Source organism: Rhinoderma darwinii, chromosome 4 (genome assembly GCF_050947455.1).
Source record: "Rhinoderma darwinii isolate aRhiDar2 chromosome 4, aRhiDar2.hap1, whole genome shotgun sequence".
Taxonomy (NCBI): Eukaryota; Metazoa; Chordata; class Amphibia; order Anura; family Rhinodermatidae; genus Rhinoderma; species Rhinoderma darwinii.
This window is the reverse complement of record NC_134690.1, coordinates 401,089,310-401,224,827: the sequence shown is the minus strand read 5'-3', so window position 1 is coordinate 401,224,827 and position 135,518 is coordinate 401,089,310. Positions and strand designations below refer to the sequence as shown.

The 135,518-nt window shown below is 43.9% G+C and overlaps 2 protein-coding genes across 6 annotated transcripts; one reads left to right on the top strand and one right to left on the bottom strand.

The window, feature by feature from the left end:
* Positions 1–21,327: 21,327 nt before the first annotated feature.
* PCARE (photoreceptor cilium actin regulator) lies at positions 21,328–54,121 on the bottom strand. 3 transcript variants are annotated; one of them, XM_075863446.1, is made up of 2 exons: positions 39,560–43,476; positions 21,328–21,599 (listed from the first exon to the last, which is right to left on the bottom strand). In XM_075863446.1, the coding sequence occupies exons 1-2, from the start codon at positions 43,474–43,476 to the stop codon at positions 21,470–21,472; spliced, it is 4,047 nt and encodes a 1,348-aa protein (XP_075719561.1). In that variant the 3' UTR covers positions 21,328–21,469. The 3 variants fall into 3 exon arrangements, 1 of the variants encoding a protein (XP_075719561.1); XR_012883294.1 differs by lacking the exon at positions 39,560–43,476 and adding an exon at positions 53,905–54,121 and having other exon boundaries at positions 21,509–21,599; XR_012883295.1 differs by lacking the exon at positions 39,560–43,476 and adding an exon at positions 53,979–54,121 and having other exon boundaries at positions 21,511–21,599.
* Positions 47,288–133,869, top strand: CLIP4 (CAP-Gly domain containing linker protein family member 4). Of its 3 annotated transcripts, none has more exons than XM_075863448.1 (16): positions 47,288–47,348; positions 62,950–63,103; positions 65,101–65,240; positions 65,986–66,079; positions 68,738–68,899; positions 69,319–69,437; positions 72,713–72,949; positions 83,150–83,285; positions 85,361–85,501; positions 87,495–87,572; positions 98,895–99,059; positions 100,510–100,647; positions 107,545–107,668; positions 117,859–117,923; positions 118,808–118,883; positions 129,497–133,869. In XM_075863448.1, the coding sequence occupies exons 2-16, from the start codon at positions 62,965–62,967 to the stop codon at positions 129,819–129,821; spliced, it is 2,139 nt and encodes a 712-aa protein (XP_075719563.1). In that variant the 5' UTR covers positions 47,288–47,348; positions 62,950–62,964; the 3' UTR covers positions 129,822–133,869. The 3 variants fall into 3 exon arrangements, with proteins under 3 accessions (XP_075719563.1, XP_075719562.1, XP_075719564.1); XM_075863447.1 differs by lacking the exon at positions 47,288–47,348 and adding an exon at positions 53,907–54,130; XM_075863449.1 differs by lacking the exons at positions 47,288–47,348; positions 98,895–99,059 and adding an exon at positions 53,910–54,130.
* Positions 133,870–135,518: the final 1,649 nt, after the last annotated feature.

Below are 135,518 nucleotides of genomic sequence, written 5' to 3'. Positions count from 1 at the left end.
ATTTTTTACTTTGTTTTTGGTTTATACAAACAGGACGTAAGTCATTAATGGGGTTGTCCAGGATTGGTAAAAACGTCCGCTTTCTTCTAAAAACTGCGCCACCACTGTCCCCAGGTTGTGTGTGGTATTGCAGCTCACCTGTATTCGCTTCTATGGAGCTGAGCTGCAATACCAGACACAACCCATAGACAGGTGTGGCGCTGTTTTTGGAATGTACCTTAAATGTTTTTCTACTCTTGGACAACCCATTTAACCTGGGGCATAGGTGAGGGGGTGCCAGGGGATGCGCTAACAAGCCACTTTAGCCATGGCCAGGATATTTAGGGACAGGATGGGGGCAGCCACGCTGTAAAGTAGAAAATAAGTAAAAAAAATAGCAAAAAAGTTAATATCGATACATTACAACGATGCTGGACGTTATAATTGTACAGATATCGTCATCACTCACACAAGTCCCTAATGGGGACAATTTTCTTATCTCATACTCACATTAGGGACAATGTAATAGGAGGTCAATTCACCGTTCAGAATGTTTTTCAAGTGTAGGAGGAACCGGACAAAACCCCCAGAAACATGGAGAGATCGTACAAACTCCACGTGGATGTCCTTGGTGGGATTAGAACCCAGGACCCCAGATCCCCCACCGACCATGTGTTATGTATAATACCAGAGTCTTCTTATATGGAACAGAAGCCGTTGGGCCCTCCGCATGAGCGCCTGGGTTCAACTGCTACCTCTGTAGCCCCTATAGCTACGCCCCTGCCCCTATAGAAACGTCTATATATTACATGCTTCCCAAGTCTTTCCTGGTGACATTCTGACTGGAGAAAATATCGGTTCAGATCCAGGGGGAATCTTTTTGTCTACGGCCAGCATTACACTCGTGACTCAGTAAAGTAGTCATGAAGGTAGAGACGGGCCCCTAACCCTGAGGGCCCATGTGCAGGTGCTCCTAGGTCTCAATGCAAAAAATAGAACAGGGCCGCCATATTCAATGTGCCATTTATAATACATTATTAAAACATTGGGGCCTTCGGGTCCCCTTTGTCACCACGGCCCAAGTGCAACTGTTACCCCTGCACCCCCTATAGCTACACCCGATTGGAGACTTCTCCACTACTTTGGAAATCACGTTCTGCTCTTTTTATTAATGCCCCACAACCCTGTATATATACTATGTGAGTGTATATATATATATATATATATATATATATATATATATAAAAACCACCATTAGGCCAAAAACACCATAAACAGAAATGCTATGGGGGGGGGGGGGGGGATTTGTTAGAACTGGTGCACCATACCAATAATACACCAGTCTATCTCTCCCGATGCAGCATGCCCCAAATTCACCACCAAGGGTGGGTGCTCCCATAGTTTTACGACAATGCAAGGTCGGAATACTTACGTCATTTGAGTTCAGTGCAGCTCTGAAGTCCTGTCCACGTTTTTGAGACTCATTTTGAAATATATAATTTACTGGTGTAAATACATAAATAAATTTGTCTCATTGTGTGTAGAGAACTTCATATTCTCCTACTGACCATCACACATCTGACAGCAGAAACAATGCCATGGAAAACACCATGAAAACCTAACCCATTGTGTGAATCCAGCCTGCCTGCTGCTTAAAGGGCTTGTCCAGTTTAGAAAACCCATTTCCGTACACCCTATTAGGGAATTCTGGGTTAATAGAGGGGGTCCTCTGTTCAGGATCCTCATCTCTTGGTCAGAGTGGAGAGCGGTTACATAGAGCGTCTCTGGAGGACCTGTCCTGTATTACACGAACAACACATTGATATGAATGGACACTGTGTAATACTTCATTTCTCCTGCGGTGGTGCTGCAGGGAAACTGAATACTTACTGCCAGATATCCCCAAAGATCACAGCTGATCACTGGGGGTCTTAGCAGGGGGACACTTTGAACCATTTATACTTGTTAGAAAGGTCCCTTGACAATAATATGATACAAAGTGGAGAACCCCTTTACAACCAGTGAGTCTTGCCCATTATTTTATATTTATTACAGATTGAGTGTGAAAGGCAAGTCAATGACATAATGATGAGCGAATAGTAGCAGGTGAGCTCTACAACTTGGCAGAGTATGTCAGGAAACCCTAGTAGGCCCAGAGCTGGCGGTTGACGTTCTGGAATAGAAGCCTGGAGTGGGCTGGACATTGGTGTCCACTATCCGGTGGGTGTCGCTGGGGGCATCAGAACATTTAACGAGTTGAGAGCGGAGATTACTCCAGATGATTATGTAGAATGAGCTGCAAACACTAAAGACCCGAATGTGAGGGAAACCAGCACAGTACTGAGCCAAGGAACTCTGTGAAAGTGTCAGCACAACAAGAAAAGTATTCTTATCTATCTCATAAGACCTGAAAGAAAACATGGGCACATTATACTTTATTATGCATTGACCTTACATGTTTATGTTATTCCAGGTTTTGAGGTAAAAATAATATAGAGCAACCAGGACTGTCATTCTTTACTATATAAACAGTGGAGTCACTGTGTATATACATTACTTTACTTATCCTGTACTGATCCCGAGTTACATCCTGTATTATACTCCAGAGCTGCACTCACTATTCTGCTGGTGGAGTCACTGTGTACATACATTACATTACTTATCCTGTACTGATCCTGAGTTACATCCTGTATTATACTCCAGAGCTGCACTCACTATTCTGCTGGTGGAGTCACTGTGTACATACATTACTTATCCTGTACTGATCCCGAGTTACATCCTGTATTATACTCCAGAGCTGCAATCACTATTCTGCTGGTGGAGTCACTGTGTATATACATTACTTTACTTATCCTGTACTGATCCCGAGTTACATCCTGTATTATACTCCAGAGCTGCAATCACTATTCTGCTGGTGGAGTCACTGTGTACATACATTACTTATCCCGTACTGATCCTGAGTTACATTCTGTATTATACCCCAGAGCTTTACTCACTATTCTGCTGGTGGAGTCACTGTGTACATACATTACATTACTTATCCTGTACTGATTCTGTATTATACTCCAGAGCTGTACTCACTATTCTGCTGGTGGAATCGCTGTGTATATACATTACTTTACTTATCCTGTACTGATCCCGAGTTACATCCTGTATTATACTCCAGAGCTGCACTCACTATTCTGCTGGTGGAGTCACTGTGTATATACATTACTTTACTTATCCTGTACTGATCCCGAATTACATCCTGTATTATACTCCAGAGCTGCAATCACTATTCTGCTGGTGGAGTCACTGTGTACATACATTACTTATCCTGTACTGATCCCGAGTTACATCCTGTATTATACTCCAGAGCTGCAATCACTATTCTGCTGGTGGAGTCACTGTGTATATACATTACTTTACTTATCCTGTACTGATCCCGAGTTACATCCTGTATTATACTCCAGAGCTGCAATCACTATTCTGCTGGTGGAGTCACTGTGTACATACATTACTTATCCCGTACTGATCCTGAGTTACATTCTGTATTATACCCCAGAGCTTTACTCACTATTCTGCTGGTGGAGTCACTGTGTACATACATTACATTACTTATCCTGTACTGATTCTGTATTATACTCCAGAGCTGCACTCACTATTCTGCTGGTGGAGTCACTGTGTACATACATTACATTACTTATCCTGTACTGATCCTGAGTTACATCCTGTATTATACTCCAGAGCTGCACTCACTATTCTGCTGGTGGTGTCACTGTGTACATACATTACATTACTTATCCTGTACTGATCCTGAGTTACAGCCTGTATTATACTCCAGAGCTGCACTCACTATTCTGCTGGTAGAGTTACTGTGTACATACATTACATTACTTATCCTGTACTGATCCTGAGTTACATCCTGTATTATACTCCAGAGCTGCACTCACTATTCTGCTGGTGGAGTCACTGTGTACATACATTACATTACTTATCCTGTACTGATCCTGAGTTATATCCTGTATTATACTCCAGAGCTGCACTCACTATTCTGCTGGTGGAGTCACTGTGTACATACATTACATTACTTATCCTGTACTGATCCTGAGTTATATCCTGTATTATACTGCAGAGCTGTATTCACTATTCTGCTGGTTGTTAACCATCAGCAAGCTTGTTGACAGACACCCTCCTAACAGCTTAGCAGAGCCCATATAATGCAAGGGACAGTGAGTTTTTCCTACATGAGATGATTGTAAAGTGTCTGGTGTAAAAAGAATAATTCTCAGAATGCAAATCGCCATTTCAAACAATATAGAAGTTAATCTTTAGGGCTCGTCCACACGTAACGGAATTGCGGGCGGAAAATACGCAGAATACAGTAGCAGCAAAGTGGGTGAGATTTAACAAATCTCATCCACACGCTGCGTAAAATTTCCAAGCAGAAATTCATCTGCGGTGCGTATATGTCAATTCCTGCTGCGGAAAATGGGCTGAGTGGCTGCGTTTTTCAGAGGAGATGTCCCCATCTCCCAGCATTGAAGAAAACGCAGCAAAATCCGCACCATTTTCTGCAGCAATTCCGTGGGGACAAGTCTATACTAAATTCTACCCAAAAGTAATTTACTGGAGAAACGGAGAGTAAAAACTGTGTAGACAATTTCTATTAGAATCAGTCAGCCAGTTTATCAGAAGACACAGTTTAGCTGAGTTCCCATAATGCGGGGGGCGGGGGGGGGGGGGTTAGTCCTCTCTACATCAGATGACTGTACGTTGCCTGGTGTAAAGAACAGCAGGCAATGATACTGAACAAGCAGGGGATGCTGGAGGATTTCAGTTCTGAAGACTGCAGAATTGTGAATACAGCTCTGGAGTATAATACAGGATATAACTCAGCATTAGTAGTAGATCATGTAGATTATGTGGTCACAAATTCCCTTTACATTTGAATGGAATTACCCTTTACAATGTACATCTCCGGGGCTTATTTATTAGCAACCAATCTATTATATTCCACTGTGCAGTGACCGGACGGTTGTGACTCCTCCATCTTTCTTTTCCTTATAAAGTCCCAATGAGCTTAGACACGGCCAGGTGCCTAGACCTTACCTGCAAATACACTCATGAAATTGATCTCCCCCTCCCCCACTGTCACAGCGCATATATTCCCATTGCCTACCACAGGGTGATGACCTTGCTGCGTTGACCCTGGTTTGTGTTGCATCCTAATGTACAGCAACAGATTCTGTAAACCCCCTAGATAACGGGCCCGCTTCATGAAGGAGTCTAGAACCTGGGAAGTGGGAATAGATTTAGTTCTAGCCCCCCCTATGACAGGCGTATAATCTGATCCTGCAAATTAGTATGTGGAATAGTATATTGGAATGTGATCCTGAGCCCATCAATGTCACCTCCACCAGCGGGAATGCAGGTTCAGATTTAAAGAGGTTGTCCAGGGTTAGAAAACACAGAACGGACTCCCACCAGTCAGAGGCCGGACAAAAACTATTTAAAGGAGTACTGCATAGTATAATATATTGTGATTTAACTCTTTTCTGCATATAAGGTCTTCAGCCTCCAGATAGAACTTATAACCAGACAGATAAAACAAAAACGTATGGGAGTAGTAATGGAGGCAAATTGGTTGTCACCCGGCCTTCCCAAAGTCTTGATTGGTAAATCTGGCTACTAGGGTTTTGGCTCCAGGTCAATGTAATGTTCTGCGATTATCGCACTTTGCAGTCGTGACGGGTCGAGGGGCAATATCACGATTTATCGCCGCTAATCTGAGCCTACGGGCGCTAAAGTAACTGCACCTGCAGATGCTGATTCCTGCTGCCATGATTTGGGGTAACACTATATACATGCCATTTCATGCACCTGCCAATACTAGCGCCAATATGACACTGCGATCTACTGCGATCGCTAAGTAAAATCGCCATCAAGCCCGGGATTCATGAAGTATTGCTGTATAATCTGCCAGAATGCGATACAGGTGAATGGCGGCCGCATGGAGTGACACCCAGATGTCCAGATGTTACTAAAGAGCGGCCAGCTGCAGTATTTATGTGGGGAACGCTCTTTAAATGTGTCAAGTATTGACCCCTGGATTCTGGCCGGCCACTGATAAGAGGCGCACTACACATGTAAGTCATCGTCCACTGCTGGATGGTCAGTAGTGATTTGATTTTCTGACACATGTCAGTAACAGAGGAGACCAGCTCAGGGCATGTCTGCCATGGAGGAGCTCATCACTGCTCAGGCTCCTGGCCAAGTTCTGCAAATTCAGCCTGAGGCCTGATTTACACGAGCATGTGCGTTTTGCGCGCGCAAAAAACGCTGCGTTTTGCGCGCGCAAAAGGCATTTGACAGCTCCGTGTGTCATCCGTGTATGATGCGCGGCTGCGTGATTTTCGCGCAGCCGCCATCATAGAGATGAGGCTAGTCGACGCCCGTCACTGTCCAAGGTGCTGAAAGAGCTAACTGATCGGCAGTAACTCTTTCAGCACCCTCGACAGTGAATGCCGATCACAATCTACACCAACCTGTGAATAAAAAAAGACGTTCAAACTTACCATGAACTGCCTGCTTCCTCCAGTCCGGGCTCCCGGCCGTTGCCTTGGTGACGCGTCCCTCTCTTGTCATCCGGCCCCACCTCCCAGGATGACGCGGCAGTCCATGAGACCGCTGCAGCCTGTGATTGGCTGCAGCCTGTGCTTGGCCTGTGATTGGCTACAGGCTGTGCTTGGCCTGAATTGTCATCCCGGGAGGTCGGACTGGAGGAAGGAGCCGGGACTTATCGGTAAGTCCGAACTTCTGTTTTTTTTTACACGTATATGTATATGGCGATCGAAAGTCACTGTCCATGGTGCTGAAACAGTTTAAGTCTTTCAGCACCGTGGGCAGTGACTGTCTCCTGACGTCGCGTACCCGAACATTTTTTGCCGGGTTCGGTCAAAACGAGTTCGGCCGAACCCGGTGAAGTTCGGTGCGCTCATCTCTAATTTGACACTCCGTTTGGATGTTTGTAAACAGAAAAGCACGTGGTGCTTTTCTGTTTACATTCATCCTTTTGACAGCTCTTGCGTGATTTTCGCGCATGCAACGCAGTAGCGTCCGTGTGCCATGCGTTGTTTTCACGCACCCATTGACTTCAATGGGTGCGTGTTGCGTGAAAAACGCACGATTATAGAACATGTCGTGAGTTTTACGCAACGCACTCACGCTGCGCAAAATTCACGCATCGTCTAAACTGCCCCATAGAGTAAAATAGGTGCGTACGACACGCGTGAAAAGCACGCGCGTCGCACGCACGTATATTACGCTCGTGTAAATGAGGCCTGAAGCAGCTGTACTCATACATGTCACACATCCCAAAGGCAGGGTCCTACACTATATGGCCAAAAGTATGTGGACACCTGGCCATCACACCTATATGAACTTGTTGGACATCCCACTCCAAAATGATGGGCGTTAATATTGAGTTATTCCCCCTTTTGCAGCTATAGCAGCCTCCTGTCTTCTGGAAAGTATTTCTACAAGAGTTTGGGGTTCCTGTGGGAAATTGTGCCCATTTGTGAGGTCAGGACTGATGTTGGGGAGAAGGTCTGGCTTGTAATGAGCGTTTCAATTCATCCCAAAGATGTTGTATGAGGTCGGGGTTTTGAGCAGCAACTCGAGTTCCTGCACACCAAACTTCTCACCCTACGTCTTTATGGAACTCGCTGCGGGCACTGGGGTACCGTCATGCTGGAACAGGAAAGAGCCGAACTCCATACTGTTACCACAAAGTTGAAAGCGACAATTGTGTAACGTCTTTGTATGCTGCAGTATTAACTCTTCACTGGAAATAAGGGTCCGAAACCTGAAAGACAACCCCTACCATTCCCACATGTTACAGTAGGACCTATGCATTCTGGTAGGTCGCGTCCTCCTGGCATCTGACAAACCCACATTCCTCCATCAAACTGCCAGTTAGTGATCCGGAATTCATCACTCCAGAGAAGACGCGGCTCCAAAGCCCAGTCGGCGGCGTGATTTACACCACTCCAGCTTACTCTTATCATTGGAGGAAAACATCTTGGATAATAATAGATAAAACATCGTCTATTTCAAGCAGGTCCGTCACTAGGATAGTAAATAAAGCCTAATCATTGTATCAGGAAATTTTCTAATATATTCACCATTTGCCACAATTGTATCCAGTCTACACAATCCTCTGTGACCTTAACAGCTGTAACGTCTATGGCCGCGGTCTGTCCTTCTAACTTACCCCTTCATGACCGCGGCCATGGACGTCCTGCTGCTGTGCTGCGATGTCCCCCTGTGAGGCGCCGACACTCACTTCCGGGTATCGAGCCTGTCTCCCGGAGGGTGCGCACGCGCGCTCGGGCCCGCTCTTAAAGGCCAGCGTGTGCACCTGAAAATCATCATCATCAACTCATTAACTCCTGGACTATAAGAGGGTCAGCTACCCTGTCTCAGCTACCCTTTCTGGACTATAAGACTCTGTACCATACCTATTTGGCCAGCAGCCATCCTGCTTTGCGGTATGGCCCAGTGGGTCCACACCCCGCCCCGTGACAACAGCCTGGACTCCAGACTGACTTCACTGCTCTGATACATGGTAACAAACTTTCACGGCAGGAGACAATTGTTGCGAAACCTTAAAGTGAATGTGACGCTAGAAAAAAATTTATTTTTTTTTCGTTAAACAATTAGTGTGTAGGTGATTAAACATTGTTCTAATTTTTTAAATTTTTTTCACGAGTCAGGAAATATTATAAATTAGATTCTAATTTCTAACATTTCCCAGTGCTGGTCACTAGATGGAGCCATTCCCAAAATTGCAGCATTGCATGTGGTAAAGCAACCACATTGCTTTATGCTGCAAAATTTGAGAACTCACTCGCTCTAGTGAGCTCTCAGAATCCCCCCCTCCTTTATCCTGGCTAGTGCCGGGAGAAACGAGGGGTTTGAACGGTCAAACCTCCTACACTGTGTGTCGCCATTTTTTGAGCTAACACACAGTGTAGTAGGTTTACATACAGTAGTAAACACACAGTAAGACACGAACATACATAGAAATAACTTACCTGCTCCAGTCGCCGCCGCTTCCTCCGGTCCGTCCTCTCCGTCTGCTACCGCCGCTCTAAGTGCACAAGTACGGAAGCCGCGACCGGAAGTAGTAATCTTACTGTCCGGCCGCGACTTCCGGTCTACAAATAGACACATACAGAAATGGGGAAAAAAATGGCAGCCCCCATAGGGAAGAAAAAGTTAAAAAATAAAAAAAAGTAAAACACAGACACACAAATAAATATAAAAGTTTTTAATAAAACACTAAAATCAAACTGACACTGTGACACTGTTCCTTTAAAGGGGTTTTCCCATCAGGGACATTTATGGCATATCCACAGGATATTCCCATAAATGTCAGATAGATGAGGGTCCCATCTCTGGTACCCGCACCTATCTCTAGAACGGGGCCCCCTAAACTGCGTTCCACCTTTCTTGCCTACCGCTGCCTCCCGGCCACTTCCTGATTATATGGTCGAGAATTACGAAAACAGTGTAGCTTTCTGACTGACTGTTGCTCCCCTGACTGTTGTCATCACTGTGTTTGCTAAAAGCATCCAGCAGGGGGCGGGTGTCTTACTGCTGACTCAGACTTTGCACAAGACCGCCCAGAAAACCTCCCAGAAACGCCCAATTTGGAACATATTTGCATAAGACCCGCCCCTTTGAGTTCTGTTTAGGTGAGCAATTTTGCAAAAAATGTGATGGTTGGGAGAGTCAGGTAGATCACAGTGTATGGCCAACCTCACAATCCGTTCATTTGTAATATGCAGACCCGTCTCCCTGCATTACATCTTGAGTGTTAGATTTGCGGCCTGTAAATATGGAACCCCCCCTTATATCGCCTGCATCGTCCCCACCAGGGGCTCCTCCAGGGAAATAATACATGTTGTTCTGTAAACAAAGCTAAAGACGGACGCTGACGACTATTAATAGCAACCTAAGGGAGGGCCGAGAGCCGCCACCGCGCTAATCATATAATTACACCCCCGCCCTGAAGTCGACTGAACCTTAATCACGCCTAATGTTCCTTTATCCTCTCATAGGCTGCGGACACATCGCAGTGTACAGTAAAAACCGAACCAACCGGCTGCTGGGATTACAAGATCCCTACTGTAAATAATAATCTAGAGGGACTGCTATCATAATTTACATTTGGGGGTACTGTGTCTTATAAAAGACCCCGGCTACTGCAGAACCTCTTTTTTTGAGATGAAAACATCGTTTTCTCCTTTATAATTATATTCTGCAGCAGCTGAGGTGAGTATAATGAGGTTCTGCAGCAGCTGAGGTGAGTATAATGAGGTTCTGCAGCAGCTGAGGTGAGTATAATGAGGTTCTGCAGCAGCTGAGGTGAGTATAATGAGGTTCTGCAGCCGCTGAGGTGTGTAGTATGAGGTTCTGCCGCAGCTGAGTATAATAAGGCTCTGCAGCAGCTGAGGTGTGTAATTACGGGAGCCCCATAGACTTCTATGTGCTGCCAATGCCGTAATTACGGCCTGAAATAGGACATGTTCTATATTTTTCAATGGCCCGGGCACCTTCCCGTACGCAAAAGGGAAGGTACCCATGGCCAAGAGAAGTCTATGGGCCCGTAATTATGGGCGTTTTTATGGTCGTGTGCATGGGCCTAAGAGGTTCTGCAGCAGCTATTATGTGCATTATGAGGTTCTGCAGCAGCTGAGATGTGCATTATGAAGTTCTGCAGCAGCTGAGGTGTGCATCATGAGGTTCTGCAGCAGCTGAGGTGTGCATCATGAGGTTCTGCAGCAGCTGAGGTGTGCATCATGAGGTTCTGCAGCAGCTGAGATGTGCATTGTGAAGTTCTGCAGCAGCTGAGGAGTGCATCATGAGGTTCTGCAGCAGCTGAGATGTGCATTATGAAGTTATGCAGCAGCTGAGGTGCGCATCATGATGTTCTGCAGCAGCTGAGGTGTGCTTCATGAGGTTCTGCAGCAGCTGAGGTGTGCATTATGAAGTTCAGCAGCAGCTGAGGTGTGCATCATGAGGTTCTGCAGCAGCTATTATGTGCATCATGAGGTTCTGCAGCAGCTGAGATGTGCATTATGAGGTTCTGCAGCAGCTGAGATGTGCATTATGAAGTTCTGCAGCAGCTGAGGTGTGCATCATGAGGTTCTGCAGCAGCTGAGGTGTGCATCATGAGGTTCTGCAGCAGCTGAGATGTGCATTGTGAAGTTCTGCAGCAGCTGAGGAGTGCATCATGAGGTTCTGCAGCAGCTGAGATGTGCATTATGAAGTTATGCAGCAGCTGAGGTGCGCATCATGATGTTCTGCAGCAGCTGAGGTGTGCTTCATGAGGTTCTGCAGCAGCTGAGGTGTGCATTATGAAGTTCTGCAGCAGCTGAGGTGTGCATCATGAGGTTCTGCAGCAGCTATTATGTGCATCATGAGGTTCTGCAGCAGCTGAGATGTGCATTATGAGGTTCTGCAGCAGCTGAGGTGTGCATTATGAGGTTCTGAAGCAGCTGAGGTGTGCATCATGAGGTTCTGCAGCAGCTGAGATGTGCATTATGAAGTTCTGCAGCAGCTGAGGTGCGCATCATGATGTTCTGCAGCAGCTGAGGTGTGCTTCATGAGGTTCTGCAGCAGCTGAGGTGTGCATTATGAAGTTCAGCAGCAGCTGAGGTGTGCATCATGAGGTTCTGCAGCAGCTATTATGTGCATCATGAGGTTCTGCAGCAGCTGAGATGTGCATTATGAGGTTCTGCAGCAGCTGAGATGTGCATTATGAAGTTCTGCAGCAGCTGAGGTGTGCATCATGAGGTTCTGCAGCAGCTGAGGTGTGCATCATGAGGTTCTGCAGCAGCTGAGATGTGCATTGTGAAGTTCTGCAGCAGCTGAGGAGTGCATCATGAGGTTCTGCAGCAGCTGAGATGTGCATTATGAAGTTATGCAGCAGCTGAGGTGCGCATCATGATGTTCTGCAGCAGCTGAGGTGTGCTTCATGAGGTTCTGCAGCAGCTGAGGTGTGCATTATGAAGTTCTGCAGCAGCTGAGGTGTGCATCATGAGGTTCTGCAGCAGCTATTATGTGCATCATGAGGTTCTGCAGCAGCTGAGATGTGCATTATGAGGTTCTGCAGCAGCTGAGGTGTGCATTATGAGGTTCTGAAGCAGCTGAGGTGTGCATCATGAGGTTCTGCAGCAGCTGAGATGTGCATTATGAAGTTCTGCAGCAGCTGAGGACTGCATCATGAGGTTCTGCAGCAGCTGAGGTGTGCATTTATGAGGTTCTGCAGCAGCTGAGGTGTGCATTATGAGGTTCTGCAGCAGCTGAGATGTGCATTATGAAGTTATGCAGCAGCTGAGGTGCGCATCATGAGGTTCTGCAGCAGCTGAGGTGTGCGTCATGAGGTTCTGCGGCAGCTGAGGTGTGCATTATGAAGTTCTGCAGCAGCTGAGGTGTGCATCATGAGGTTCTGCAGCAGCTATTATGTGCATCATGAGGTTCTGCAGCAGCTGAGATGTGCATTATGAGGTTCTGCAGCAACTAGGGTATATGCAATGGATACCATTAGTGGTTATTACCCAGAACCTGTTACCAAGATAACTCAGGAATAACATAAAGCAGATCTCCAGGCTCCTCAGTCCATGTGTGGAACATTCCGGATCTTCTTTTCATCATTTCTTGTAGATTATAATCATACTGTCCGTAATGTGATAGAAATCATCTCTCCCTGCACTGACTTACTGCAAAGTTTGTGCTTATACACAGCAGGCAAGCAGAGCTGCAGTGTAAAGCATGGAGAGGGAGAGAACATTCTGAGCCTCAGAGGATACAGTGAATTTCAGACGACCACAGAATCCAATATATAATGCAGGGAAGATGAAGTCACTGATAGCGGAGTCCTAATGGAGCAGAACTATAAAAAGCAGACACGCAGTTGACACGTAGGCTTTATTCACACGGACCGAAATAATTCAATGTGGCCGTTCACACAGCCGTTGTTTCAACGGACCGAGTGGGGGGTCCGTGAGACAATAGGACGTGTCCTATTTTTTCATGCTTCAAGCATCCCTCCATAGACTCCAGTGATATCGCATCCCGCAGCGCAGAGCACGGATGCACCTCGGACGTGAAAAACTTTTTCACGTCCAAGGTGCACAACGTTCGTGTGAATCAGGCCTAAGGGTATGTTCACACGCTTAATAAAAAAACGGCTGTAAAATACGGAGCTCATTTCAAAGGAAAAAGCCTCTGATTTTCAGCAGTTTTTTATGCATCAGGCGTTTTTTGCTGCGTTTTTTATGGCCGTTTTTGGAGCTGTTTTTCTATTGACCAAATGAAAAACAGCTCCAAAAAACGGCTCAAGAAGTGCACTACATGCAGTTTTTTTTACGGGACGTTTTTTTTCAAACGACCACGTAAAAAACGACCCTGTCAGAACGGAACGTCCGTTTTTCCCATTGAAATCAATGGGCAGATGTTTGGAGGTGTTCAGCCTCCGTATTTTTACGGCCCAAAAACAGCTGAAAATAAGCTGTTTGAACACACCCTTAGGCCTAATTCACACGAGCGTGTTCGGTCCGCATGTCGGCAGTATTTCCCGGACCGAACACACTGCAGGGAGTCGGGCTCCTCGCATCCTAGTTATCTATGACGCTCGGTGTCACTGCCTCGCTGAAAACGGAAAACATGATTACAGTACGGAACAGTTGTCCTGCAGCGAGGCAGGGACTCCTCGTGTCATAGATAACTAGGATGCGAGGAGTCCGACTCCCTGCACTGTGTTCGGTCCGGGAAATACTGCCGACATACGGACCGAACACGCTCGTGTGAATTAGACCTTAGGCTTTATTCAGACGAACCAGTGTAAACTTGGATGTGAAAAACTACAGAGTCACACCCGCGCGGGACCTGTTTTCACTTGAGTCTATTGAGGGATCCGTGAAAACGGACAAAATTAGGACATGTCCTATTTTTTCACAGGCCATTCACATGGTCCGTTAAAATAACAGCCCCATAGAAATACTTGCGTCCGTGTGAGGGCCGTTAAAAAAAACGTCCGGACGGTCGATAGTTATGTTTGTCTGAATAAGCCCTCAGGGTTTGTTTACATGAATCGTTTTTGTTTTTTGTGAGGTTTTTGCCAAAAAAACAACTCATGCAAACAAACCCTAAGTAAATAGCAGACGAGCGTCACAGAGAAGCAGCGACTTATACTGAATTTTTAGGACTGGACATCCACTAAGCCCGTACTGGGTATTATCTACGCTGAATGTGGAGCGCTCTCCCTCTCTGCATATGAGCAGGTCAGTGGCGTAACTACTGCTGTAGCAGCCATAACGGCTGCTACGGGGCTCGCGGCATGAGGGGGCCCATGCCTCCAACCGGCACGGCCCCCCCCATACCCGGAGGCTCCACTAGCAGTCACTATGGCTGTTACAGCGGCAGCGACGCCACATTCAATAGTGTCTGGTCCTTCGGATGCAGATGCTATTGAACACTATGACAGACTTCCTGCTCTGCCTTAGGCTACTGTAGGTTGCTATGATTTCTGCTCCCTAGCAACCACCAATACTGTAAACAGAGGGAATCCACACTTCTCCATTGATGTTAGGAAGGAACTTCATATGAATTGTTCAGGATCCCTGTTCTAAGTTCTGATGTCCAAAATCCCTTTTCCTTGTTTTTCCGTGGAGTTCACTTTTATAAATGGAATACAAAAAATAGTTTCCTTCCAATCTACTGATATGGATTTGCCCCAAAAAACAACACCACAGCTTTGGATTTTGTAAATACTTTATTTGACTTATTTTGAGTAATATCCTGTATAAGGCCCTGTTCACACAGAGTATTTTACAGGCAGCAAAAAATCGGACTTTGACATGCCTGCACTTTATTGCTGTGGTTTTCGGCCACTTTGGACCCCGGGCAAAAGACTCAGCGAAAAACGCTTTTTCTGTCACCCATTGATTTCAATGGGAGATCAGAGGCGGAACTGCGGCAAGAAAGAACATGCTGCTTTTTTTGCCGCGAGCGGATTAAAGCCGCCCCGAAAAAAAATGCCTCCGCCTCCCATTGAAATCAATGGGAGGCGGTTTCAGACGTTTTTTTTGCGCTGATTCTGACACGGTTTCCGCTTCAAAATCAGTGCCAAAATACCCTGTGTGAACTGGGCCTAATACTCCTGCCACATCCAGAGCTGCATTTACAATTCTGCTGGCCTCTTCTTCTTCTTCTACACTCACATTCCATCTCCCAGCAGCCACCTGAATATTAAGGATCTGTAATGAACAAACTCTGCTATGCTTTTTGCAGGTGTGGTGTATACAAATGATAGCTTGCCAATACTAGATAACAGAATTCTGAATGCAGCTCTGGATGTGACTGGAGTAGAATATAATATAATTTAGGATGAGTAAAATATTTATGAAGTTTATCACCTTTTTATGTAGAATGTGTTCAAAGGTGAACTTGCACTTAAAAGAGGTTTTACGTAACTAAAACGTAAACATTGTAAAATAAAAAGTTCTCAAAATGTATAATATAGTTTGTCTTTCAATTCCTTACCATTTTCAAGATCTCTGCTTTCGGTCAGAAAATGGGAACACTCTTGTTTACATCCAGAGGCTGAAGATCGGCACAGACCTGAGGGTATGTTCACACGGCTTATTTTCAGCCATTTTTCTGGCCGTAAACGGCCTGAAAAACGTCTGAAAATACAGAAAATGAACGCCTCCAAACAGCGTTTCGTTCCGACGGGGCGTTTTTTACGCGGCTGTTTGAAAACTACGAAGACAGCGCCGTATTTTACAGCCGTTTTTTGTTTACCGTGTGAACATACCCCAATACTTCTCATAGCTGATGGTTTGTTATTGTTGCATCCAGTCTAGACAATCCCCTGTGAACTGAAAACATCAGCATTTCTTACCTGTCCTGTTTGTTGCAATGTATCAGTGCAGGTAAAATGTTTCATCATGTAGTCCAGGCTGTTTATCTCACAGAGGATTGTCTATATTGTATACAACTGTAACACAACCTCAGCTGTGAGAAGTATTTGGTCAGAACAGGGTATCAGACTTTGGATGTAAACAAGAATGTTCACTTTTATTGACAGCAAGCAGAGATCTTCAAATTGTAAAAAAATGTAAACACAAGTTATATAAGAAAACTTTTCATTAGACAATGATTGCTCTTTATTTACATGATACCGGACGAGTCTTTTCATTCTCGTTTGCGGCCGGTGTCAAAAAATTGACCATTTTCTGTCAGAAAAATATATTAAGGCGATTCATATTTCTTAAAAAAACAAACGTTCTTATATTTACTGAATATAAATAACAGAATCCGTCCCAATCATAGAATGTGGCGCAGGATTGTGACAAATCAATCCGCACCCCCCAAAAGTGTCAGCCAGAAGGAGAACATGGGGGTATGTGTGTTCTCTCATTTCTGCTCCACATCTACTGTAATAGACTGGTCTCAGCGGGTATGGTACCCGGGCACTTAATGGGTGCACTGGGCAGTATCAGTAGTATTGATAGGTATGACTAGGTGTAAATGTGATGTACCCTGTGACGACCACTCATCAAATCTTATTATTAATAAGCTGCTTTTCTGTAAAATAATATATTGCTATTAAAGGGGCAGTCTGGTCTTATGTAACGTTCAATCTCTGCTTTCTGCAGTGAATGCGAACATTCCTGTTGCCATCTAGATGTCAGACCCTCCTACAGATTGAATAATTCTCACAGCTACAGTTGTATCTTCAGACTGATACATTTTACCTGCAGAGATACATTGTAAGGGCTTATTCAGACGAAAGTGATATACGTCCGTGCAACGCGCGTGATTTTCACGCGTGTCGCACGGACCTATATTGGTTTATGGGGCCGTGCAGACAGTTGCGTGATTTTTACGCAGCGTGAGTCCGCTGCGTAAAAGTCACCACATGTCCTATATTTGTGCGTGATTCGCGCAACAGCAGTAAAAAGTATGAATGAAAACAGAAAAGCACCACGTGCTGCAAACATCCAAACGGAGTGTCATAATGATGGCGGCTGCGGGAAAATCACGCAGCCGCGCATCATACGCTGCTGACACACGGAGCTGTTAAGTGGCTTTTGCGCATGCAAAACGCCGCATTTTTGGCGTGCGCAAAACGCACATGCTTGTGTGAATCCGGCCTCGAACTCAGGAGAGATTTGTGCTGCTCATGTGTTTAGCTTATAGATTGACTAGACTGGATACAAATGTAACAAACCCTCAGTTGTGAGAAGTTTTAGATGAGGATGTTTAGTTTTTTGGATATAAAGAAGAATGTTTCCATTCACTGACTGCAAGCTAAAATCCTGAAACTGGCGAGGATTGAAATACAAAGAATATTAGAAAGTTGCCGAATTGTCCTAATACAATGATCCAATTTTTTGTTAAGTAAGACTGGAATTTATGCAGAACACGTCCATGAGATGTGACATTTGGGCCGGGTTCACACATAGCGTAAATACTGCAGATTTACCACCACGGAATTTGTTGCCGTAAATCAGCAGCATAATACAGTAGCAGCAGAGTTGATGATATTTGAACAAATCTCCTCCACACGCTGTATAAATTATAAGCAGAAAAAACGCTCAGAAATTGACCTACGGGGCGGTTTTTTAATCCGCTGCATGTCAATTGTATTTGTGGAATCGCTGCTTCTTTGTTGCGGGTTTTCCCCGATTGAATTCACTGCGGAGGTAAAACCCACAACAAAGAGTAGATGCTGCGATTCCACCGCATAAGTCACAACTCAGAAAAAAATGAAATCTTATACTTACCCAGAATTCTGTGCTTCTTCGTCCAGATCGGACTCCTGGGATGGCGTTTCATCCCAGGGGTCGGTCTGAAAGATGTCAAAGGGTAAGTATGTAAGGGCTTTTTTTCTTCTCTTCTGTTTCCGCCGTGGACATTCCTCCAGAAAAACTGTACCGCAATTTGCTATGGTTTTTCGGTCGGAATTCCCTGCAGCCGCCAGAGCGCATACACTGTGTGCCTTTACGCAGCTTATCTGCCCTGTGTGAACTTACCCTAACCTTACAATAGAAGAGATGCTAAATATTGGGGTGGCATTGGTACTGTAACATTTGCCACCAAAACCCATTGGTCTAGCCTGGCACACACATGTTTCGGGTTTGATTTGCCAGGCACTGGTGTTTTGGGTTGAATTATTTCTCTGCCACACACATTTTGGGTTTGTATGTCTTGCCTGGCAGATAGACTTTGGGTTGCAAGAAATGCCTGCCAAAAACGTTTTGCGTTGCATATTTTGCCTGGCACACGTGTGTTTGATTCCATGGCTTGTCTTGGGTGTTTTGTGTTGCATTACTTGCCTGGCACCCGTTTTGTGTTGCATTACTTGCCCGGCACATGTGTTTTGTGTTGCATTACTTGCCTGGCACATGTGTTTTCTATTGCATTACTTGCCTGGCACATGTGTTTTGTGTTGCATTACTTGCCTGGCACACGTTTTGTGTTGCATTACTTGCCTGGCACACGTTTTGTGTTGCATTACTAGCCCGGCACATGTATTTTGTGTTGCATTACTTGCCTGGCACATGTGTTTTGTATTGCATTACTTGCCTGGCACCCGTGTTTTGTGTTGCATTACTTGCCTGGCACACGTTTTGTGTTGCATTACTAGCCCGGCACATGTATTTTGTGTTGCATTACTAGCCCGGCACATGTATTTTGTATTGCATTACTTGCCTGGCACCCGTGTTTTGTGTTGCATTACTTGCCTGGCACACGTTTTGTGTTGCATTACTTGCCTGGCACATGTGTTTTGTGTTGCATTACTTGCCTGGCACATGTGTTTTGTGTTGCATTACTTGCCTGGCACACGTTTTGTTTTGCATTACTTGCCTGGCACATGTGTTTTGTGTTGCATTACTTGCCTGGCACACGTTTTGTTTTGCATTGCTTGCCTGGCACATGTGTTTTGTGTTGCATTACTTGCCTGGCACCCGTGTTTTGTTTTGCATTACTTGCCTGGCACATGTGTTTTGTGTTGCATTACTTGCCTGGCACCCGTGTTTTGTTTTGCATTACTTGCCTGGCACATGTGTTTTGTGTTGCATTACTTGCCCGGCATATGTGTTTTGTGTTGCATTACTTGCCTGGCACACGTTTTGTTTTGCATCACTTGCCTGGCACACGTGTTTTGTGTTGCATTACTTGCCTGGCACATGTGTTTTGGGTTGCATTACTTGCCTGGCACCCGTTTTGTTTTGCATTACTAGCCCGGCACATGTGTTTTGTGTTGCATTACTTGCCTGGCACATGTGTTTTGTGTTGCATTACTTGCCTGGCACACGTTTTGTTTTGCATTACTTGCCTGGCACATGTGTTTTGTTTTGCATTACTTGCCTGGCACATGTGTTTTGTGTTGCATTACTTGCCTGGCACACGTTTTGTTTTGCATTACTTGCCTGGCACATGTGTTTTGTGTTGCATTACTTGCCCGGCACATGTGTTTTGTGTTGCATTACTTGCCTGGCACATGTGTTTTGTGTTGCATTACTTGCCTGGCACACGTTTTGTTTTGCATTACTTGCCTGGCACACGTGTTTTGTGTTGCATTACTTGCCTGGCACACGTTTTGTTTTGCATTACTTGCCTGGCACATGTGTTTTGTGTTGCATTACTTGCCTGGCACATGTGTTTTGTGTTGCATTACTTGCCTGGCACATGTTTTGTGTTGCATTACTTGCCTGGCACATGTGTTTTGTGTTGCATTACTTGCCTGGCACATGTGTTTTGTGTTGCATTACTTGCCTGGCACATGTGTTTTGTGTTGCATTACTTGCCTGGCAAACGTTTTGTTTTGCATTACTTGCCTGGCACATGTGTTTTGTTTTGCATTACTTGCCTGGCACATGTGTTTTGTTTTGCATTACTTGCCTGGCACATGTGTTTTGTTTTGCATTACTTGCCTGGCACATGTGTTTTGTGTTGCATTACTTGCCTGGCACCCGTGTTTTGTTTTGCATTACTTGCCTGGCACATGTGTTTTGTGTTGCATTACTTGCCCGGCATATGTGTTTTGTGTTGCATTACTTGCCTGGCACACGTTTTGTTTTGCATCACTTGCCTGGCACACGTGTTTTGTGTTGCATTACTTGCCTGGCACATGTGTTTTGGGTTGCATTACTTGCCTGGCACCCGTTTTGTTTTGCATTACTAGCCCGGCACATGTGTTTTGTGTTGCATTACTTGCCTGGCACATGTGTTTTGTGTTGCATTACTTGCCTGGCACACGTTTTGTTTTGCATTACTTGCCTGGCACATGTGTTTTGTTTTGCATTACTTGCCTGGCACATGTGTTTTGTGTTGCATTACTTGCCTGGCACACGTTTTGTTTTGCATTACTTGCCTGGCACATGTGTTTTGTGTTGCATTACTTGCCCGGCACATGTGTTTTGTGTTGCATTACTTGCCTGGCACATGTGTTTTGTGTTGCATTACTTGCCTGGCACACGTTTTGTTTTGCATTACTTGCCTGGCACACGTGTTTTGTGTTGCATTACTTGCCTGGCACACGTTTTGTTTTGCATTACTTGCCTGGCACATGTGTTTTGTGTTGCATTACTTGCCTGGCACATGTGTTTTGTGTTGCATTACTTGCCTGGCACATGTTTTGTGTTGCATTACTTGCCTGGCACATGTGTTTTGTGTTGCATTACTTGCCTGGCACATGTGTTTTGTGTTGCATTACTTGCCTGGCACATGTGTTTTGTGTTGCATTACTTGCCTGGCAAACGTTTTGTTTTGCATTACTTGCCTGGCACATGTGTTTTGTTTTGCATTACTTGCCTGGCACATGTGTTTTGTTTTGCATTACTTGCCTGGCACATGTGTTTTGTTTTGCATTACTTGCCTGGCACATGTGTTTTGTTTTGCATTACTTGCCTGGCACATGTGTTTTGTTTTGCATTACTTGCCTGGCACACGTGTTTTGGGTTGCATTACTTGCCTGGCACCCGTTTTGTTTTGCATTACTTGCCTGGCACCCGTTTTGTGTTGCATTACTTGCCCGGCACATGTGTTTTGTGTTGCATTACTTGCCTGGCAAACGTTTTGTTTTGCATTACTTGCCTGGCACATGTGTTTTGTGTTGCATTACTTGCCTGGCACATGTGTTTTGTGTTGCATTACTTGCCTGGCACATGTGTTTTGGGTTGTATGACTTGCCTGCACCAGGCAATGTTATGTCCTTACGGTTGTGTTGGATCACAACTGTGTATCCTATTAAGTCACAATGTACATACAAGCCTATAACCGTCATTTCCAGTGCAATTCTGTATTTACATATAATTCACTAATAACAGATAAGGGAAAATTCCCAAATAAAGCACGTTTATAAGGAAGACACCTCATCTGAGCTTTCTCAGCCATTGTTGTAACTTGTAGGGTTGGGCTGGTTCAGTCATTCCTTCTGGAGTCCCTGGCCCACGACGCACAGCTCGGATTTTGCGGCTGCCTGGCCGGCTGCTCTGGGATCTGTTAAGCCCTGGCTGGCTGCAGGCTCGCTGTCCTTCTGGGTCGATTCCTCAACACTGAAATGAGAAAAGCGGCTTATTGCTGAGATGGTAACGAGAAATGACGTTATTATGTTAAGTGCATGGCGCTAATCGCATTATTAGACTCATACTGAGAAGTCTATAATCCGCGGCTGAAAATTTATGCAACGTGTTTTGCTAATTAAAGGAAAACACACTCCACAAGCCATGGGTAAAGCAAGAACATGTTTAAATGACCGTACCCTTAAAAGTAAATAAAACCTTAATCATTGTATCATGAAGTTTTGTAACTTCCTGCTTGCTGTCAGTGAATCGAAACTTTCATTGTTACATTCACAGGTGTTAAACCTGACCTGCTCATGTGCCGCTTAGGGCTGGTTCACACCTGCGCTCACCGTGCAGAACAAGGGAATAACTGTAAGTGGCGGTTTGGTTGCACCACGGACACCACGGCAGCCGATAGACCCCATTGACCTAAATGAGTTTCCTCGGGTAGTCCGTGATTTTACCGGCAACAATAAGCAAGCTGTGCTATTGTTTCTGGTATTTTTGGCTGGATCTTCGACGGAGGCCCCTAATAGAGCCTCCAACGCAGGTGTGACGGCCCTTACACAGGTAAATGAATTGTTACAAAAAGAGCTGTGATACACTGTAACGAATCAGCTGTGTAAGAAGCATATTTTGGGGAAAAGTTTTTTGCCTCTGAATGTAAACAATTAATATTTCCATTCAATGACAGCAAGCAGAGTAGACAAATCAAGACAAAAAGTCTGCCTATAGATAATGAGAATTTGTCACTGAAAAGGTGATGCGTAGACAGTCACACAATCTTTAGGGTCACCCAGCCAAATGGGAACCTCATTCATCCCCTGATCAGGATTTAGGGGGAGGGGACATTCAGTAGATGCAATAGCTCCCCCACTGCGTGTCATGCACACAGTTGTATTACGGATCTGTGTTATACCAGATGTGTAATACGATGCCCATAGCCTGTTATGGCCCATACCGTCCCCCTTCCCCCCTCTTTTTCTATGTTCACGATTTTATTCCGTTGCATGCCGTTTTACGGACGTATATCAATAGACTAATTTTATTTCTTTATATAAAGTGGAGTTGGTCCTTTTAGGTTCGGGAATTAATGAAGGAAGTAAAACTAAATCCAGCATCAAATAATATCTAAGACACCAAGAAACACTTGTCACCAAAGTATAGATGAAAGGCCACAATGAAGCTGAAAGAAGAAGAACATGCTCATCTGAAGTTGTCTGATTTATATACCATAGGCTGCTAGGTAGATATGACACATATATGTTTGTATACCTATTGTGTCAATATAGCTAGGTATGGATATTATAAACTGTAACAGAGTGTTACATTGTATCCAGTCTAGACAATCCTCTGTGAGGTAAACACATCAGCAGCAACAATGTCTCTCCTGTGCTGATAATTTGCAACATGTTTTATTCTTTATTGTATAGTGTCAATAACATCCAGGATGCTGTATACGGCCTCCTGCCGGAGCTGTGTCTGTGATTACGGCATGGACGGGCCGTGGAGTGTCATCCGTGGGTCGTCCACAATCACGGACCGTGCACACACAAGATGTGCATTCATTTCAATGAGCCCGGACCGCAATTCTGGACACGGTCGTGTGCATTGGTCCATGGGATAGCATGTGTTCTATACTATCTGCGATTGCAGATAATATATGGCCGCAAAACTATGAACTTGTGCATGATGATTATGTGAAATAGATCAAATAAAATACAAGCAAAAACAATACATGACATGAGTCACCCCCTCCTGCACTATAGCCGACGAATGGCTGGGTACGTTCCGTGCCCGGCCACTCAGTGCCTTTCAATGACTCAAGCGGCGCGAATACTTCTTTGCGCCGCTTGCGTCATTCAACCCCAGCAGACCTGCTCAGAAGAAAGCAGGTCTGTATTGACACCGGACGACGTGGGAACGGGATTAAGGTATGTTTTTTTTTTTTTTATCCTAATAAAAATGGGAGTGACATTATCTACAGGGGGGGCTCTATCTACAGGGGAGGGGCTATAATCAGGGGTGGGCTATATGTGGAGCATTATAGGGGGAGCTATATGTGAGGTACTATATACAGGGGTGGGCTATATGTGGAACACTATAGGGGAAACTATATTTAAGGAACTGTATACAGGGGGGCTATATACAGAGGTGGGCTATATGTGGAGCACTACAGGGGGAGCTATATGTGAGGCACTATATACAGGGGTGGCCTATATGTGGAGCACTATTTATAGGGTGAAATATATGTAGGGCACTATATACAGGGGTGGGATATATGTTGGACACTATATACAGGGGTGGGCTATATCTGCAGGGGGGCTATATACAGGGGTGGGCTATATATGGAGCACAATAGGGGGAACTATATGTGAGGCACTATATACAGGGGTGGGCTATATGTGGAGCGCTATCTACAGGGGGGCTATATGTGGGCACTATCTACAGGGGTGGCTATATGTGGGACACTATCTACAGGGGCTCTATATGGGTCACTATCTACAGGGGGATTTATATAGGGCATTATCTACAGGGGGCACGGTGTCTGTGTGGGACACAGTATATGGTACTATTATAATCAGGGATACAGTGTATGGTGCTATTATAATCAGGGACAGTGTATAGTGCTATTATAATTAGAGGTGCCGTGTATGGCACTATTATATTTATATTTAGGGGCATAGTGTCTGGCATCATAAGAACTTTATCTTCATTTATAGGTGCAGAAATGTTTGATAGTGAGAATCTGAAGACATCTGAGCGGCAAACTGCAGAAATGGGCTGTGGCCTGGAGAAGTCATCATAGAGGTCTGGACCAGATGGAGAAGAAAAGAGAAAAATAACTAGAATTTGAGACGTCACCGGTGAGTCACTTAAATATTTATTCTGCCTCTAATCATCACTGTAGTTACTGTATGATCTGCAGCTAGATGATGGTGGTATGTTTTTTTTTTTGTGAAACCGCATCTCCCAGCATATCCTTACCATTGTCTAGGACATGCTGGGAGCTGTATACAATTTAGTGCAAACCTATACGGCAGGTGTTGCACTAAATTGAGCTGTATTTGTGCTTGTGGTGTATTTATGTACTGAGCTTGGTTCTGGTGCTGTATATATGTAATGAGATTTGTTCTGGCACTGTATATATGTACTGAGCTTGTTCTGGTGCTGTATATATGTACTGAGCTTTGTTCTGGTGTTGTATATATGTATGGAGCTTGGTTCTAGTACTGTATATATGTATTGAGCTTGTTTCTGGTGCTGTATATATGTACTGAGCTTAGTTCTGCTGCTGTATATATGTACAGATCTTTGTTCTGGCTCTGTATATATGTACTGAGCTTGTTCTGGTGCTGTATATATGTACTGAGCTTGGTTCTGGTGTTGTATATATGTATGGAGCTTGGTTCTAGTACTGTATATATGTATTGAGCTTGTTTCTGGTGCTGTATATATGTACTGAGCTTAGTTCTGCTGCTGTATATATGTACAGATCTTTGTTCTGGCTCTGTATATATGTACTGAGCTTGGTTCTGGTGTTGTAAATATGTACTTAGCTTGGTTCTGGTGCTGTATATATGTGCTCATTTTGGTTCTGATGCTGTATATATGTACTGAGCTTTGTTCTAGTGCTGTATATATGCACTGAGTTTGGTTATGGTGCTGTATATATGTGCTGAGCTTGGTTCGGGTGCTGTATATATGTACAATGTACAAATGGTTTTATGCTTGCGTTACATAAAAAAAATTTGAAAAATTAATTTACACCTTATTGATTGGTAGAGAAAACAAACATGGCGGGGGAGATGTCGTGAAAGAGGTTGGGGGGGGGTGCCAAACTGAATCTTTGCCCAGGGTGCTGGAGAACCTAGCTACGCCTCTGGCATCATGTTTAGTGTGTAACTAAACTTTTAAAAAAAGCTTTTTACATGTTATAGTGACATGTCAGAAGTTTTGATCGGTGAGGATCCGAGGACTGAGACCCCCACCAATCGCTGAAACTAAGCAATGGAAACACTCGGGTGATCACTGTGCTGCTTTGTTTCTGATCAGCTTTCCTTGGAGCGGTGTACGGGCTCAATAGAAAGTCTATGAGTTCATACGCCGCTCCCTCGGCCTTCTAAGAAAAGTCTATCAGAAACTAAACGTCACAGCGCTCACTAGAGCGCTTCTGTTGCTTCGTCTCAGCGATTGGTGGGGGTCTCAGTGCTCAGACCCCCACCGATCAAAGCTCCTGACATGTCAATATGACACGTTAAAAGTTTTTCCAAGTTTAGTTACCCTAATGTGTACGGGACCGTCGCCCACCTGTATCTTAACACGTCCGATCGTTTATTTCTCTGAGAGATAATCTGTTAGTGCATTACCCTATTTTTATAAAAGATGTCAGGACCATTGTAATAAACGAACACTTTTACACTTTGTATCTCCCTTATTTCCTCATAGATTGTAAGCTCTTGTGATCAGGGTCCTCACTCTTCGTGTTTGAATTGTATATTAGTTTTGTCACTATGTAATGTCTGATATTGTCTCTACATTTTCCCTCTGAACTGAAAAGTGCTGCGGAATATGCTGGCGCTTTATAAAGGAAGATTATTATTATTATGGTGGAGTCGGAGGAATGTGTTTGGCTCCAACGTTAGTGTCCCTATAATTCTATTTGGTTATTAGGATTGCAATTATGTTTATAAATGTAGCTATTATCCCATTGCACAACTTCTCCAAAATTTGGCAACTGGTTTACCACTTGGAGATTGTCCACACGTAGCGGTATTGCTGCGTTTTTTCCGTCCGGAATTGTGGATGGAAAATACGCAGCAGAAAACAGTAGCAGCAAAGTAGGTGAGATTTAAAAAAATCTCATCCACACGCTGCATAAAAATTCCATCCAGAAATTGACCTGCGGTGCCTATTTTTAGTTCTGCAGCGTGTCAATTCCTGCTCCGGCAGGTGGACAGACTTGCTGCGTTTTTCAGAGGAGATGTCACCATCCCCCAACATTGGGAAATACGCAGCAAAATAGGCACCATTTTCTGCAGTTAATAAAAAACGCAGGAAATGGCGCGTTTTTTTCCTCAGCGGAATGTCTGCTACTTTTAACGGAATTGCTGCAGAAATTTTCTGCAGCAATTACGTTGCGTGTGGACAAACCCTTTGGAATAAGTTGGCTCATCGCAGGTGCCACTAAGGCGGGTTCTTGATGTGAGAGTGCTCCTGCATTGCACGCTGCCAGCTCCAATCCTTTGCGCTGACAGTTCTAGCGGTCTTCTGATTGGTCGCTAGAGCTGTCACTCAGAGCCAAGAGTGGAAATTGCGACCGACTAGGCGGGGGAATCAAACGTTGGGTGTGTTTACAATTTCCTTCCCCTCCCCTACATCGCTCTGTTAGTAGTTTTGAGGCCTCAAACTGCTGACGGATTCCCTTTAACTATCAGATGTTTAATAAGAAATCAAAAGACCCTATAGCCTCTAAAAACAGCAAAGTTATGATTATTATGGGCCCTTTTCCGGACTTTCCTGGTCTCTCTGTGCTGTCCACACATACCCCTGCACACTTCATTTCTCTCTATCCCTCCTGGACGATTCTGATTCTCCAAGAGCTGCGTCAAAGGCATCTCAATCAGCCAACAGGTGGGGTCTCAGGTTTGGCGATTATCGGAGTTCTGATTCAAGGCTCTTTAAAGGGTAGGACATTGACCTACAGGGTAGTCACCTATAGGTGGCACTAGAGAGACAATTTGCATTCTCTATCCCTCCATCATCTTCAGTGATCATTAATTATGCTCCCCTGTGGGAATCCTATGGCGGTGGCGGTGAACCCTCCCTCAGTTTCTAGGCCCCATGTGTATACTAGGCATAGTTGCCAACCTTCAAGAATTAGAATTTTCTTTAAATATACGCCTCACCCTCAAATCTGCTAATGCCCCAATAACAACAGCACCCTCATAAACAGCGTCGGAGTAACCCCATTAACAATTCCAGAGTGACTCCATAAACAGCACCATTGGGAGAGTTCCTCCATATACAGTGCTCCTCATTAACAGTGCCAGCAGGAGCGTGCACTCACAAACACAAATGTGCCCACTTTTAAGAATCATTTTCAGGTATCCTTGACATTCGCACGTTTTGTGTGTCGCAGACATTTTTTCTATGTAAACACAACCCACAGGCCACACCCCATATAGACAGCCTACGTGCCCCCAATATTAGCGCCATCAGTGATTTCATCAAAAACAGTGCCATCAAAATGCCCCCCATAAAAAAATTGCTAAGAGTTTCCCACCACTCCCCCATCCAAGTCCCCTGCTTTCCCTCACACAGCTATAGAATTTAATGATAAAATTCTGTCTGCCTGCTGCCACCACTAGAGGGAGCTCATTACATACATATTTATATAGCTGCCATCAAAGTCACAGGGAACAATATAAATATACAGTATATGCATAAATCTCCCTCTAGTGGCAGGTGCCAACAGCCTATTATTGGAGACTTGACTGCTCTGCTGGAAGTGCGGGTAATCTCCCTTATTTTGGACAATCTAGTAGAGTAGGCAAGTGTAACAGCCGCAGACCAGCGCCGTTCCTCACCTTACGATGGCCGCGACCTCTGGCTTCTTGCCAGCGTCTCCCTACTCGGAGATGCCAGCAAACACGGCCGTTCTGCTCCGAAGTGTTCTCTAGTGTGCGTGCGCTCGTCACTGGCCTTAAAGGGCCAGCGCGCGCAAATGCAAAGTGTTACCTAATTATTCCCAGATCACCCTGGACTATAAAAACGGCTCTGCCCTTCCAAACCTTGCCTGAGCGTTATTGTTGTAATCCAATGTTAGGGTATGTTCACACGCAAAACGGCTGTAAAATACGCAGCTGTTTTCAAAGGAAAAACAGCCTCTGATTTTCAGCCATTTTTGAGATGATAAACTTTTTTTCGGCCGTTTTTGGAGCTGTTTTTCTATCGACATAATGAAAAACTGCTCCAAAAACATCTCAAGAAGTGACATGCACTCCTTTTTAGGGGGCTTTTTTTTTTATGTGCCATTTTTTCAAGCGGCCACGGGAGAAAACGCCCCCGTCGAAACTACGTTTTTCCCATTGAAATCAATGGGTAGATGTTTGGAGGCTTCCAGCTTCCGTGTTTTCAGCCATTTTTCGAGGCGTTTACGCGTGTGAACATACCCTTAGGCAAAAACTGCTCCAGTAGGTTTTTGCACAGTAGTTTGACAAAAACTCGTCAAAACACTCGTCGAGGTTTTTTTTTCCTCTTTCTGACTGATTGAAATGGGGTTTTGGAGGCGGAAACCGCCTCAAGATGGGTCATGACGCTTCTTTTTACCACGACGCGTTATTTTTACTCGCGGTAAAAAAACTAGTTCGGGAGGCATTTTCGGGCGGTTTTTGAGGAGTTTTTTGGCGCGGTTTCCGCGTAAAAAAACTCAGTGTGAACAGGGCCTAAGTCTTGCAAATGGTCCCTTAGTTGTTATCCTGTTCCCAGTGTTCCCGTATCCTACTTCCTGTATCCCGTAACTGTGCTTGTTCCTGAGCTGTATCTAGTGATGGAGTTGTATTTGTCATCTGTCGTTCCTTGTCTTCTGCCATGTCCAGTGTCACCTACCACGCCAAGCATCATCCGTGCCAAGTGTTTACTACACTACGTGTCTGCTTCTCCGAGTATCTGCCAGATCATCCTCCCAGGTACTCCTACCCCAGAGACTGTTACTGACTGTTGTTTGGCCAGCTGCTACTCCGCTGCGGCGGAGCGACCTAGTGGGTCCACATACCCCACATGCGTGACAGCAAGTCTGCAAAACCAGCATCACAGAGGGATTCTCACCTATTTTTCTGCTATTGACATCTGTCAGCAGAGACCAGCACGGGCAGAATGGTCAGTGACTAACTGCTCCATCCAAACAGACTCCATGTTTTCCCTTGCTGGCAGTCTCAGGAGCTCTTCTGTTTTGGGACATGTAAGTAGGGGGATTGGTAAGTAGAGTTCTAAGTAGGTCAGAAGGTTTACATATGTGGAAATGGTGGGGCCCCCTGAGCTGCTGGCCTGGGCTCTACGATCCTGACGGCTGTGTACGCAGTACAGGCAGCTGCTATGTGCTAAATTGAATGACTTAAAGAGTCTCTGTCACCACATTATAAGTGCCCTGTCTCCTACATAAGGAGATCGGCGCTATAATGTAGGTGACGGTAATGCTTTTTATTTAATAAAACAATCTATTTTTACCACTTTATTAGCGATTTTAGATTTATGCTAATGAGTGTCTTAATGCCCAAGTGGGCGTGTTTTTACTTTAGACCAAGTGGGCGTTGTACAGAGGAGTGCATGACGCTGACCAATCAGAGTCATGCACTCCTCTCCATTCATTTACTCAGTGCATAGGGATCCTGCTAGATCCTTATGTGCTGTCTTATACTAACACATTAACGATACTGAAGTGTTTAGACAGTGAATAGACCTTCCACGGGATGTCTATTCGCAATCTCTGCACTTCGTTACTCTGTCTGTCGTAGTTACAGCAGAGGAAGCGTAATCTCGCGAGATTACGCTGTAGATGACAGGTTACAACGAGATCACGCTTCCTCTGCTGTAACTACCACAGAAACGAAGTGCAGAGATTGTGAATAGACATCCCGTGGAATGTCTATTCACTGTCTAAACACGTCAGTATTGTTAATGTGTTAGTATAAGACAGCACATAAGGATCTAGCAGGATCCCTATGCGCTGAGTAAATGAATGGAGAGGAGTGCATGACTCGGATTGGTCACTGATTGATCAGCGTCATACACTCCTCTGTACAACGCCCACTTGGTCTAAAGTAAAAACACGCCCACTTGGGCATTAAGCAACTCATTAGCATAAATCTAAAATCACTAATAAAGTGGTAAAAATAGGTCGTTTTTAAAAAAAATAAAAAGCATTACCGTCACCTACATTATAGCGCCCATCTGCTTATGTAGCAGACAGGGCACTTATAATGTGGTGACAGAGACTCTTTAAGAAGGGTTCTTGATCTCAGTACATCTACAAATATGTTACTTTGGAATTATGGTAAAAAAACTGCACATAACATATAACATTTTAATTATTCCGGCAGAGGCGTTGCCTCTTTTTCTTTGGCAATGAAAAAGATCAATTATCCCAAGTTTCAACAAGTTTCCATGTAACAGGGGAGTGGTAGACGGAGCACGACATGAAAGATGCTGCAACAGACGGAGTCCCAGCTTATCATCAAGAAACACAAGTAATCACTTATAGGGTGAGGTCTGGAAGAAGCCGTCGTCACAGTCTGCAGCTAAATCTCTATTGTAGTGAGGACACAACCGGGGATTATTATCATGTGTTATTCACAGGTTGTCATGTGTGTCATCTACATGTAGTCTGGCCGATCACACTGGACACCGGGCAACCAATCGTTTCCTTTTACCAACACGTGCTGAATGTATACAGGCCCACATGCAACACGACCGTATTTTTCGTCCATCCGTAAATACTGTCCTAAAATACGGATCCGTAGTCATTTATAGTCATCCGTAAATCATCCGCCTATACGGAAGGGTGTCCGTAAATACGGTCCTCATTGCATCTGTATTTACGGATCCACTAAAAAACAGGGAGGAATCTAGGGTAATCCCCTGGTGTTGCAGCCAGAGTCACAGCTGCACCAGGAGATGGCTTAGATTTGCGCTATAATTTATGGCAGTTTTCTGACGTAAATTTTGGTAAATGTATTGGCCCACATTGGCCCCACCCCGCTAAGCCCAGCCCACTTTTTTGTTAAAAGTGGCGGAGCGGGCGTAAAAATAAAAAAGCCAGAAAACTGGTGTAGATGGCTTCATAAATTCCCCTACTCTCCCATAAAGACAACTCCTGTCCATATTCCCTAGTAGGACACATGGGAATCATAGAGATGGTCCCCCTCTGTGAACCAGTATATATGAGAACGGCTCCTGTTTTCGCGGATTGGAGATGTCCGCGTATCACATAGACTGACATTCATTTGAATGGCTGCCATGTAATACTATATTTCCCCTGTAGCGGCCGCTGCAGGAGAAAAGCCTGCCTGGCTGTTGCTGATCGCTGCCGTAGTTACATTCTGAAGTACTGCAGCTCCACTTGAAGGCAGTTTACATTAAATATATGCAAATTACTTTAATTACAATTCCCTAATACAATGTGCCCGTAGGAATCGCTTCCATTAAGGCTTCGTTCACATCTGCGTCAGGGTTCTGTTCCGAAGTTCCGTCTGAGCTTTCCTTCGGAACGGAGCCCTGACTATTTTATTCTAATTCAGATCTGAATGATGGTCTTTCATTTCACTAAACTAGGTAATTTTACACCGGCCAAGTTTGTTCTGTGCAACGAGCGCCGGTGCTCGTTTGCTCCTTTCACAAGGAGCTATAAATGAGGACAACTGATCTTTAGGGGGGATTCACACGAGCGTGTATTCGGTCCGTGCGGGACGCGTGGTTTTCACGCGGCACGCATGGACCAATACAAGTCTATGGGGCAGTACAGACAGTCCGTGCTTTTTGCGCAGCGTTTGTCTGCTGCGCAAAAAGCGCGACAGGTTCAATAACTCTGCGTATTTCGCGCATCACGCACCCATTGAAGTCAATGGGTGCGTGAAAATCACGCGCACCACACGGAAGCACTTCCGTGGGACGAGCGTGATTCGCGCAACAGCAGTGAAAAGGATGAATGAAAACAGAAAAGCACCACGTGCTTTTCTGTTTCCGAACATCCAAACGGAGTGTCTTTGCGAAGAGCGAAGCCGGACAAGCGAACCGAACTCGTTTTGGCCGAACCCGGCAAAAAAATTATCGGTACGCGACGTCAGGAGATAGTCACTGTCCATGGTGCTGAAAGAGTTAAACTGTTTCAGCACCATGGACCATGACTTCCGATCCCAAAATACATGAACCTGTAGGAAAAAAAACGAAGTTCTGACTTACCGATAACTCCCGGCTTCTTCCTCCAGTCTGACCTCCCGGGATGACAATTAAGTCCAAGTGACAGCTCCAGCCAATCACAGGCCAAGCACAGGCTGCAGCGGTCACATGGACTGGCGCGTCATCCAGGGAGGTGGGGCCCGATGTCAAGAGAGGCACGTCACCAAGGACGCGTCACCAAGGACGCGTCACCAAGGCAACGGCCGGGAAGTTCTCGGTAAGTACGAACTTTTTCTTTTTTTTCTACAGGTTTTGCGATATTGTGTTCGGCATTCACTGTCGAGGGTGCTGAAAGAGTTAGCTCTTTCAGCACCTTGGACAGTGACGGCCGTCGACTAGCCTCATCTCTATGATGGCGGCTGCGCGAAAATCACGCAGCCGCGCATCAGACACAGATGACACACGCAGCTGTCAAATGGTTTTTGTGCGCGCAAAACGCAGCGTTGTTTGCGCGCGCAAAACGCAGCGTTGTTTGTGCGCGCAAAAACGCAACGTTCGTGTGTATCTGCCCTTACTCTGATCGCTCGTCCCCATGTATTTCTATCATGTCGGCAGCACATCGTTGTTTACACAGGGAGATGTGCCACCGACAACGATAATATATGACACATTTAAAACTATAAGATCAGCAGATCAACGAGCTCGTTCATCTGCTGATCGCTGCCTTGTTTACACAGGGCAATTATAGGGAATGAGCCTTCTTTGAACACTCGTTTGCCCGATCATTGGTCAGTGTAAAAGGATCTTATCGGATGTGGATAGCAGCATACTTTTGGCCTAACTTTTTTTGGCCTTTCTTTGAGTTTTACATACTTAGTGATGACAGTCCATTAATCCAGAATATCTGATATTAAGTAACCTGTCAGAAACCATTAATATCAGATTAAAACTGTTTATTGTATACAAAACAGTAACATTCTATCATCCATCTAATAGCGTTTACAATAGTCTTTCCTCCTGGAGATCTTCGACCTCTTACATACCCAATAATCCAGAACATCTGCACTTCAAAGTCAGAAAATGTCCTGGACATTGGGGACACCTGTTGAGGACCTGCTGTGCAACCACCGGACTCAAAAATTATTCCTGCTAATCCAGCATGGGACTCTTTTTTTTTTTTTTTGAGAAGCCAAATTATCAGGATTTCCAGACCATCAGATGTCAGATTTTACAGTATATATTTTCCTAATAGAAATGTATCCATTAGTCTCAAAACTAAACCTCTAACGCCTCATGCACACGACAGTGTGAGCCGGCCGAGTCCCGTCAGTGATGCGTGGAAAGATAGGACATGTCCTATCTTTCCACGGATCGGAGAATCGGGTCAGTTTTCACGGACCCAATTTACCCGCTAAAGTGAATGGGTCCGTGAAAACTATCGGGTGCCACTCGGATGCCATTAAAAACAGCCCGAGTGGCACATCGGTCGTGTGCAAATGGCATAAGGTTTTGTTCACATCTGTGTTGGGGCTCCATTCATGGCTTCCGTCTGAGCTTTCTGTCAGGGGAACCCATGAACGGAAACCAAACTGAAACAAACGGAAACCATAGGTTACCGTTTGCATCACCATTGATTTTTATGTTGCAAATGGTTTCCGGTTGTCACCTTTTTGTAAGGGTTTCATTGTTTTGACGGAATCGATACTGTAGTCGACTACGGTATTGATTCCGTCAAAACTACAGAACCCTTAAAGAACGATGGCAAATGGAAACCAGTTGCACCGGATCCGTCACCATTGAAATCAATGGTGATTCAAACCTATGGTTTCCGTTTGATTCAGTTTGGATTCCGTTCGTGGGTTCTCTTGTCGTAAAGCTGCGACGGTACCCATGAACGGAGTCCCGGAGCAGATGTGAACACAGCCTAATGCCTGCAGACATTTAACATTGAACTTGACATATCATTAAATCAGTCGAACAATGCCCAACCTCCTCCTCTGCCCTCGTCCTCCAATCTCCTGATTGACTTTGAGAGAAATTAGCAAGGCCATAAAATAGTCGCTCACTTTTACAATGAAGTCACCAGGTGGCATAAAGTTTGTCATTGCCCATTGCTCTGATTCACAAACCCACTAAAACTGTGTCGGTAAAAGAAGGATGCAAATAAGAAGATTTGCATATTAAAGCAACAAAGGCAGAAGATGGCGATTTGTCAAAAATACAGGTGGCTCTTAAAATGAGCTCCCAGCGCTAAAGCGCGGCATGACGAATAATATCGTATAAATAATTGTGAATAATTATTCATGTCTAGTCAGACCAAGCTGCTCCCAAATAAACTGATCAGCGGAATTAATTCTCAAGAACCTTCTCTTTCCTTTGGATATGAAGGAAAATAATAATCTCCCCGGTCGGCCATTAATAACCCTGACTTTTTGACATGACATCAATTTATTTAATGATAGCACTCTGGTAGATGGGATGAAGTCAGTTGGGGGGCGGTAAAAGGATTAGCAGACGGCACTTGTACAACGTCCCTTACCAGTCATTGATCTAAGATTAAAGTTGTAGTATTGGCACACACAGGCTATGGAACTGCTGGGGAGCGCTGGACATGGAGGTGTTCTCCGCAGACACTGTCATAGACACAGAGATGATTCCTTCTACAAATACTGTTAAAAAAACGTATCTACTATGTAGAATATATTCAAGAATTGCTAAAAAAAAAAACAATCCCCAAATATAGAATTGGAATTTCTTCTATTAGCTTTGAATCATGTGCGTCTTCCCACTTGGGAAATTGTGTGCTCTCCTTTATGCAAACTACTAAATGCAGAAAATTTCTGGGAATTTAAATGTCCGGCCTGTATATTATTATTGCATTGCACTTGCAGCTAAGGCTTCGTTCACATCTGCGTCGGGACTCCGTCCATGGGTTCCGTCTGAGCTTTCCGTCAGGGGAATACGTGAACGGAAACCAAACTGAAACAAAAGGTTTCCGTTTGCATCACCAGTGATTTCAATGGTGACGGATCCGGTGCAAATGGTTTCCGTTTCTCACCGTTGTGTAAGGGTTCTGTCGTTTTGACGGAATCAATACCGTACTCGACTGCGCTATTCATTCTGTTAAAACGACCGAACCCTTACACAACGGCGACAAACGGAAACCATTTGCACCGGATCCGTCACCATTGAAATCAATGGTGATGCAAACGGAAACCCTTTGTTTCCGTTTGGTTTCCGTTCACGGGTTCCCCTGACAGAAAGGTCCGACGGAACCCATGAACGGAGTCCCGACGCAGATGTGAACGAAGCCTAAACATTGACTATTATTATATACATTGTATATTATTATTATTTTACACAGCCATGTGCACTGAACCTGTATGGCGGTATCATTTAAGACTTGTATGCCGCTGTACGATGCCTCTGTGGATCCTATGCTTCTAGGTAGGAATTTCTTTATAATAAGGTGTGTGATGGAGCATGGCACAATTATTTTTCTCGCAAATTCATATATATTCAGTGAGAAGAAGCCCCTATGTGTGATTTTGTATAAAAATGGAGAAATATGAATGTACTGTATGGATGGACCATAGCAGACTTATTACAGATCCATATAACAATAATCTGTAATATGGTAGTGTGCACAAGGCCTTAAAGGGTTACTCACATCTTCAATATTTATGGCATACGGTTTGTTGCACAACCAAAAGTCGCCGTTTGGCGTGAGCCTTAATCCCAGTTACGAGCACGGCTGTAGTAATTACTATTATGCCACCGCGCCACATTAATAATAATAATAATAATAATAATCTTTATTTATATAGCGCCAACATATTACGCAGCACTTTACAATTTAGAGGGAACATGAAACAAACAATATCAGACATTACATAGTGACAAAGTTCATTTACAATTCAAACCTGGGGAGTGAGGACCCTGCTCGCAAGAGCTTACAATCTATGAGGACATAAGGGAGACACAAAGTGTAATAGTGTTTGTTCTGTACAATGGTCCGGCCATTTTTATACACATGCGGTGGTAACATAAAGCTGCATGAGCCGGTCACCAGCCAGTGTATGACGGACATGAAGAGAAGGAGTGTGAGGGAATCTTATTCTGATGACTAATCTAAATGGAGGGCCATGAAAAGGAGTCAGATTAGGGAATGTTATAGGCCTGTCTAAATAGATGTGTTTTCAGGGCACGTTTAAAACTGTGGATATTGGGAATTAATCTGATTGTCTGGGGTAGCACATTCCAGAGGACGGGTGCAGCACGAGAGAAATCCTGGAGACGGTAGTGGAGGTTCGGATTATGGAGGATTTTAATCTAAGGTCGTTGGATGAACGTAGAGCCCGAGTTGGGTGGTAGACAGAGATGAGGGAGGAGATGTAAGGAGGTGCAGCACTGTGGAGAGCTTTGTGGGTGAGAGTAATAAGTTTGAATTTTATTCGGAAGGGGATGGGCAACCAGTGCAGTGACTGGCACAGATTAGAGGCGTTGGTGTAGCGGTTGGTCATAAAGATGAGCCTGGCTGCTGCATTGAGGATAGATTGGAGAGGGGATTTTTTCAGATGTTCAGTGATATTCCCCTCTTAGACATTTAGGGCATATTCTCGGGATATGATAGATGCAAGACCCGGCTAAGGGACCCCCACCGATCTTCAGAATGGAGGTGATTGGCTGCAGCGGTCACATGGGATGAAACGTCATCCTAAAAGGCCGGCCGCGCTGGAGGGAAGAACACAGACTTCTGGGTAAGTATGAGCTATTTTTTTTTTTCTGAGTTGTGTTTTTTGTGGCAGAATCGCTGCGAACCCGCCGCAAAAAAACTCAACAACTGCTATTTGTTGCAGGTTTTACCTCCCTATTGAATTTAATTAGGAAAACCTGCAACAAATAAGCAACGTTTACGCAAATACAATTGACATGCTACGGAATAAAATTCCGCACCGCAGGTCCATTTCTGAGAGTTTTTTCCACTCCGTATTTTCACAGCTTGCGGATGAGATTCGTTTTATCTCATCCACTTTGCTGCCACTGTATTTGCTGTGGATTTTCCACAACTAATTCAGTTGCGGAGAAATCCGCAGTATTTACGTAACGTGTGAACTGACCAGGGGATGCAAACATTACCATAGTTATTGAGTACCGCAACCCGAACTGCTGTACTGACCATCTCAATCACATGGCATTAAAGTCAGATTCATGGAGGTCAAGTAGCTCGACCACCAATGGAAAGGTGGTAAAATAAACTGTGTTGTTTCCAAAAGAATAGGAGTGAAAGCCCTCAGGGGTTTCTGTAACGCTCATTCATTTCAAAAGAGAAGCACCGTGCATGAACCAGCAACGTACTGAAGGTCATAGAAACTTCTTGCTGGACTTTCACTGCTCTGACTTTTATGACGCGCCTGATTGACAATCTTTTTTACATAAGGTGTGAGGCTACAATGTGCCTACTTCAACGTACTTTACCCACATTGTACAACATTTTGTATATTTTGCAATCACGCATGGACTTGCTGGAAACTATGGAACTACTTAGTTGAATGCAATCTATTATTCCATGTTATCAGCCAATTCAGGCTGGGGTAGGGGTTGACTGTAGTGTTCCTTAATGGGATTACTGATAGGAAGCCCAGAATATCTGCTACCGTTTCTGATGACTACTTGAGGCCCATTTACGTGGAACAACTTTTGGAACCACCCACAAGGAAATTATTTGATGGATATTTCCATTAGAACAATCATCAGGGGGTGTTTACTCTCGGCCAGACTGGGAGAGCCATCCGTTGGGGAGGCATATAATGTAAATGTCACTCGTTACGAAGCGAACTGATCATAACGATAATTGTCGTGCAAACAGCATAATCTCTGGGATTGTGGTCTACAACCTGGGACTCTTCAGCTGTTCTAAGGGTATGTTCACACGCAGAGTCAAAAACATCTTAAAATACGGAGCTGTTTTCAGACGTTTTTTGTGCCACTCGCGATTTTTGCAGCGTTTTTTACGGCCGTTTTTGGAGCTTTTTTCAATAGAGTCTATGGAAAACGTCTCCAAAAATGTCCCAAGAAGTGTCCTGCACCGTTTTTTTTACGCGTAAAAAAAGCCGCGAAAAACGCTCCGTCGGAACAGAACGCCTCCAAACATTTGCCCATTGATTTCAATGGGAAAACGGCGTTCTGCTTCTGATTTTCCGGGCGTTTACGGCCTGAAAAACGGCCGAAAATAGGCCGTGTGAACATACCCTAATAGTTTTCAACTTTCATGGTATACTATGGCCCTGTTCACACAGACTTTTTTTTGCAGACAGAAAGATCTGCCTCAAAATTCCTGAAGATTTTGACCTGCATGCATCTTCTTGCCGCGTTTTTTGAGGTTTTTCACGCCCACGGCTATTGTGCACCGCAAGCAAGAAAAGCAGCGAAAAACTTTTCCTCTGCCTCCCATTGATTTCAATGGGAGGTCAGAGACGGAACCGTGGCAAAAAAAAGCATGCCACAGCTAAAAGCCACTCCGGGGGAAAAACGCCTCTGTCTCCCATTGAAAATCAATGGGATGTGGTTTCGGCAGTTTTTTTGGCGCTAATTCGGATGCGGCATCCACGTCAAAAATCAGCGCCAAAAAACTTTGTGTGAACTGGGCCTAATACATGTAGTTTCAGGACAGCTGGAGAACCAGAGGTCGCAGTTAACCTTTCTAGAAAACGAAAAAATTTAGTAATACACTTTCTTTACGGTTTAGTTATGTGCATGTGACAATTCTAGGACTCTTGTCCTTACATAGTTTGTACGGTTGAAAAAAGACACGTCTTGTTGTTATCAATACAGTATTGCTATTTTAACTATAATTACAATGGTCCTTTGAAGTATAATATTAGGGGGCTAGTGTAGGAAAGCGCACTAGTCAAGGGGGTAAATTCGTCTAATTAACATGACATAAGTTATTTGTTGGAAAACTGTCAGGTTGAAACACACTTTGATGTCATAGGCAGAAATCACCTGTTATAAATTTATACAAACAATATAATCTTTAAGTCTTTTTTTCCTACCTAGTTTGCTGAAGAGCCATTTGACTGACGGCATTAGCAGACTTGGATGTTGGAATAAGTAGCTGAACCCTTGGTCTCCGGTCAGAATAAGACCTCCGAACAAAAGGTTGAGGATTTGCTGCGCTCATTGCAAGTCTTCTATGCTGGTCATCATATTGACGAACAGAGAAAGTGTGTCTCAGAACAGGACTCTGGACTTCGTTCAGAACAGCTTCAGGCCTACTTGTGCCTGGAGGTGATGGGGGCTTGGCTTCAAATAAGGAAGAAGATGATGGGCAAAATATTGACTGTGCGTTTCCAATTATTTTTGAAGAAGGTTGCTGATCCTCAGAACTGCGTCTTAACCCTGTATGGGATGGAGAAACTGGAGGAGATGGTGTAGAATAAGAAGGCAGCCTAGGCTCACAAGTTTGTGGAGGGCTTGGTAACCTCCGATGACTTGGTGGGCTTTGTTGGCTACCAAGTCCCTTGTTTCGTATTTGAGGGGGACTTGGAAGCCTACGTTGGCTTGGTGGGCTCTGCTGTTTTCGTAATTGAGGGGGACTTGACTGCCTATGCTGGCTTGGTGGACTCTGTTGTCCTCGTATTTGAGGGGGACTTGGTAGCCTACATTGGCTTGGTGGACTCTGTTTTTGGATTTGAGGTGGACTTGGCTGTCTGTGATGACTTGGTGGGCTCTGATGTCTTTGCATTTGAGGGGAACTTGACTGCCTATGCTGGCTTGGAGGACTTTGTTGTCTTCGTATTTGAGGGGGACTTGGTAGCCTACGTTGGCTTGGTGGACTCTGTTGTCTTCCTACTTGAGGAGGACTTGATAACTTTCGTTGGGACGGGGGGCTAGGCAGTTTTCGTTGGGTTGGGGGGCTAGCAAGCATTTTCCCATTAGGAGGACTTGACACTCTTGGAGTACTTGTGCTGGATGTTTTCTGGACCATTGAAGAGGGTTGTTGTACAGAGTAGTGCGTTTTTTGAATATTCCTGATGGTTGGTGGACTTGTTAATTTTCTATCAGTTGGCGGTGATGAAGCTGCAACTCTTGTAGGAGAATGTTTTCTTAAGATCTCATTTCTCTGTAGTGTCGGAGAATATAGTTTTGGTTTCACCATGGATGCAACATAACATGGCTTGTTGTTATCTTTGTCAGGGCTCATCACCTCACCGTCACCTGGATTCTGTAAATGGATTATTTTATGTGACTGTTTATACAAGTTAGCAGCTTGTTCTATTTCATGCTTTTTCTGAAGGTCCATACATAATTCTTTATTGTTAGAAAGTTGATCAGATTGTAAAGAGTATTTTGTAAGTCCATTATTGACTAGATCTTCTTTCCTACATGCCCTATCTTTGAACATGTATAGATCAGTAATATTTTTACTTGGTAACACATTTTTTATATTTACTGAGTTCTTCATTTTTTGAGACACGGGTGGCTTCATTGTGCAAGTGAAACTAGTGTATTTCTCATGTTCATTATCTGAGAGCAAGTTGAAGGAATCATCCATAAGTATTTCAAGGGGAGGAGGTGGCAGGTTCTCGTAGTCTTCAGTTCCAGATTCAGTGTGTTCAGCTCTGGCAGCATCATAAGGTTTTGAAGATATGAATGAGTCAGTAGTAAGTGTGCTTGTAGACACATATGCATTTGTATCAGTAGTAGTCTCTTCTCCTGTTGAAAATACATGACTTTTGATATCTAAAGGATGTAATCCTTTAAAAAATGAAATTGTGGGTGGAAGGACAGGAATTCCAAATTTTTGAACACATCTAAGGGGTCCTAGAGTTCTCATATTTCTGTTTTTTATGGGGTCACCAACTGGGCTAAATGTTTGGATAAGTTTCTGAACAGACTGCCGTGGAGATGCATTTATGCTTTCCAGCTTTCTTTCTTCCACGAGAAACTTTTCTTCTGCCTTGGCATCGTGTGGATTTAATGATGTATCCAATACCTTAGTTTTTGGTTTGCTGTTTGAGTCCCTTGCTACATTCGTATCAATCTTTCTTCTGGCAACTCCTTCCTGACTGGGTAAGATATTGAAACTTTTAGCAAGACAGGCCTTTAGTTTGTTGGTAGATGAATTATTAGGGATTATACAACCAGCGTGTGAAAAAGACTTAATATTTGGATTTTGTGTTGTGTCTTTCGTTGATGAGTATAGTAGTTCCAGCTTTTTGCTGAGTTCTTTCTGCGTCCTTTGAAGTTCTAACAGAGTAGGATCCTCAGCTTGACTTCTGAGTGATTCTGCAGATCGGGACCTTCTTTGGTTAGAGGTTCTTCTGTTGCTTCCATCTGCGCTATTAGGCCTCACCATATCTGTATTAACCTCTTCTCTAGTCCACACATTACTACTTGATTTACCTGGAACAAACTTGATCTTTTCGCTGATGGCTTCTTTCATTTTCAACGTCATCTCCTCATTTTCTGGGTTCTCCAACCATTTGGATGGATATTTATAAGGACCCATGCCTGCTGGCGAGGTTAGAGGTCTTTGTGTTAAGGTAATCTGGCTTGCTAAACTTTTATTATCTTCACTTTCATCACAACTCTCATCGCTGCTAGTTGATTCTTCTGATTCTGGATCAAGAGTACCATCTTCTCCTACAGTGGCAGTGGTCCCCAGTGAGCTCATTGAAGGGCTGCTTGATATACTAGTTTTTTCAGAAACACTTGAATCGCTTTTTTGTGCCCCAGATGAGTGATTAGTGTTTTCTTTTTGGGCAGATGTGCTCTTCAGATTTAGATTAAGGTCAGACGTCTTGACTTTATTGGTTGACATTTGTGGTGGTGCAACTTCACCTGTTGCCGAACTCGCTTGACCCGTTGAGTCAATACTTGACATTCTTCCCATCTTATCAGGAGATCGATATCCTCTCATAGATTCAGAATCACCCCCAATTCCACTATCTTCTGAATAAAGAGTTGTATCATTTGGATGTTGCTGTGTAGATCCTGCTGCAGAACCCTCCAAAGATTTAATCATCCTTAAGAGTCGTTCATCGCACTGTTCCTTCTGTTTCAGCTTTTCCTGAAACTTGTCAACAGTTGACTGCAAGAAACCACAGGTATCCTGCAAGGCATTGGTGGTCAAAGAAGATACCGTGCCATTTAAGGTTTCCATTTTATTAATTGTATACTGCAGCAACTGTTGCAGTAGATCTGGTTGTTCAGCAGGGTTTCCCTTTCCAAAAGGCCAAGTCAGGTTGCTCCCTACAGCTTTTAAAAGTTTTTCTCCATCTTCTGCAATTTCTTCCAAGCATTGATTGATATGATCAAATCTCAGGGCCATAAAGCTCATCATTTGCTGCATGATGAGATGAGTCTGGGTTGCTTGGTTTGCCATAGAAATTACAGCTTCATATTTTGAAAGATTAGGGTTCAGGAATGTATATGCATCCTGGTGAGCCTTAACAAGCTCTTCGGGGAAATCAACCTTTTTTTCTATGTCAAGAAAAACCGCTTGGTTTGTTTTTGCACGTCGACTATGTTTACCAAGCCTTTGGCTTTTTGACTTTCTATTCCTTCGTGAATTTCCATCTAGTTGCAATGTTCCCGGCATCTCTTGCTCTGAGCCGGTTGAACTATGTTTTCTTATAGTTCTCCTCTTTTGGTATGTTAAATTAACCATTCCTTCATCAGCAGTGGCAAGTTTTTCATACTTCCCTTGATTGTCAGACAAAGATCCATTGTGAGAAAGTCCAACAAGGCTATCGGAAACATTTTTTTCCAACTGGCTCTTCTGGTGGTTTTCTTTTTGTAAACCCTCTTTCTGCTTGATATGTTCATTTTTATTGTCCGACAGAGAGACTGCAAGAACATTATTTTCAAGGTCGGGAGGAAGAAGGGCTTTGTTTTTCTTTAAAGGTTTAGCTGCATTTCTTGCAATACTTTGCACGATCCCACTATGAGAAGGCGTACAACCCATCCCTTGATTCTGTATGTATAAGTTTAGCAAATAAGTAAATAGTCCTTACATTTTGGCTTGTTCCAGGTATCTGATGCTCCAAGATGATGCTCCATTGTCTCTGGGGTCAATGATGAAAAGTCTTCTTTGTGCTGGTTTCCAAACAGAGAACATATAGTAATGCAATATGATTCTCAGCAGCTGCAGACCAGCATAACAGCTCTGTTGGATATAGATAGACGTCTCTCGGTGTTTCTCCTCTTTTCTCCATTGACAGATGTCAAGTGCAAATAGGATTTGGAGCTTACTGGATTAAACATACTTTATCCGGTGAGCAACTATCTTTCATTGGAAGAAACAACATAACAATTACATTATTCCAATGTCTGTCACCAAGTTTTCTACTGGGGACAGTTTTAAGGTAAGAAATTGACTGATTCTGAATGTCAAAGAAAAATGGATTTATTCCTAATAAAACTTTCAGTGTCATCTTTGCACAGAGCCAGAAAAAAGAGAAGATGCATCTTAAAGGGGTATTCCGGAACTAAAAAATTACATTTATTTAAATAAAACAATGAAAATGATATAACTTTACAATGTACTTACGTTTCATCAGATGGCTGTAGCGTCGTATATCCTCCTCCGTCACCGCCCCCTTAGTGAAGCAAAATCTGCACTTCCTGTGCAGACCCGTCCATTTAGTCTTCTGCCTTGCTTCCGGTTTCCGGCTTTCACACTGTACGGTTACGTCACAAATGACGTAACCGTACCACGTGCTTCTTTATCTCAGAGCATGCGTGGTTAACACACTCCACCGCGCATGCTCTGTGAAATTATAACCCCTTATAAATTACCGACGGAATACGAAGTTGCGGGAATAACGGCCGTTTCGGCCGTCTTCCCGACAGGTGCAGGAGCTGTGACAGCTGCTGCCGCAGCTCCTACAGCGGGGACCGATCGCTGTGTCCCCGCTGTCTAACCCCTTAAAAGCCGCGTTCAATAGAGATCGCGGCTTTTTAGGGGTTAAGTTACCATCGCCGGCCTGCTACACGATAGCGGCCGGCGATGGTTACTATGGCAACCGGACACCAAACAATGGCGTCCGGCTATGCCATCGACGGAAGCCTAATGGGTCCTGACAAAGTCAGGACCCACTATGCTTGCTGTCAGTGAATAGCTGACAGTTCTAATACACTGCACTACGCATGTAGTGCAGAGTATTAGAATAGCGATCAGGGCCTCCTGCCCTCAAGTCCCCTAGTGGGACAAAGTAATAAAGTAAAAAAAAAAGATGTGTAAAAATAAGAAAATAAAAGTTTAAAAAAATCCCCTTTTTTTCCCTTATCAGTCCTTTTTTATTAATAAAAATATATAAATAAATAAAATATACATAATTGGTATCGCCGCGTCCGTAACGGCCTGAACTACAAAATTATTTTGTTATTTATCCCGCACGGTGAACGCCGGAAAAGAAAATAATAATAAACCGTACCAAAATCACAATTGTTTGGTCACTTCACCTCCCAAAAAATTTATTAAAAATAGATCAAAAAGTCGCATGTACCGAAAAATGGTCCTGATCGAAACTACAGTTCGTTACGCAAAAAATAAGTCCTCGCACGGCTTTATTGATGGAAAAATAATAAAGTTCTTGCTCTTAGAATAAGGTAACACAAAAAGTGAATGATTTTTTACAAAACTTATTTTATTGTGCAAACGCCATAAGACAAAAGAACTATAAACATCTGGTGTCACCGTAAGGCCGAGTTTACACGAGCGTGTGCATTTTGTGCAAGCAAAAAGCGCGGCGTTTTGCGTGCGCAAAAGGCAATTAACAGCTCCGCGTGTCAGCCCTTTATGATGCGCGGCTGCCTGGTTTTCGCGCAGCCGCCATCATTATGACACTCCGTTTGGATGTTTGTAAACAGAAAAGCACGTGGTGCTTTTCTGTTTTCATTCATCCTTTACAGTGCTGTTGCGCGAATCACGCGCGTCCCACGGAATTGCTTCCATGCGACATGCGTGGTTGTCACCCACCCATTGACTTCAATGGGTGCGTGATGTGCGAACAGCGCACAAATATAGGACGTCGTGCGTTTCACGCAGCGGACATACGCTGCGTGAAAATCACGCACCTGTCTGCACGGCCCCATAGACTAACATAGGTCCCTGCGACGCACGGATGTATAACACGCTCGTGTAAATGAGCCCTAATCGTATCGCCCCGCAGAATAAAGTGAATATGTCATTTATAGCGCACGGTGACGCTGTAACAAAAATAGAATAAAAAAACAATAGTAGAATTGCTGTTTTTTTAGTCACCACGCCACTTAAAAATAGAATAAAAACTGATCAAAAAGCCGCATGCACCCCAAGAAAACTACAATGAATTCCTCAAGGGGTCTAGTTTCCAAAATGGGGGCACCTTTTGGGGGTTTCCACTGTTTTGGTACCAGAAGACCTCTTCAAACCGTTTAACCCCTTAATGACCGGGCCATTTTGCACGTTAATGACCAAGGATTATTTTTTGTTTTTTCACGGTCACATTCCAAGAGTCGTAACTTTTTTTTTATTCCGTTGACATAGCCGTATAAGGGCTTGTTTTTTGCGGGACGAGTTTTATTTTGTAATTCCACCATTTTTAGATGCTTATAATATATCGATTAACTTTTATTAACTTTATTTTAGGAGAGAATTGAAAATAAGCAGCTATTCCAGCATTGATTTTCACGTTATAAATTTACGCCGTTTACTATGCAGCGTAAATAACATGTTAACTTTATTCTATGGCTCGGCACGGTTACGGGGATACAAAAACTGTAAAGGTTTTATATGTTTTCCTACGTTTGCACAATAAAAACCCTTTTAGAAAAAAATTACTTGTTTTTGCATCGCCGCGTTCCAAGAGCCGTAACGGTTTTATTTTTCCGTCTATGTGGCCGTATGTGGGCTTGATTTTTGCGGGACAATGTGTAGTTTTCATTAGTACTATTTTGGGGTACATAGGACTTAGATTAATTTTAATTTAATTTTTTATGGTGGGAATGGGAGAAAAGAGCGAATTTTGCCGTTGTTTTTTTGGACGCCGTTCATCCAGCGGTTTAATTAATGTGTTAATTTTATTGTTCAAGTGGTTACGATCGCGGGGATACCATATATGTGTATGTGTGATTTGTTTTGACACTTTTACTTTAAAAAAAACACTTTTTGGGCAAAAAAAATAGTTTTATTTGATTTTCACTGTCATTTTTTTTTTGTTTTTTCACCAACTTTATTTAACGGATTGACATTTTTTTTTTAGTCCCACCATGGGACTTCACTATGCGATGTGCCGATCGCATATATAATGCTTTGGTATACTTCGTATACCAAAGCATTATTGCCTGTCAGTATAAAACAGAGGGAGCTCCCTCCCTCTGTCAAACACATTAGATGCCGCTGTCACTATTGACAGCGCCATTTAATGGGTTAAACTACCGGAATCGGAGCGCGCTTCGATTCCGGCAGTTGCAGCAGGAGCCAGGCTGTGTATAACAGCCGTGCTCCTGCCGCTGATCGTGTGGGTACACTGGCAGTACCCGCGCCATCACAGGACGGATATATCCCTCCTCCTGCGCGAACTAGCAGCTGCAGAGGACTGATATATCCGCCCTTCGGCGTTAAGAGGTTAAAAACGCAGATATCCAGTGATTTCAGCTTGTGCTATCAGTAATAGAATGAGAGCACCAAAATGAAGACTGAGATTGCAGAAGTTAGTAGAGCTGGGTGTAGTAGGCGGAGCAAGTGCACTGCTGCATGCACATTGCATGCTGGGACTAGAGCAGTGCATGCAGGGAGGAGAAACACAGGAAGAGAAGAGGAATGAACTTACTGAGCAAAACAAACCTCTCAAGGTAAACAATAGGGAGTTATGTTACTAAAACCATTTATTATCAAGAAAAAGCTAGTCAGAGTGCACTAATATATTAATAGAGGAACATTGCATTGATTTAAAAAAAAAACCGTTTGGAAAACCCCTTTAAGTAAATCATGTTTAATATGATGAAGAGCAAACCTCCAATACCTGCATGTAAATTATTTATGTCACGATGGGTGTGTGGACCCACTGGGCCGTACCGGGATATCAGCCGGCCAAACAGGATACCAAGGCAAAGTCAATAGTTCGAATAAGGGTACATGTGGCAATACAGACAGTAGCGATGGCAGGCTTGGATGGGACCTTGGCAGCAGACACCAAGCGCGGTGAAATACAGCAGGCGTAGTATACGACATGACTCCAACTCTCAACGGCACAGAAACAAGGTAGCACGGGATACAGGTAGCAGGAACGGGAACACTGGGAACTGGAAAACACTAAGCAACCATTTGCAAAGACTGACACGGGTAAACACAACAACGCTCAGGCAATGAGTGAAGGGGCAGGGCCCTTCTTATAGCCCAGGCTGATCTGGGAGCAATCAATCTAAAACATGTGTGTGCTCTGACCCATTAAGGCAGAGAATGAGCTAGAGCGCGCACCCTAGTGGTCACTGCAGGACAGGACGGCCGCATGTGCTGGCATCTCTGGGGATGAAGACGTCTGCAGGATGATAGGAGTCTGCGATCTGCGACCGCGGATGTTACAATTTACAGTACAGCTTACCTTTCAAAGGTGGAATCGTTATTTACGTTGCAGCTCCGCCTTTGGAGCCACTTGCAAAATTGTGCAAAATTCTACTCTCTGACGTGACAGACATGTCAGCTGGTGGTATCAGCGTGGGTCGGTGGGCTAATTGCTAGGAATAAAGGGCTGCTATGCTCGTCAAACAGCTGTGACTCTTTGGAACATGTTGGATTTTCGGATTCACCTGGGAGTGATCCTGGATGATTGGACATTCACAAGAAGACTATAGGAGTGTTCTTTCTGACACTTCTTATTTCAGAGGAAACAAAGAATCAGCCAGGTAAAAATCCAACCTGCCCGAGCCTTGTTTAACCGAATGGGAGATGTCTGGAGACAGTAGGGCTTTCACCATAGACATCAGACTGGAAATCTGCAGTATCCACCGACAAAAGTCTAAGGCCTAATGCACACGACCGCGGTTTTTTGTCCGTGTGCTATTCACAATTTTGTGGCTAGCACACGGACCCATTCATTTCTATGGCCCCATGAGCACGACCGTGATTTTAACGGATCCGTGCGGGGGCCCTGAATCCTGCCCGCAAAAATTTAGGACATGTAATTTTACGGTTCGTATTTGCGGCACCATTTTTTATTTGCGGATACAAGTATAATGATGGCACGCGGATGCACTACAGAAGGTTTTTTTGCGGACAAATGGAACGTAACGAATCCATGGTTTTCCGGACCACAAAATCACTGCGGTCGTGTACATTAGGCCTAATGCCTATAGCAAACTATAATTGTAGACTGAGAATACGACTGTGGAACATCATAAACGGAATATATGACCCTCTGCTTGTAGAGCTCTGTCACAGGAGTGATAGAACAAACAAAATAATTTCCAGGGACAGTGTGCTGAGTCAGCGGATCATAGAAGTAGCTATTAACCCCTTAAGGACACGGCAAATTTTGGCCTTGAGGTCACAGAGTATTTTTTCGTTTTTGCCTCACGCCATTCTGAGAGCCATAACCTTTTTTTGGTAACGTTGTTCTGTAAGGTTTTTTCCGTATAATTTTTGTAAAAAAAAAAACATTTAGCAAGTAATTTGTATTCATTTTTTTTTAAGTAGAATATGCAAAAAAATTAAATTCAAGTATTTTTGTGTCTGGTATTTTCACTAGCTACCTGTCGTTTCAGGTGACTTTTCAGAATAAGCGGTCATATGCGAGTACATGCCAAACGCACAGGGAGCTGTTAGGATGGATTCACACGAGCATGTTCGGTCCGTAAAGGGCGGAGCGTATTTCGGCCACAAGTCCCGGACCGAACACACTGCAGGGAGCCGGGCTCCTAGCATCATAGTTATGTACGACGCTAGGAGTCCCTGCCTCTCTGTGGAACTACTGTCCCGTACTGAAAACATGATTACAGTACGGGACAGTTGTCCCACGGAGAGGCAGGGACTCCTAGCGTCGTACATAACTATGATGCTAGGAGCCCGGCTCCCTGCAGTGTGTTCGGTCTGGGACTTGCGGCCGAAATACGTTCCGTCCTTTACGGACCGAACATGCTCGTGTGAATCCAGCCTTAGGACATACATCAGTTATGCTCTAACAGGGGATCTCACGTGATAATCCTCGAAGCCTTTGTTAGAGACCGCCCTTGTGATGCCTCGCTATTCATTGTTGCATTACAAGGGTTAAACCATACCTCCCAACTTTTGAATTCGGAAAAAAGGGCCATTTTTAAGCCACGCCCCCTAATCACGCCCAATATCCCGCATAAACACATCAAATCACGGCCAGATCCTTCTGCAAATAACTCGCACGTTCTCACTGCGGATCTCTGGACTGTCTGGATATCACAGATATTATGGATCCGGTTATATCGTCTTTGTGTTACTTTTCCTATCTTGGGTATAACATTTGCTCATCACGGCGGCAGCAGCTGCAGGACAAACCAAAAGGCTGAGAACAATGAAAGCCAAGAGGGAGACCCTGTGGTGAATGACTTTTCAATTGACAGGTAGCAGAGTTACATGATGGGGATTTTTTTTTTCCAGTTGTGTAAGGGCTGATTCAGATGAACGTGGCGTTTTTGCGCACGCAAAACACGCGGCGTTTTGCCTGCGCAAAAGCCACTTGAGAGCTCCGTGTGGCAGCAGCATATGATGCGCGGCTGCGTGGTTTTCGCGCAGCCGCCATCATTATGACACGCCATTTGGATGCTTTTCTGTTTACATTCATCCTTTTGACAGCTGTTGCGCGAAACAGGCAGTTCGCACGGAAGTGCTTCCGTGAGGCATGCGTGGTTTTCACGCACCCATTGACTTCAATGGGTGCGTGCTGCGCGAAAAACGCTGAGATATTGAAAATGTCGCGCCTTTTACGCAGCGGACAAACGCTGCGCAAAAAGCACGGACTGTCTGTACTGCACCATATACTTCTATTTGTCCATGCGAGCTGCGTGAAAACCACGCGGCCTGCACGGACGCAATTCAAGTTCGTGTGAATCGGCCCTAACTCTGCTACCGGTCAATGGAAAAATCATCCACCAGAGCCCCCCTGTAGATTGCTCCACACACAGCCCCCTGTAGATAGCTAAACACACAGCCCCCCTGTACATAGCTTCACACACAGCCCCCTGTAAATAGCTCCACACACAGCCCCCTATAGATAGCTCCTCACATAGCCCCCCTGTAGATAGCGCCACACACAGCCCCCTGTAGATAGCTCCACACACAGCCCCCCTGTACATAGCGCCACACACAGCCCCCCTGTACATAGCGCCACACACAGCCCCCCTGTACATAGCGCCACACACAGCCCCCCTGTACATAGCGCCACACACAGCCCCCCTGTACATAGCGCCACACACAGCCCCCCTGTACATAGCGCCACACACAGCCCCCCTGTACATAGCGCCACACACAGCCCCCCTGTACATAGCGCCACACACAGCCCCCCTGTACATAGCGCCACACACAGCCCCCCTGTACATAGCGCCACACACAGCCCCCCTGTACATAGCGCCACACACAGCCCCCCTGTACATAGCGCCACACACAGCCCCCCTGTACATAGCGCCACACACAGCCCCCCTGTACATAGCGCCACACACAGCCCCCCTGTACATAGCGCCACACACAGCCCCCCTGTACATAGCGCCACACACAGCCCCCCTGTACATAGCGCCACACACAGCCCCCCTGTACATAGCTCCACACACAGCCCCCCTGTAGATAGCTCCACACACAGCCCCCCTGTAGATAGCTCCACACACAGCCCCCCCGTACATAGCTCCACACACAGCCCCCCTGTATATAGCTCTACACACAGCCCCCCTGTACATAGCTCCACACACAGCCCCCCTGTACATAGCTCCACACACAGCCCCCCTGTACATAGCTCCACACACAGCCCCCCTGTACATAGCTCCACACACAGCCCCCCTGTAGATAGCTCCACACAGCCCCCCTGTAGATAGCTCCACACACAGCCCCCCTGTACATAGCTCCACACACAGCCCCCCTGTACATAGCTCCACACACAGCCCCCCTGTAGGTGCCACATTGCCGCCAGAGCGGAGAGCGTTAGAGGTAGGCTTTATCCACGACAGGGTCCGAGTGTCGGCCGATAAAAACGGCCGTTTTTCCCAGCGGTTTGCATCCGTTCTGATTCTGTTCCGGGCCGTTTTTGACACGTTTTTTTCCCTGTGCGTTTTAAAATCGGATGAATTTCATTTAAATTTGTTGCCACACACAGCCCTCTGTATATAATGCCACAGCCCCCTGTAGGTAATGCCACCCAGCCCCCTGTAGGTTGAACACATCCCCACCCCCCCTTCCAGAAGTCACTGGCTTCAATGTCCATATATGGAAAGTGTAGTCACTCACTTCTCCTGTAGCGGAATCCCCAATCCCCGGCCGGGGATTGGGGATTCCGACTCCTACAGGGAGCAAAAAAAGACCCTCCTCCTCCTCACATGAACTCTGCACTGTGAGGAGGAGGAGAGCACTAGCGACGGAATACATGGCCATCACTCGGGACACATCTGGTGATGGCCGTGTATTACCCGGCCCCATAGACTTCTATGGGAGCCGGGCGAGGGCATGTCACATTTTTTGACAGCCAGGTTTCCCAGGCCGTCAAAAAATCGGTCGTGTGAATAGCCCCATCACTCACCGTCAGAAAAAGGCAGGAGTCTTGCAGCCGCGTACTCACTGGTGTCGATGCCGGCCCGGGAGTGAACCAGTCCAGTCACCTGACCTGTGAGGTCAGATGACTGGACTGGTCCACTCACGGGCTAGCATCGATCCCAGTGAGAACACCGCCGCAAGACTCCTGCCTTCTTCAGATCCCTGCTGCAGTCAGCAGCGATCAGCTGTTCTAATGCAGCGCCCAGCGGGACATTTACAGACCGCCCTGGACGGCGGTGAGAAACCGGGACTGTCCCGCCGGATCCGGGACGGTTGGGAGGTATGGTTAAACGACCAGGATGGGAGAACATGTCTAAAGCTGCTTACTCTTTTACCCGACCATTTGTATCTTTGCCTTATAGACTGTAAGCTCATTCGGGCTCCTACCAAATATATCTGAACTACGATCTGTTGTCATTTTTACAATATCGTGCTGTGTAAAGCGATACGGGTGCGATGCTGCTGTATGAATAAATAGTAATAATTGAAGGAACATACACGAACAGATATGGAGAAAACGGCTGGCTTCACACTGTGCGTTATTGCAGCATTTCTGAGACGCGGTTTTTTTTTCTCGTTTTGGTTGATGAATTCCCATTGAGACACATGGGCGTTTTATCTACCAAAACAAAAAAATGCAGTTACAGGAGCAGTTTCAGGTCTGCGGCCCGGCCGCCATGCAATGTACAGCGCCATCTGCTTCCGGCTCCGAATACTGCACACCCTGCATAACACCCGGTGCCCGGAGACAGACCAAGCAGCTGATCGGTGCGGGGTCCGGGTGTCGGACCCCCACCGACTATATACTGATGACCTATCCGGTGGCTCGGTCTAGTGATCAATCTTCCCGCTCCCCTGTAGGATGATGTCACCGCTGCAGGCAGCGTCCCCGTATCCCCCGTCTGTTGCCGCTCGCACCGGGGCGGTCACTGATTTACCGGACAGCATGGACATGAAATCTACACTTGATTTCCAGCAGGCGTAGACGTGCGCCAAAATTTGCCCCATTACCGACTACGCTATTGTTTCCATGAAAAAAAAACGGAAACTTTACGGAACAAACTGAAACGGAAGCGTTACCATTGATAATGCAAACGGGAGCGATAGTCGCCGTTCATCGGTCCCTCTGACGGAAAGGTTGAACGGAGCTAGAACGCTGAAGTGAGCAGGCGCTTAGGCTCCGTTCACATCTACATCATGGCGTCTGTTTTTAACGGAAGCCGTATCTGTCGCACGACGGACAACGATGACCCACACTGTCCACATACGGCGCCATGTTTCCTGTCAAATTTGACAGAATCAGTGACTGAGCCTCATACGACAAATACGGCACAGTGATTTCTGTAAGGCCCCATGCACACGACCGTGCCCGTAATCACAGCCCACGATTGTGGGCACGGCCACCCGCATTTTCCAACGTATAGGAGCACGGCCCGTAAAACACGAAAAAACGGACACGCTCCATAATTCACGGCACGGACACCCATCCGTAGCGCTACGGAAAGGTGCCCACAACCAATAGAACGGAATGGGTCTGTAAAACCGCGGACCGTGGTACGGTTGTGTGAATGGGGCCTAAACCGCGATGTAAATATGAATAGAGCCTTAGCTGTCAGTATATCAGAAATGTTCTTATTTTTCTATTACAAGTTTCTGCTGTTTGGAGGGAAATGTCGGTCTACGTGTTCCCATGGATCGTCACCGCGCGTATTCACCATCACCTCACTCATCTTTCCCGCCCGTTCTCCTCACACACAGAGGCCGCTCGGTGACGTCACGACGCTGGCTCCTCCCCGGTGACGTAGTAAGGGGGCGGAGCTGCTGCTCGGAGCGCTGATCGCTGGATGGAGACGCTGAGGGTGATCGTGTGACGGTAACTGAGGGGTGAGGGGGGGGCGGACGCCTACTGACCGGGGGCACCCGGGATATAACGCGCGGTGTATACACGGGAGGGGTTATATATATATATAATGTACGGTGTGTACACACTGACAGCCGGACACTGCATGTAGCTGTCACTATTGTGTATACACTGTACCGTATCACCGTGTAATGCTGCGTCCCCATATATCATGTATACACCAGTCTGTATCATACGTATTATCTATATAATTATATATGTGCCACTATTGTAAAATCACATCATGTAGAGATAATGGCTACTCCGGCATCTGACAGTTCGGAAAATCTCATAATCTGGTGTGTGACTGATTGGAATGCCAGATTAACGGAAGCCCAGCACTGCAGGTCCCTGATATATAATATATCTATCTCTCTAATAACACCGGGACCTCCAGAAAATGAGATGCTGTGGACTCTGCTGCCAGGAAGGGCTATGTGTGGACCCTGCTGCCAGGAAGGACTGTGTGTGGACTCTGCTGCCGGGAAGGGCTGTGTGTGGACTCTGCTGCCGGGAAGGGCTGTGTGTGGACCCTGCTGCCGGGAAGGGCTGTGTGTGGACCCTGCTGCCGGGAAGGGCTGTGTGTGGACTCTGCTGCCGGGAAGGGCTGTGTGTGGACTCTGCTGCCGGGAAGGGCTGTGTGTGGACTCTGCTGCCGGGAAGGGCTGTGTGTGGACTCTGCTGCCGGGAAGGGCTGTGTGTGGACCCTGCTGCCGGGAAGGGCTGTGTGTGGACTCTGCTGCCGGGAAGGGCTATGTGTGGACTCTGCTGCCGGGAAGGGCTGTGTGTGGACCCTGCTGCCAGGAAGGGCCGTGTGTGGACCCTGCTGCCGGGAAGGGCTATGTGTGGACTCTGCTGCCAGGAAGGGCTGTGTGTGTGGACCCTGCTGCCGGGAAGGGCTGTGTGTGGACCCTGCTGCCGGGAAGGGCTGTGTGTGGACTCTGCTGCCGGGAAGGGCTATGTGTGGACTCTGCTGCCAGGAAGGGCTGTGTGTGTGGACCCTGCTGCCGGGAAGGGCTGTGTGTGGACTCTGCTGCCGGGAAGGGCTATGTGTGGACTCTGCTGCCAGGAAGGGCTGTGTGTGGACCCTGCTGCCAGGAAGGGCCGTGTGTGGACCCTGCTGCCGGGAAGGGCTGTGTGTGGACTCTGCTGCCGGGAAGGGCTGTGTGTGGACTCTGCTGCCGGGAAGGGCTGTGTGTGTGGACCCTGCTGCCGGGAAGGGCTGTGTGTGGACCCTGCTGCCGGGAAGGGCTGTGTGTGGACCCTGCTGCCGGGAAGGGCTGTGTGTGGACCCTGCTGCCAGGAAGGGCTATGTTTTTGATTTGTTGGTCAGGATTATAGGAAAGCTGGGTGACGTGACCTGTGGGAGTTGTAATGATTGACCTTCCCAAAAACAAAGATGGCAGAAGAGGAAGACCCGGGGAGTGAGGCTCCATCTGTAGATCCGCTCTTACTGATATATTGGGGAAGTACCCACCCCTACAGGAGCGGCCGTTGGGGTTGTCGGGGGCTCGTATTGTTAGCAGGAACTCTAACGCATGTTACTGTCACTGGCGAGATAGCAGAGGTGTCGTCACAGTGTGTTTACAGCCCAAAGGGAACAATACAGGTTGATAGAAATGTATCAGACAATCTCTTACAATACAATCCCCCAATATACGAGTCAGAGCGGCGCTTTGATCGATCGGGTTCGGCTTGTGAGGACGCTGTTGTGGCTGCAGAGTATCGCGCCCGCGCTCCTCTGGGGACTGATGCTGTAATACGATATCAGGACAGTGATTCATCTCCCCGCTCTCCTGTAGGATGATGTCACCGGTGCAGGCGGCGTCCCATTATCCCCCATCTGTCGTTTTCTCACCGGAGCGGTCCCTGCGCTGCAGCACTTATTGGGGTACGTCCACACGGCATATTTTAGGGCCGAAAAATTGGAAGCAGAAGACCGCCTCCAAACATCTGCCCATTGATTCCAAGGGAAAAAACGCCGTTCTGTTCCGACGGGGCGTTTTTTTATGCGTCTGTTTTTTTTTTTTAAAAAGAGACGCCCGCGCAAAAGAAATGCATATCACTTCCTGAGCTGTTTTTGGAGCCGTTTTTCATTGACTATAGAAAAACAGCTAAAAAAAACGGCCGTAAAAAACGCAGCGAAAACCGCGAGTTGCTAAAAAAAACGGCTGACAATCAGGAGCGGTATTCCCTCTAAAAAAAGCTCCTGTATTTTCAGACGTTTTTTAGTGAGCGTGTGAACATCGCCTTATAGTCCAGGGAACCGGTCTGAAATTAAAGGAGGATCCTCCCGGGGGCGTGAGAGGTCAGGGGTCGGCCGTTCCAGGTTCACAGCAATGGTGAGGCTCCGTGCGGTGCAATGACTTCAGGCTCTGGCTACACGACGACGACTTTGGTCGCCACCGACCTCGCAAGTAATAATGGTGGACGCGTTCTGACAAGCGATCGGTCGGATATTTATGCTGCCCTGTCTGAGGTCGTATAGAAGGGACAGACGTGATGATTTCCTTGAGCTGTCCCTTATTAGAGTGTCACCTGCGACTCACAACCACATTGCGTCCTAAATAGTCATAAAACCGCAGTCACAGACAAATCGCTAACTTTTTTGTTGTGTGACCAAAGTTGCCGTGTAGCCGGAGCCCCAGGGTATATTCACACGGAGTTTTTTTCGTGCTGTTTTGATGCAGAAACCGCGCCAAAAAACGTCTAAATCTCCTCCCATTGATTAGAGTGGGAGGCAGAGGTGTTTTTTTCCCGCGAGTGGAAGAAAACGCTCACGAGAAAAAGAAGCGTCATGCCCTTTCATCAGACATTTCCGTCTCTGACCTCCTATTGACATCAATGGGAGGCAGAGAAAGGGGTTTTTCGCAGCATTTTTTGCCCGCGGCGCTTAATGACCGCAGCGGTAAAGAGTTCACGCAGGTCAAAATCTGATTTTCCGCCTGCAAAAAAACTCAGTGTGAACAGACCCTTAACCTGCATGAGAGAGTCCATCATTCTGATAGTTCGGGATAGACCGTTATTAGTAGTATGTAAAATCATCACTGTTTTCATGATCTCTGCTTGTTGTCAGTGAATGTGAACATTGTTTGCATTTAGAGGCTGAAGTACTGACCTCATACTACTCACAGCTGAGGGTTTGTATCCAGTCCATAAAATCCCCTGTGAGCTGAACAGTCTGTTCTCTAGGTGGATCCGTTTTATCTGCACCCGGAGATGACACTGACAGCAGAGGTAGTACACAGGCCGCTTGGGAGCGGGATTCTCATCTAAGATCAGCTGCTTCATGGCAGGCAAGAAAATCCCTGACTGATCAGCCAATCCAGCGGTATTTGTGATCTATGTTCGTGGTCATATAGACCGTATGGGGGGCGCAATTACTTTTCTTCTAAGGTTGCAGCGGGGCCCCTTTCCTGCAGGGTCCCTGTGCAGCTTCACAGGTTGCACATATATATCTGCCCCTGGCTGCACTGGTACAGTGTAACAGACTATCCGGACGGGAGGGAGATGTCTGCTGCTGCTGATGTATAGCTCTCACAGGATTATCTAGACTTGATACAATTGTAACAAACCCTCAGCTGTGTTAACAGGACTATTTTCACTCTCTGAATGTAAAGAATTCTCTATTTGCTGACAGCAAGCAGAGAGATTGCTAGGGTACTGTTGTAAACCTCTATGGCTAGGAGAATAAATCGTCGGTTCTAGTTAAATGATAAAGCGATGATCTGATTAAATAATAATTTGAGAGTCCACGTGTAGTAGTTTTCGGAAAAAAGCCTCCCACGTAAGTCTGGTCCAGGTGACGCTTGTCTGAGGAGCTGACATTTCTATTCAGTAACTTTGGATAAGACTCCTGCTCCCTCTAGTGGTCATCGCTTGGAATTAAACCCAATGTTGAGATCCCACTTTTTTTCTGCTGCCTCTGTCCTGGTTGAACACATGTTGGATTGGTAGAAGCAGCGGGTGATATCTATGGAGAGGTGGCGCCAGCTCATGTTTACGCCATCGCCAATGCCCATGGCACCACTTCTCCTCAGTTGCAATGATTTTAGAAAACGATGGCGGCTGAGGGCAGAGGGCGGCTGAGGGCAGAGGGCGGCTGAGGGCAGAGGGCGGCTGAGGGCAGAGGGCGGCTGAGGGCAGAGGGCGGGGGAGAGGGATGCTGAGGGATGGGGAGAGGGATGCTGAGGCTGAGGGCAGAGGGAGGCTGAGGGCAGAGGGAGGCTGAGGGCAGAGGGAGGCTGAGGGCAGAGGGAGGCTGAGGGCAGAGGGAGGCTGAGGGCAGAGGGATGGGGAGAGGGATGCTGAGGGTGAGGGCAGAGGGATGGTAAGGGCAGAGGGATGCTGAGGCTGAGGGCAGAGGGATGCAGAGGGATGGTGAGGGGAGAGGGATGGAGAGGGATGGTGAGGGATGCTGAGGGTGAGGGGAGAGGGATGGTGAGGGGAGAGGGATGGTGAGGGGAGAGGGATGCTGAGCAGCCATGATGAGTTATTGAGATCATCTATAGTTTGTATGACGTATAAATGGCGCATATGGCGATTATGAAGAGCCGATACTTGGCCTGTCTGGTGCCGCATTGTGAATGTGAGGAGAGGTCGGTGCGCAAGGATTTGCATCTCATTAGCTCCAGCTTTACGTGTTCCGCCATGCGCTGGACGGTTCTGGGAATTGGGCGTGGATCTCCGCCAGGTACATGGGGTGGAGACGCTGCCGAAAACTCCAGGTTTCACACGTATGCAATAGACCTGGGGCAGAAGCGTTCACTCATCTTTTTCTCTTCTTTTTATGCAGATACATTTTATAATGAAAAGTTTGCAAATCCCTAATATACTTTGTTTCCATTCCCATCACTAACGTGATTCCTACTTGCTGTCAGTGAATGGAAACATTGTTTACATTCAGCGGATGATTACCTCTCTTGATCATGATCTACGGTCACAGATACATGGCTTGATACAATAGAGAGCACTGATACACTGTAACGAGAGGTGCAGCTGTGTCAGCAGGACATGGTCTGGTCGGGTTTTCAGCCTCTGGATGTGGGAGATTTATTGATATTGTGGTCGGGTGCGGGCAATTTATGGTTAATGTGTATGAAAAGTCTGGACATGGGAGACGCGTTTCTTCTTACTCTACCTCATGGCTGCCGTATACACTGCTAATTTTCACCTTAAAAATGACGCACATGTTAAATAAAACTGTCGCGTTTTGCAGATTTTGACCTCCCTTTACTTTGCAGCGTTTTTCGTTCATGGCCATTGAGCGCCGTGGGCAAAAAATGCAGCGAAAACCGCTTTCTCTGTTTCCCGTTGATGTCAATGAATGGTCAGAAACGGAAACACGGGAAGAGCATGACGCTTTTTTTTCCTCGCAAACATGTCAATGTGGGGGGAATTTGTGTCTTTTTTTTTTGTGCTGATTCCAATGCGGTTTCCGGAACAAGAAACGCTGTATGAACTGACACTGAGCGCCCGGCGCGGGGAGACTTCTGTACATGTCCTCCCTGCACACACTGGCTTTATGTGCTCCTGACTGATGTCATTTGGAGTTGCCAGCAGCTCTGCGTCGCCGGCTTACCATGGGCAGTAAAATCCGTACACGAGGTCCTGAGAAACTTTTTTTTTTTTTGCGCGGTCTGTCCGAAGCAAATTCAGTCTCATGTATAGAAATAAACATCACCCAATTCCATGGGTCTTTACTGGCGTCGCTGCTTGGAGAGACGTTGCGACCTGTGACGGAGGTATAAGGAAGCGTCGCTGCTAGAGGAGAACATCCGCCTGTGCTCTGCCGTACATGTTATTTCACAAGGAGGGGTGAATCCGGCGCCTCATGGAGACCCCAGATCGCTGCACACGAGTGCCCACAGGACCCTCATACAGAAGTATAGGAGTCCCGTGTGCCTGCAGGACCCTCGTACAGAAGTATAGGAGTCCCGTGTGCCTACAGGACCCTCGTACAGGAGTCCCGTGTGCCTACAGGACCCTCGTACAGGAGTCCCGTGTGCCTACAGGACCCTCGTACAGGAGTCCCGTGTGCCTACAGGACCCTCGTACAGGAGTCCCGTGTGCCTACAGGACCCTCGTACAGGAGTCCCGTGTGCCTACAGGACCCTCGTACAGGAGTCCCGTGTGCCTACAGGACCCTCGTACAGGAGTCCCGTGTGCCTACAGGACCCTCGTACAGGAGTCCCGTGTGCCTACAGGACCCTCGTACAGGAGTCCCGTGTGCCTACAGGACCCTCGTACAGGAGTCCCGTGTGCCTACAGGACCCTCGTACAGGAGTCCCGTGTGCCTACAGGACCCTCGTACAGGAGTCCCGTGTGCCTACAGGACCCTCGTACAGGAGTCCCGTGTGCCTACAGGACCCTCGTACAGGAGTCCCGTGTGCCTACAGGACCCTCGTACAGGAGTCCCGTGTGCCTACAGGACCCTCGTACAGGAGTCCCGTGTGCCTACAGGACCCTCGTACAGGAGTCCCGTGTGCCTACAGGACCCTCGTACAGGAGTCCCGTGTGCCTACAGGACCCTCGTACAGGAGTCCCGTGTGCCTACAGGACCCTCGTACAGGAGTCCCGTGTGCCTACAGGACCCTCGTACAGGAGTCCCGTGTGCCTACAGGACCCTCGTACAGGAGTCCCGTGTGCCTACAGGACCCTCGTACAGGAGTCCCGTGTGCCTACAGGACCCTCGTACAGGAGTCCCGTGTGCCTACAGGACCCTCGTACAGGAGTCCCGTGTGCCTACAGGACCCTCGTACAGGAGTCCCGTGTGCCTACAGGACCCTCGTACAGGAGTCCCGTGTGCCTACAGGACCCTCGTACAGGAGTCCCGTGTGCCTACAGGACCCTCGTACAGGAGTCCCGTGTGCCTACAGGACCCTCGTACAGGAGTCCCGTGTGCCTACAGGACCCTCGTACAGGAGTCCCGTGTGCCTACAGGACCCTCGTACAGGAGTCCCGTGTGCCTACAGGACCCTCGTACAGGAGTCCCGTGTGCCTACAGGACCCTCGTACAGGAGTCCCGTGTGCCTACAGGACCCTCGTACAGGAGTCCCGTGAGCCTACAGGACCCTCGTACAGGAGTATAGGAGTCCCGTGTGCCTACAGGACCCTCGTACAGTAGTATAGGAGTCCCGTGTGCCTACAGGACCCGCGTACAGAAGTATAGGAGTCCCGTGTGCCTACAGGATCTGCATGGAGCCTTGCGTTTGTATTTGCGCGCGGTCTGGCAGTGATGGCCGATGCCTCTTGTGACGCCCTCGGTGATGTCACTGCCGGTCAGCGCACGTCGTTGATTATTTGTCAGGAGGGAACGATCTGTGGTTGGATCATCAATAAATATCTGGAATCCAGTTAGCGGTGATAGACGTCTTGTGGTGAGGAGGAAAAACGCCAATAAGTCACGGAGGGAGAATATTCATGATAAGGCCGAGTATTCTACGTCTCATCTTTCCCTGGCTTTTGCCACCCTCCCTTTTTTTTCACCCAATATATCTAAAATGCAATCAAGTTAGCAAATAGTCTTGTCTCCTACCGTATCGTGTATACAGCTCCTATTCAGACTGATTTGTCTCCATGGTTACAGACTACAAGCAATCCCATGTGTAGTCTGATTCTGCAGTCACGTGTTACTCCGCTCCCTCTACCTCTTTTTCTACTTTCTGGAAGTTATGAAGGAGTGACGCACGACGGCAGGATCAGACTACACAGGGTTTTATTTGTAGTCTGTAACCATGGAGACACATGGTTTCAAGAGTACGCAGAATGGAATGAGATTTGTATCCAGTCTATTTACAAAGTTGCTTAAATTTTATTTTAGATGCATTGGCACAAAATTTTAACACATTGAGCAATGTTCTCGCCCCATTTCTACCCCCTTTGTGTATCCCCCCCCCCTCTTTGAGCAGAATACAGCAGGATTGAAGTTTTTCACATAAAAAGTTCTACAAAAAATCCTGAAAACTCAGCGACACCGTGAAGAAGATTTATATTAAGGGTCATAGTGCGGCAGAATGAGACGCCATATTCATAAAAGTATCCCGTGGACGTGTATAAATAAGGCGCTGGTTCTGACCGTAGAGAATTCTTCTGCAGTGAACGAATGGCCTGACCTGGGGTAACGTCTACATGAGAAGTCTCCCAAAAAAGAGAAAAGCCGCAACATAACGCTGCGAGCCAAGAAGTGACGGAAAAACAAACCATGTAATAACGTGCGCCGTTTACTTTTTGGAAAAATACACCAAAGTCTGGGCCTTGTTTTAAGAAGAAACCAGCGTGTCGATCCACTGATCGCCGAGGGTCCGGCTTTTTTAATGGCCGCGTCCAGCCACACATTACCCTCCAGTGGAAGCCGCGTTACGTTCCGGCCATTTAAATGTAATGCATCGACGCACTGAGTCTGTTCGAGCAGGAGCCCCTTTTACAGCCCCCCCCATAACGTCCATGTGCCCTAATAGTGGAAACGGACGGGGGGGGGGGACGACGGGGGGGGGGGTCGTTTGTTTGTCTCTGATCAGCAGTGGAAATATTTGAGATGCATTTGGAATGTGTAAAATTCTGTCCTGAAGAAGAATAATAGTCGGGATGAAGTGTCTACGGGAAGCGTGGGATCAGGGGTCAGGCTGAAATATAATAAGTCTGGTGACAAGTGAGCGGCACAGCTGCCGGCGGGGTCCGTGGGGGTCGCAGAGCTCTGTTGTGAGAGGTTTATTTCTGGCGCTTGTTCTCGTCCTGTCCGCTCTCCTGTGTCTTCTTCTCTAATGTCCTCCCCTTTTATCTTGTTTCTCCAGGTGGTTTTCTAGAAAATGACCATTGAGGACCTGACTGCCCGCTACATCCACGAACACGCTCTTTCCGCTATTCACCGCTTCCTGCCGTGCTACCTGGACCCCTGCAGACCCGTCACCTTCTCCATCGCTGCTGCTCCGATGCCGTCTGACTGTGGTGAGTACAGGACGATGTGTGGGGGAATTGCAGAAGAGGCAATCCCGTTAAATATGCAGCGTTTCCCGCAGTGGCTCATGAAATCCATCAGCAGACGCCAGCCCCAGTAGTCTGTACTCTGCAATGGAGCAGCAGGCACGGGCTTGTATATACCGTCACCGGCTTCTTGTATACATTATGGGCTCGCGTTCCCTTCAATAGGTATATATGATGTAAGTGCAATTCCTGATTTATATGAGCGTGTCGTCGTCCGTGGTAAAAGGGGGGTCAGTCTCAATAGGGGAAGGTAGATTATGATCTTGGAGACGGCCGCTTGCATACACGGGGGTGGACTTTTTCCGAGCAGCTTCACTACCTGGATGACATATGTACATTAAAGTCTATGTATGTCATTCAGGTGCACACACTGCATCATGGGTAAATAAACTTTCTGGAGTTCTCCTGCGGGTTTACCTATCATAACTGGCGAGGAGTAAAAATTATGTCTTATACTCCAGTCACATCCAGATCTGCACTCAGAATTGTACTAGTTTCCTCCTGTCGGGCTGCAGAATTTCGCATGTCTCTACTTTCACCCCTGCTGGTTCAGGGTCTGTGTAGAGTTGAAGAACCTCATGTGTCCCGGTCTCCTCCTGCTGATTCAGTGTCTGTACAGAACATGTTCCGCTCTGGCGCTTAGTGGGAGTTGTAGTTTTTATTCCAGGCACTGTACGTTAACCCTTTCAAGATCAAGGACTTCAGATTCCGGAAAGTTACCTTTTGGAATAATAAACACCTCTACCACCTATTGAAATCAATGGAGTGAGATCTGGGGTATTTTTTGCGTTGATACTGATACGGTTTCCGCATCAAAATCAGTGTAAAAAAACCGCCGTGGGAACATGACAAGTTTATGCCACAACATAATCCGCGCCGTCATCCGGGTATAACGATATAAAGTACATTTACTTTGCCCAACCTACGTCCGCTCTATAACGCCCGAGAACACGGGGCTCCACTTTTCTCTACAGGAGACGGGTTATAGTTTTATGTGGATTTGATATATTTTATTCTCTGCGATATTAAGGCATTATTATATTATAGGGGTCCACGACGTCCATGTCACCGAGGATGGTCCCTGAATGTGCAGGTGGATTGGGGGAGGGGTTACATTTTTTATTTTATTTTACAGGATCTTTTTTAATTTGTTTATTATTCTTATTTGTAACTTTTTTTTTTTTTTCCAGCATTCCTAATGTTTTCTGTCCATGATCTTTGTCCTCTCAAAGGGGTTCACCACTTTGGACCATCCTTACCTGTTAGAAGGGTTCCTTGACAATAACTTGATCACAGTGTCCCCCTGCTGGAACCCCCAGCGATACGTCGTAATCTGCGGGGGGGACGACGACACCTGGCAGTAAGCATTTAGTTTCCCTGCAGTGCCCCCACAGGGGCAATTAAGTATTACACAGTGTCCATTCATATCAATGTGTTGTCTGTAACACAGGACAGGACCTCCAGAGAGAGAGACGCTCTATGTAACAGAGGACCCCCCCCCCCTCTATTGTCTCAGAATTCCCTAATAGGGGGTATGACAATGGGTTTTCTAAACTGGACAAGCCCTTTTAGTGTCTTACAGGATAAGCTGATGTGTGTCTGTCAGCACAGCCTTGACCGTATAGGCTAGCAGAATTCTGTATGCTGCTTTGGATGCGACTAGAGTATCAAGATCAGTAAGGAGAAGTAAAGCTGTGGATTTAAGCTTTGTAATCGTGTTGAATAAGTGAAGCTGAAATGTCAGTGTGAGGTTTAGTGTGATATCCCGGAGCGTGCCGGAGACGCTCATATAGCTATTATTCTGTCCTTTACTTGTATATTTTAACTCAATGTCTGACTTCATTCTACCAGTATTTGGGGACCTCCGCGCCGGGACCCCACAATATGATCTTCTGACTTGTTTGATGTCACTGATGGACACCCTTTAAATCTGTCTAATTATTATTTACTTCTTGTCGCAGAACTTTCGTTTTTTGACCCCAACGATGCCTCGTGTCAGGACATATTGTTTGACCCGGACACCTCAGTTTCCGAGCTGTTTGCTATCTTAAGACAATGGGTCCCCCAAGTCCAGCAGAACATAGACGTCATAGGGAACGAGGTGAGAACCGGACTGACCAAAGAGCAGGGGGGGGGGGCACTCTAGTCCTTGAACCGGAAGAGTCTCCCTGCTTTCCTTTGGACCAATGTAAGGGATGAGGGCGTCCACATTTATTTGTGTAGACCATATGTGGCCCCTTGTTCAACCAAAATGAGAGCTATATAAGTCTCAGACTGGAGGGAGACCTACAATTATAGGACTGCAGAGACGCAATATATTACAGCGAGTAACGCGGGAGACGGGGCGGCGGGTTTACACCTCGGACATGTGATGCTTTATCAAATAATCCAGCTGCAAAGCTAAAAAAATGTCATAAATCACACGTGGAGGTAAAACAATCAACTAATGAAAGAACTGGGGGGGGTGAGAGGATGGGCGACTCGCATGACCGCCATGTTTATGGGTGTTTTTTTTTTTTTTTTTTTATTGCTATTGCTCGCAGAATACACAAAGATAATCGTAACATCAGTAGAGAATTAGCCATAATATGATGCCAGCCACGTAAGTGTCCATAAGGACCCCCTAAGCCATAATCATTGGTGGTCCCAGCCCTTAGACCTCCAGTGATGAAATATTTATGTCCGATCCTCTTGATCTACGATGTGTTGTTGGTGAGAAACCCATGTAGATAAATGTCACTTGTCCCAGACACACCAGAGATGATATATATATATACACACGTTATTAACACGAGATGTGTCGCTGCACTGACGGGGTTCATGTTGTATGTAAATGTCTGTTGCAGATTTTGAAGCGAGGATGTAACGTCAATGACCGGGATGGACTGACGGATATGACGCTGCTGCATTACGCTTGTAAATCTGGAGCGCAAGGAATTGGTGAGAGCGGTGTATGACGGGTACTCTATATATCATAAGACATGGTGTCCTTTACTAGCACCTCCATGGCGTCAAACATTCAGCTACACATCCACGCGCTGTGTGCCCGATCCACGCGCTGTGTGCCCGATCCACGCGCTGTGTGCCCGATCCACGCGCTCTCTGCCCAATCCATGTACTGTGAGGTAGATGTGTTTTTTTTTTCCCACGAACGGAAAAAAACACTTGCGGGAAAAAGCGTCATGCCCTTTCTTCAGGCGTTTGTCTCTGACCTCCTATTGACATCAATGGATGTCAGAGAAAGTGGTTTTCGCAGCGTTTTTTGCCCGCGGTGCTCAATGGCCGAGAAACGCCGCAAAAAACGTGGCAAAGAGCTTGCAGGCAGGTCAAAAACTGCCAGGCAGATTTTTGCACCTGCAAAAATCTTAGTGTGAACAGGGCCTTACTGTACAGTGCCTGGTGTAAATACCACATTTTCCAGATTGCAAATCATCAGAGCAAACTCTGTGCAGACACCTAACAAACAGGGAATGCTGGGAGATTTCAGCTTGGAATCCTGCAGAATAGTGAGTGCAGCTCCGGAGTATAATACAGGGTGTAACTCAGGATCAGTACAGGATAAGTAATGTAATGTATGTACACAGTGACTCCAGCAGCAGAATAGTGAGTGCAGCTCTGGAGTATAATACAGGACGTAGCTCAGGATCAGTACAATGTAATGTAATGTATGTACACAGTGACTCCACCAGCAGAATAGTGAGTGCAGCTCTGGAGTATAATACAGGATATAACTCAGGATCAGTACAGGATAAGTAATGTAATGTATGTACACAGTGACTCCACCAGCAGAATAGTGAGTGCAGCTCTGGAGTATAATACAGGATGTAACTCAGGATCAGTACAGGATAAGTAATGTAATGTATGTACACAGTGACTCCACCAGCAGAATAGTGAGTGCAGCTCTGGAGTATAATACAGGATGTAACTCAGGATCAGTACAGGATAAGTAATGTAATGTATGTACACAGTGACTCCACCAGCAGAATAGTGAGTGCAGCTCTGGATTATAATACAGGATATAATTCAGGATCAGTTCAGGATAAGTAATGTATGTACACAGTGACTCCACCAGCAGAATAGTGAGTGCAGCTCTCGAGTATAATACAGGATATAACCCAGGATCAGTATAGGATAAGTAATGTAATGTGTGTACACAGTGACACCACCAGCAGAATAGTGAGTGCAGCTCTGGAGAATAATACAGGATGTAACTCCGGATCAGTACAGGATAAGTAATGTATGTACACAGTGACGCCACCAGCAGAATAGTGAGTGCAGCTCTGGAGTATAATACAGGATATAACACAGGATCAGTACAGGATAAGTAATGTAATGGATGTACACAGTGACTTCACCAGCAGAATAGTGAGTGCAGCTCTGGAGTATAATACAGGATGTAACTGAGGATCAGTACAGGATAAGTAATGTATGTACACAGTGACTCCACCAGCAGAATAGTGAGTGTAGCTCTGGAGTATAATACAGGATGTAACTGAGGATCAGTACAGGATAAGTAATGTAATGTATGTACACAGTGACTCCACCAGCAGAATAGTGAGTGCAGCTCTGGAGTATAATACAGGATATAACACAGGATCAGTACAGGATAAGTAATGTAATGTATGTACACAGTGACTCAACCAACAGAATAGTGAGTGCAGCTCTGGAGTATAATACAGGATGTAACTCAGGATCAGTACAGGATAAGTAATGTAATGTGTGTACACAGTGACTCCACCAGCAGAATAGTGAGTGCAGCTCTGGAGTATAATACAGGATGTAACTCAGGATCAGTACAGGATAAGTAATGTAATGTATGTACACAGTGACCCCACCAGCAGAATAGTGAGTGCAGCTCTGGAGTATAATACAGGATATAACTCAGGATCAGTACAGGATAAGTAATGTAATGTATGTACACAGTGACTCCACCAGCAGAATAGTGAGTGCAGCTCTGGAGTATAATACAGGATGTAACTCAGGATCAGTACAGGATAAGTAATGTATGTACACAGTGACTCCACCAGCAGAATAGTGAGTGCAGCTCTGGAGTATAATACAGGATATAACTCAGGATCAGTACAGGATAAGTAATGTAATGTATGTACACAGTGACTCCACCAGCAGAATAGTGAGTGCAGCTCTGGAGTATAATACAGGATATAACACAGGATCAGTGCAGGATAAGTAATGTCATGTATTTACAACTTTTTACATTAATTTTATGTAAAATGTACAAGGCTGTACATAAACTATGTGAAATGTTCACACTCGTAGACATCAGTATAAACCTCATTTTTGTAAAGAAAGTTTTGTGGTTCAGATTTCCCCTATTTTGGAATCGTTCACATTGTAGTGAATAGAGATGATCGTTGAGGAAATAAATTGTCCTGCTCTCTGGTTTATTTGTATATTGTGACGGGAAGCAGTAAATCCCGCTCTTTATCTTTTCTTTGGTCCGTGGATGCGCAGTTTATAATTTTGATGCATAACCATGATGGGCAATCCGTTATATTACATGAGGAGCCTTTTTTCTCAGTTACCAATTACAAGGTTTGACATTCGCGTTCCTAAAGCTACATACGATTTATTTCACAGGAGACGCAGACACCGCTGCAAGATTCGCCTCTTGCCTTATTGACATTGGCGCCGATGTGAGCTTACGAAGTCGCTGGACCAACATGAATGCTCTGCATTACGCGGCCTATTTTGATGTTCCTGAATTGATAAGTCTTATACTGAAGGCTTCAAAGCCAAAAGGTAGGAGGTCCGGCAACTGGAGGCATCTATGTCCTTAACATACGGATATAACGGGATCTCACATTACTCTCCTGTCTCCCCCGCTGTCGCTCCCCGGCCTCCCCCGCTGTCGCTCCCCGGCCTCCCCTGTCTCCCCCGCCGTCGGTCCCCGGCCTCCTCTGCCCTCGGTCCCGGCCTTTATTAATGCAGAGCGCGAGTCGGTTTTCTGCGTGCTTTGCGATGTTCAGCTCGGTGTGACCGCATCTCGGAGAGGAAACTTCTATGTGGGCGACTGCTGTGCGGCCGTTCTGTCTCCCCCTAAGATTTACTATAAGATGTAATGTTTTTCCTGTGTGATGAGATCAGTGACATTTCCTGCAGACGTGGGGCTCACCGTTCTCCGTCCCGCTGCCCGCTGGGACTGGTTCTATTTCTTTCAGATGTCGATGCCACCTGCAGTGACTTTGATTTTGGAACTGCGCTGCACATCGCTGCCTCTAACCTGTGCCTGGGAGCTGTGAAAGCCTTGTTGGAATACAGAGCCAATCCGGCCTTCAGGGTAAGCGAGCCGAGAACCCGCCACGCCGGCCGGGGAGAACCGCGCCTTATTGTATTGGCATCTACAGAGTTTCTGTTGTTTATTTTGTGACCCTGAATAATTACTTTGCTCTTTGGCTACTTTTACTTAATACCGGGTGTAGGCTCCTCATCCTCCTCCTCATCATCCTCCTCATCATCCTCATCCTCATCATCCTCATACTCCTCATCCTCCTCATCCTCCACCTCATCATCGTCTCTACTGTACTAGGAAATGTATCTGAATCTTCCCCAGTGGGAAACAATGTTGCGGTATCACATGTCAAAATCGCACTCTGGATTTTCAATACTGTTAGGCCCCCTGCACACGACCGTATTTTTAATGCGTAATTACCGACTCGTTCATTTTTATGGGCTACGGACACCTTTCCCTATTTTTACGGATGGGTATCCGTGCCGTAGAAATGATAAAACTTGTCCTTTTTTTACCGTAATTACAGCACGGACTCCCCATGGAAGTCTATGGGCGAGTCCGTAATTACGGAAGTGTTGCTATGCAACGCCAGATCGTTACCCGTGATTCTGCCCCTTTTTTTTTTTTGCCAATTCATGAATACGGTTGCAGTTTGGACCGCATTTACGGACACACTTCTGTAAGTGCGGATGATTTACGGATGACTATAAATGACTGCGGATCCGTATTTATGGACAGTATTTATTTATGGATGAATGAATAATACGTGTGCATGGGGTCTTAGGCCTCGTGCACATGGCCGTACCCGTTATCACGGTCTGCGATTACGGGCACGGCTGGCGGCTGCAGACAGCCACCCACATTTTCGGTCCGTGCTCCCATACGGAACATTTCTACTGTCCGTGGTCAATAGAAGTGAATGGGTTCGCAATTACGAACGATTTTTACGGTCGTGTGTTACAGTGTAACCTTTGGCTGCGGACACAAAAACCCGGTGACCCATCACAAGTGAATAGAGCATTAGGACTCCTGCACGGGACCGTAATTGGGATGTATGTGATCTGGATCCTGAATAAGGTGCTAAAGCATGTCCATGGAGTCTGCGTACCGTTGTGTTGTCATACAGCAATCTATAGTGTTTTTGTTTTATGGCGTTTGTCTTAAAAAAATCGCAACGTGTCCCACTGGATATTCTATACACTATCTGGCCAAAAGTATGTGGACACCTCTCCTAATTGAGTTCAGGTGTATCAGCCAAACCCATTGCAAACAGGTGTATAAAATCAAGCACACAGACGTGTAATTTCTATAGACAAACATTACTGGTAGTAGGAGTCGTATTGAAGAGCTCAGTGAGTTTACACGTGGTACTGTCAGAGGATGCCACCTTTACCACAAGTCAGTATATGTTAGTGTTATTATTGGCTAGATCTGCCATGCTCCCCTTTAAGTGTTATTATTTTCGAGATCTGTCCCGGTTACCTATAAGTCCTATTATTATCGGTTAGATCTTCCAAAGTCACCTGTAAGTGTTAATATGATCTACTAGATCTGCACTGGTCATCTGTAAGTGTTATTATCTGCTAGATCTGACCCGGTCACCTGTAAGTGTTATCTGCTAGATAGCACTTACAGGTGACTGGAATCTATTATTGTGTAGTAGAAGTGTCTAGGTTTAAGAGTTCAGCCACGATGCGATAGACCATCCAATACCACAGAGCGGGGTCGCCGAGTGCTGTGGTGCGTAATAATCGCCTGTCCTTTGTTGTATCACTCACTACAGACATCCACACTTCCTCTGGAAAACATAAGCCTAAGATCCGCATTCAAAATGCCAAGCGGCGGATGGAGTTGTGTAAAGCCGTCTTAGAGATTCCATAAGAAATAATTACTTTGGGAGCAGTCCTTTAAACCAGCGTGTACAAGAAATATACAAACGTCATCTAGTCCGACTATCACAACAGAACATCCCCTTGTATTTAAAGAAGTTGTGTCGTTTTCTGAGATAAGACGGGGGTCCTCTGTTCAGGATCGTCATCTCTTGGTCAGAGTGGAGAGCGGTTACATAGAGCGTCTCTCTCTCTCTGGAGGACCCGTCCTGTATTACACCGACAACACATTGATATGAATGTGCACTGTGTAATACTTCATTTCTCCTGCGGTGGTGCTGCAGGGAAACCGAACACTTACTGCCAGGTTTCTCCACAGATCACAGCTGATCACTGGGGGTTCGGGCAGGGGGAAAATTTGTGATGTGCTTATTGTCAAGGGACCTTTTTAACAAGTAGGGATTGTACAAAGCGGAGAACCCCTTTAAATACGAGCCATGTAATACGACATTTAGCAGCTGATCTCTGGGGGGGCTCCAGCCGCAGGACTCCCCACATTCGTCTCATACTGAGGAGTAATCGGGTCGTCTGTCTCTTTTTGCCTTCAGAGCTGGCAGGAAATTCTCCGCACAGGAAGTCGCGCTTGTACGTGTCACTTCTGAATCTCTCGGCAGACGATTGTTTTCTTTATAAAAAAAAGACCTGTATCTCGTTCCCCCTGAGCGGCCTCATTTGCCTTATGTTATGATGTATATATTTAGGGTACGGTTTAGCAGGGCACACAATAGTTTTGCTTTTCTTGTCCGTTCCCATAGATGCCCTAGAAGATTCTCTGGCGACAGATTCCCTTCATTAAATTAGTCGCGCCTCTGGCTCTCTGAGTCGTCCCCCCCCCCCCACATTTCGTAAAAGTGCCATGTCAAATTTTTGGAGCAAATTGTGAATTTTGCTGCAATTGCGGCTTTTCTACGCCAGATAACGAATACGTTTCCCCCTCTGCGTTTCAATTCTTCACCTTTTTTTTCCAAGTTCGCTGATTGCTGTCAATGAATAGGAACTATTTTGTTTACATTCACTTCCCTTCGACCTAGTTCTACTCGCCTAGTAGATGGTTTGTTACGGTGCAGGTCAATGCTATCAGCCTGAAGAAGAGAGATGTGTTTCTGCTGTGTGTGTAGCTTACACTGGTACAAGGTAACGTGCTCTCAGCTGTATGAAAGTAGAAATGGGTCCGAATTGGTTTCCAGCCTCTGATTGTAGACCATGTTTTGTTTCCATTCACTGACAGCAAGTGATCTTGAAAATTAAGAATTTCAAAACAAAGTTTACAGTATATGATGAGCAGGCTTGATTCACATTAGACTGACATGGCCTGCAGTCCTTGTGGCCTCCTGCTTATCTATGAATGTATGTTGAGGTCCCGTTTAGCTTCCGGTAGATCGGCGCCCTCGCTGGCGTTTTCTGTCTCAGTCACTGATCTCTGTTTCTTTGCAGGATGACCGAGGTCGTGTCCCGGCAGATGTGGTCCCTGACCCGGTGGATATGCCGCTGGAAATGGCTGATGCGGCCGCCGTAGCAAAAGAGATCAAACAGATTCTGCTGGATTCCTTGCCCCTGTTGTGCGATCTCTCGCAGATCTCCCTCCCCAACTACGACAATGTGCCGGGGTCCGTGTCGCTCCAGTCCTCCGGTCTGAAGCTGGGAGACCGAGTGCTGATAGCCGGACAGAAGGTACGTAAAGCTGCTGACTGCATGTGATTGATGCCTCTGCTGACGGGATAAATGTAATTCAAGAAGCTTTCGTTGTCCCTGCTCATAGTCCCTTAACCACTTCATGGCCGGAGTGAATAAAAAAAATCATTGTGTAATGAAGTTCTTCAACTTCCTTATATACTTTGTGTTGCAATGCCTCACAATTTTCAAGATTTCTGCGTGCAGTCAGTGAATGGAAACCTTTTTTACATCCAGGGGCTGCAAATCAGTAAAGACCTCCTACTTCTCACAGCTGAGGGTTTGTTACAATTGTATCCAGTCTAGAGAATCCTCGAGCTAAACACATCAGTACCACAAACCTCTCTCCTGTAAGGCTTTGTTCACACGTCATGTGTTCAACGCGTTTTACGCACCGAAAAATGCGTCAAAAACGCATGACATCAATGGGAAAGCGCATTGTAGTTTATACGACGCGTTTTTTTACACACGCTTGTTTAAAAAAACGCGTTGTGTAAAAAAAGAAGCGTCAGGTCAATTCTTAGTGCGTAAAACTAGCTTAATTCCCATTGTCAATGGAAGTCCTAATTATATGGCAAAAAACACAACAAAAATGCTGCAAAAAACCGCGACAAACACGTAAAAAAAGCCTGTACAAAAACGCTAGCGTTTTTTTACACTTCGTTTTTTTTGAGCGCCGTATGAACAAGGCCTAATAGTACTTTGCCACAATGTATCAGACAGGAGTCCAGCTTGTTTACAACACAGAGGATTGTCTAGACTGGATATAATTGAAACAAACCCTCAGCTGTGAGAAGCATTAGATGTAAACAAGTATATTTCCCCATTTACTGGCGGCAAACAGAGATCTTGAAAATGGCAAAGAATTGAAACCAAGTATACTAGAAATCTGCAGAACTTTTATTATACAGGGATTTACATGCTGCTTTATGGTGAATTGCGCCTATAGGAGTCATCAGGTTTGTATCTTGGCTAGCCGCTATATGACTGCGTGCTTCCCATAAGTCCTTGCACCCGTCGGTAGATGTATGCCCGCTCCTAGGTCTTCCATTGCACTAGGTGTCACCCCCCCCCTATTAGCTCCGGGACATCCGTTCTTCACCTATAGTTGCTGGATTCACACGCAGACAGATCCCCGGGCCCTTTCGCACCATTGTGGCGGCAGACGAGGACACGAGGAGCTGCAGTATTTATTGCTCTATGTATTTCTTCTGATTCCCCCCCCCCCCCATGCATCCATTACATTTTACGATTCTCCTCTCGGTGAGTGATGTGTTTTCACAATCTTGGAGCAATTAACATGTCACAATGTGACACGCAGATTCTAGCTGGATATTTCAGGTCTTTATGATCTGTAGCAACACAGCAGAGGATGCATAATTTGTAGATGCAATTAGATCAGATGATGATTGAAACCAGGCTAATTGGTCCAGTAAACGCTGCACGCAGATTGTTCTGTAATATTGTGGCTGGTGGCCACCAGGGGGCTCCCTTGTCTTTTAATAGTATTTCTATGTTTGCTTCCTAGTGCAGTAACAATGGATATTTCCCAGCCTTGCTTTTGCAGCTCTTGTTGTTTTTTTTTTTTAGATAAGCTGACAGCTCCTCTATACTACACCACACAGGAGAGCTGACAGCTCCTCTATACTACACCACACAGGAGAGCTGACAGCTCCTCTATACTACACCACACAGGAGAGCTGACAGCTCCTCTATACTACACCACACAGGAGAGCTGACAGCTCCTCTATAATACACCACACAGGAGAGCTGACAGCTCCTCTATACTACACCACACAGGAGAGCTGACAGCTCCTCTATACTACACCACACAGGAGAGCTGACAGCTCCTCTATACTACACCACACAGGAGAGCTGACAGCTCCTCTATACTACACCACACAGGAGAACTGACAGCTCCTCTATACTACACCACACAGGAGAGCTGACAGCTCCTCTATACTACACCACACAGGAGAGCTGACAGCTCCTCTATACTACACCACACAGGAGAGCTGACAGCTCCTCTATACTACACCACACAGGAGAGCTGACAGCTCCTCTATACTACACCACACAGGAGAGCTGACAGCTCCTCTATACTACACCACACAGAAGAGCTGACATGTCCTCTATACTACACCACACAGGAGAGCTGACAGCTCCTCTATACTACACCTCACAGGAGAGCTGACAGATCCTCTATACTACACCACACAGGAGAGCTGACAGCTCCTCTATACTACACCACACAGGAGAGCTGACAGATCCTCTATACTACACCACACAGGAGAGCTGACAGATCCTCTATACTATACCACACAGGAGAGCTGACAGCTCCTCTATACTACACCACCCAGGAGAGCCGACAGATCCTCCATACTACACCACACAGGAGAGCTGACAGATCCTCTATACTACACCACACAGGAGATTTGACCGCTCCTCTATACTACACCACACAGGAGAGCTGACCGCTCCTCTATACTACACCACACAGGAGAGCTGACCGCTCCTCTATACTACACCACACAGGAGAGCTGACAGCTCCTCTATACTACACCACACAGGAGAGCTGACCGCTCCTCTATACTACACCACACAGGAGAGCTGACCGCTCCTCTATACTACACCACACAGAAGAGCTGACATGTCCTCTATACTACACCACACAGGAGAGCTGACAGCTCCTCTATACTACACCTCACAGGAGAGCTGACAGCTCCTCTATACTACACCACACAGGAGAGCTGACCGCTCCTCTATACTACACCACACAGGAGAACTGACAGATCCTCTATACTACACCACACAAGAGAGCTGACAGCTCCTCTATACTACACCACACAGGAGAGCTGACAGCTCCTCTATACTACACCACACAGGAGAGCTGACAGCTCCTCTATACTACACCACACAGGAGAGCTGACAGCTCCTCTATACTACACCACACAGGAGAGCTGACAGCTCCTCTATACTACACCACACAAGAACTGACAGATCCTCTATACTACACCACACAAGAGCTGACAGATCCTCTATACTACACCACACAGGAGAGCTGACAGCTCCTCTATACTACACCACACAGGAGAGCTGACAGCTCCTCTATACTACACCACACAGGAGAGCTGACAGCTCCTCTATACTACACCACACAGGAGAGCTGACAGCTCCTCTATACTACACCACACAGGAGAGCTGACAGCTCCTCTATACTACACCACACAGGAGAGCTGACAGACCCTCTATACTACACCACACAGGAGAGCTGACCGTTCCTCTATACTACACCACACAGGAGAGCTGAGAGATCCTCTATACTACACCACACAGGAGAGCTGACAGCTCCTCTATACTACACCACACAGGAGAGCTGACAGATCCTCTATACTACACCACACAGGAGAACTGACAGCTCCTCTATACTACACCACACAGGAGAGCTGACAGCTCCTCTATACTACACCACACAGGAGAGCTGACAGCTCATCTATACTACACCACACAGGAGAGCTGACAGCTCCTCTATACTACACCACACAGGAGAGCTGACCGAACCAAAAACAGCGCCACACCCGTCCACAGTTTGTGTGTGGTATTGGAACTCCGACCCATTCACCTTAATAGAGTGGAGCTGCAATACCAGACACAACCCATGGACAGGTGGGCCACTGTTTCTGGAAGAAAGCAGCCATGTTTTTCTAGGCTGTATAACCCTTTAAATCCTGCCTTTGTGTTCATGATCCGGTGGCTTGTAGTTGGACCGTGCATCTTGTGTTTGTTTCAGCTTTAATAATCTTAAACCCAATAATACACCAGTTGGCAGCTCTCCCCTCTGTTGCTGGCTGCACGGCCCGTTCTTTCCGTATGGCTCAGATCTCTCATTCTACAAAACAATCATCGACTGTCGCTTTTTGGCTGGTGCCAGCTGTCTTTGTTTTCTGGGACACTGGGTTAAGGGGTGTAATTACCCACTAGGGAACTCCTATTCACTTCATATGATGAGTCATTGAAAGGAAACCAACACATTTTTCCAGCTTCTTCAGTTTTTTGTATGTATTTGTAACTGTGTTTTAAATTTTGTTTTCTTAACCCTCTGTATGCAGCTCTGTGGTGGTAAATGCAGTGTTTCGCTATGTGTCGTATATTTGCAAATATTGCCTGCTAATTGAAGACCTCCAAGTCCAAACTCTACCTCCTGTATTACAGCATAACAGCAAGGACCCTCCCCCCGCACACATACACACACAAATTTCACATGAATCAATAGTGAGTGCAGCTCTGGAGTATAATACAGGATGTAACTCAGGATCAGTACAGGATATGTAATGTATGTACACAGTGACTCCACCAGCAGAATAGCGAGTGCAGCTCTGGAGTATAATACAGGATGTAACTCAGAATCCGTAGAGGATAAGTAATGTAATGTATGTACACATTGTCCCCACCAGCAGAATAGTGAGTGCAGCTCTAGAGTATAATACAGGATGTAACTCAGGATCAGTACAGGATAAGTAATGTAATGTATGTACACAGAGACTCCACCAGCAGAATAGTGAGTACAGCTCTGGAGTATAATACAGGATGTAACTCAGGATCAGTACAGGATAAGTAATGTATGTACACAGTGACTCCACCAACAGAATAGTGAGTGCAGCTCTAGAGTATAATACAGGATGTAACTCAGGATCAGTACAGGATAAGTAATGTAATGTAAGTACACAGTGACTCCACCAGCAGAATAGTGAGTGCAGCTCTGGAGTATAATACAGGATGTAACTCAGGATCAGTACAGGATAAGTAATGTAATGTAAGTACACAGTGACTCCACCAGCAGAATAGTGAGTGAAGCTCTGGAGTATAATACAGGATATAACTCAGGATCAGTACAGGATAAGTAATGTAATGTATGTACACAGTGACTCCACCAGCAGAATAGTGAGTGCAGCTCTGGAGTATAATACAGGATGTAACTCAGGATCAGTACAGTATAAGTAATGTAATGTAAGTACACAGTGACTCCACCAGCAGAATAGTGAGTGAAGCTCTGGAGTATAATACAGGATATAACTCAGGATCAGTACAGGATAAGTAATGTAATGTATGTACACAGTGACTCCACCACCAGAATAGTGAGTGCAGCTCTGGAGTATAATACAGGATGTAACTCAGGATCAGTACAGGATAAGTAATGTAATGTATGTACACAGTGACTCCACCAGCAGAATAGAGAGTGCAGCTCTGGAGTATAATACGGGATGTAACTCAGGATCAGTACAGGATAAGTAATGTAATGTAAGTACACAGTGACTCCACCAGCAGAATAGTGAGTGAAGCTCTGGAGTATAATACAGGATATAACTCAGGATCAGTACAGGATAAGTAATGTAATGTATGTACACAGTGACTCCACCAGCAGAATAGTGAGTGCAGCTCTGGAGTATAATACAGGATGTAACTCAGGATCAGTACAGGATAAGTAATGTAATGTATGTACACAGTGACTCCACCAGCAGAATAGTGAGTGCAGCTCTGGAGTATAATACAGGATGTAACTCAGGATCAGTACAGTATAAGTAATGTAATGTATGTACACAGTGACTCCACCAGCAGAATAATGAGTGCAGCTCTGGAGTATAATACAGGATGTAACTCAGGATCAGTACAGTATAAGTAATGTAATGTATGTACACAGTGACTCCACCAGCAGAATAGTGAGTGCAGCTCTGGAGTATAATACAGGATGTAACTCAGGATCAGTCCAGGATAAGTAATGTATGTACACAGCGACTCCACCAGCAGAATAGTGAGTGCAGCTCTGGAGTATAATACAGGATGTAACTCAGGATCAGTACAGTTTAACCCCTTGCGTACCTTTGACGTAATAGTACGTCGCTGGCCACTTATGCCAGCGTACCTTCGACGTACTATTACGGCGCAGGAATAAACTGTCACTATGTGAAATCACATAGTGACAGAACAGCGGCGGCAGCTGTCATTGACAGCTAACCGTCTCTGCTACCGGCCTGGGGACCAATTAGCAGTCCCCAATGCCGGCGATTGCTGTGATTGGTCAGTCTCTGAAGACTGACCAATCACAGCCGTCTGTGACGTCGTCTGCAGGAGAAAGCTCCTGTCACTTTCTCTGATCTCCTCATTTCTGTGAGATACGTGAGGAGATCAGAGAAAGCAGTGTAAAAAAAAAAAAAACACTTTTTATTAACCCCTTCCCGAAAATGGGCGTATAGTAACGCCCTGAGGATGAAGCGGGCACAGGAGCTGTGCTCGCTCCATCTTCATCGGATGTCGGCTGTAATATACAGCCGACATCCCACTGCAACTACAGCGATCACTGTCCTCTCCGATCGCTGTAGTTTAACCCCTTAAATGTCGCTGTCAATAGCGACAGCGGCATTTAAGTGATTGATACAGAGGGAGGGGGCTCCCTCTGCACCCCATTGCCCCCCCCCCGCGAAAAATCGCGGGGTTCTGATGGTTGCAATGGCAACCAGGAAGCCTAGCAACGGCTTCCTGGTTGCCAGGTACGGGAGCCTATTAGGTCCTGCCCAAGGCAGGACGTAATAGGCTCAACTGTCAGTTGTAAAGTGACAGTTACAATACACTGCACTACATCAGTACATACAGAAGTAGTGCAGTGTATTGTGCAGGGGATCAGAAGATCAGATCTTCCAGTCCCCTAGTATGTGTAAAATAAAAAGTGAAAAAAAAGTAAAAAAAAAAGTTTTCGATAAATAAATAAATACAAGTTTTACGTAATAAAAACAATAATCGCCTTGTTTCCCTGATCAAGCCCTTTATAATTAGAAAAAAAATGAAAAAAAAGACAAAAACTAGACATAATAGGTATCGCCGCGTTCGTATCGGCCTGACCTAAAAAAATATCATATTATTTATCCCGCACGGTGAACACCGTAAAAAAAATACCATAAAAAACAATGGCAGAATTTCCTTTTTTGGTCACGTTGTTTCCAAAAAAATGGAATAAAAAGTGATCAAAAAGTCGCGCGTAGCCAAACATGGTACCAATAAAAACGACAGTGTGTCACGCAAAAAATGTATGTACTCCGCACAGATTACATATGCCCCCACATTATAAACTGAAACACCAGTAAAACACTAAACAAAACTACTACCAAGCAAAATCTGCGCTCCAAAAGCCAAATGGCGCTCCTTCTGGGCCTGGCAGTGTGCCCAAACAGCGGTTTATGACCACATATGGGGTATTACCGTACTCTGGAGAACAGTTTAACAATTTATGGGGCGTATGTCTCCGGTGGTACAAGCTGGGCCCAACGCATTGGGCACTGAAATAGCATATATGTGGAAAATGTCAATTTTATATCTGCAACATCCACTGTGCACTAATTTCTGCAAAACCTTTGGGGGTCAAAATGCTCACTACACTTCTAGATGAATTCCTTGAGGGGTGTAGTTTCCTAAATGGGGTCACTTCTCGGGAGTTTTCACTGTACTGGTACCTCAGCGCAATGCAACATGGCGTCAAAAACAAATTTTGTAAAATCTCCACTCCAAAAACGAAATTTCACTTTTTCCGTTTAGACCCTTGCCGTATGTCCAAATAGCCGTTTACAACCACATATGGGGTATTTCCGTAATCAGGAGAAATTGTGTAACACATTTTGGGGTGTCTTTTCTCCTGTATTCCTTGTGGAAATGAAAAATTCTGAGCTAAAGCTACAGGTTATATTTCACGGACCAATTCTAATAAAATCTATAAAACACCTGAGGGCTCAAAATGCTCACTACACCTCTAATTTAATTCTTTCAGGGGTATAGTCTCCAAATTGGGATCACATCTGGGGAATTTCTACTGTACTGGTACTTCAGGGACTCTGCAAATGCGACATGGCCCCCAGAAACCAATTCAGCAAAATCTGAGCTGCAAAATCCAAATGGTGCTCCGTCCCTTCTGAGCCCTGCCATGGGTCCAAACAGCAGTTTATTACCACATATGGGGTATTTCCGTAATCAGGAGAAATTGCTTTACAAATGTTGAGGTGCTTTTTCTCCTTTATTCCTTATAAAAATTAGAAAATTCTGTGTTTTTTCCAAAAAAAAGTCTCTTTTCATCTTCACAGACTAATTCCAATAAATTCAGCAAAAAACCTGTGGGGTCAAAATGATAACTATACCACTAGAAAAATTCCTTGAGGGGTATAGTTTCCAAAATGGGGTCACTTTTGGGGGGATTCCACTGTTTAGGTCCCTCCAGGGCGTTGCAAACGTGACACGGCACTGAAAACCATTCCAGTAAAATCAGAGCTCCAAAATCCAAATGGCGCTCCCTCCCTTCTGAGCCCTGCTGTGGGTCCAAACAGCAGTTTATTACCACATATGGGGTATTTCCGTAATCGCGAGAAATTGCTTTACAAATGTTGGGGTGCTTTCTCTCCTTTATTTCTTGCAAAAATTAGAAATTTTTACGTTTTTCCAGAAAAAAAGTAGATTTTCATTTTCACAGACTAACTCCAGAAAATATAGCAAAATACCTGTGGGGTCAAAATGCTAACTATACCCCTAGATAAATTCCCTGAGGTGTGTAGTTTAAAAAATGGGGGTCACTTTCGGGGGTTTCCACTGTTTTGGCACCACAAGACCTCTTCAAACCTGAAATGGTGCCTAAAATATATTCTGAAAAAAGGAGGCCCCAAAATCCAAGAGGTGCTCCTTTGCTTCTGAGGCCTGTGTTTCAGTCCATTAGCGCACTAGGGCCACATGTGGGATATTTCTAAAAACTGCAGAATCTGGGCAATAAATATTGAGTTGCGTTTCTCAGGTAAAACCTTCTGTGGTACAGAAGAAAATGTATTACATATGAATTTTGTAAAAAAAAATGAAATTTGAAAATTTCAGCTCTACTTTCCTTCAATTCCTGTAAAACGCCTAAAGAGTTGAAACACTTTCTGAATGCTGTTTTAGATACTTTGAGGGGTGCAGTTTTCAAAATGGGGTGTTTTATGGGGGTTTCTAATATATAGGGCACTCAAAACCACTTCAGAACTGAACTCGTCCCTGAAAAAATCGCTTTTTGAAATTTTCTTAAAAATATGAGAAATTGCTGCTAAAGTTCTAAGCCTTGTGAGGTCATAGAAAAATAAAAGAATGTTCAAAAAACGATGCAAACATAAAGTAGACATATGGGATATGTTAATTGGTAACTATTTTGTGTGGTATTACCATCTGTTTTACAAGCAGATACATTTAAAATGGGAAAAATCATAATTTCTTCATATTTTCGCTAAATGTTGGTGTTTTTCACAAATAAGGAATGAATTTATCGACCAAATTTTTGCACTAAACTAAAGTCCAATGTGTCACGAGAAAACAATCTCAGAATCAATTGGATAGGTAAAAGCATTCCGGAGTTATTACCACATAAAGTGATACATGTCAGATTTGAAAAAATGGGTCTGGTCCTCAAGGCCAAAATGAGCTGGGTACTCAAGGGGATAAGTAATGTAATGTATGTACACAGTGACTCCACCAGCAGAATAGTGAGTGCAGCTCTGGAGTATAATACAGGATGTAACTCAGGATCAGTACAGTATAAGTAATGTAATGTATGTACACAGTGACTCCACCAGCAGAATAGTGAGTGCAGCTCTGGAGTATAATACAGGATGTAACTCAGGATCAATACAGGATAAGTAATGTAATGTATGTACACAGTGACTCCACCAGCAGAATTTATAAAGTGATTCTTTATGTAGATTTTTTCTACCTGTGGACATGGGTTCTAATTTAAAGAGAAACACCAGCATGGAGACTGGAAATTTCCTCCTTTTTCATCTCCTCCTCCTTTGCACTCTTGAGAGATAAGCAAGTATGAAATCTCTGCATCGTGGTCTCCATTTTCCGCCCCCCCCCCCCCCTTACAGCAGTCAGGACCAGATGCGTTGTCTTTTGTAATAAATGATGCGTTCACCACCATAATTCCGCTGCAGTACGATAATTCTGCATTGTCGTCCACCACACACGTTCGCTGTTAACTTTGCGTAGCCAAGAACGTGTCCATATCAAATCATTGGAAAGTTGTAAAAGAGTCCGTCATTTATTCTTTACAATGGGACACTCCAGTCTTTATTAAAATGTCCCCTGAATCGTTGACTGGTCTGTTTTTTTTGCTCTTCACAATTTGCGTCTTTCTCTTTGTAGGTCGGTACTTTACGGTATTGCGGAAACGCTCAGTTTGCAACAGGCCAGTGGGCTGGGATAGAGATGGACGAAGCAGACGGGAAGAACGACGGCAGTGTCTGTGGAGTCCAGTATTTTAAATGTTCACCTAAACACGGTACGAGTGTATGATATTATGTTATATATAACTCCGGTGACTGTAGGAGTAAAGGCGGCCATAGATGAAAAGATTCCCCCTGTGCGAGTGATTGTGACTGAATGCTTTGTGATTGGATTGCTAATTGGCAAAAGGGCAAACAAAGATCGATACGTGCAATGATTTGAACAATATTCCCCATTGATAAACTTGCTGATTGTCAGCAAAAATTGTGGTTCAATTTTTAAGATGGAATGTCCGCTACGGACATCGGCGGTAAAAAAAAACGTACACGTATTCGTAGTGTAGAGGTCTGGGTAAGTACAGGCTTCTGTTTTAGTCTGAGTTGCAATTTTTGCGGTGAAATAGCAGTTTTTCTGCTGCAAAAATGGCAACATTTGTGATTTGTTGTTTTGCCTCCCCATTGAATTCAAAACCGCAACAGAAAACCAGAGATTCCGCACTATAAATTCACGTGCTACGGATTAAAAACACGCGCCGCAGCTCAAATTATGAACGTTGTTTTGACTGATTGTTTTCGCAGCGTGTGGATGAGATGTGTTACAGTACAGATTTTCCGCAATGAAATACGTGGTGGAAAATCCGCAGTATTTATGCAACGTGTGAACTTACCCTTACGCAGCACCAACTACTGGCACTGGTTTTACCACTGTCAATTTTAAGAAGCTAGTAATTTTTTTAATTTTTTTTTTTTAAAGTTTATTTTGCCATGTAGATTGCTATTTCAATTTACATATAAAATATTTCCTAACTGTGTACATACATTACATTACTTATCCTGTACTGATCCTGAGTTACATCCTGTATTATACTCCAGAGCTGCACTCACTATTCTGCTGGTGGAGTCACTGTGTACATACATTACATTACATTGTACTGATCCTGAGTTACATCTTGTATTATACTCCAGAGCTGCACTCACTATTCTGCTGGTGGAGTCACTCTGTACATACATTACATTACTTATCCTGTACTGATCCTGAGTTACATCCTGTATTATACTCCAGAGCTGCACTCACTATTCTGCTGGTGGAGTCACTGTGTACATACATTACTTATCCTGTACTGATCCTGAGTTACATCCTGTATTATACTCCAGAGCTGCACTCACTATTCTGCTGGTGGGGTCACTGTGTACATACATTACATTACTTATCCTGCACTGATCCGGAGTTGCATCCTGTATTATACTCCAGAGCTGCACTCACTATTCTGCTGGTGGAGTCACTGTGTACATACATTACATTACTTATCCTGTACTGATCCTGAGTTACATCCTGTATTATACTCCAGAGCTGCACTCACTATTCTGCTGGTGGGGTCACTGTGTACATACATTACTTATCCTGTACTGATCCTGAGTTACATCCTGTATTATACTCCAGAGCTGCACTCACTATTCTGCTGGTGGGGTCACTGTGTACATACATTACATTACTTATCCTGTACTGATCCTGAGTTACATCCTGTATTATACTCCAGAGCTGCACTCTCTATTCTGCTGGTGGGGTCACTGTGTACATACATTACTTATCCTGTACTGATCCTGAGTTACATCCTGTATTATACTCCAGAGCTGCACTCACTATTCTGCTGGTGGGGTCACTGTGTACATACATTACATTACTTATCCTGTACTGATCCTGAGTTACATCCTGTATTATACTCCAGAGCTGCACTCACTATTCTGCTGGTGGAGTCACTGTGTACATACATTACATTACTTATCCTGTACTGATCCTGAGTTACATCCTGTATTATACTCCAGAGCTGCACTCACTATTCTGCTGGTGGAGTCACTGTGTACATACATTGCATTACTTATCTTATACTGATCCTGAGTTATATCCTGTATTATACTCCAGAGCTGCACTCACTATGCTGGTGGAGTCATTGTGTACATACATGATAGAGTGCAGCTCTGAAGTATAATACAGGATGTTAGTACAGGATAAGTAATTTAATGTATGTACACAGTGACCCCACCAGCAGAATAATGAGTGAAAATAATTTAGTTATTTCTTCTACGTTCCCTGGCGATCAGAAACACTTTTAATTTACTAATCTCCGATCAGGTATCTTTGCGCCACTGTCCAAGATAAGACGAGCAATTGAACCAATGAAGACATTTATCAGAAGCTCATCTAACAAAACAACAGGTTCTATCAAATCTCCAAAGATCGACTTGAGCCACGTTACATCGAAAATTAACACTGGTAAGACTCATTGTGTGTTCGGTATATATCCACCTCTAATCGCCATTTTACTGTTCACATATCGACAATCCAAATATACAGCTGAGTCACTTTATAAATACATTACATTACTTATCCTGTACTGATCCTGAGTTATATCCTGTATTATACTCCAGAGCTGCACTCAATATTCTGCTGGTGGAGTCACTGTGTACACACATTACATTACTTATCCTGTACTGATCCTGAGTTATATCCTGTATAATACTCCAGAACTGCATTCACTATTCTGCTGGTGGAGTCAATGTATACATACATTACATTACTTATCCTGTACTGATCCTGAGTTATATCCTGTATAATACTTCAGAGCTGTACTCACTGATCTGCTGGTGGAGTCACTGTATACATACATTACATTACTTATCCTGTACTGATCCTGAGTTATATCCTGTATTATACTCCAGAGCTGCACTCACTATTCTGCTGGTGGAGTCACTGTGTATCTACATTACTTATCCTGTACTGATCCTGAGTTATATCCTGTATTATACTCCAGAGCTGCACTCACTATTCTGCTGGTGGAGTCACTGTATACATACATTACTTATCCTGTACTGATCCCTAGTTACATCCTGTATTATACTCCAGAGCTGCACTCACTATTCTGCTGGTGGAGTCGCTGTGTATATACATTACATTACTTATCCTGTACTGATCCTGAGTTACATCCTGTATTATACTCCAGAGCTGTACTCACTGTTCTGCTGGTGGAGTCACTGTGTACATACATTACATTACTTATCCTGTACTGATACTGAGTTATATCCTGTATTATACTCCAGAGCTGCACTCCACTCACTATTCTGCTGGTGGAGACACTGTGTACATACATTAGATTACTTATCCTGTACTGATCCTGAGTTACATCCTGTATTATACTCCAGAGCGGCACTCACTATTCTGCTGGTGGAGTCACTGTGTACATACATTACATTACTTATCCTATACTGATCCTGAGTTACAGCCTGTATTATACTCCAGAGCTGCACTCACTATTCTGCTGGTGGAGACACTGTGTACATACATTATATTACTTATCCTGAGTTGCATCCTGTATTATACTCCAGAGCTGCACTCACTATTCTGCTGGTGGAGTCACTGTGTACATACATTACTTATCCTGTACTGATCCTGAGTTATATCCTGTATTATACTCCAGAGCTGCACTCACTATTCTGCTGGTGGAGTCACTGTGTACATACATTACATTACTTATCCTGTATTATACTCCAGAGCTGCACTCACTATTCTACTGGTGGAGTCACTGTGTACATACATGACATTACTTATCCTGTACTGATCCTGAGTTACATCCTGTATTATACTCCAGAGCTGCACTCACTATTCTGCTGGTGGAGTCACTGTGTACATACCTTACATTACTTATCCTGTACTGATCCTGAGTTACATCCTGTATTATACTCCAGAGCTGCACTCACTATTCTGCTGGTGGAGTCACTGTGTACATACCTTACATTACTTATCCTGTACTGATCCTGAGTTACATCCTGTATTATACTCCAGAGCTGCACTCACTATTCTGCTGGTGGAGTCACTGTGTACATACATTACATTACTTATCCTGTACTGATCCTTAGTTATATCCTGTATACTACTCCAGAGCTGCACTCCCAATACTGCAATCCTTCAAAGCTGAAATCTCACAGCATTTCCTTCTTGCTCAGTGTCTGTACAGAGCCTGTTCATGTTATTAGAATTCTAGGAAGTCTTGTCTGTACACCAGACCCTGTACAGTCATCTGATGTAGGAAAACGAACTGCCCCCTCCATTATAGCAGGTTAGCTAAGTTTGTCTCATTATAAGCTTGCTGACTGTTTCCACTTCTCCAGTAAATTATACTAAATGCTGTCCAAAAGTAAAGATTGACTTCTATATTGTTTCAATTGAGAATAGGACGTGAGCTGGTAATAAACTTCTTGTCTTCTGGCAGGACGTCCTCCTTTCAAGAAGACCTCCACGTTTATTCAAAGTAAAGACGAGTCCCTGAATTCTACGTCCTTTAAGAAAGGTGATCACACGATGACTCTTGATAGAACATAACAAAGATCCCCTTAAAATAGATAGAGATTCCCGGGGGGGGATTAGGCTGTAATTCCATCTCTGACACTAGTCGTTCACAACAAGGCGATAGATGAAAGCTTGTGTCAGCCGTGCATTACCTCTGCTCGCTCCACCTATGCCAAGAAGTTTTCCATCCCTTCAGAAATGCTTTCCCTTCTGTGTTTTCATACTTGGACCGATATGCTTGAATGTATGAAGTGGCCTTATAATCTCAGGTCCATGGATTCACCTGTTCATCTATAGCGGGGGAGGGGGTCGGATGCACCTGGTTTAAGTGAGACCTTAGAATTAGAATTCCTGGTTACCAACGTGTTAAGAAACTGGGATAAGCTGCATGATATCTAGTGCATAGCATTAAATATATATATAGTTGTATTTTATGTGTATTTGTCTATAGTATGTACAATATGACCAAATATATGTGAACAAACGTAATAATTATTGAGTTCAGGTGTGTGATCGCAATGAGGTCACGTTACGCCTTGATCTCCATGCAGGTTCAAATCAGGTGGGGGGGGGGTGCGAGCTCGGAGAAGCAAAGACACACCGAGACGTTTCTCAAAGTAAAAATACTTCTGACTTTATTTGCAGAGACACAGAGTTTATATAGTAAAAATATCATATAATTACGTGCAGACACGTATACATTCTTGTGGTTTCTTTCCTCATTATTCTTATCTCTACGTACATTATTCTTATTCCTTACATCTAGTTTTTAATCCGGTGTTCTACCCATATCTATCTTGGCTGTACGCCCAGAAACAAACCATCCTGCAAACAAACCCCCTAGTTCCTGGTAGTACCCTCATAACATAATGAATTCGCAATTTCCAGTTTCTGCAGAACATCTGCAGATTATTACATTCCATAACCTTTCAATAATACCCAAAATATATACTCGTTTATCCTTCTACCTTGAAGTAGTACATACATTACACTTATATCATTGATTATAGGTTGTTCTATACCATCACATACCCAACATATATTCTAATACATGTTCTTCTCTTCAGCATTGCACTCATTGAGGTCCCAGATACATTATACATATATTTATTCCATAACAATCCCTCCTTTTGTGATTTTACCAACACCTAAATTCCAATGCTACTTCTATCTCCTGATAGCAAGGCTTCGATCCATTTCTTCACTTGATTCACACAGGTATGTAGGTGGGGTAATCTCACAACACTCTTTCATCATAATGTATAGGCCTCTGATTGAATGCTTCCCTTATTTTGCAAAATGTATAACAAATGAAACATGTAAGCAATATAAACAATATTATGAAACATATCAAGGGTTGGAATAACACATGCAGTATCTTAGTGGCAGTGGGGGAAAATCCTGTAAATATGTCATACCAGTGATGGGCACTAGCATCTTTTATTGCTGACGATAAATTTATTACTTCCCTAGCTGCTATTGTAGCCAATATTTTCACTTTACTTAGAGTTACATTATGGGCTGCTATCAATTTCTTTACGTCTTTAGACTTTTGTAACACTTGTTTTAACTCTTCCAGTGGCAAACTAAAATTTCCATAGGGCAAAGGTTCAGGTACCCATACAGTGGACATTATTTCTTCTAAAGTAGGCAGGAACATTATAGTTTGGTTCCCCCAAGTCAAATGCGTCACATTGTATAGACATCCTGAAAATGGTCCTGTGAGATTAAACTGGCTAAGGGTCTGTCTATTGTTAGTTATTAAACATACATGCTGTGGACCTACTTCAATATAAACCTGTAGGTTAGCTTCTGGGATTATAGTGAGTGCGCATACATTATCCTGGTGCTGCATTAGACAGGGTTCATATATCCCTGACTGTTCATTACATACATATCCTTGCTCTGTTAACTGGCACAAATCTATATTCCTCGTCTTATTTTGAGAATCTATGTGTGTTCCTTTCATTTCCAGGATACAATATTGTCCTAATAATGTCACCGGATCAATCATTACCATTGGCATAACAATAAATTTGCATAATAGAGTAGGATTTTTCACATTAAATGCTATTAGTCTTCCTGCACACCATTTAGGTGTACACTCAGTATACTCAGGCTGGAACAATAACCACGTATCATTTCTCTTTCCTATGGGCAGAATGTCTGTCCATTGCCTAACATGACTCTTATATGTGGCTTAAAACTATCTCTTAAAATTGTTATCAAGAATACAAAATATATTCTATTTCTTATTTCGCTATTATTCATACATAATATCATCCCATCAGTTTCTTTTATTACAATCGTAGAGTTGAGCCTCTCCTTGTTGCATCTTTCATAAATCTTATTTATCATTTCGTTTCTATTTTTACTGGTTGTATATTTCTGTAGATACTGTAAATCTGGTTCATAACAACAAAACAACAGCCGTCTCTTCTTGTATGCTAATGTTGGCTGTTTTGTCTATGTGAAGGTACACAGTCCCTCCATGTGGTCCTTTTTTCCAAGTCCCTTCTATTGTAGTCACATTTGTAGTATAACACGGGGCATTGGCCTTACAGGTGTAGTTACCCTGCTTTCTATCCACTGTGGCATTCGCCCACCCTGTCCTGAACTGTTCCAGTGATTCTGTACTGATTACGTGTACAGGAGTAGCAGTTCTGCCTTTTTGTATAAGAGCACACGCAACAACCGCCGCAACAACCGCAAAGATCTTCATTCTTCTGGCTGAAGAACCTTTTTACAATGACTGGCGTGAATCCAACTTGTCTTTCCTTCGAGCTTCACTGAGGTGCTTGTAACGAGTAGGACTTGAAAAGGACCATCAAATCGTGGCTCAAGGCTCTTCCTCACGTGTCTTTTGACAACGACCCAATCTCCTGGTTCTAGCTTATACGTCCCTTCAACTGAATCAGGATATGGAATGGAAGCAAAAACTTGTGCATGCACCTTGGTCAATTGTTTGTTCAGTGTTGATACATAATCTGTTAGTCTACCATACTGCATTTGGAGCACCTGTGGAAAATAACATCCTAATCTGGGAGCCGACCCAAATAAGATCTCATATGGGCTGAGACCTGTTCTTTTTGTGGGCGTGTATCTTACTGAGAACAAGGCTAATGGTAGACACTCGGTCCATGGTTTCCCGGTTTCTACCATTGCTTTTTGGATTTTCAATTTGAGAGTCCCATTTAGTCTCTCAACCTTCCCACTGCTTTGTAGATGGTATGGTGTATGTAGGGCTTGACTTATGCCTAGAGCTGACAACACATGGTTCATGATTTCACCCGTAAAATGAGTTCCTCTGTCGCCCTCGATCATCTCTGGAACTCCATATCTGCACACCACCTCGTTGATCAGTTTCTTTGCTGTGGCTACGGCTGTAGCTTTGGTGACTGGAAAAGCTTCTGGCCATCCTGAAAAGAGATCAATACAAACAAGCACATACTCATAGGTACCGACTTTTGGTAGTTGAATATAGTCTATCTGCAGTCTCTGGAACGGATATATAGGTCTGGGTGTGTGCTTCTGTGGTACTTTTACAGTTCTTCCAATATTATGTGTTGCACAGATCATGCATCCTTGTGTAAAACTGCTGGCCATCACACTAAACCCTGGAGCATACCACACCTTGTTTACCAAGTCCATCATTGCCGTTTTTGACTGGTGTGTCGCTCCATGTGTTATTTGGGCCATCATTGGGAACATTGTCTTAGGCAGGCACAGTTTATTCTGGCATTGCCAGAGGCCATCTTTTCGTAGCGTTGCTCCTTGGGCCGTCCACTTGTCTTTTTCTTCTTTTGTTGCTTGTCCTTGAAGTTTTTGCAGTAGTTCCGGGCTTACAGCTGGTCTTGTTTCCTCTGGATCTTTTATCTGACATACGGCTGCTAACACGGGTAGCTTCTGTGCTGCTTGCTTTTGCGGCTTGGTCTGCCAAAGCATTTCCTTTTGTCTCTGGTGAACTCACCTTAGTGTGAGCTTTTATTGTTTACTACTGCTACTTCTGTGGGTAACATCAGGGTCGCCATCAAATATTTTACAAAGTCTGCATTCTTTACAGGTGTACCTGCAGAGGTCAAAAATTGTCTTGCCCTCCATATGGGGCCATAATCGTGTGCAATCCCAAATGCATATCGAGAGTCAGTGTATATATTTGCTGTCTTTCCTTCTGCATGTTGGCATGCTGCTGCCAGGGCCTTAAGCTCCGCTTCTTGTGCTGAGCGGGACGCTGGTAAGGAGGCTGCTTCTAGGACTACATCTTCGGTGGTTACTGCATATCCTGTAAGAAAAGATCCTTCTACACAATACCTTGAACCATCCACAAAGAGTATTAGGTCTGGGTTTTGGAGTGGGGTATCTCTTACATGTGCGAACCCCACTGTTTCCTGGGCCATAAGGGCCATACAATCATGTTCATCAGTTTCAGACAAAAATTGTGACCATACTTTACCTACGTCTTCTCCCCCTTGCTCCAAAGGCAGTAAGGTAGCTGGGTTCAATGTAGTACAGCGGTGTAAAGTAACCTGCTCAGGAAGAAGAAGAGCACAGGTTAATCTCAAATGTCTTGCAGTGGACAAATGCTTAGGTTGTACTTGAGTTAGAATAGCAGTAATATCATGTGGTGCAAAACTTGGACTAGAAATGCCAGGACCAAATCTGAGGCCTTGTTTAACATTGAATTTACAGCAATGATAGCTCTCACACATGATGGGGAACCTCGGGCCACAGGGTCTAGTCTAGCTGAATAACATGCTACCGGGCGCTGCTGTGGTCCATGACTTTGTGTGAGAACCGCAGTGTCATGTCCATTTTGTTCAGTACAGTACAAAGTATATGCTTGCGTAGAGGTACTCCATGGATTGGTGTCACAAGCCGCTACCAAACACAACTCCTCCTCATTCAGCTGATAATCCAGAATACTTTGAGAATCTCACTTTTATCAGGTTCTGCAAATACTTGATTAATACAAAAACAAATAAAAATAAAACATTCCCAAAAACTTTACATCAAAATAACAATGTCCAGACAAGTTTTGTTTTTCCTTCTCCCTCATCTAAATCCATAAAGACTCGTGTGAGTGATGTCACATTGCCTCCTGTGTAACTTTGCTGGAGGGGGATGGTCTCTTACACATAAACCAAAATTGTACCTGATCAGTTCCTTCACCCTTCCCCCCTTTGTGGACTCTGCGAGAGTGATGTAGCAGAGTTCAAAACTACATCTCAACATAACACTAATTTAACCCCCTGTAATGTACAACAGCCTGAAACAAAAATGACTTTTTCCTGACAAAATACATTTGATCTTTAGGATGACATAACTCATGTGTGAAATCAAAAACAAAACAATTGTAGTTAGTTATTCAATAAAACAGAAAATATTATCTCTGATAACATTAATTACTGCAAACCAATAAACTGTATATAAAAAAAATAGGGAACGGTGGGGGCACATACATTTTCAAACCCCCGTGTCTCACCGTATCTGTAGTTTAATACATCTGAATTAACATCAAAACACATGAAATCTGATCACATCATAACACATAAATATCGTAACTTTTATAACCAACAGCGCATGCGCAAAAGAGAAGAAATGTATTTCAGTTTGTACACATTACATATATATATATATCAGCAGTGCATATTGAAATCCCTTGGTCTCATCAGCCCTGCAGACTGCACCCAGTCAGCCTCCTCATTCAGCTGATAATCCAGAATACTTTGAGAATCTCACTTTTATCAGGTTCTGCAAATACTTGATTAATACAAAAACAAATAAAAATAAAACATTCCCAAAAACTTTACATCAAAATAACAATGTCCAGACAAGTTTTGTTTTTCCTTCTCCCTCATCTAAATCCATAAAGACTCGTGTGAGTGATGTCACATTGCCTCCTGTGTAACTTTGCTGGAGGGGGATGGTCTCTTACACATAAACCAAAATTGTACCTGATCAGTTCCTTCACCCTTCCCCCCTTTGTGGACTCTGCGAGAGTGATGTAGCAGAGTTCAAAACTACATCTCAACATAACACTAATTTAACCCCCTGTAATGTACAACAGCCTGAAACAAAAATGACTTTTTCCTGACAAAATACATTTGATCTTTAGGATGACATAACTCATGTGTGAAATCAAAAACAAAACAATTGTAGTTAGTTATTCAATAAAACAGAAAATATTATCTCTGATAACATTAATTACTGCAAACCAATAAACTGTATATAAAAAAAATAGGGAACGGTGGGGGCACATACATTTTCAAACCCCCGTGTCTCACCGTATCTGTAGTTTAATACATCTGAATTAACATCAAAACACATGAAATCTGATCACATCATAACACATAAATATCGTAACTTTTATAACCAACAGCGCATGCGCAAAAGAGAAGAAATGTATTTCAGTTTGTACACATTACATATATATATATATCAGCAGTGCATATTGAAATCCCTTGGTCTCATCAGCCCTGCAGACTGCACCCAGTCAGCCCCCCTCCTCCTCCTCCCAAACACAGCACACTTTAGGGGGGAGGGAGGGGGGTCACAAACTCATTTCTCACAACTTCTCACAATCTTAACACTTTCAATGCCGGCAAAACAACATACGTATCTGCAATCATTTATCACACCATTGTATAGGAATTATCTACGTTAATATTTAACAGTACAATCTGTCGGCCACCATCTCTATATTATGATGACGTGTTGTTTCATCAGTGAACTAAAACTGGAACTTCTGTAAATAGAAAAGACACTACAAATGACAAAATTAACAAGGTGATTATTTCATACTGATTTGGTTGGGCCGGGCGTGGCCACATCAGGGGCAGGGGGGGGGGGCAGCCTCTCCCATTGGAAACAGTGCGCAGGGGGTTTCCCACCAACAATGAGGACACACTCAACATGAGGTACGGACGCCATTACCGGGCGTCTGCTGGTCCTGTTCTCTAATACATACAATACATTTCTTATTCCTAACTTCCTCTTCTGCAAATCCCTCTAAAGCACTTTTCATCAACTTTCTACCTTCCAACTTCCCTTTGTTCTCCAGTATACCTTTTGCCCAATCTGCGGCTTGGAGCCGCCCTCCTCTTTTTCCCTCTGCCAGTTTTCATGCCTTGATCAGGGCAAGCAACTGCACTCTGTGCAGAATGTATGCCAGGATCAAGGGTCTCATCATATAAGACAGAGGTGTCTGGTGGTTTGGCTGTGAAGGACTGCTTATACATTATTACATTTATCACTTTTCCTGATTCAATCTACAAAATGACACAAAGTCATACAAAATATCTATATCAGCATTTAATGTTGTGTCCATTCATTTCAAGAACAAGATGACATTTCTTATCTCACTAGCAACTGTTCTTCACCTCCCCCTTCTCTTATCACACTAGTTGATTCTAAATTATACCATATGGGAATTTACTATAAGGTCATTTGCAACATTAAAACAATTACTACTTCTATCACTTCCTTTGCTTTAAACTTTACTTTATAATATATGAATTTCCTCTGACAACCTCCTCGTACTACTTCTTCTGACACTTTTCTCCATGCTTCTGCTTTCCCCTGTAACTTTTTATCTTTCAACCATCCACGTTTTGTGTCACAACATTCATTCCATTTTCCTGCGTCTAACCGTCCATGGGATTCTAGACCACATGCTTTCATTATTTATTTTTTTTATTTATTTTTTCTTCGTTCCCTGCGTTGCCTTTTTACCTTCTCTTTCTGCTACTACCTGTTTGGCGGTTTGTCCTTTGGGGTGCTCATCTCATACTCTTGTTACAGATTCTAGCTACTGACAGATGAATTCCATTCTCATCTGTTTTATACAGTTTCTAGTTTCCGTACTTACTCCTGTTACAGATTTTAGCTACTGATAGATGAATTCCATTCTCATCTATTTTAGACAGTTTCTAGCTTCCGTACTTACTCTTGTTACAGATTTTAGCTGACAGACGAATTCCATTCTCATCTGTTTTATACAGTTTCTAGTTTCCGTACTTACTCTTGTTACAGATTTTAGCTGACAGACGAATTCCATTCTCATCTGTTTTAGACAGTTTCTAATTTCCGTACTTAATAGGGACACCAGTTCCCCATTGTCTAGTTATAAGTGGTCGCCTATAGGCAGACCCTAAGTTATGTAGGGGGTAGTTTTCCTGATAGGTGAATTTCTGGATTTACGATCCCCTAGTAAGCTTACACCCTTTTAACAGGTGCTTGCTCACCCATATGCCATACCTCAAACTCTCGTTTGCCGTGACTGTTTCCCATAGCCCTGCTATGATGGAGGGGACTCTTACCCTTCTCTCTCAGTTTTTATCTTCACTAACAAACACTATGGCTATTGGCTGTTAGGGAAAGTCCCACACTACCTTTCTCACCTATTTTATACAGTTACTTATCCCCTCAAAACCCTTTTAAACCTTCTTCTACTCTGGCCAGAGAATTAAATTCCTTTTATAACTAGCTTACTTTCTTCTTATTCACTTTAAACACCACTCAAGGAGATATCCTCCACACCATAACAGTAATATGACAAATATTCCTGATCCAAATAATAAGGCAAACGTAAAATCAAGCTGTTCATTTGACATGCCGGATTATCGGATTGCAGAAAATTCTGGAATTTTGAGCTGAAAATCAGTGCATGATAATCCCCGCAAGTACCTCAATGCTGTACACACATTTTCGGCATTTTTCCGGATTATCAGATTGCACAAAATTTTCGATTTCCGGGCTTAAATTTAGCCTATCATAATCCCCGTAGTCACCTGAAGCATGTACACATGTTTCTGGTAATTTGCCGGATTATCGGAAGTTTTTTCCAAAAACAATTTCCTTATTCTAAAATGCATTTGTGACACAAAACTGGGTTTCTACAACATTCATACAAATACTGCCATGGAGATCAGGCACTTTATCCTGAGGGTAGGATTACATATAGACTTGACCAGATTTTTACACTAAAAATACCCTCATGTGGCCCCTCTATCCCTCAGGAGTACTACCGGGAAGGTGACCTACCAGACAGGAAGGTGCAGAGCAGAGTTTGTAAGAATTAAGTCTTCTTACCTTGCTGCAGCAGTGGTCTGCACGTTCCTTCGTCCGGGAGGTCGCCATTCAAGTCCCGGGAGATCCCCTAGGTGGGGTGCCGTCCTTCTGGTCAAGTCCCTGTTTCGGGCGCCAATTTCTGTGATCGCAATGAGGTCACGTTACGCCTTGATCTCCATGCAGGTTCAAATCAGGTGGGGGGGGTGCGAGCTCGGAGAAGCAAAGACACACCGAGACGTTTCTCAAGGCAAAAATACTTCTGACTTTATTTGCAGAGACACAGAGTTTATATAGTAAAAATATCATATAATTACGTGCAGACACGTATACATTCTTGTGGTTTCTTTCCTCATTATTCTTATCTCTACGTACATTATTCTTATTCCTTACATCTAGTTTTTAATCCGGTGTTCTACCCATATCTATCTTGGCTGTACGCCCAGAAACAAACCATCCTGCAAACAAACCCCCTAGTTCCTGGTAGTACCCTCATAACATAATGAATTCGCAATTTCCAGTTTCTGCAGAACATCTGCAGATTATTACATTCCATAACCTTTCAATAATACCCAAAATATATACTCGTTTATCCTTCTACCTTGAAGTAGTACATACATTACACTTATATCATTGATTATAGGTTGTTCTATACCATCACATACCCAACATATATTCTAATACATGTTCTTCTCTTCAGCATTGCACTCATTGAGGTCCCAGATACATTATACATATATTTATTCCATAACAGGTGCTTCAGCCATACCCATTGCAATCAGGTGCCTAGATCAAGCACTCAGTCATGCAAATCATTACTGGTAGTATGGGTTGTACTGAAGAGCTCAGTGACTTTACATGTGACACTGTCATAGGATGTCACCTTTACTACAATTCAGTTTGTGAAATTTTTGATCCACTAGATCTGCCTTGGTCACCTTAAAATGCTATTATTATCTGCTAGATCTGCCCGGTCATCTGTAAGTGTTATTATTATCTGCTAGATCTCCCCCGGTCACCTGTTAGTACTATTATTATCTGCCCTGGTCACCTGTGTTGTTATTATCTGCTAGATCTGCCCTGGTCACCTGTAAGTGCTATTATTATCTGCTAGATCTCCCCCGGTCACCTGTTAGTACTATTATTATCTGCCCCGGTCACCTGTAACTGTTATTATTATCTGCTAGATCTGCCCTGGTCACCTGTAAGTGTTATTATTATCTGCTAGATCTGCCCTGGTCACCTGTAAGTGTTATTATTATCTGCTAGATCTGCCCTGGTCACTTGTAAGTGTTATTATTATCTGCTAGATCTGCCCTGGTCACTTGTAACTGTTATTATTATCTGCTAGATCTGCCCTGGTCACCTGTAAGTGCTATTATTATCTGCTAGATCTCCCCCGGTCACCTGTTAGTACTATTATTATCTGCCCTGGTCACCTGTAAGTGTTATTATTATCTGCTAGATCTGCCCTGGTCACCTGTAAGTGTTATTATTATCTGCTAGATCTGCCCTGGTCACCTGTAAGGCTTATTTGCTAGATTTGCCCCGGTCACCTGAGCCCTGACCTCAACCCCAGCAAACAACTGTGGGGTGAATTAGAACGCCAATTTCGAGCCGGACCTCACAAATGGGCACAAATTCCCACAGACACCCCAAAATCTTATGGAAACAGAAGAGTGGGGGCTGTTATAGCTGTAAAAAGGGGACCAACTCCATGTTTACTCCCATTGTGTTGAAATGGGATGTCCAACATGCTCATATACTTTTGGCCATATAGTGCATGCATGTCCATGTTATATATTACGCAAAATTCCTTTAATCCGGCATTGATAGGACTTTTATAGGTGCCGGATAATCAGATTTTCAGAATTGTGATTTCTTGGAAGATTCCCGGAAATAAAATGTTAAAACAAAATCTGCAAATATTCCTGTATTTTCTGTCCTGAGGAATCTTCTAATTGGATTTCTTTGCTGTTATACTGCCGCAGTACCGGGCTGGAAAAGGTGCCGGATTAATGAGATTTTACGGTACTATATATATATTTGTGTTCTGGTATTTGTATATTTCGTCATGCCTGATATAGAGGCCGTCCATACAGCTGCTATGTGTAGGGGGGAGGACTAGCTCAGACTGGCCCTCTCCCCCAAGATGAGACTTCACTCATAACACAGTGGTTGGTGTATGGCGTCTCCGTCCTCGCCTGTGGTCCGCGTTGCTTTGTCTGGAGCTCTGTCTGTTTCATTCGATTTTCAGCGTTCTACGTTGGATCCAGCAGCTTTTCTTCATTTTCATCCTCCTCATCATCCTCCTACCTCGAGACCAAGCCACCCCTCCCCAGTCATCACCGGCCGCCTCAGACCGCTGTTATCTGTAACGCAATCACTGCGGTCAGATCCGGGTCCTGTGTATTAAGGACTGGTAATTCTATGAGTCCAGTCTCTCCCTGTGGTCACCTGCGGCTCCTGGGCTTCCATCACCTGCACAGAAACACCCTGACACCGATTATGTCACTTTAATTCCATGCAGACACTTGAGTCACTTTCAGCCCTTGTTCACACAGTGCAGATTTATTTTAAGCTAAAAGCAGAATTGGATTCAGGAGTGCAGACACTTTAAGTTCTTCCTTTATATTTATATTTCTGCTGTTTTAGGTTCTGTTCCTGGAAATGACATGTAAAGTCTGCAACAAATCAGCACTGTGTGAACAAGAGTTAAGGGTGTATTTACAGGAGTCTGTTTTTTTGATGCACCCTGGTGTGTGCCTCCTCCTTCACTCTCACCCTTGTGTGTGCCTCCTCCTTCACTCTCACCCTTGTGTGTGCCTCCTCCTTCACTCTCACCCTTGTGTGTGCCTCCTCCTTCACTCTCACCCTTGTGTGTGCCTCCTCCTTCACTCTCACCCTTGTGTGTGCCTCCTCCTTCACTCTCACCCTTGTGTGTGCCTCCTCCTTCACTCTCACCCTTGTGTGTGCCCCCTTTTCCATGCTCCACTCCATGTGTGCCCCCTCTACCACCTTCACCCCTGTGTGTGCCCCCTCTTCTACTCTCTCCCATGTGTGCCCCCTCTTCTACTCCCACTCCCATGTGTGCCCCCTCTTCTACTCCCACTCCCATGTGTGCCCCCTCTTCTACTCCCACTCCCATGTGTGCCCCCTCTTCTACTCCCACTCCCATGTGTGCCCCCTCTTCTACTCTCACTCCCATGTGTGCCCCCTCTTCTACTCTCACTCCCATGTGTGCCCCCTCTTCTACTCTCACTCCCATGTGTGCCCCCTCTTCTACTCTCACTCCCATGTGTGCCCCCTCTTCTACTCTCACCCCTGCGTGTGCCCTCTCTTCTACTCTCACCCCTGCGTGTGCCCCCTCTTACTCTCACCCCTGCGTGTGCCCCCTCTTACTCTCACCCCTGCGTGTGCCCCCTCTTACTCTCACCCCTGCGTGTGCCCCCTCTTACTCTCACCCCTGCGTGTGCCCCCTCTTCTCTCACCCCTGCGTGTGCCCCCTCTTCTCTCACCCCTGCGTGTGCCCCCTCTTCTCTCACCCCTGCGTGTGCCCCCTCTTCTCTCACCCCTGCGTGTGCCCCCTCTTCTCTCACCCCTGCGTGTGCCCCCTCTTCTCTCACCCCTGCGTGTGCCCCCTCTTCTACTCACCCCTGCGTGTGCCCCCTCTTCTACTCACCCCTGCGTGTGCCCCCTCTTCTACTCACCCCTGCGTGTGCCCCCTCTTCTACTCACCCCTGCGTGTGCCCCCTCTTCTACTCACCCCTGCGTGTGCCCCCTCTTCTCTCACCCCCGTGTGTGCCCCTTTCTTCTACTCGCCCCCGTGTGTGCCTCCTCTTCCAGTTTAATCACATTGACTCTTTTTGCAGGTCATCCGACCCCAGTATTGTCGTCTACGGGGAGCCCCAACTCCGAGCAGACAGAATTCCAGCCTGGTGACCGGGTTCTTGTGGTCGGCCAGAGAATCGGCACTGTGAGATTTTATGGCAAAACAAACTTTGCGCCAGGTAAGTCCGACAAGATACAACCCACTTGTCTTTATTTTTAGATTCATCGGATGTCAACTTGAAATGAAACAATCCGTCAAAAAGGAGGATGAACTAAAGATGAGCTCTTCTTTTCTGATGGCCACCAGTGGGTGGGTTTTGGTCACTCTGTGCCCGCTGCGTTGCTAGTGGGGTGTACATTTAGTGGGTCTGAGGCTCGGTTCACATCTGCGCCGTGGATCCCGTTTAGAAAAGAGACCAGAGTGTCCTACAACGAATACCGCCGGCATTGACATAATGGGGTCCGTTGGGGCGTCCATCGTTTTGACAGGAAAAATATCACTTTTTTTCACGTCAAATAGGATGGAATCTGCTACGGCGCTTCTGACGCAGATATGAACAACACCTTAATTACGCTTATTTAATGAAAAACGTGCATCTGAACTATGTACAAGCTACAGGAGCTCGTAGTGGTAACCAGCCTGGCTGGTTGCTAGGGATGAGATGCTTGACAACCAAAAAAAAGTCTGAAGGATCGCAGTTGCTCTGTAGTAAAACCATAGCAACCAGTCTGTTAGACAGATTTTTTTTATCTGAAGGCTGGATTGGTCCTGCTCTGACCTCCGAGAAGGGAGCACAGCCTGGCAGCCGTCACACATGTCGGTCACCATCTCAGGCTGCAGGATTAGGTCATTATTAATTTTTTTTCTTTTATGTTTTCTTTATAATACCGTTTTTTGTTTTTTCTTTCATTTTTTTTATTTTATTTGTTAAAAATTTTTTTTTTTTATTCCTAACAGAAGTTTCCGAGCCATTTATATCGGCGCTGACACATGGGGATAATCGTCACTGTATTCTGTACACCGTCCATTAAATATATATTAATAGATATATAATCAGTCATAAATGTGAGCCAGAGCGGAGGGCCGCTAATAAGTAGTAGCTGCTGCTCTGAAGACCCATTTCGTTCAGCCATTCAATGACAAGAATAGAACTACAAAGTCCGCTGAGGTGGGGTGGTCATTAAGGGGTTAAGCGGAGACTCATTAAACGTTTTACTTGAAAGCTTAAGAATCGCAAAGGAAAGTGCAAAGGAAAGTGCCGGTGTCAGTCATTCCATGGGATCCGAGTAAGTGAATTAAATATTGATTTTCTCCCTCACGGAGGTGACGCTGCATTGCCACTTATCTCCTATATATATAGTACAACTACTCCACTTATCTCATGTATAGTACAACTACTCCACTTATCTAATATATATATATATACACACTATTGTTCAAAAGTTTAGGGTCACTTAGAAATTTCCTTATTTTTGAAAGAAAAGCACCGTTTTTTTCAATGAAGATAACATTAAATTAATCAGAAATACACTCTATACATTGTTAATGTGGTAAATGACTATTCTAGCTGCAAACGTCTGGTTTTTAATGCAATATCTACGTAGGTGTATAGAGGCCCATTTCCAGCAACCATCACTCCAGTGTTCTAATGGTACATTGTGTTTGCTAACTGTGTTAGAAGGCTAATGGATGATTAGAAAACACTTGAAAACCCTTGTGCAATTATGTTCGCGCCGCTGTAAACAGTTTTGCTGTTTAGAGGAGCTATAAAACTGACCTTCCTTTGAGCTAGTTGAGAATCTGGAGCATTACATTTGTGGGTTCGATTAAACTCTCAAAGTGGCTAGAAAAAGAGAGTTTTCATGTGAAACTCGACAGTCTATTCTTGTTCTTAGATATCAAGGCTATTCCATGCGAGAAATTGCCAAGAAACTGAAGATTTCCTACAACGGTGTGTACTACTCCCTTCAGAGGACAGCACAAACTGGCTCTAACCAGAGTAGAAAGAGAAGTGGGAGGCCCCGCTGCACAACTGAGCAACAAGACAAGTACATTAGAGTCTCTAGTTTGAGAAATAGACGCCTCACAGGTCCTCAACTGGCAGCTTCATTAAATAGTACCCGCAAAACGCCAGTGTCAACGTCTACAGTGAAGAGGCGACTCCGGGATGCTGGCCTTCAGGGCAGAGTGGCAAAGAAAAAGCCATATCTGAGACTGGCTAATAAAAGGAAAAGATTAATATGGGCAAAAGCTCAGACATTGGACAGAGGAAAATTGGAAAAAAGTATGGACAGACGAATGGAAGTTTGAGGTGTTTGGATCACACAGAAGAACATTTGTGAGACGCAGAACAACTGGAAAGATGCTGGAAGAGCGCCTGACGCCATCTGTCAAGCATGGTGGAGGTCATGTGATGGTCTGGGGTTACTTTGGTGCTGGTAAAGTGGGAGATTTGTACAAGGTAAAAGGGATTTTGAATAAGGAAGGCTATCACTCCATTTGGCAACGCCATGCCATACCCTGTGGACAGCGCTTGATTGGAGCCAATTTCATCCTACAACAGGACAATGACACAAAGCACCTCCAAATGATGCAAGAACTATTTAGGGAAGAAGCCGGCAGCTGGTATTCTATCTGTAATGGAGTGGCCAGCGCAGTCACCAGATCTCAACCCCATAGAGCTGTTGTGGGAGCAGCTTGACCGTATGGTACGCAAGAAGTGCCCATCAAGCCAATTCAACTTGTGGGAGGGGCTTCTGGAAGCATGGGGGGAAATTTCTCCCGATTACCTCAGCAAATTAACACCTAGAATGCCAAAGTTCTGCAATACTGGAATTGCTGCAAATGGAGCAGTCCAAGACGAAAGCAAAGTCTGAAGGAGAAAATTATTATTTGAAATAAAAATCATTATTTCTAACCTTGTCAATGTCTTGACTATATTTTCTAGTCGTTTTGCAACTCATTTGATAAATATAAGTGTGAGTTTTCATGGAAAACACAAAATTGTCTGGGTGACCCCGAACTTTTGAACGGTAGTGTATATATAGTACAACTACTCCACTTATCTCCTATATATAGTACAACTACTCCACTTATCTCCTATATATAGTACAACTACTCCACTTATCTCATGTATAGTATAGTTTAGTCCACTAATCACATGTATGGTACAACTACTCCACTTATCTCATGTATAGTACAACTACTCCACTTATCTTATGCCAACACTACTACTATTCCATGGTGGACAAAGCCTCGTTCTGTGCTTCTTTGGACGGCTGCATCGTCTTTCGCTCGGTTCTCCTTTGAATCTACTGGCTCAGCCGTTGCTTGGGTCAGCAGAGCCTCCACTGAATGGGTTCGCCAACTCCGTCATGGTATTCTCTCTGGGGCACCCTCTGAAGAATTAGTGGACCTCCTCATCAGTTCTCCAGCGTCACCAAGAATCTCTGAAGTCTCCCTGGATGCAGGACGTCTTGTCGACCTACGCCCCGGCTTAAATACTAGTCTGCCGACAATGTTTCAAAGCGGTCCTTAATGGCTCTTCCCATTTCAGGTTTTCCAACTTTTCAGATCCGCATGAATGAGATAATTTTGGAATACAGGTGGAAAGCGCTCTCACCTGCCTTAGACCAAGGCCCGTCGAGCCACGACCTCCAGGAAAGCAGGACCTAATTTTTGCCCCTTTGGCTGATGTTTCGTTTCATGGGCAACCGTCCCACCAGGTCTCCAGGGACAAACGTTCCTTTAAACCCCTTCCCTCTTGGAGCCCCCATCCTCAGGCCTTGAAACTCAGAGCCGGTAAGACAAATTCGGCCTGAAGGTGTGCACCCCCCCAGCCTTCTGCGCTTCGTGGATGTATGTCTCTCTCACACCTCAGATGCCAGGGTGCGGGATGTCCTCTCCTCAGGATACAAGATCAAATTGTTAAGTCTGCCACCCAACAGATTCTTCCAGCCTCCTCCGTCACCTGCCAGGACAATCGCCTTTTTTTTAGGCAATGGACTCTTGAGGCAAGGAGTGATCATCCCTACCCCTGACGACAAAGAATTTTGAGGTGTTTACTACAATCTCTGTTGTTGCCAAAATGGATGGGTTGATTTGCCCCAAACTAGACCTTAAATGAACCTAGGTCTAGGTCAGTCCCTTCCGCATGGAGTCTCTCCGCTCGGTCATCGCCTTCATGGATCAGGGTTTTTTTCTCTCTTCTGTGGACATAAAGGACACCTACCTCCACTACCCAATTTGCCCATCCCATCAGTACTTCCTGCGCTTTTCTTTTTCCTTACCATCATCAGATCGTGGGACTTCTGTTCGGCCTGTCAACAGCCCGACTGGTTTTCGCCAGTGGGTGGGGGGGTTCGCTCCAGGGGGTTTTCAGTTATCTCCTACCTGAATGACCTCTTGATCAATTCCTCTTTACAGGGAGGACAATCTACCCAGTCTACAAATTACCCTGGCCCTGATTCGGTTGGGTTATGAACCGCTCCAAGTCCTGCCTGACTCCTTGTCGAAGGATTAACTTCTTGGGAATGATGATCGACACTCACTCGGCTGGGGTGTTACTTACTCCAGAGACGTTGTCCATCCTCCAGCAGGGTGTACGGACCCTGCGGAGGGGCGCTCCCACCTCTCTTTCGCCTTCTGCATGAGGGTTCTGGTACCATGGTGGCTTAAATAAAGGCCGTTCTGTTTACCCAGTTTCACACTCCTCTGCTGCAAAGGGCAATCCTCTCCCAATTGAACTGATCTCTGGATACGACAAATCCGACTACCCCTGACCGTACAACAGTCCCTCAGTTGGTAGCTCTTATCTCCAGCCATCCCTTGGGGCTGCTTCTTTCGTATGCTCCACTGGCAGGTCCTATACTCGGAAGCGAGTCTCCGGTGGTTGGAGAGGTGCATTCCGGAATCTCGCAGCACAAGGCCCGGCACAAAATCCTGCCTTTCCATCGATCTCCTGAAATTGAAAGCAGTCTTCCGTGGTCTCCGTCGTTTGACGACTCTTCGATCTAGCTGTCCAATTTGAGTCCAGATGGACAATATCAAGGCAGTAGCCTTTCTCGATCACCAGGGAGGGATGCGAAAATCAGCCAGGGCATATGCTGGAAAGATTCTGGAGTGGGCGGAGTGCCACGTAACTGCTCGCTCGGCAGTTTACATTCATGGGATAGACTACTGCGTTGCGAGTATGTCGACCCAGGGTACTGGTCACTTTAACCAAATTTTCTCCAGTTGGAGCAGCGGACATGGACTTGATGGCTTCCAGGTTCCACTGGAAGATTCACCAATTCATATCTTGGGCTCGAGATCCCGAAGCCTGCGTGACGATGCGCTGGTGTCTCCATTGGACCAATTCAACCTGATTTTGTTTATAACCCCCCCCCCCCCCTGCATTTTCTTCCCAACCTGATCTGGAAGGGTTCCTACCGTCCTTGTGGTTTCTGAACTGGCCGCTCTGTTATCGTTCACAATATTTTTCTCCATTATCATAAGACAATGCTGCGTACTGTGCCTTCCTTTTCGCCCAAGGGAGTCTTCTCCTTCCACCTTAATGAGGATATTGTTTTACCGTCGTCCTGCCAATCCTCCTGCACATCCTAAGAAATTATGTCTTCACAATCCGGACGTCATCCGCGCTTTGCAGGTCTATCTCTCGCACCCTTCCTCATTCTACAGATCGGACTCCATGTTTGTGGTCCCGGCAGATCCAAGGAAGGGCTAGGTAGGTGGTGCTATCTCTGGATGGATTCGGTTGACCATTTGTGAGTACCGGATCAGGGGAAGGGCGCCCATGTTTCGGGTAACAGCTCATTCCACTAGGGCATTCTATCTTGGGCATCACATCTTCTTCTCTCAACCCAACAACTACATAAGCTCGACTTTTTATCTTTGCAATCACCAGTTTATCCACCGGACGGCAAAAATACATATTGGCCGGCTATACACCAGAGGTAAAAAATTGGCCGAACCCATACATTTTTATGACATTTTCAAGTGCGTATGAAGACACCAGACTGTCCCACCCACCCCAACTGCAGGATCGGGGATGTTGAAATTCATGCCCGATCCTTTTGTTCACGTTGGAGATGAGCCTCTGCTGAGTCTTTGGGTTGTTCCCCTCTCCCCATTGGCGTAAGCATGCAGGTGGAGCATACACGTATATGGTGGAGTCGGCAGAAAGTGTGGTCCGCTTTTTAACCTCTTCTCTGCCAGACGGTCCTATGTATCCTGCTGTTTGTCAAGTGAACCTGTTAAATGAAATGCATATTCAGCCTGGGTTTTCATTACAAGATCCTCCGGGGTCACGGTACACGCCGTGAGCCCCTGTAATCTTGTTAGTGAAGGCGACGTCGAGCAGGTTCTACAGGACTTAATGTTTTTAGCTTTGATTTAATCAAGTGACAGTGTTTTATTTTTATTATAGCTTTTCTGCCAACTCCAAATGTCATCTGAGCTGTTCTGTCTAACAAGCGTAGGGCAGGACAGAACAGCCCTCCAGAGCTTACTACAGATGTAGCAGAGCCGAACTGGTTGTGTATACCAGGTCTGAGATTGTTTAGATGTAGCTGCGCTGAATTGGTCATATGCACCAATCCCGATTTTGTCTAATGTAGGATTGTTGTAGTTGTTCGTCTGCAGAGCTGAGTTTCTTATTAAAGGGATTTTCTGGGACTACAGTCCTAATTTTTTTAGACGTAAATGTGCAAGTGACCTGCTGGCTGGAAAAGTGATACAAACTTCAGTTGGCGCCCAGCAAACACGCGGCTTGACTGTATAAAATTAATAATCACAATGGACCTTATTAAAGGCGTTGTCCAGGATTAAAACATGGCTACTTACCTTCAAAAACAGCGCCACTCCTGTCCACAGGTTGTGCGTGGTATTGCGTCTCCACCCTATTCACTTCAATGGAGCTGAGCTGCAATACCAGACCGAATCCATTAGCAGGTGTGGCGCGGTTTCTGGGCGTAAGCAGCCATGTTTTTTTTTTAATCCCGGACAACCCCTTTAACTCTGCGTTTCTCACTCGCCACGTGTGATGATCCTGACGTGTTGTGTTCTCTCTTCGCAGGGTATTGGTGCGGCGTTGAGCTGGATAAACCTCATGGGAAAAACGATGGCTCGATATCTGGAGTTCAGTATTTTACCTGCCCCCCTAAACATGGGGTGTTCGCACCTCCATCCAGAGTACAGAGGTGAGCGGAGGTCATAGCGGTAGATGGCACGGATCAGTCACTATTACCGGAAGTCGCAAGCTGTGCGGGGTCCTTTAACCCTTTCACGACCAAGGACGAAAATGCACGTCCTGGTCGGCTGCTAGTTCCCGCACCAGGACGTGCATTTTCGTCCGCATTTCAAACTGTCACTCTGTGTAAACACAGAGTGACAGACCCGCGCTGACAGCTGTCCTAGACAGCTGAGACATCAGTCTTGCCGGACAGCGGACCATCGCCGCTGCTTTCGGCAGTTAACCCCTTAAGTGCGGCGACGGATTGCCGTCGCCGCATTTAAGTGGTTTGAAGCACATCGGCAGCCCCCACGAAGTGATCGTGGGGGCTACCGATGCTTGTCACGGCAATCGGAGGTCAGATAATGACCTCCGGGTTGCCATGCACGGAAGCCTCGGAGGAACAGCCTCCGGCCGTTCCTCCTCTGCTTCCTGTCAGTGTGACAGTCACGTCACAATGACAGTTAGAGTACATCACACTACGTGTGTAGTGTAATGTACTCTAGCAGCGATCAAAGCTGCAAGACTAAGTGTCCCCTAGTGGGACAAGTTAAAGTAAAAAAAAGTAATAAAAATGTTTAAAAAAAAGTGTAAAAATAAAAGTTATAAGTTCTATAAACAGAAAATGCTTTTTTTTCTTATAATAAGACTTTTATTATAGAAAAAAAATGAACACGTTAAAAAAGTACACATATTTGGTATCCCCGCGTTCGTAACGACCCCAACTATAAAACTATAATGTTATTTTTCCCGCACAATGAACACCCCAAAAAAAATCAATCAAAAACGACGACAGAATCGCAATTTTTTTGGTCACCACCCCTCCCAAAATAAAGAATAAAAAGTGATCAAAAAGTCGCATGTTCCCAAAAATAGTACCAATAAAAACTTCTATCCGTCCCGCAAAAAACAAGCCCTTACACAGCTTTTTTGACTAAAAAATAGAAAAATTATGGCTCTCAGAATATGGTGACACAGAATTTTTTTTTTTTATAAATAAGTCATTTTATTGTGCAAACGCTAAAAAAAAGGACCAAACCTATATACATATGGTATCGCCGTAATCGTACCAACCCGCAGAATAAAGTAAAAATTTCATTTATAGCGTACGGTGAGCGCCGCAAAAAGAAAACCTAAAAAACGGTGTCAGAATTCCTGTTTTTTGCTCAGGATTGCAAAAAAATTGAACAAAAAGTGATAAAAAAAAAAATCACACGTACCCCAAAATGGTACCAATGAAAACTACAGATTGTCCCGCAACAAATAAGCCCTCGCAGCTCCGGTGGTGAAAAAATAAAAAAGTTCTGGCTTTCAGAATATGGCGATGCAAAATGTTCCAAAAGTGGATAAGATCGGGCGCCATTTATCAGTGCGACACCAGTCACATATCTATGAAATATTATTTATTTACCCCATTATTGTACCCTCTTATTATGCCCTGATGTACCCCGCACAGATTACATATGTCCCCACATTATAAACTGAAATACCAGCGAAACCCAAAACAGAAAAACTACCAAGCAAAATCTGTGCTCCAAAAGCAAAATGGCGCTCCCTCCCTTCTGAGCCCTGCAGCGTCCCCAAGCAGCAGTTTGCGCCCACACATACGGCGTCGCCATACCCGAGAGAACCCGCTTAATGTTTTATGAGGTATTTGTCTTCTGTGGCACACACTGGGCACAACATATAATGCACTAAAATGGCATATCAGTGGAAAATTGCAATTTTCACTTTGAACCATCCGCTGCGCATTAACCCCTTTGCGCACTATGACTTAATTGCCTGTCATGGTGCGGCGGTTGATGTATGGAGCCGGCTCACATGCTGAGCCCGCTCCATACGCTTCGGGTGTCGGCTGTGTATTACAGCAGGCCCCCTCGGTACTAACGGACAGGTACAGCGATCGCTCTGTTACAGAAGCCTGTAAGAATAACAATACACTGCAAAACATTAGTATTGCAGTGTATTGTACCAGCGATCCAATGATCGCTGGATCAAGTCCCCTAAGGGGATTGATTAATAAAATGTGTAGAAGAATTATAGTTATTAGTAGTGAGATTTTTTTTTTGAAAGTTAAAAAAACAAAACACCTTTTCGCATTTTTCTTCTAAAGTAATGTAAAAAAATGAACAAAATTGGTATCGCTACGTCCGTAAAAGTCCGAACTATTACAATATACCATTATTTAATTTGCACAGTGCACACCTTAAAAAAATTTAATAATTGAAACCGCCAAAATCTCAGTTTTTTTTTGTCACCTTCGCTCTAAAAGAAAAATGTAATACAACTTTTGAATCACTTTTTATGTACCAAAAAATGGTACCAATAAAACCTGCAGCTCCTCCCGCAAGAAATAAGCCCGCACACCGCCCTATTGATGGAAAAATAAAAAAGTTATGGCTCTTGGAAAGCGGGGAGGGAAAATCTAAAATAAGAAAGCAAAAACTGGATCAGTCCTGAAAGGGTTAATTCATTTCTAATGAAAAAACGTATGACCCCATGTGGGGTATTTCCGTACTCGGGAGAAATTGCTTTATAAAAAATGGTTGTTTTTTTCCTCCTTTATCCCTTGTGAAAATTAGAAAATTCAACATTTTAGTGGAAAAAATTTTGATATTAATTTTCGCGCCCTAATTCTAATAAACTCTGCAAAAGACCCGTGGGGTGTAAATGCTCACTATACCCCTAGAAAAATTCCTTGAAGGTTTTTCCAAAATGGGATCACTTTTGGGGGGTTTCCCCTGTTTTGGTCCCTCCAGTGCATTGCAAATGCGACATGGCAACGAAAACCATTCCAGCAAAATCATAAATCCAAATGGCGCTCCTTCCCTTCTGAGCCCTGCTGTGGGTCCAAACAGCAGTTTATTACCACATATGGGGTATTGTCGTAATCGGGAGACATTGCTTTACAAATGTTGGGGTGCATTTTCTTCGTTATTCCTTGTAAATAAGAAAAATTTCTATGTTTCAGAAAAAAAGTACATTTTAATTTTTACAGACTAATTCCAATATATTTAGCGAAAAACCTGTGTGGTCAAAATGCTAACTATACCCCTAGATAAATACCTTAAGGGGTCTAGTTTTCGAAATGGGGTCGTGTATGGGGAGTTTCTATTGTTCTGGCAGCTCAAAGCCTCTCCAAATGTACAGTGGGGCCTAAAACATTTTCAAGCAAAATAGGAGTCCTGAAAGCCTCCGGGTGCTCCCTTCTTTTGGGGCCCTGCCGTGTGTCCAAACAACGCATTAGGGCCACAATGTGGGTATTTTTGAAAACAGGAGAAAGAGGGTGATAGATTTTGGGGTGTGTTTCTTCATTTTCATGTTCGCTTTACAAAGAAATCGGTCTTCAAACAAATACTTTTATGAAAAAAGTGAAATTATTTTTTTTTTCACCTGATATGCATTAAATTTAGCAAAGAACTGTGGGGTCAAAATAATTACTATACACCTAAATAATTACGTTATGGGGTCTAGTTTTCTAAATGGGGTCGTTTATGGGGAGTTTCTATTGTTCTGGCAGCTCAAAGCCTCTCCAAATGTACAGTGGGGCCTAAAACATTTTCAAGCAAAATAGGAGTCCTGAAAGCCTCCGGGTGCTCCCTCCCTTTCGGGCCCTGTCGTGTGTCCAAGCAATGCATTAGGGTCACAATGGGGGCATTTTTGAAAACAGGAGAAACAGGGTGATAGATTTTGGGGTGTGTTTCTTCATTCTCATGGCCGCTTTACACAGAAATCGGTCTTCAAAGTGATACTTTTATGAAAAAAGTGAAATTTAATTTTATTACGCCTGCTTTGCATGAATTCTTACAAAAAAACTGTGGGGTCAAAATACTTACAACACCCCTTAATAAATACCTTAAGGGGTGTAGTTTTCAAAATGGGGTCACTTGTGGGGGTTTCCACCATTCTGACAGCTATGAGCCTCTGAAAACCTGGCTTGGTGCAGGAAAACAAAATGTACTTCAAAATGTATAAAATTATTACTAAATTTGTAAGTCTTCCAAATTGCTCAAAAAAAACTTTTTTTTTTCAAAAGTGCTGCCAAAATAGAGTAAAGCGATGGAAATATATATTTAATTAAAAAAATTGTACAGTATGTGTGTACATATGTGACATATTGCAGTTAAAAATAGGGAAAAATGATCATTTTTACAAAATTTCTTCAATTTCCCTATTTTTTAATTAATTTCCGCAAATCGTATCAGTCTACTTTTACCACTAAAATAAAGTACAACATGTGACGAAAAAACAATGTCAGAATTACTTGGATATTCAAAACTTTCACAGAGTTATTCTCTGATAAAGTCAGACATACCAGATTTGACAAATCTGGCTTGGTCATTAAGGTACAAACATGCCCGGTCATTAAGGAGTTAAACGTCCATTGTTTCGGTTGCCTCATATTTTTTTTAGGCAGCTAACAAAACATTTCCGAATTTTTTGCGTTTTTTAAAAGGGGCGTGGCCGACCGGTGCGCTATATTTTTTTTGCGAAAACAGAATCCATTAAGGTAAACGGGTTCCGACCGGCGCAGTTTGTTTCCCTTATGCGACGGATCCATAGTCAGGTTTTTCGCTGTTCTGCCTTTATGACGGAGCAGAACAATGGAAAATCTGACTGCAGATGTGAACAGAGCTTTAGGGGTAAATTGTAGAAGAGCTAAAAAAAAAATATAAATGTAATGATTTTTTTTAATTTAATTTTTTGACATTTATGATTTTATTATTTTTTAAATTCACATTAAAACCTAAAATTATAAAGGGTTCCCTATTTTGTTTTGGTTGTTTTTTTTTTTTTAAATCTGCATCAAAAATGATAAATGAGGCAAGTCTCCAAATTGCAAATAGTCTTCATTAACCGGTTAAGGACCAGGCTGTTTTACAGCTAAATGACCAGAGCAAATTTCACAATTTTGCTATGCGCTTCTTTAGATGACTATAACTCAGCAGGTGAATAAAGTTCATCTTTGAATTTTACACTCTTTTTAAAGGACAGATAGGGCTTTGTTTTAGTGGCATTTGTCAGTATATATCATTTTTATTTTTTTCTCTAAAGTGGGCAAAATTGGAAAAAAATGCAAGAATTTAGCAAATGCGTCAGTTTAGGCTAGCATTTTTCACACACGGCATAGACCACGGACAAAATTCATCTCCTTTCACGTTCTTCCACTTCTCCCGTGCATGGGGATACCAAATATGTGAGCCTTATTCACTGTGCGGGCATGTGCCAGGGCTTGGCATAAAAGGAGGCTTTTTGGCCTTTTCGGTCCAGGAATTTTGCATTTGATTTTATAGCCGTATACTGTTTTCTGGGGGGCCTAATGCTGCTGAAACATTAGAAACACCCCATAAATGACTTCATTCGCACAAGTAGACCCCACAAGGTTTCCTTCAAGGGGTTTATCATATTTTTAGACAGTCCAGTTTTCTTCTGAAAGTTTCTTGAATAAGATGGAACAAAATAAAATCAGCAATTTTTTAGCAAATGCGTCAGTTTATACCAGCATTTTTCACACACGGTATAGACCACGGTCAAAATTAATCTCCGTTCACATTCTGCCACTTCTCCCGTGCACGGGGATACCAAATATGTGGCCTTATTTATCACATAGAGATGTAGGAGGGCGGAGGATAGAAGAAGATTATTTCACAAATCGCTTTTTTTCACAGCTGGTTTTACAAAACTCAACAGAGTTTCTATAACACGCCCAAAATATCTGCTCTTGAAGCAGAAATCCCAAAATATTCATCTAGGGGTATAATGGGAATTTATTTTTTGGGGTTTTCTAAAATAAGAAATTGCAGGTTTATGCAAATGGAGCTCTCCAGCAGATGAACTTTAGAAAACATCAAACATGACATCCACCCCCCACCCATTCCCTCCCTCACCCTTGGAGTAAAATCAGGGGAAAAATAAAAACGTAATGTCGGGCAAATATATTTTCAACAAATTAACTAAAATCTAATAATTCAGAACAGTGTGGTATTTTTTAAAACATGGCTCAATGCACAGGCCTGGTTGCGAGGGACATGAGGGACAGAAATATCGGGAATCTTTGCGGTGCCCGTCTTTTCTGCAGACGCGGCACTTTTTCTGGGGGTTGCTTCTGGTTGCTGTTGGGGGAATCCGACTGATGAAGTGTCTTTCAGTCAGTCGCGTGACATCCTCAGACTGGGGGCATTCTCGGGTGTCCTGAACATCAATAATGAGGCCTTCAATAATTTTTTCCTGGAAATCCAGGTATGTGTCTCTGCCTCTGTTTTTTTTGTAGAGCACAAATGAGTTGTGGATTTGCCACCTGTAACAAATAAATGGCCACTTTTTTGTACCAGGTTTTAGTTTTGCGTTTTACTAAATAGGGCTGTAAAACCTGGTCGCTTAAATCCACCCCCCCATGTACTTGTTATATTCGGACACGCTCACTGGTTTGTGCTTGTCCGATGTTGCCCCTCTTTCCCTCACTGCCACTGTTCCTGCGGTATGAATCGTGCTTAGCACATACACATCTTTGCGATCCCTGAACTTGACCGCCAGCAATTCCTCAGATGCATAAGCACAGGAGTCCCCCTTTACCATGCGCTTCCCCACTAATTGCTGTGGAAAACCAATTCTGTTTTTGCGCATGGTACCACATGCCCCAGTCCTTGCAGCATGCAAATGCCTAAACGGGCACACTGGAATAAAAATTATCACAGTACAGGTGGTACCCCTTGTGAAGCAGAGGCTGCATTATCTCCCACACGATCTTACTGCTGGTGGAAAGATCAGGGGGGCATCCAGGAACATTTATTGTGCGGTCCCGCCCTTCATAAATCCTGAAGGCGGTGGTATATCCTGACCCGCTTTCACACAATTTGTAGAGCTTAACGCCATATCTTGCCCTTTTGGAAGGTAGATATTGGCGAGAGCGAAGTCTGCCATGAAAGTTGAGGAGGGATTCGTCCACACTTACATTCTGCTCAGGGGTGTAGAGTTGCAGAAATAAATTATTCAGGGAATTTATTAGCGGTCTTATTTTGAACAACCGATCCCGGTTTGCATCGGTACTTGGGGGGGCCTGTGCGTTGTCATTGAAGTGGAGGAACCTCATTATTGTCTCATAACGAGACCTGGGCATTACTGCAGAATATACTGGGGTGGCTTGGGCGGGTCTTGTTGACCAGTAAGACCTAATGGAGGGCTTTTTGACAATACCCATATTTAGGGTGAGCCCCAAAAATTTTTTTAATTCCTGCAAATTGGTGGGCGTCCAATCTCTGGCATGGGTGGATGAAGGTTTCTGCCTTATATATTGCGTGGCATATAAATTTGTTTCGTGGACAATCTGATTTAGGATGTCGTCCGTTATAAATAAATGGAAGTAATCCATTTGGACAAAATTTGTATTGTCCACGGTTATGCCAGGAGTGGCCGTAAATCCGTGGATTCTAGGCCCAAAAGATGGGGCAGGTGCCCATACAAGAGCCTGGACTGGAGGGACCAGGCTGTCCCGTGCTACAGCGCTACTTGGCCCTGCGCTTTCATGTTCTGCAGTTTCGACTGCATCAGGGACAACGTCCCCTGAAGATGAACCTGAAGTGACGCTGTCATCGTCACTACCTAAAACAGGTTCCATCTCGGACGCCAACTCTGATGCGGTCTCCGACTCAGACCACAGCATGGCGTATGCCTCCTCGGCGCTAAACAACTTCCTCGCCATAACGTAACTAACACTAACTAAACATTTTATTTTTTTTTTTTATAAAACACACTAACTGCTATATATATCTACACTACCGCTAACAAAAAAATAAACCGCTATTGCTATATATATTATATATATGTGGATATATATATAATTATATACTCCCTACCTGCCTATTCTAATAGAATAAAAGAAAGAAAGGTAGATAGATAGAAAAAAAGATAGATGGATAGATAGATTGTATAGATAGATAGATAGATAGATAGATAGATGATAGATAGATAGATAGATAGATAGATAGATAGATAGATATGAGATAGATAGATAGATAGATAGATATGAGATAGATAGATAGATAGATAGATAGATAGATAGATGATAGATAGATAGATAGATAGATAGATAGAAATCTATCTATACAGAGAATGTTTTAGAGTGTAACTGTATTTTTTTGTAACTGTAACTGTAATCTTCTGGCAGCAATTCTCCCGAGTCTCTTCTTCTCCTCAAACTGAAACAATGTTTGAGGAGAAGAAAAGAGGCAGGAGATTTACTGCCAGAAAAGTCAAAATAAAACAAATGTGGTCGCTGTGATAGGTTTTCACAGCGATCACATGTTCAGGGACCATCAGATTGGTCCCTGATACTCTGCCCAGTGCCCAGAGCTGTTGGTAACGGCGTGGGCACAGGGCTGTGTGCACGCGATCGCGTGCACACTGTTTTCTATGCAGAAATGCATGTGATCGCTGTGATTGGTTGTCACAGCGATCACATGTTCAGGGGCCAAAAGATTGACCCCTGACATTCTGCCCAGTGCCCATGGCTGTTAGCAACAGCCAGGGCATAGAGCTGTGTGCACGCGATCCCGCGTGCACAGTCTCTGAAGTGCGGCCGTATATATACTATACGCCGGACTTTAGAGACCCTGACCGCTGGCCGTATATTTACGGCCAGCGGTCGGGAACCTGTTAAAAATCTCTTACCCTTGTGTGTATTCAGCTCCTGGTCAGGCCTATGTGTTTCCATGGTAACATACTATAAACAAACCCTGCGTGTAGCCTGATCCTGCAGTCACAATCTCTTCCATCTGTCCCTTCTTGTTAATGTTCTAACTGTAAATTAGTTAGAATAAGGGGACAGATGAAAGGCAATAGGACTGTAGGATCCGACTACAAAGAGTATTTGTTGTCTGTCGCCATGGAGACACCTATATGTGCATAGGACCTATGAACTCAAAACGGTAGGAGATTTATAATTGAGACTATTTGCAAAGTTGCTTTCTTTTCCTTTGAAAGGGTACCTAAACGCTCACAAGTTTTGATCGGTGGGGGTTCGAGCACTGAGACCCCCACCGATCGCTAAATCGAAGCGGCAGAAGCGCACCGGTGAGCGCTGAGACGCTTAGTTTCTGATCTGCTTTTTTTCGGAAAGAAAAGTGTACAGACCCGTAGACTTTCTATTGAGTCCGTACACCGTTACATCGGCTTTCCGAGAAAAGCCGATCATAAACGAAGCGACTCAGTGCTCGGACCCCCACCAATCAAAACGTCTGACAGGTCACTATGACATAGGAAGAAATGTATTCGGCACACTCTTGGAATGGTAACATAAATTTATTTGAACTTTTTTTTCATAATGCCAGTGGCTACATGTGCAACGTTTCGGTAAGCCGCCATTATTGATTCAGCGCCAGCCATAGCGTTAAACCAGTCCCCAGTACGGCTCCGGCTCGACGAAGGTCTCACGACCGAAACGTTGCACATGTAGCCACTGGCATTACGAAAAAAAGTTTCAAATAAATTGACGTTACCATTCCAAGAGTGTGCCGAATACAATTCTTTCTATCTCTTCAACTGGGTTGGGACCCTATTCCGAGCACCTGAGAAAAAACTAGTGCTATCTGAACAACACCACATGTCACTATGACGTCAGAAGTTTTCTGAAAGTTTAGTTACCCTTTAAGACTCCATTTAAAAAAATGATTTTCGAAGGTGATCGTAGCCTTTAATGATCGTATCTACAGAGCCAGAACCCCTCCCGGTGACGTATTGATAAAGCTTGTTCTGATCCTGAGTTACAGACTGTGTTATAATCCAGAGCTCTAATCTCTCAGCATCTCCTGATGGTTCAGTGTCTGCACAAACAAGTAACAATAACTGGGTTGTCTGAGAGTTTACCCCCATTTACCCCCCCCCCACCCCATACCAAAACAATAAACCTTATAATTTGTTGCCCCTTGTGGGTCCTAGTCAGTGCCCAACTGATGATGTGATGTCACGTGACTGGAGTTGTCGGTCACAGTCGCAGTGGTGACGTCATCAAGGCCATTTGTGATGATCTTCCGCCCCGCTTCATTTTTTTCGGACATCTCCGCTCATTTATTGCACATAAATAAATAGTGGGGCAGTGTTACGATACTCTGTGTATGATGTGGAGATCATCTCACAACATCTTTTTTTTTTTTTTCCGAGCAGGGTCTCTGGGTCTTTGGAGTCCTTGTCGGAGATTCCAGCGAGTAAACTGAACCATTCTTTCCCAGGTACGTCCTCCATTTATGTGACAGAAATCTGTCGTCACACCGTGACGCAGGTCAAGACGGAGAGGGGCCTATTTTGCAGCTCCCATTTTGGTACTTTGATGGCCCATAAGTGCGGGAAATCGACCACAATTAGTCGTATCCTTCTCCTCGGTTCATGTCTCTTGACGGAATTACTTTTAATGGGGATGTTTAGTTATTTTTGTAAGTCTTGCACATTGTTATTTGGAGGTTCGGAAGAGAAATGTCTAAAGTTTCCAAAAATTCTTTCAGCAAAATTTTCTTCGTTCTATATTTGCGAGGGAGAGCCTGATGACCACCAATATGGCTGCTATTTCAGTTCCCATATGGGTTGTCACCCAGCTTTTCTCAGCGCCACCACAGGTGAAATGAAGTATTACACAGCGTCCATTCATATCAATGTCTTATCTGTGTAAGGCCTCTTGCACACAGCTGTGCCCGTAATCACGAAGGCCGCAGCCCGCTTTTTCGGCCCGTTCTTCCATACAAAGTATGGGAGCACGGCCCGTAATATGCAAAAGACAGAACATGTTCTATCTTTTGCGGTACAGTTCTACGGCCCGGACACCTATCCGTAGCAATACCGTAATATGGTCCGCAATTACGGAGATTTTTACGGGCGTGTGCATGGGGCCTAATACAGGACGGGTCCTCCAGAGAGGGAGATGCTCTATGTAACCGCTCTCCACTCTGCTCATGAAGATCTTGAACAGAGGCCCCCGCGCTATTAAGCCCGAATATACTAATCGTGTGTACGACAATGGATTTTCTAAACTCTGCAATATTATTAGTTTGTCACCCAGTAACTCGCAGACTCTTGTGGTGCGGCTCCAGTCTACAGATGAAATGTTCCCTTTTATATCTAGGGTTCAAAAGAAGCCTCAGTTCTACATCTACAACTGCTTTACAGAAAGACCTGGACAGGCGACACTCATTCGGCCGGTAAGACGTGAAGAATAATGTGTTGTGTGCTTTATGGGGTTAACCAACAAAATCCCAAATGAAATGCCATTTTAAGAACCATTAACCATTGAATGGGAAAAGTTCTGTAACTTTCTAGTAAACTTTATGCTGCATTTTCCCAACATTCTCAAGATCTCTGCTTGCTGTCTGTGAATGAGAGCGTTCTTGTTTACATTGAGTGGCTGACGATCTGATCAGACCTAATACTTCCAACAGCTGATTTGTTGTTACCATTGTATCCTGTTTAGACCATCCTCTGTGAGCTCCAGGCTGATATATATTAATCTTAGGAGCAGATGCAACTTGGACAGGGTAGGACCCCAAAACCGTTCATGGTGGTTGGCAGACATTTTAGTATATTAGCAGTGATCTCTGATGGTGAGAGCAGAGCAGCTGTCCTTCCATGGACGTTCTGTCCCTTTAAGAGAATTTTTTTTTTTGACAGCCGCTCTGTTCCTTGGAATATAATGGTTTAACTGTCCTGTGATAGCTGCTCTGTTGCAACACTGTGGAATATGTCAGCGCTAAAGAAGCAGCAAAAACTAAATAGTAAATAATAAAATCTCAGATAATCCGGCACCTTGCTGGTCCTGGGCATGCAGGATTATAGGAATGTCACCGAAATCCATACCCTGCTGCTCTACATTGCCTATACCTTGTGTCTGTGTTAGACGGCGCCGCTGGAGATGGGTGGGATGTTCTTGTTTTTTTTGATGACTTTGCACTTATTTGCCGGGTTATCCTGGGACCTTTAAGTGACAGAAGAGTTTTCTGAAAGTTGGAGACCTAATCCGTCTCTGTGAAGGAGGAGTATGATGAACCCCCGCAGGACCGCGCTTCACTACTGAAACTGATAAATAGCCGACTTTGAACGCTCCACGTCTCCTCCTCTTCTGTTAAAGTGAAAGAGACAACTCGGAGCCGCGCTGCAAAGTATTTTAGCTTTCATAGCAATTCCTTAATAAAATGTTATTATACAATCGCTGCTGTTATAGCGGGAGGAGGGATCCTATAACAACATGCCGGACCCTGGATCCCATTCAGGTACTATATAGTCTGTGGAATATGACAGGCCGGAAACTGAACTTGAATTACTCCCAGCAAATAAAAGCGCTCCCCCAGATCAAAGGGTTAATGACATTATATTAGAGAATTGCTATATCCACATGTGAACACTATTTAATATACAGAGCGAATCTACATAACATGCGGAGTCACTCTGCGTATATATTGCATTACTTATCCTGTACTGATCCTGAGTTACATCCTGTATTATACTCCAGAGCTGCACTCGCTATTCTGCTGGTGGAGTCACTGTGTACATACATTACATTACTTATCCTGTACTGATCCTGAGTTACATCCAGTATTATACTCCAGAGCTGCACTCACTATTCTGCTGGTGGAGTCACTGTGTACATACATTACTTATCCTGTACTGATCCTGAGTTACATCCTGTATTATACTCCAGAGCTGCACTCGCTATTCTGCTGGTGGAGTCACTGTGTACATACATTACATTACTTATCCTGTACTGATCCTGAGTTACATCCTGTATTATACTCCAGAGCTGCACTCACTATTCTGCTGGTGGAGTCACTGTGTACATACATTACATTACTTATCCTGTACTGATCCTGAGTTACATCCTGTATTATACTCCAGAGCTGCACTCACTATTCTGCTGGTGGAGCCACAGTGTACATACATTACATTACTCATCCTGTACTGATCCTGAGTTATATCCTGTATTATACTCCAGAGCTGCACTCACTATTCTGCTGGTGGAGTCACTGTGTACATACATTACATTACTTATCCTGTACTGATCCGGAGTTATATCCTGTATTATACTCCAGAGCGGCACTCACTATTCTGCTGGTGGAGTCACTGTGTACATACATTACATTACTTATCCTGTACTGATCCTGAGTTATATCCTGTATTATATTCCAGAGCTGCACTCACTATTCTGCTGGTGGAGTCACTGTGTACATACATTACATTACTTATCCTGTACTGATCCTGAGTTACATCTTGTATTATACTCCAGAGCTGCACTCACTATTCTGCTGGTGGAGTCAATGTGTACATACAATACATTACTTATCCTGTACTGATCCTGAGTTACATCCTGTATTATACTCCAGAGCTGCACTCACTATTCTGCTGGTGGAGTCACTGTGTACATACATGACATTACTTATCCTGTACTAATCCTGAGTTACATCCTGTATTATACCCAGAGCTGCACTCACTATTCTGCTGGTGGAGTCACTGTGTACGTACATTACATTACTTATCCTGTACTGATCCTGAGTTACATGATGTATTATACTCCAGAGCTGCACTCACTATTCTGCTGGTGGAGTCACTGTGTACATACATTACATTACTTATCCTGTACTGATCCTGAGTTATATCCTGTATTATACTCCAGAGCTGCACTCACTATTCTGCTGGTGGGGGTCACTGTGTACATACATTACATTACTTATCCTGTACTGATCCTGAGTTACATCCTGTATTATACTCCAGAGCTGCACTCACTATTCTGCTGGTGGAGTCACTGTGTACATACATTACATTACTTATCCTGTACTGATCCTGAGTTACATCCTGTATTATACTCCAGAGCTGCACTCACTATTCTGCTGGTGGAGTCACTGTGTACATACATTACATTACTTATCCTGTACTGATCCTGAGTTACATCCAGTATTATACTCCAGAGCTGCACTCACTATTCTGCTGGTGGAGTCACTGTGTACATACATTACATTACTTATCCTGTACTGATCCTGAGTTACATCCTGTATTATACTCCAGAGCTGCACTCACTATTCTGCTGGTGGAGTCACTGTGTACATACATTACATTGCTTATCCTGTACTGATCCTGAGTTACATCCTGTATTATACTCCAGAGCTGATCTCACTATTCTGCTGGTGGAGTCACTGTGTACATACATTACATTACTTATTGTGTACTGATCCTGAGTTACATCCTGTATTATACTCCAGAGCTGCACTCACTATTCTGCTGGTGGAGTCACTGTACATACATTACTTGACCAGTACTTAGTTGTTCGTGTATTTTCACATTTGCAGCCCCCAGTATACAGTTCTTCTATTCAGTGATGCCCGTTCACTACATCTGTACGCACACAGTGACTCCACTTTTGTATGTAGATTATTTTATATATAGGCCTCGGAGGTGACATTCACATTGATATAAAAGTGAAAACATGATCCGCATTCATTACACAAACACACAAAATAATTGAATCCATAATTTATTCCCTTCAGATAAGTATTTAGTTGAGGCGTCTTTGGCAGCAGTTTCGGGCTCGGGTCGGTGTTTATGGGTCTCTCTCTGCTCGGCATATGTGGACGCTGCAATTTCCCCCCCATTCTTCAGCCTCTGTCAAGTTGCCTGGAGACTACGGGTGAAGAGATATTTTCAAGGATTTTTTTCCAAAGGTGAACTTGCCCTTTAAAGATTTATTCCAGGAGGCCTCATAGATTGCAGATGCAGCGCTGCGTAGTGAGGATCGTCACCGCCTTTATTATATGTAAGGTGATCTGACCTCTCACGATGCCGGGTGCTGCAACACAGTCTAAAACACTGCTCATCCTGAACCTCCTTGTTCATGAATAGAATGGCAGAATTACAGTGAAGACTGACACAAATCAGAGGAGGCAAAGAAGAATTGAACTCCACATAACATAACAGACTTCTTTGCCATTTAGGGTCTTTAGAAAGTTTCTTAACGTCTCCTGTGGGGACTTTTATGGCGGCCTTGAGTGGTTGTTGGTGATAGTTGATCGAGATATTAAAAGCCTGATGGTAAGAAGACTCGGGGACTTGTATTTTCACTTCAAGGGGCCAAAGTTAGCACTCCGTTCATGTTGAGCTGTGAAGATTGTCCTTCGACAATATTTAGACTTTTGAATTGCACAATAAAACTTGATTCATGAGAAAATCCTATTCTACCCCCTATACCCAGATTTTTTCTAAAAGTATTCACCTGACACATTGTAGAAATGACACTTTACACTTATGGGCGCCTTCATGCATTTTTTTTTGACCGTGTAACTTTGTGTCCAAAATGCATAAAAAGTCATGTTTGTGGCTAAAAGTCTGACCGCCGGAGACGCACAACATCGACTAATCCTAAAAGTACAAGGTCTGCAGAGGTCACACATGTCGCTTATGTCTGTGTCCACATACCCGTAGCCTCACAAAATCAAAAAGTCCAGCAATCTGAGATACAAATATCGCCATAAGGTGCAGGGGGTGATTACATGGGCAACTGCTCATCTTCTCACCCTGATATGTGCGCATATTCACGTGAAGAATAGTTTCTGTATCCCTCCTGCGGTCCCTGAAATCTGTACAGGGGAGAGATGACCGTAACCGGCTGTGATCCTGCCTCCTTCTCTCACTTGCAGCTTCTCCTCTCTCTCCCCTACACAGACACAGAACCAGGGGGTACAACTTTTCATCCTGTTGCCCCTACTTGAGTGCTTTGCCTAAAGTTTTGAGTGTCATTTAAATTGATGACGTCTTTAGCAATGAAATAGTTAAAGTGGATGTGTTGGATCATAAAATGATTCTCCTGCCATTGGATAACGGTATGAAGCTCTCATATACAGTATATACTTCATCCCTGTTTTGCTTCCCCGTGATGATTCATATTCTTCTAAGCTGCTACCCATCCGACTTAAAGAGTAGTACCCCTTTAAATATTGGTTAAAAGTAGCGACATAGAACAAGCGAATGTTTTCCGAGGAAGGAGGATTGGACAATTTTCTTTTTTTAGCCTCTGATACATAATGGACAACTTCATGTCGACTTTATTCCTAATAGCGGCCCCGCTCATTTTGCTGGTAATAGGGTCGACTGGTTAAACGAAAACAGAGCATGTCACAAGCGATAAATTAAAAGCCGCTCTGCGTCACCATCTCGGAGCGGCACCGAGCAATAAATGCTCACAGCGGGGTCCACATTTAATGATTCCCATCTCCAGTCTTCCAGGGCTTTTAGCAGCGCATTAATGAATCCGAGGACCTGCCGCTCCCCGAAAACAAATGCAGCAAGACCCCCAGATAAAAGCCCGAAATGTTCTGCTCTCCTCAATGTACAGAAATATCAACTGCTAAAACGATTATTTTCTAGTCATTTTTAGTATCAAACAAGGAAGAATATAAGGTCACCCTGATCCCGAAGTATATTCCTGCATGTCTGTAATGTGTGATGTATAGTGAAATATCTGCCAGGAAACATTTACATTACACAGGGGACAGTATTATAGTAGTTATATTCTTGTATATAGGAGCAGTATTATACTAGTTATATTCTTGTATATAGGAGCAGTATTATAGTAGTTATATTCTTGTATATAGGGAGCAGTATTATAGTAGTTATATTCTTGTATATAGGGGGCAGTATTATTGTAGTTATATTCTTGTATATAGGGGCAGTATTATAGTAGTTATATTCTTGTATATAGGGGCAGTATTATAGTAGTTATATTCTTGTATATAGGGGCAGTATTATAGTAGTTATATTCTTGTATATAGAGGCAGTATTATAGTAGTTATATTCTTGTATATAGGAGCAGTATTATAGTAGTTATATTCTTGTATATAGGAGCAGTAATATAGTAGTTATATTCTTGTATATTGGGGCAGTATTATAGTAGTTATATTCTTGTATATAGGAGCAGTATTATACTAGTTATATTCTTGTATATAGGGAGCAGTATTATAGTAGTTATATTCTTGTATATAGGGAGCAGTATTATAGTAGTTATATTCTTGTATATAGGGGGCAGTATTATTGTAGTTATATTCTTGTATATAGGGGCAGTATTATAGTAGTTATATTCTTGTATATAGGGGCAGTATTATAGTAGTTATATTCTTGTATATAGGGGCAGTATTATAGTAGTTATATTCTTGTATATAGGAGCAGTATTATAGAAGTTATATTCTTGTATATAGGGGGCAGTATTATAGTAGTTATATTCTTGTATATAGGAGAAGTATTATAGTAGTTATATTCTTGTATATAGGAGGCAGTATTATAGTAGTTATATTCTTGTAAAAGGAGGCAGTATTATAGTAGTTCTATTCTTGTATATAGGGTCAGTATTATAGTAGTTATATTCTTGTATATAGGAGCAGTATTATAGTAGTTATATTCTTGTATATAGGAGCAGTATTATAGTAGTTATATTCTTGTATATAGGGGGAGTATTATAGTAGTTATATTCTTGTATATAGGGGCAGTATTATAGTAGTTATATTCTTGTATATAGGGGGCAGTATTATAGTAGTTATATTCTTGTATATAGGAGCAGTATTATAGTAGTTATATTCTTGTATATAGGAGCAGTATTATAGTAGATATATTCTTGTATATAGGAGCAGTATTATAGTAGTTATATTCTTGTATATAGGGGGCAGTATTATAGTAGTTATATTCTTGTATATAGGAGCAGTATTATAGTAGTTATATTCTTGTATATAGGGGGAGTATTATAGTAGTTATATTCTTGTATATAGGGGCAGTATTATAGTAGTTATATTCTTGTATATAGGGGGCAGTATTATAGTAGTTATATTCTTGTATATAGGGACAGTATTATAGTAGTTATATTCTTGTATATAGGGGCAGTATTATAGTAGTTATATTTATATAGGCGGCAGTATTATAGTAGTTATATTCTTGTATATAGGGCAGTATTATGGTAGTTATATTCTTGTATATAGGGGGCAGTATTATAGTAGTTATATTCTTGTATATAGGAGCAGTATTATAGTAGTTATATTCTTATATATAGGAGGCAGTATTATAGTAGTTATATTCTTGTATATAGGAGGCAGTATTATAGTAGTTATATTCTTGTATATAGAGGGCAGTATTATAGTAGTTAATATTCTTGTATATAGGGGGCAGTATTATAGTAGTTATATTCTTGTATATAGGAGGCAGTATTATAGTAGTTATATTCTTGTATATAGGGGGCAGTATTCTAGTAGTTATATTCTTGTATATAGGGGCAGTATTATAGTAGTTATATTCTTGTATATAGAGGGCAGTATTATAGTAGTTATATTCTTGTATATAGAGGGCAGTATTATAGTAGTTATATTCTTGTATATAGGAGCAGTATTATAGTAGTTATATTCTTGTATATAGGAGGCAGTATTATAGTAGTTATATTCTTGTATATAGGAGGCAGTATTATAGTAGATATATTCTTGTATATAGGGGCAGTATTATAGTAGTTATATTCTTGTATATAGGGGCAGTATTATAGTAGTTATATTCTTGTATATAGGGGCAGTATTATATAGTAGTTATATTCTTGTATATAGAGGGCAGTATTATAGTAGTTATATTCTTGTATATAGGAGCAGTATTATAGTAGTTATATTCTTGTATATAGGAGGCAGTATTATAGTAGTTATATTCCTGTATATAGGGAGCAGTATTATAGTAGTTATATTCTTGTATATAGGGGGCAGTATTATAGTAGTTATATTCTTGTATATAGGGGACAGTATTATAGTAGTTATATTCTTGTATAATGGGGCAGTATTATAGTAGTTATATTCTTGTATATAGGGGCAGTATTATAGTAGTTATATTCGTGTATATAGGTGGCAGTATTATAGTAGTTATATTCTTGTATATAGGAGGCAGTATTATAGTAGTTATATTCTTGTATATAGGGCAGTATTATAGTAGTTATATTCTTGTATATAGGGAGCAGTATTATAGTAGTTATATTCTTGTATATAGGAGCAGTATTATAGTAGTTATATTCTTGTATATAGGAGGCAGTATTATAGTAGTTATATTCTTGTATATAGGGAGCAGTATTATAGTAGTTATATTCTTGTATATAGGAGGCAGTATTATAGTTGTTATATTCTTGTATATAGGGGCAGTATTATAGTAGTTATATTCTTGTATATAGGGGCAGTATTATAGTAGTTATATTCTTGTATATAGGAGGCAGTATTATAGTAGTTATATTCTTGTATATAGGGAGCAGTATTATAGTAGTTATATTCTTGTATATAGGGGACAGTATTATAGTAGTTATATTCTTGTATATAGGAGCAGTATTATAGTAGTTATATTCCTGTATATAGATGGCAGTATTATAGTAGTTATATTCTTGTATATAGACAGTATTATAGTAGTTATATTTCTTGTATATAGGGGGCAGTATTATAGTAGTTATATTCTTGTATATAGGAGCAGTATTATAGTAATTATATTCTTGTATATAGGGGCAGTATTATAGTAGTTATATTCTTGTATATAGGGGCAGTATTATAGTAGTTATATTCTTGTATATAGGGGCAGTATAGTATTATAGTTATATTCTTGTATATAGGAGCAGTATTATAGTAGTTATATTCTTGTATATAGGGGCAGTATATATAGTAGTTATATTCTTGTATATAGGACAGTATTATAGTAGTTATATTCTTGTATATAGGGGACAGTATTATAGTAGTTATATTCTTGTATATAGGAGCAGTATTATAGTGGTTATATTCTTGTATATAGGGGCAGTATTATAGTAGTTATATTCCTGTATATAGGGGGCAGTATTATAGTAGTTATATTCTTGTATATAGGGGGCAGTATTATAGTAGTTATATTCTTGTATATAGGGGCAGTATTATAGTATTATATTGTACATAGGGGCAGTATTATAGTAGTTATATTCTTGTATATAGGGGGCAGTATTATAGTAGTTATAATCTTGTATATAGAGGGCAGTATTATAGTAGTTATATTCTTGTATATAGGAGCAGTATTATAGTAGTTATATTCTTGTATATAGGGGCAGTATTATAGTAGTTATATTCTTGTATATAGGGGGGCAGTATTATAGTAGTTATATTCTTGCATATAGGAGCAGTATTATAGTAGTTATATTCTTGTATATAGGGGGCAGTATTATAGTAGTTATAATCTTGTATATAGAGGGCAGTATTATAGTAGTTATATTCTTGTATATAGGAGCAGTATTATAGTAGTTATATTCTTGTATATAGGGGACAGTATTATAGTAGTTATATTCTTGTATATAGGAGCAGTATTATAGTGGTTATATTCTTGTATATAGGGGCAGTATTATAGTAGTTATATTCCTGTATATAGGAACAGTATTATAGTAGTTATATTCTTGTATATTGGGGCAGTATTATAGTAGTTATATTCTTGTATATAGGAGCAGTATTATAGTAGTTATATTCTTGTATATAGGGAGCAGTATTATAGTAGTTATATTCTTGTATATAGGAGGTAGTATTATAGTAGTTATATTCTTGTATATAGGGGCAGTATTATAGTAGTTATATTCTTGTATATAGGGGCAGTATTATAGTAGTTATATTCTTGTATATAGGAGCAGTATTATAGTAGTTATATACTTGTACATAGGGGGCAGTATTATAGTAGTTATAATCTTGTATATAGGGGCAGTATTATAGTAGTTATATTCTTCTATATAGAAGCAGTATTATAGTAGTTATATTCTTGTATATAGGGGGCAGTATTATAGTAGTTATATTCTTGTATATAGGGGGCAGTATTATAGTAGTTATATTCTTGTATATAGGGGGCAGTATTATAGTAGTTATATTCTTGTATATAGGGGCAGTATTATAGTAGTTATATTCTTGTATATAGGAGCAGTATTATAGTAGTTATATTCTTGTATATAGGAGGCAGTATTATAGTAGTTATATTCTTGTATATAGGGGGCAGTATTATAGTAGTTATATTCTTGTATATAGGGGGCAGTATTATAGTAGTTATATTCTTGTATATAGGGGGCAGTATTATAGTAGTTATATTCTTGTATATAGGGGGCAGTATTATAGTAGTTATATTCTTGTATATAGGGGGCAGTATTATAGTAGTTATATTCTTGTATATAGGAGCAGTATTATAGTAGTTATATTCTTGTATTTTAGTAGTTACTGTATTTTTCAGACACACCTACGTTTAGAGAACAGGTGATGGGGAAGACCAGAATTTAAACTAATTTTAGATTCCCTGGTGGTCTCGGGCAGTGGAAGAATTAAAGGCCCTTTTACAATGGGCTGTTATCGGGCAGACAAGCGTTCAAATAACGGGAGGACGACATGATGTATGAGGACGAGTGATCGGAGTAACGAGCCTTCATCCCCATACATTGCCCCTTGTATAAGGAGTAATCTAGCACCCATCAGCGAACTGTCCTGTTGATCGGCGCTCGTTGCAGCGGCCAGAATTGGCTGGTGTAAAAGTATCTTTACACCCAGGGACCAATAATTTACTCCTTCACATATTCCCTGCGTTTAGGCCCCGCTTTATTCTCTGCACTTCTCATAGGGATTAGTACAGGTGGGGACAGAGTAGTATTTTTATGTTTTAGTATTTTGCTTGGTCTTGCGATCGCTGATGGGATCTTGAAAAGTGACAACTGTGAATGTTGTCGTAGCAGGTGACTCGTCCCTTCTCCCACGTGGTGATATTGCAGTAACCATATTTTTGCCTCTCTTGTGGACAGACCTCGGAAGCCGACTCTCCGCCGCAGCTGGAGCAGCACCAGTTCCACCAGCACAAGTGACGGAGGTGTGAAATTGCACAAAGGTTCCCAGGTCCTGCTGACCAGCTCCAATGAAATCGCCGTCATACGATACATTGGTCCAACAGACTTTGCCCCGGGCGTGTGGTTAGGACTGGAACTCCGCTCTGCCAAGGGAAAGAACGATGGATCTGTCGGTGACAAGCGATATTTCCACTGCAAACCAAACCACGGCATCCTGGTCAGACCTGGCAGAGTGACGTACAGGGGGATCAATGGATCCAAACTAGTGGACGAGATCTGCTGACCCCGGGTGATGCACATTTACAGGACTGGACTTTTTTTGTGAGATCTGGGAATTTTGGGCTTCATCTGAATGTTTTTGTCTGTTTTTTTTATCCTTTTGTTTGTCATTAGAATGTAATTATAGTCAAGAATGTCTCCCCTCACCCCGAGCCTGGGGTAACAAGGCCAACATTGGGGTGTCTTGGTGTTCGAACCACCATCATATGTCTTGTCTTGTGATAAAGACCCCAATAACAGGTGCAGCCAATTCAGAACTTCCCACCAGTGGGTGACGTCATGGGTCTGGGTGACGTCATGGGTCTGCGTTATAGAGAGTGGATATTTGCACAATGTGGCCAACAAAGAGCGTCGATTGCGGTGAATGTTCACCCCACCATTTTTTTCTCTGTTTGTTTGAGGGGTTTTTTAGGTCCAACTTTCTGCACTGATTATTTCTTCATAGTGGACGCAGCTCCGTTTTTTAGATACAGAGCTCCACCTCCCAAATACAATTTAATTACAAAATTCTGTTTGCCTTCAGCCACCACTAGAGGGAGCTCACAGCACACATTTATACATTGACCTCAATAAACAGTATGCCGTGAGCTCCCTCTAGTGGTGGCTGCAGGCGGACTTTGTCTGTGCAGGGGATTTGGAGCTCTGTATCGGAAAACTGATTTCTGACCCTTTCAAAGATATATCAAGAAATGAATCTGTGTGGAATATTGGACGATTTTTAAATTGAAAATACAACATGGAGTTCAAGGGTGGGCCTTATCTCATATGTGTGTGTGTGTGTGTTGTGCGGTAGTTGGGGTGGTGCCGCTACGTGGGAACGCGCCCTCATTATAGGCGAGCACTAAGCTGAACATAAGCACTTTTAAAGCTAATGCACTTTTTGTAATTATCTTTACATGAATTCATTCTTTATATTCTGGGGATTTTCTCCTTTTCTTTTGCTACAGGGCAGGAGATACTTCACCAATGCACTCACTTCTGCCCTAACGTCTCGCAACAACTTTTGGGGTGCATTGTGTGACGATAAACAGGAAGGTGCGGGTTAAGGAGCTAAAGCTGTAAATCCGTTTATAGAGATTTAGGGCATTGAGCCATGAGGTGCATCTCGGCTCATGCCTCAGTCATGTGACGCCTTCCTATGAATGTATAGCGCAGCTTTACTTAGTGTGGAGTCATTTTGAAAATACTTTTATCGTCTTTTGAACTTGAGCAAATTGGAAAGCTTTATACTCCAGTCGCATCCAAAGCTGCGTTCACAATTTTACTAGCTGCTAGTTGGAATGGCGTTCAGCTGATATACACAACCCTAAAGTTTTAGGTGCAGCAGGCTACAAACCCACAGGAAACCTGTGGAATGCTGGTGCAGCTTTGGATGTGACTGGAGTAGAAGACCTGATTCTCAGAGCTCTTTTGCAGTCAGGTGACAGGGTCTGTAATTGGCCTAAAAGCAAGATGTGATACATAATAAGTGCAGTTCTTCATTCAAGGAGACTCCAGGCTTTCCTGTGTTACGATCATGAAGTGATTTCCTCTTCTGGACTGATTGCGTTTCGCCATTTTTCCGGTGTTGATTGCGGGAGCGGAGATCCTCTCCGTTACGCCTCAAGAAGCTCGTATTCAATTGGAAATTTACAAAACAACCTTTGCCTTAGTTTTTATCAACAGGCAACCCCCTATCTGCAAAATGCATCATTCTAAATGGATTACTTCTCTGTCCAGTGGTTATCTGCCCCTCGGAAAGCTGGGTGACATCTGATAAGATTGCCATTACAGGTCCCAGGGGTTCCTATGTTACTGTGTAGCAGAAAGGAAGGAGTCATTTGTTTTTGTATTTTGGGAAAGCTGGGTAAAAACCAACAAGGCCACCCAAGCAATACAAAAAGATTATCACCCAGCTTTCCCAGAGTCCTGAAAGGCAATGATGCCTGGTTGGGTTATTACAGTGAAGCAGGGGGTTAAATGGGCACCTCAGTATTTCACAAGTCACTCATTTGTTACAATGTTACTTTTTTTTTTTTTTTTAAATAAATATAAAGTTTTATAATTTAAAAGAGAATTTTTCTTAAAGAGCCCGCACAGGATAGAACTTTTTACAGCAGTCGCCTCCAGAGCAGTTTTGTAGATGCAGAAACATTTTATTTTCTCTTTTCTAAAACAACGGTTTTGAAAGTGTAAATATAATGTTGGATAATATGAAGATAGGTTGGCTTTATTATCTCGTACATCAGGTTTTATTCTCCAGTTACATCCAGAGCTGCGTTCACAATTCTGGTATTTGGTAAAATCGTGGTGACAGACACCCCCCCCCCCTCCCCCAAGATCTTATTTTTATATAGATTTGCACTTTGCTGCATCGCATTTGAGAAGATGTAGTTTCTGTTCTCTGTCCACTGTTTCTCTCACAGCTCTGAGTCTTGCAGCCACTGAAGCAGCAGGGAGAGCTGGAGTCTTGCACTCTGAGCACTAGCAGAACAGCAGCAGCATTTCTTTAATGCAGCTTCGAATGTGAGTAGAGAAATATATTCTATGTACAGCCCACATATGGCTTATGAATTGTTTTTAGCTGTGAGATGCACCGGAAATTAACCGTTTTCTAGCTGCTCCACCTGATGGTTTCCAAAATATATCCCATCTTATAGAAATTGCACTTGCATAATGGGACAGGTCATCCTATAATGTAACAAACCTTCTACTCCAATCACATCCAGAGCTGCATTCAGAACCCTGCAGATTTCCGCTTTGCGCTTACGTCTTCCTTCTGCCTCCTCCTAGCTCAGGGTTGCGTAGTTTAGACTGCGCTGTATTGTGAATAATGTCATGTTTACAGGAGGCATTATACAGCCGTCTTATATGATGAGAAATCACAAGCTCTAATAGAATACACCGCAGAATACATTGTATTAGGGTCTGAGTTTAACTATTTAGAGATGTCTGTTAAAAATGTGTCAGTACATTGCTTATAGATTCCAAGCAGTCTCTAAGTGCAGCTCTGGATGTGACTGGAGTATAATACATGTTACAACTGGAGATTAGTACAAAACATGGAATGAAATGTTTAAAGCCACACTTAATTTCTGTTAGCGCCCCTTACAGGCAGTGAGTGGACTTGTTGCTCTGCCGGACAGATCAATCCTGCATAGATCTGCTATAGGAGAGGAAAGTGGAGGTGGAGCAGGATGATGACTACCGGACGGTAACTTCTTATTTACTGTAACCGTAAAGAATAGCGCAGCATTGCAGTCTTGTAACGGAGGCATTACTGCAGTGTGTGCGAGTGTGAACAGTGTCTGTATTGTATTGCAGCACGGGGGTTAAGATTTTTGAAAATGTCACATCTCATCCTCCCCTTCTCATACTATTCGAGTATGTTTGGTTTAAGGGAATGTACACAGTTTGACTAAATTATAATTTTTTTGCTAAAATTAAGCAACTTAATTTAGCAAATATTTTTGATTAAAACACTACCGTTTTGTGTATACAGCTCCTATGCAGATCTAGGTGTCTCTATGGTTGCAGATTACAAACAAACCCTGTACAATGTATGGGAGCACGGACTGTAAAAAACGAAAAGTAGGACATGATCTATATTTTCCGCCACGGTTCTACGGCACGGACACCTATCCGTAGCGATACGGGACGGTGTCCGCGACCAATAGAAATGGGCAGGTCCGTAATTGTGGTCTACAATTATGGAGATTTTTCACGGTCGTGGGCATGGGGCCTTACACAGGATTGCAGGATCAGACTACACGTGTTTTTTTTTTGTAGTCTGTAACCATAGAGACACCCAGGTTTGCATAGGAGCTGTATACACATCATATTTTATTTTTTTTTATTTTTTTTTTTAAAGAAAATTTGAAAAGCCACTTTTTTTTTTTTTTTTTTCATTTTGTTTTAAGATCAATACAAATAATTGGTAGCGGAAGTGTACGTGCCCTTCAAGAAAGATCATTTGTATTTGTTAAACTGACTGCTGAATGTCATAGCCCTGCAGACTCGGGGCTGCAATCTGTATATTTGTAATGAGCTGTTAAATAAAAGCATGAGCGACACTTCTGTTGTGTAATAACTCTGCTTCCTGTCTAATCGTTCTGCATTATAGAATCAGTTGTGTCAGGGAAACTTCAATTAAAGGGTTGGTATGAGATTACAAAAGATGACTTCTCTCTTCCAGAAACCGTGCCGCCCCTGGCGTGAATTGGTCTGAGCTGCAATACAACCCACAGCCAAGAGTGGCGCTGTTTCTGGAAGACGGCAACCATATTTCTTTAAACTCATGCCATTCCGTTAGAGGAATTCTGTATACATTGTATCTCCCCTCCTTATTACTCTTCCTGACAGACGGCTATGATCTAGGTTTGAGGACAAGGAGCGGGGCGTAGGCTGCTTTGTCTCTGGTCGGAAGATTGGAGTAACCTTTCTCTGCTGCAATTCACACGAAGCAAATGGAAACCTCGCCCCCGTAGTGAAGTTCTTCCCACTTTACATGGAGGAGGCCGAGGTATGAAAGGCGTCAAGGTATGAAATGCTTCTCTGGAGAATTTCTACAAGGCTGTGTTTGTTTCCGGAGTTTCAGGCCTTGTTCACACGGTGCAGATTTTTTAGGCCAAAACCACAATTGGATCCAGGAGAGCAGATCTATATATTTCTTCTGTCGAGGTTCCATTCATAGTTTTGGCTTAAAAAATACATGCAAAATAGTGCAGATATGTGAACAGGGCCTTAAGAAGCCAATAGACCTGTCATTTAGCATCCCATATGAACCAGCAGAGCTGCAGTGTAAAGCATTAGGGAAATACAGGGCAGCAGCCTGAGCCTCTGATGAGACAGGAAGTAGATTTCAGACTACCTCAGACCCCAATAGGCAGTGCAGCTAAGCTGGAGTCACTAATCATATCTTTGCCCTAAGGCCTTGTTCACACTGCGTGTATTCGACACGGTTTTTTGTTGCGGTTTACGCGCCGAAAGATGCGTCAAAAACGCTTGCTTTAAGCTTCCCATTGACATCAATGTGAAAATGCATTATAGTGCATATGACGCGTTTTTTTTTTACACTCGCGTGTTTAAAAAACGCGTTGTGTAAAAAAAGAAGCGTGAGGTCAATTCTTGGTGCGTAAAACACGCCTAATGCCCATAGTCAATGGTAGTCCTAATCACGCGCCAAAAACGAGTCGGAAACTCGTCAAAAACGCCTATACTTTAAAAAGCGTTTTTGACGCGGTTTACAGCGTTTTTTTTTTTTGTGCCGTGTGAAAAAGGCCTAAGGGTGTATTCACTTGGTGCCGTAAACCTGCGTTGTTTTTTCCACGATTTGCTGTGGTTAGTACAGAAACCGCTGCAAATAAAATGCATCCGGTCTTGCAGTGCAGTTTTTGGCCATGTGGTAAAAAAAATGCATAATGTGAATAAACGCTGACTGAAGAAAATAAATAGCAATTAACATGATCTCAGGGACCGTCCAGATGCGTGATGTCTGTCACAGCTGCTTGTGTGGGGATTGCAGTATTGTGAGGTGCAGGATATTATACGTTTCTATAAACTGAAAAAATCAAACCCAAAGCAGCGCAGCTTCCAAGGAATGGATTATCCGGTGGTTCCCCATCGTGCAAATAGAAAATTTAACGCCAAACCAGAGCACTTTACACTAAATTGGAGATTCCCAAATAGACCTTGAGCTAATTAATGACTAATTCTCCAGTCA

Bases quoted from the DNA above. Each gene is read 5' to 3' on its own strand.
- PCARE (XM_075863446.1), bottom strand. From the start codon at position 43,476: ATGGGTTGTACGCCTTCTCATAGTGGGATCGTGCAAAGTATTGCAAGA. The intron at 21,600-39,559 runs GTAGGAAAAAAA...TTCTCATTTCAG, and splicing joins ATGGCTCTTCAGCAAACTAG to TGTTGAGGAATCGACCCAGA.
- CLIP4 (XM_075863448.1), top strand. From the start codon at position 62,965: ATGACCATTGAGGACCTGACTGCCCGCTACATCCACGAACACGCTCTT. The intron at 63,104-65,100 runs GTGAGTACAGGA...TTCTTGTCGCAG, and splicing joins TCCGATGCCGTCTGACTGTG to AACTTTCGTTTTTTGACCCC. The intron at 66,080-68,737 runs GTGAGAGCGGTG...TTTATTTCACAG, and splicing joins ATCTGGAGCGCAAGGAATTG to GAGACGCAGACACCGCTGCA.